The sequence below is a fragment of the Diospyros lotus genome, chromosome 11, assembly GCF_014633365.1.
Source record: "Diospyros lotus cultivar Yz01 chromosome 11, ASM1463336v1, whole genome shotgun sequence".
In the NCBI taxonomy this organism is placed as follows: Eukaryota; Viridiplantae; Streptophyta; class Magnoliopsida; order Ericales; family Ebenaceae; genus Diospyros; species Diospyros lotus.
In genome coordinates, this window is record NC_068348.1 from 13,603,855 (window position 1) to 13,748,033 (window position 144,179).

A 144,179-nucleotide genomic window follows, 5' to 3' on the forward strand; every position below is an offset into this window, starting at 1 on the left:
TCTCTTTCTTGCAAATGAACCATCCACACACACACACATATATATATTCACATATTTCCCAATTTACCTAAATGCCCTTACTGCACCATAATTCAAACGAGAAATATTTATACCTTTAGTAATAATTTAAACATTAATTAAACACCATCAATTAGTGTTTCACCACATATCTTGGTTTATTTTAGGCCCTTTACCACTTAAGTCAAATCTTTTGACTTTACACTTCCTTTGCACACCACCTAAAAATATCGCAAATAATACTTCAAAATTTACCATTCTAATAAAATAATTATTCCATTCCAAATATACCACCCGGACCCACTAACGGGTCGTTACAGAATATAACGCAAATGATTAAGAAAAATGTGAAGTTGTGCAAGTAAGGATTGTGGGTGCCTTGTGAGAGGGGTGTCGAATGAGTATATCATGTGACAGTGTTGTGTTCATGCAAAGTGTGCAAGTGAGTGTTTTGGAAGGGTAAAGAGAAAAGCTTTGAGGTCTGAAAGAGGAAGATTTCTAGAATTCAAAGGGTTGCGAAATATTTATACTTGTCAGCCACAACTAGGTCACATGGTGAAACAACCAGAAACTCCAATATAAGGCTCTGTCACCAAACTGCGAGGGCCCACCTCCGAAGTCCCACTAGCAAAGGAATTCCAAGGGAAAGTCCACACAAGATGGGATCAGAGTGTAACTCAACCAGGGTTACTCATACCAATAACAACATATAGCAATGATTCCGCTCTTTTTCATACAAGACAAAATAAACATACCCATTTACATTCCATTAGGCGAGATCCCAAATGAGGTACAAAAAGCCCAAATAATAAAATGTACAATCACTAGCATGACACAAATCAACAATGTCCCCAAGACCTTTTGTTCGAGTGAGCTCTGTACACATCTAACCCAAAAGAACATGCCCCGCCAGAATTCTCCTCATCCTTCGTTTTACCTATACCTGGAATGATGCAAAAAGAAAGAATGAGCCACAAGGCTCAGCAAGTATAACACAACAAAATACAACATGAGTATAGCATAATGAAGACTCAGTAGGAAAACACAAGCAAGACATGGTAGGATCATAACATAGCGTACTACTGACAAAATAGAAACAGGGAGAACCACAAGAAAGACATAACAGAAATCATTATAGTCCACCCAAACCAGCTCCCACCATAATCTAGGTACAAACTGGTGACCCTGCCACCACATAATAGTATCTATAACCCACATAATGCTTTAAGCAACACACTCACTATCTCACCATAACATAGTATTCATGCCACCAAGCACCCCATTCTGGGCCCATAAATCCCATCAATTCTACAGCACTAGCACACATCTATGGTACCACACGCCAACTGTGTAGTGGCCTCATCGTAATGGTGCCCTCAACCTACTCACAACTCGGTGGCACTAGCACGTGCCTATGATACCACACGCTAAGTATGCAATGGCCTCATCATAGTAGTGCCCTCAATCCACTCCTTAATCCCCTGCTATCCAACACCCACCTATGATACCACACGCCAAGTATGTAGTGGCCTCATCATAGTGGCGCCCTCAATCAACTCAGTTTTGTGGCACCGACACGCAACTATGATACCACACGCCAAGTATGCAGTGGCCTCATCATAGCAGCGCACTCTTGGTCCGCTCCTAACTTACTCCCTTTAAGTGCTAACGATACCACATGCCAAGTATGTAGTGGCCTCATTGTCGGGGTGCTCTAGCCAAGAAGGGAGGTCAACCCATATGTACACCCCCATAGTCGTCACATGCGCATGGACTCAGACTGCACTCCATATCTCTACCTGAAACCTACAACATGACTCATGGTGCTTACTTCACCTTCACACCCGCTCTCATGTTCCCGAGCAACTCCCAAGACAAGCATTCCCACATTACCAATACATACCCACAAGTGCAACGTTCCAACTCGTAACGTTGTATGACCCAACCCTACTTAGCTAGTGAATACGAAATGCATTAATAATGCTCAAGAAAACCCTTCAACAATGCTCAAGAAAACCCTTCTAACCTATCAAGGAATTACATATAGAAACATTATCATTTATTCTATAAATGTATCTCATCATACTACAATCATACACCAAAGTAAGTTATTTATCTCCTAAAAATCAGATTAAGGCATATCGCTCAAAATGGAAGAACTCCATATTCTAGGCCAAGATTGACAAGGCTTTCATGACTTCACAACATAACCAAATGATCCAAGATATATACCAAAAAAAATCTTAAGAAGTCTAGTTTATGAGACAAAAAGCGGATTCCAATTTGGATAATACCACAGAAAGTTATGCCCCAAAAACCGGAGAGCTGTCGGATTGAAACAAAAATCCCAGATTTCAATGTGGTAATTCATAGGGCATATATAGGAACCATACTTCTCAAAATAACCCAAATCTTATATCAAAACAAATCCTATCAAGTCTAGTTTACAACGCTTCAAACGGTTCGTAAATCCGATATTTTTACAAAAAGTTATGCTTGAAATAGAAAAGCATGTGCATGCTGTCACAGGGCAAAAACGGTCGACCGCTTGACAAAAACGATCGATCGGTCAAAGCCGAGAACCACCCTAAGGACCCTAAAAACATGCAATTTATGCACAAACACTTGCACCCACTACATCCTAATGATAAACACGTCATTCCCAAGGGGTTATAAGGTAGAACAAGCCCTATTTCGAAGTGCAAATGAGACTAGCAAGATCAAACCAAGGAGGGGAGAGATTTACAATGATTTCTACATAGCCCTTCAAACCAAACATTCTTTGAGAAAACATGGAGTTTTCATACTCAAATTCCCAAACACCCTAGCTAGAAGCATATGAGAGGTAAGGGGAATAAGAACTTGCCTTAGAAGCCTCTCTTGATGATCATTCTTGAGCCGCCAACAAACTTCCAAGTCCCTTTACTTTACACACTCAATAAGAAACTAGCAAAAAGAGAAGGAAAATGAGAAAATGAAGGTAACTAACTCCCACAACCCCTTTTGAATCATCATAAGCAAGAAAAAGAGAAGAGAATGAAACCCTACCTCTTGCTTCTCTTACTCCCGATCGGTCTTCCTCCCTCTCTTCTTTCCTTTGTCTTCTCGTTCCTTCCTCTCATGCAAATTGGCCACTCCACATATATATATACACACACATCTCAACAATTACTTAAATGCCCCTATGGTATAACATTTTAAATGAAAATCATTCTAATACTAATTTGGACACCATTTAAACTCCAAATAACATTTCCACAGATGCCGTGCCTTATGTCGGGTTTCATTACCACTTAAGTCAAATATTTGACTCTTCCCCTTCCATTGCATATCAACTAAAAATATCACATATGATTCACCCAAAACATTACTCTAATAATATATATATATATATATATCTCATTCCAATATATAAATCACCCAAACCCACTAACGGGTCGTTACACATGACATGGACGCATGGTTTAGGCATGTTCCAGTGGCCCTTAGTTAGGGGTTTTCCATTGACTCTAGAGGTTGCGAAAGAGTCAACTGAGTCTTCGGGTGCCCCAAAAAGGGTATCCAAATGTCTCAAAAATCTTCCGCAGGGGCTCATGCAAATATTTGAAGGGTCATTGAGATCTTTGATGGGGCAATCAGAAGACTCACACGGATGCCCTAGAGAGTCATCCATAGGTACCTTCTCCACAAGAGGCATTTCTCTTTCTCTGGCTGACACCTCTCTGGGGGAGTCTCCCCCCATGGCTGGGTTAGTGCTGGGTTACAACAACACTAAGTAAAGAGTTTACTGAATTAATAGAATAGAATAGAAATTTACCTTTTTTTTTTAATGCTAAACTAAATTTATAATCTGAGATGTTTTTAAAGATTCAATTTATTAGTTAGTGCGCTGCGCCTCACAATAGAACCTACCAACCAATCAGAGACGTCGACGTGTCCATCTTTAAAACCACTAATTTAACGGTCTCCTTTCCCCCCCTCCTCCCTCTATTCACGAAACCAGCGCAGACATACGCTTCTTCTTCTCCCCTTAAACTTTGCACCTCACCGAGCTGGCTCACATTAGCCTCCTCCGACCACATCCCTCTTCACTCCCCGCGCGCGCACCCACACCCATTTCCTCGGCGTCCAAACTCCTCTCGTCTATGGCTGAAAATCCTTCTCCAACCCAATCAACCACCGTCCAGTCGGGCCGGATTAGAGTTCTCAAGGAAGGATCGAGACCGTCCGATCGAGAGATGGGGCCCGTGGTTTACTGGATGTTCAGAGATCAAAGACTGAGAGACAACTGGGCGTTGATCCACGCCGTTGATCAGGCGAACAAGGCCAATGTCCCCGTGGCTGTGGCCTTTAATCTGTTCGATCAGTTTTTGGGCGCCAAAGCGCGTCAATTAGGGTTCATGTTAAAGGGTCTTCAGCAACTTCATCGTGATATCGAAGTGACTCTTCGTATACCCTTTTTCTTGTTTCAGGCAAGGTTTTTCATGTATTTTATGGATGGTCGACAAGGATGCATTTCTTTTCATGCGGGAGAATTCGGAAAAGTTCGAATCTCTTTTATGCTTTGAAATTCTGAATTAGATAATTAAGAAAACGAAGAGTGGGGGCCTGAATTAGATAATAACTGGAGTTGTGTTCCTTGAGAACAGAGAGAACAATATCCCTAATAAACTATGTCTGGAGACTGGAGCTAAAGTATATCTTACCGTGTGACATCTTATGAACTTTTTGTTATCTTATGAGCTAAAGTATTTCTTCATTGTCATCTTATGAACTTTTTGTTATGAAGATAATGTTGGAACTTTTCTCATCATTCTCTCGCTAGAGAGTTACATCAACAAGGGCATTTGACACAACCTTTTGCCACACTGTTCTTTTGCATAGATTTTTGTATTGTAAACGTGATGTTTAGAAATTAATTGACACTATGAATGCCGTCACGAGTCTTAACTTGGCTAGAATAAGATGTAGTTGATGGTAGTGATTTAGTGCCATTAGCTCTTATTTTTGGTCAATCCTGTTAGTTCAATCAGTCTTAAGGTGGAATTGGCATATGGGCAGAAAAGCATGCATGATTTTATAGAGAAGAGACAACCCAAGAAGATGCCCTTAGTTACAAGTATGCCACCCACATCATTATGCTGAAAGATTCTGTATGCTACCAAATAATAGGCATTTCTATTTGCATAATTCGTAGACACAAATTATTATCTTTTGGAGCTTACGGGTTTTGGGGGTTCGGTTTATGTAGGGAGAAGCTATAGAAACAATTCCCACGTTTCTTGAAGAATGTGGTGCTTCACTTTTGGTTATTGACTTCTCTCCATTAAGGGAGGTTCGAGGTTGGAAAGAAGAAATCTGCAAGAGGGTGAGTGATTCAGTATCGATTCATGAAGTTGATGCTCACAATGTAGTACCTGTTTGGGTAGCATCCGATAAGTTGGAATATAGTGCTAGGACCATAAGGAGTAAGATCAATAATCTCCTTCCCAAGTATCTGATTGATTTTCCAAGACTGAGGCCTCCAATTAAGAAGTGGGCATCTCCGGGTCAGTTTGCTGATTGGGAGAAGCTCATTGCTGATGTTGTAAGGTTTGATTTTCATCCAATTTAACTGGTTTTTTTATTTTCTTTGATCAAATTAGATAGCACTGTAACATCAATAGTTCACTTTGAAATGATTAGGAAAGGTGCAGAAGTTCCAGAGCTTGAATGGTGCAAACCAGGTGAAGATGCTGCAATGGATGTCTTGATGGGAAGTAAAAATGGGTTCTTGACAAAGAGATTAAATAGCTACTCAACAGACCGGAATAACCCGTTGAAACCTAGTGCACTGTCTGGTCTGTCGCCTTATTTGCATTTTGGGCAGATTTCAGCACAGCGATGTGCTATAGAGGCGCGCAATGTCAGGAAGCTTTGTCCTCAGGTCTGTGGTTTCAAAAACCTGGGCTTTGTTGATTTTCAACCCTTGATCCCTTTAATGATCTCTTTTTTTATTCCTTTAACAATTAACTACCTTGAAAATTACAAAATAAGAGAAAGAGAGAAAATCTGTTAACTCTGTTTATTTGAAGTTGAAATACCTGGTGAGCTGTTAACCATTTATGGTTACTGATTAGCTGCATGTGTTACAATGTTCATTCTACCTCTTGCCTGGTGTCAATGGTTTAATAGATCTTGCACGTGTTGACCTCTCCTTGTATAACTGCTTTGTGAAGGCGGTTGATGCATTCTTGGAGGAGTTAGTTGTGCGTAGAGAACTTGCTGATAATTTCTGCTTCTATCAGCCTAAGTATGATTCATTACTGGGAGCATGGGAATGGGCTCGTAAGACCCTGATGGACCATGCTTCTGATAGACGAGAACATATCTATACGTGAGTGAAATTGCACCATTTTGGTATGCAGCGCTTATTTTATTGGTTTTGCTCACTTTTTGATGGTGCCCTGTGCTGATATTAATAGACTTCTACGGCCTAATGGAATTTGCAGGAGGGAACAATTGGAGAAGGCTCAAACTGCTGATCCTGTAAGTTGATTATGTTTGTTGTTGGAAAATACATTTAGAAGAGTTCAGTTTCCTAATTTTCGTTCCAGAATGGTTACATCCTTGGGATCTCCTGTTGACATTAGTGGATCCAATGTCGCATGTGATTTGGTACGGAATCTGTACATTTGTGTGCCAATGCTGCTTTAACATGATAATTGGTATCTTTCTGCGATTTCCAGCTCTGGAATGCTTCTCAGCTGGAGATGGTTCATGTCGGAAAGATGCATGGTTTTATGAGGCAAGTATCTTCTCTATGGCATCTTTAATTCTCGAAGTTGCATGTTGATGTTCTTTTTCCATATTTCGCCCGTTTTATCTTTGTTTCAGTATTTGATTTTCTTGAATACCGTTTTCTCTTGCATTAGAATCTCAATATTTTTGTGGTGATATCTTGCCATTTGATTCATTCCTCTGTGTGATTTCTATTACTCTTGGAATCCTAACTTTGATAGCCATGTTATATGGACTCTTCTATATTGGTGATTGCACTTGTGTCGAACACTAGACACATAGGATAGGATAGGATATCAGGTGTCTTGCATATGATTAGATGGGTATATGCCTAATAAATATGACAAAGCAAAATGTTCTTTTCCATGGAATTATGTATGTATGTTGTGCATAAACTCAGATCAGAACCTTATGAACGCAGGTTAAAATTGTATCATACCATATGAACACAGGTTTTTACAAAATAAATGAACAAATACATAAAATTTTGAAATTAATGTGTATCCTTGCGTACTAGAACATGAGAATTAGGCGAGGCTGAAGTTTGGACACACGCTCAATGTAATATAGGTTGCTAGCCATTTATTTGGCAGTTCTTTATGTCAAAAAAGCCAGGTCTTTTTTAGCAATTCCTTTGATAATACATTGATTGTAGGGTTAATTTCACATCAAGCTAGTTGTTCCATGATGGACTGTGGAAATCAAACTGTTAATTATGGAATGGTAGACACGAAAATACCAACGTGGCACGTGGATGATCGCATGTGCACTTTGCAGATCATAAGCAATTAAACATATAGACTTTTTACTATTAGTTTCGTTTTCATTTGGAAGGCAATGAAGAGATGTCTCAAACAATGAAATCAGAATACCAACACAAGTGTTCCTGGTCATTGTGCATCGCCATTGAGACTAAATTTTGAATAATAATGAAGCCGATGTTATATGTTAAATTTGGTCTTTATGGTTGATTTTAGTAGTGTTTTCTTTTCTTTCTTTTTTTTTTTTTTGTTCACATAGTTATATAATTTATAATGCATGTACTTACTGAAGTTAAAGAACCCTACGCAGGATGTATTGGGCAAAAAAGATTCTTGAGTGGACTAGCAGCCCTGAAGATGCCCTTGCAGTATCAATTTATCTCAATGACAAGGTCAATGAACCAAGTCTCTCTTATGTTCTGTGTATGCACCTACTTATGGCCGAATTCTTCCACTAACATTAATTGCATGTGCAGTATGAAATTGATGGGAGGGATCCAAATGGATATGTTGGTTGCATGTGGTCCATATGTGGCGTGCACGATCAGGTCTGGGTGTATTACTTTTTTTCAGATTGTTGACATTTGGATGACAATAATCAACTATTTTCGATATCTTACGCTATAAGGTATTAAAAAAAGAAAAAAGAAAAAGTGCTACATTAATAAATGACTGTTCCTGCCTGTCGCAAAGCTGAGAATCTTCATGTGTTGAGAATATCTTTTTTCGTGCAATTACACCGAAACACCTTATCCTTCTAAGTTAACAGTTCATTAGCGACGTGTTCGTACCCACCACCATCCCCCCCCCCCCCACCCTAGTGCACAGAGGTTGATAAGAGAGTCGTCCTTGTACCCTTAGAATTCCAGGGTTTGAACATTTGTAATGCTTTTTCCAGGGTTGGAAAGAACGACCAGTTTTCGGGAAAATACGGTATATGAACTACGCAGGGTGCAAAAGGAAGTTTGATGTGGATGGATATATTGCCTATGTTAAGAGGGAGGCTGGTGAAGTCAAGAAGAGGAAATTAGAAGCCGCGCCCACTGCCGCCAAGATAAAGGAGCCTCGTATTTAAGGTGGTGATTTACTTTCGATTGTATGTGGGGTTGTAACCACAAGTGTAGGAATTGTAGATTTATAAGCTTCTCCATTTCCAACATAGTTTAGATCGGTTGATGAAATAGTGTTTTTTTCAACTGTATTAAATTGACCATATGATGATGGAAATCAGCGAGAACACAGTTCTAGTAGTAGTGTTGACAACAACACCTTCAAAGGCAAATAAATGCTTCAGAAATTTATCAAGTCCGTGCATCAGATTTTAATTTAATCTTTGCGCACCCAAAAAGGTAATCCTAATCGGACACACACAAACTTGTGCTGGAGAAAGAAAGTTTGATATAAGGTTCAAGGTAAATGATTATTCAGGCCTGATCATGGATGATGTAAAGGAGGAACATTAACATACTTCAATCGAAGGAAATGAAGTCAAATCTTTAGAGAAAAATTTGGGCTTTCTATTTCCAGAGAACATCAGACAATCTTTTAACCGGTTTACTGTATCAATCAGGGAAAATAATGTACACAATGAACAGTAGTTTATGGACCAAGGGAAAAGAAAACTAAAAGAAATTGAAAAAAAAAAAAAAAACTATTTCCTATTGTTTCTCCACGATTACAATACAATACCAGAGCATAAATCTTTATCAACATAACTAACTCCTCAAGGACCCAACCTATTGATCAGCTTCAAATGTTGAAGCCAAACATTTTTACATCGCTTAAAAGAAAGGAGACCGGAGCCTATTTGTACCCATCTATGTTTACATACTGGGAAACAGGATCAGCAAAAAAATTGTGTTCCCAGCTTCTTGCTCCACCAAATTCTATTATATCTGAAGATCATCCAGTGAAAGTTCTTGAGCTGTCAGCATCTTCAGTTTCTGCAAAATATCACATGTAATTATCACAACTCAAATAAAAAAAAAAGACCATGCTACTTGTACATAAAGGGCTACATCTTGGGCTACGCACACACACAAATCACCAAAATATCCCTCACCCAATTGCAAATTTACTCCCCTAGTTGCCTCCTCTCTCCTCTTCCCCTTCCCATGGTCACCTCCAGCGATGGCCTGTCGCCACCTTCAACTTGTCACCTCATCACCTAGTGCCGCCTCGCCTCTCGTGCATCGACTGTCGTTGCATTCTCTCTCTCTATGATAGGGAGGATGCAACGACAGTCGGTGCGCGAGAGGCAAGGCAGCGAGAGGAAGGAGGTGACATGTGGTCGTTGGAGGCAGCCATGGAAAGAGGAGAGAGGAGGCAGCTAAGGGGTGGGAGTAAATTTGCAATTGGGTCATTTGTGCATGTGTGTGTGAAGTCCAAGGTGTAGCCCAATAGCATTTTTCATAAAAAAAAATGTTAGTTTCAGCAGAAACACTGCCCAAAACGAATACACAAGTACCTAAATTATAGTAAGCACTTTCCGGATCCTACAAAATGAGTGTCTCCTATAATGGCTATTAACTATATAAACTAATAGCTATTTTGAATAATGTAATTCGATGATGGACTCAGAAAGCTAGTGCGGACTGTAATGCAATTCGATGACTTAATTAGGAAGTCTTCAATATCCCATGCTATGAAAGTGGGATCAGAGACCTTTGGAGGGGGTGCAGTCAAGTGGCCAATCTTCCCTCGACCTTTGAGAAAAGTCCTCACAAGCTGGGCCCATAGCAAATAGTTCCTACCGTCTAGGCAGTAGGAATGATGCATCCCAGGCAGCTCTCCGACTCCGATTGGCAGATCAACTGGAGTTGATTCTCCAGTTGCCATGGAAAGAACAACTTTAGAGATTTCAGACATGTTCACTGGAATAATTGGTTGAACAGAAAAGAAGCAATGAAGGCTTGATCAGAGTGGTCGAGAGAAAGACCAAAAATGTGTAATAAAGACACTAGGGTTTAGGAAGGACAGGAAGGTATGTGTAATAAAGGCACACTTACAGTGCATGTACTAACAATATTGATAGTTTCTTCTCCTAATCTCTTCGCATCCACTAAGCTATCATTTAAAGTTTTATTAATAATCCCCACTCCATTCTTTACTCAATCCTTCCTTGAGTACCAAAGTTTAACCAGATTTTGTCAATATTTTAACCTTTGCTCCTACTCATTTTGTCTCTTTGAGACATACAACACTAATTTTTCTCCAAATCATCACATCCACCGCTTCCATAGATTTTCCTATATAAGTCTTGATATTCCGTGACCTAATCCTTAATCTATGATCTCAGACTAACTTCTTTACTAGCATTTGTACATGAAAATGCGAGGATCCTTGAAAATGCTACATCCGAGTGCCAGTGCAGTGGCCCCAGCTCATTTTCACTACAGACAAGTAGTGTAACACATTGCTATGAAGGGTTATGCCCCAACATTCATTTATACAGAATTCTTGTTGTTTGGATCGACAAGTTTTACATTGGCTGTCAACTTCTTTGAAAAATAAAAAAATAAAAACAGTAATGCATGCAATTTGCCATGAAAGAAAGGCCTTCTTATGGATCCACATGAAAGAAACTGACACTAGTTTCTGGCATTGAAACGAAATTGTGAGTCCTAGAGGTCCTTGTTTATTAAAAAGAAAACCAGAATTGATCTTATTAGGATAATTTGATTTTAGTACCTTAAATGAAGCTCTAAAACAAATTTTCAAAGACACGGGGATGGAATTTTTCTATTAAGTGGGGTGTGGATATTGATTACACAGATGTTCTCTTTGAAGAAAATGCAAGACCCAATATATTAATATATTTTTATGTCTGTCATGCTGCATTACCAAACAATTTGAATTGCAAATGAAGAGAATCTTAAAAAGAAAAGATGCATACCGTAATAAACTGTGGAGGGTCATCAAGACTAGATGAACCTAATACAATTTCTCTCTTTAGCTTTTCTGTCAGCTTGTGACAAACACGTAGCTGAAAAAATTAAATTTCTTGAGAACAAAATAGATGCTGTAGAAAATCAGGTATCATTAACTCAAAAGAAAGTATCTGCATGGATATATCCAACCTCGGATCTGGTTGCTCCACCAACAATAAATACAAAAATACGTTGACCCATCTTCTTGAAATCACTAGACGCGTGCTTTAGAATTGAATCACTACAAACAATGTAAGCATGAAAAAATAAGAGACCAAATGAAATGTCAATGGAATTAATGTTTGCAAAAGGATAGCAAATCATAACTTTTTTCTTTCCTTTTTTTCTCTGCAACTAGAGAAGGGTTATTTCTAAGCTTTGAGATGTGATTATGCAATCAATATCGGAGGAATAAGTAAGAGATCTATCGCATCAAAGGCACAAACAAATACAAAAACAACAAAAATGAGATGGATAGATCCAACGTTTTCAATGAAAAAGGCAGGATGAGGAATTGTGAGGTTTGCCTACTCAAAGAATGCAGTTCCAGAGTGGAAATTCCTGACAATAATGAAGTCCTCAGACAAACCTTGAATACCCATCATCAGAGCCTCGAGGCCGAGCCCATGTTGCCCGTCTTTGTCTCATTGAATGAGGAGCAGGACCTTGATTAAGTTGCATGGATGAAACCCTAGAAGACCCATGGAATGTAGGACTTGGGTCATTCATACATGGGTAGTCATTCTTTGGTAGCTCACCTTTGCTAAGCTTTTCAATAAGTTCCTGAAAGATGAAATAAATTTTAATCGAGATACTAGTTTCTTCCATTGACGTGTTAATTTGATCTTGCAAGAAAAAAAATATCATATATTGTTAATACTATTCCTGTCAATCTAGGAAGATAAAACTTTTGGCTGTCATTTGCCTCAATAAACAGAAATATATATGCTTTTCTTTGTCAAATATACTGTGAGACCTCAAAAAAACTTACATATGAGGAATGTTCAGAGAGATCAACTCCATCCTATTGCTTGAAAAACGGGAGACAAACACAATTTGCTAAACCTCATGGCTATAGGTCAAAGCTTCTCATTTCTTGAATAATAGTTAGTTGCACTTTTGGCTAATATACTGATTGCTACTAGCAAATCCTCCACATGAAGGAAAAAAGAAAACAGAAAATGAAACAGGAGAAAAGAAACCACACGTTCACGTATACAGAAAAGGAATACGTATATGATATACGATCATGGTACCTATCTTACACCAGTTTCATTTAGCTCAAAGTAAAACCATCCATACAATAGAGTAGGAGCAACTTCCAAAGACTAAAGTTCCTAAGCATTCCTAAAGTTCCTAGCTCGTACATGAGCTTTCTTTGCACGCCATTATAGGAGAGGGATTTGCATGATCTCACACGTTAATTTTGGTGCTCTCTTATCTACGATTTGTCTTGCTCAATTCATACATGATTTGCCTATCTTCCTAGCATAAGCTGTAATTGAACCACATGGTGTTCATCTTCTTCAATCTTACAACTTTTTTGTTCACTTTATAAAGGCGAAGAGAATATTTCTGTTTGTCTTTTAAGTTTTCAACCTACTTTTTTGGTTCATCTTCAGACCAAATCTAGTAGTAAGAATCAGCTCCATGAACTACTTCCTTACTTGTAAAAAGTGGCTTAAAAGACCCAATGTGACAACATCATCATCCCAACCCTTAAATCCCACCAGGTCAGGTCAGCTACTAAACCCAATATAACAGACCACTTAATATCATAAGTTCCTAAATCAGAGAATTATCTTTCCATCAAAGAAATATGGATGCTAAGCTGCAATCAGACAGAATATAGCTAGTTTGTTATGAGCCTTACAAGAGCGCAGACAGCAAAGCAACCAATCAACCAGGTGTGGCAGCCAGCAAAGCAACCAATCAACCAGGTGTGGCAGCCAGCAAAGCAGCCAATCAACTATGTGTATCAGAGGCAACCTAAAACTAAAAGGGACTAATTAGTTTCCTTACTTAGTTGATTCTTATTAGGAAGTCTCCTTAATCGGCTTATTTAGTTAATTAGGAAGTTTCCTTATTTGATGATTCCTATAGGAAGTCTCATTATTTGGTTTATTTAGTTAATTAGGAAGTTTCCTTATTTAATAAGTTAGAACTTCCTATTTAGTTGTGCCAGGGTTATTGTATATACCCTCTAGCTTGTTAAAGTTTTGGTAAGCAATAAGAATTATTTTTCAGCAATTTGCACAAGAGATCGAGGGGTTCTCTCCAATGAGCCCCAAGTTTCACCATTGCTAAGAAGGGAAGAAGAATTGACAAGGCATCTCCTTCTTGCAAGAAAATCGCTACTGACCTCATTAATCACCCTTGGACTCGATCCCTTAACAAATCTATTCTCATTCCATTTTCTTCATAAGAATATGGGCCAATATGTTAAACACCTTCTGCTTTTTATGATTTGACACTATATCTAAACTAAAAAGGTAACATATTCAAAGAACTTATGTAAAATCATAAATATGAAAGGGAGTGTAATGGAACAATATCTAGTATTCAAAATATGACTCTTTTCCTGCAGCATCGCAACAATTCAAAAAGTAAAGGAATCTCATCTTAGAGCTTACCTCTATCATAGGATAAAAGCGTGAAAGCTGCCACTTTGATTCTTCACCAGGGCGATCCTTTCTAGCAGCATGCTTCTTCTGATGTTGAAAAGGAAAAGATGGAAAGAGGGGAGGAGGTTGAGATTATATGCTTTGGAGAAAATTCCTCAACCACTGGATAAAAAATAACAATAAAGAAAAAACCCAAAACTATTTGCATTTACCTTGTGGACATCAAATTTCAGAGAGAAAGCTGCAATTGAGCTTTTCTTGGTATCTGATGACCCCTCAAGCAATCTTATATTATATACAGCATTCATATCCTCAGCCGGTAGTCTTGCTAACTGTTAGAAAAAATTGCTAATGTCAAATCGATGTCATCATGATGTACAGCATGTGAACCTGCCACTGGGCATACTTTCCATCAAAGCAGCATAACTGAAGAAATTTTCATGTTTTTCCCAAAATTCAAAAACTTTTGTGATGGATCTTCTTTCTAAATAGCAGTGGCAACCAACACATAATTTTATTCATTGAGACTGTCAATAAATCTTCTATGCGGTGTGATAAAGTGGTGGCTTACAAATTTTGTATATTTCCATGAAAACTGTAAAGTTGTACCTAACAAAGTCCAACTTTATATCATGGGTGTTAATTTGGAGCAGAGATTTAATTTGCCCCTATTAGAAATCTAGAATATTGAGATAAATGCATGCATTGGATCAAAATTCTTGTGACTTGGACTTCTTGAGAATTTCCTCAAACTTATGATGAGTAAAATGACAAATTGACACCAATAAATGCAGTTGATAGTGTGCTATCTGATGAATAAAAAGCAACAGCAGAGGAAAAGCAGCATAGCACCAGGCATGAATATGGTAGTCCCAACAGGAGAAATGTAATTTCAATAGAAAAGAAGCAGCAGCAGGGAGGAAAAATGAACAGGAAAAGATGATACAAAATCAATGAAGAAGATGCACAGAACAATATTCAGTGATAAACCTGCCAAGAATGATGAGAGAGAGAAACAGAGAGCAAATTTCTTAAAAAAATTAAATTTTGTCCATTCTCTGAATCCTAATATGTCATCATCGTCCTCAAGAAATTACTTTAACCCCACCCCTACTCACTCGGGTAACAACAGAAGCCACAATCTTGCATCATTAACACTAACAAAAATCTAAGCAAAGAAGATAACACCATAATTAGACATTACTCATATCAAAATCATTTGTCTTCACTAAAAACTTAGTCTGGTGGATCCATACAGAATAATCACTCTATAATGGAAAACCATACATAGCGATTTAAGAGAAAACGAAACTGTAAAAATTTTCACATTAGCACGTATGTCCATACAGAATAATCCCTCAAAGCAAAAGTCGTTTTGGGTTTTGACATGACTAGTGCAACAAATACAACTTTAGAAAGAAACCAGAAAAGGTGCTATGCTTTTTCACCCAGTTCACCAATGCTTGGAACATTGGCATTGTGGGGAAAAACGAAGGCAAAAGAGAATTTGCTCTGATACAAACTGAATGCAAGAGAACTGTGTCCATAACATTAGACTCAAAAGTCATTTTGGCGAGGCATTATACTAAGGAATTTGAAAAAGTTACAGTACTTTCACTTAATGAACTTAAAAGCAAATAGAAGATGGCTGTACAAGTTGAAAATAGTCAGAGAGTCATCTACCTCCATTAGCTTTGCTACTTTATCACCCTCAAACTTTTCAGGATGACACGCAGCATATATCATCAACAAGCGCAACTTATTTTCCCGTGTTACATCCTGCATAACAGAGGCGGTTCATTTAAATACAAATATAAAAGGCTTTTTATTCACAAGTACTCTTCAGTAATGACATCCTTAGTTCTCACCAGTTTCATTCTCAAAAAATTGATCACATCCTTAGTTCCTGCATCTCCAAAAACTAGGTCCTGCTCTAACTGCCCAAGTTCTTTAAGCCCCATCTCTTTGATAGTATTGTTTATTTTTCCAGCAACCTACATCATTAAAAACAATATTGCCATGAACCCATGCTTCCAAGTACAATTGTACAAAAAAGATACATTTTTCCTTGGAAAACATATTCAGAAGTTATACATTACATAAGCAAATCTAGCATTCTGAGTAGACAGGAACTGAAGCATTATATTCATTGGAACATTATTCCAAGGCAATCAGTTGTGCATTACAGAAGGATCTATGAACAAGCTAATTATTAGGGAGCTTCAAGGTAATGCCTTAGGAGGGCATTTTGAAAACAGACAACTAAAGTATCCAAAAAAACTATTGATACAACATGCATTGTTAAGCTATTTTTAAGAGAAGTGGGGAGATTGAATGGAATTCCAAATACTACTGTTTTCAATAGAGATGTTAAATTCATGGGGCACTCTTTGGAGGGCTCTATGGAGGAAATTGGGAACTCAACTAAAGTATTCTAGAACTGAAGTATTCTAGCACTTTTCATCTACAAAAAAGATGGTCAAAGAGAAACAATCAACCAAAGTTTGGGAAATATGCTTAGATGTCTTGTTGAGAATAATGTGAAGACATAAGATTTTCTGATACCACGATATGAATTTGCTTACAACAATTCAGTGGATAAGAGCATTAAAAAGACACCAATTGAAGCTGCATATAGGTTGAAACTCGACATGTGCTTGCCTTACCATAGGACACAAGGTAGTGATGATAGGGAGGCTTTTCTTGAACATATTAGGCAGGTATATGAAGATTAAAGGACGGGAATGAGGAGTATAATTTCCACAATCAACAATGCTGAGTGAAGAAATTTAGAGAGGGTACTTTGGTTTTTGTTGGAAGAAGTTGTAATCCATTAGGAGTCTTGGAAGATAATCTCACGGAAGAAGAAGGTTTATCACTGGATAAGCTGGAAAAGATAAATTCTGGAAATTATTTAAAGGTTGTAGATTATCTTGTTATCAATAAATTAAGTTGTAATCTTCTCCTATTCTATAGGAGAACATCTAGGAGATAAGTGAGCTAATATCTAGGAGATAGGTGAGCCAATAAAGTTAACTGTTTTTAGGACTCTTTCTGTATAAGTTCCATTACCATTGAATGAATTATTCACGGTAGTTTTCATTCAAGTCTCTACCGAAATTCTTCATGGTATCAGAGCCACGGTTTGTGGCAATATATCGGAAGTTCTACTTCAACTAGAACTCATCTATCATCACGATGGCCGAGAACTCTACACCAAGTGAGAGTTCAGCCTCTAATCCTCCTCCCCAGGTTAGGAATCATCATATTCCAGTCTCTACAACAGCTCTCCATAGCCATACTCTCAAAATAACCATGCATAAGCTCAATGGAACCAATTTTAGTGAATAGTCCCTAATCAGTTATGCTTGTGGTTAAAGGGAAAGGCAAGATGGGCTATCTGACCGAAGAAATAGAAAAACCGAGCGCAGAAGCAGCAATTTATGGAGTTTGAGAAGCAGAAAATGCCACAGTCATGGCATGGCTAGTAAACTCCATAGAGCCAAAGATTGGTAGGACATACTTGTTCTACAAGACAACGAGCGAGATTTGGAAGGCTGTCAAGGAGATATATTCGGATCTTGAAAACACAGCACAAAGTTTTCAAGTCTAGTCCACTATCCAAACCATAAAGCAAGGTAACAACTCGGTCACTGAGTATTATAATACCTTAGTTGAATTGTGGCAAGAGATGGATCTATTTTATGAGATCACTTGGGAAAGTCCAGCGGATGGAATGAAGTATGATAAAATGGTGGAAAAAGAGAGAGTATTTGATTTTCTACATGGCCTAAATTCGGATCTAGATGAAGTAAGGGGCAGGTTGCTTGGTACTAAACCATTCACATCTCTAAAAGAAATGTTTGTTGTAGTAAGAAGAGAAGAAAGTAAGAAACGAGTGATGCCACCTTACGCTGGACATGCCAGAAACGAAGGATACTCAACATTGAGTATGTCACGGGGAAAGGGCTCTACCTCCACCAAAGGTGAAATACAGAGAGAAAAACAATGGAGTGACCACTGCAATAAACCCTATTATACTAGGGAAACCTATTGGAAGATACATGGAAAGCCAACTTCATGGAAACCAAGGAACCAACGGAAAGGTGGTCAATCTGCATATGTTGCAGAAACGGAGAAAAGTAACTCAAATATGCCTATTTTTACAGACTATCAGTTAGAGTCTCTTCGACAATTACTAAATCATTCTAAAGGAAAAGGGAGTTCGGAAGTAACAGATAACCTTGAGATGCCTTTGGCAAGGCAAGGTAATATATGCTACTCTCTTCTATCTAAAAGATCATATACTAATTGTTGGATTGTAGATACGGGAGCTACTAACCATATGACAGGATCCCTGGAAATCTTATCTAATTTTGAACCTATGAATCAAGAAATAACAGTACTGCTAGCTGATGGTTCAAAATCCTCAGCCCAAGGAAAGGGAAAGGCTTACATATCAGGCCTAAGCTTAGATATGGTACTCTATGTACCAAATCTGAGATGCAACCTAATATCAATAAGCAAATTAACTTCAGAAAGGAATTTCTTAAGTGACATTTTTCTCCCCTTATTGTGCTTTTCAAGACATATACTCGGAGATGATGATTGGCAAGGCTAAGGAAAGAAGAGGATTATATCAAATAAATCAGCTTGAATCTCCTACAGAGTCTAGGTTATTTTTTCAACGAAACATGTTAGCTTCAGTTTCAGAGTCAGAATTGATGTTATTGCATCAAAGATTAGGGCATCCTAGCTTAGAATATCTCAAGTTTTTGTATCCAGATCTTTCCAGAAATAAACTTCAGAATTTCAATTGTGAGGATTGTATCCTTGCAAAGCAAACTAAGAGCTCTCATCCTAAACATGCTTACAAACCATCAAAACCATTTCACTTGATTCATAGTGACATTTGGGGACCAACTAGGATATCCAACATAACAAATACCCGATGGTTCATCACTTTCATTGATGATCATACAAGAATGTGTTGGGTTTTCCTTATGAAAGAAAAATCTAAAACCTATCTTGTATTCAAAAGGTTTCATCAAATGGTCTTGAATGTTTTCCAAACCCCCGTTCATGTTCTAAGAATGGACAATGGTCGAGAATATTTTTCAAACGAATTCAATCAATATTTAGATGAGCATGGTATTGTTCACCAAAGCTCATGTCCTTACAATCCTCAGCAAAATGTGATTGCAGAAAGGAAAAACCGACATCTTCTTGAAATAGCCAGGGCCTTGATGTTTGCTAGATCAGTTCCTAACAACTATTAGGGGTAAGCTATCCTAACATCAGCCTATCTCATCAATAGGCTACCCTTAAAAATTCTGAAGTTCCAAACCCCCTTGAGCGTCCTTATTGATTTCTTTCCTCACCATTCTAGAGTCCTCAATTCTCTGCCTTTAAAAGTGTTTGGATATACAGTCTTTGTACACCAAAAACAACCAAACCAATCTAAGCTAGACCTTAAAGCTTTGAGATGTGTGTTTGTTGGGTATTCTTCCACTCAACAAGGATATAAATGTTATGATCCTACTAACAAAAAGTTCACTGTTTCCTGTGATGTCTCCTTCTTAGAGTATCAAAATTTCTTCAAACACCATCAGCGTCAAGAAAGTACCAACAACCTAGAAGATATATGGAGTACTCTATTGACTATATTTGGTCATCCTTATCCCAATCCTCTTTGTGAGCCATCCCAAAAGCCTGAGAATTCTCAGGATGGTCCTAATCTAAAGATTAACTCTATCAATCCGATCTCAAATCATCCAAGGAGGGAAGAAGAAAATACTGAGACCTGTAGGGAAGATCGAGCTAAGAATAAACCTCCTCTCCAGGTTTACTCAAGAAGACCTCAGAATCCTCAACCTACACATTCAGTTGACTTGGGGATAAGTCCAAAAAATGTTGAAGAAGGCAGGGTCGCAACCGAGAGCAGAGTTTAAGATGACCTTGGAATTCCAATTGCCCTAAGGAAAGGGGTAAGAGCTTATACAAAATATCCCATCTCAAATCACTTGGGATACTCAAAATTCTCTCCTCAATACCGAGCATTTACTACAAGTCTAGATCAGAAGACTATTCCTACAAATATTAATCAAGCTCTACAAGATAAGAACTGGAGGAGAGCTATTATGGAAGAAATGACAGCTTTGGAGAAAAATAATACCTGGGAAGTGACTGAGCTACTAGAGGGAAAGAAAGCAGTGGGAAGCAAGTGGGTCTTCACCATAAAATATAGATCTGATGGCAAAATTGACTGATACAAGGCAAGGCTTGCAGCACAAGGGTTTACCCAAACCCATGGCCTAGATTATGATGAAACCTTCGCACCAGTAGCAAAATTGAACTCCATCCGAATGTTATTGTCCTTGGCTGTAAATCTAGACTGGAGATTACACCAGCTAGATGTAAAAAACACGTTTTTAAATGGAGAGCTGGAAGAAGAGATCTACATGAGACTTCCACCAGGTTTTGAAGAAGGCAGCACTAAAGGAAAGGTGTGTAAATTGAAGAAATCACTCCATGGGCTTAAACAATCTCCTAGAGCTTGGTTTAAAAGGTTTAGCGATACTCTATACACACTAGGGTACAAGCAAGGCCAAGCTTACCACACTCTCTTCACTATAGTCGAAGAAAATGGAAAAAGAACTATCTTCATAGTGTATGTGAATGATATTATCATCACAAGGGGCAATTTGCAAGAGATTGAGAGGTTGAAGCAACAGTTGAGGCAAGTGTTTGAAGTGAAGAACTTAGGGGAATTAAGATATTTCCTTGGATTGGAAGTAGCTAGGAGCAGTGAAGGCATATTTATATCTTAGAGAAAATACACTCTGGACCTGCTACAAGAAATAGGAAAAATGGGTTGTAAACCAGCAAGTACTCCCCTAGAGCCAAATTGGAAAAATAAGGAAGAGAATGGAGACTATTTGGTAGATAAAGGGAGGTATCAAAGGTTGGTAGGAAAGCTGATTTATCTATCTCACACTAGGCCAGATATAGCCTATGATGTGAGCATTATAAGTCAGTATATGCACCAACTGAGCAAGAGACATCTTGAGGCAGCCTATCATATTCTTAGATACCTCAAAGGGACACTTGGGATAGGGCTGTTATTCAAGAAAAATCAAGACATGAGGATTGTTGGTTTTGCTGATTCGGATTGGGTCGATTCAATTGAAGATAGTAGATCAGTATTCGGGTATTGTACCAAAGTATGGGGCAATTTAGTAACCTGTAGGAGCAAAAAACAGCCAATTGTGGCTCGGAGCAGTGCGGAAGCAGAATACAAGGCCGTTTCTCAAGGAATTTGTGAGGTAATTTGGTTAGAAAAATTAATGAGTGGCCTGTCTATGCCTATGTCATCATCTAAGGTGTTTTATAGTGATAGCCAATCGGCCATTAACATTGTGAACAACCCGGTTTAGCATGACCAAATGAAGCATGTCAGAATTGACAGGTACTTTGTCAAGCAAGAGATAGAAGGAGGAGGCATAAAACTAATGTATATTCCTATAGCAAATCAGGAGGCAAATATTTTAACCAAAGCCATGCAAAAACAGGGTTTTGAAATCCTTAGAAGCAAGCTGGGAATGATGAGCTTCTATTCCTCAACTTGAGGGAGGGTGTTGGAAGAAGCTGTAATCCATTAGGAGTCTTGAAAGATAATCTCACGAAAGAAGAAGGTTTATCACTGGATAAGCTGGAAAAGATAAATTCTGGAAATTATTTAAAGGTTGTAGATTATCTTGTTATCTGTAAATTAAGTTGTAATCTTCTCCTATTCTATAGGAGAATATCTAGGAGATAAGTGAGCTAATATCTAGGAGATAGGTGAGCTGATAAAGTTAACTATTTTTAGGACTCTTTGTGTATAAGTTTCGTTACATTGAATGAATTATTCATGGAAGTTTTCATTCAAGTCTCTACCGAAATTCTTCAGTTTTCAAGCATTTGAAGCAAGAAAGTTTACCTAATAGTACTTATCACAAACTCAAAGTCACAAAAATTTGGGCTATGTAAAGTGTATGAAAATTAGCTCTAATATTTACCAAATAGAGTGACCATCTGATTTACAAATCATCCTAATCATTAAAATTTCAGACATTCGCTTTCAGGGATTTGATGATGAAGTGACTAAAATTGAAAGTCAAGTGCAACACTTAGCAACAGCATAGCAAGATGTTACAGAAGATTTATCAGATGTCAAGCAAGTGAAGTCAAGGAGGGGTAATCAATATATAAGATTTCTGCTAAAAGATTGGAAAACCAACTAGTAAAGTATTTGGTTTGCAAAAGATGAGTTGAAGAGGACTGATCCAGACATGTACACTGAAGTTGTTTAAGTTTTTTTTGTCTAAGGAGTTTTTTCCAACCAATGTAGACTAATTTTATTCTTATTTGTTTAGTTTATGTTTAGTATTTATATTATTAGTTTTAGTAAGTAGTCACCTTACTAGCTATGACATTCCTTAATGTAGATGGATGGCTAAGATGTTAGTGTTAATGCCATAATACTAGATTTAGATGACTTTTAGTGTATGTAATTGGGACTAATGATCTAAATCTTGCAAATTAATAAAATGGTCATATATTAATAAAATTGTTAAGAATGTGTGACGAAGATCTTTAATTCATGATTTCTTAAAGAAACTCCTAGTCCTTAGATTTCTCCTCAAAAGCAAAACATGATTACGAATTGGCACACAGACTACTACATTTGATTAGTATAAGATACTAATGATAAAGGATGCTGAGTCACATGCCATAAGACATGAGATATAAGTAGTAGACATGTGGGTAGGTATTGGTTGAACATCTACTGAATGTGATGGAAGTAGGAGATTACATGGCTGAGAGAATTAATGATCTGTTACTGGCTTCGGCTTCAATTGTGTAATTGGTCCTTGGACCGAAGGCAACACACTTGTCTTGCATGCTGGTGCCGGAGATTTGTCGTTGAGCAGACCCATCCAATTAGGAGGTGGGAATGTTCTTTGTGTGATCTTTGTTCAGTAGTGTATGGAAGCAGGTGATTTTGTTAATGGGATCCATTGACCTTAGGTGTGAAGTGAACATCCTATATGATCATGTTTGGTTTGTGACTAGTAAAACCCTTGGCTAGGGTATGCACGATCGAAAACTCCAGAAATGAGTTTTCAATGTCGGAAGGAGTTCCAATGTGTCATCTCAATCACACCATACTAGATCTTGGCATAGTTACCGAGTGCTACGAGTTTGATTAGTTCATCGCTTTCACTCGGTCGAGATGTTATTCAATAGAAGGATTAAAGTACATGATAATCGAACGCCCTGAATAGGCTCACTCGAAGTTACGACTTCATTATTGATAGGGTCGTCCTAACATAATACTAGTTGTAACCCAAGACCTTTTAAGATGCTTTGAGGAGATGGAGATATCCTCATTATAGATTAAATTGTTCAATCGATGTCAAAGTGGTTGGTGTGTCTCAATTGCTAATTAGCCGTGAACCTAAAAGATCACATGAAAATCTAGGCATGGCAATGGATTAGTGATGCATTGTTGTAATGAGTTCTTAATCATCATTAAGGAGTTAATGATGAAGGGTGCCGTTAAGAATTAACGAGAGGTCTTAGTTCCATTAAGAGTTAGCGGAAAGGCTATTAAGAGTTATGAAGAAAGAAAATGATTGACCGTTTCTGTCAAATGGTTGACCGAATTGGTCCAATGACTAAAATTGTTGGCTAGTTTTCGTCAACGGTTGAACATTTCAGTGAGCGGGATTTCTCCCGCATAACATTCCTCTGTCACTTTCAATCCGAAACTTGCATTTAATGCTCTTGCAAGGCATTAAATGAAGAGAAAATGTTTAGGTGATAGAAGAAAGGGAAGGGCGTGTCTATCTTGCTTGCCAAGTTTTGATTGTTCTTGAAGAGAGAAGAAAATCATAAGCAAACCATTTCTCTCTCAACTGCAACCTCTTCTTCTTCATGTTCTCTCAACCATTTTACTATCTTCCTCCCTTTCTTCTCCCATTCTCGTGTTCTCCCTTATCTCTTGATAGTGAAACTATCCATTTTACTTGTTAAAGACCCAAACACAACTTTGCATCACCTCCATTGAAGTCTCTCTAGCATATAAGCTTTATGTAAGGTTCTGATAGCTGCTTGGGGCGTGGACTAACATGGTCCCTTAAGTTAGTGAGGGTGAATTGGTCATCCAAGAAGCAAGACCAGGAGCTGGGGAGATTGTTCGTGATTTCTCGTGAAATGAGGTTCGTGGGAGCACAACTAGGAGGCCGAAGGGTTTGAGTCGAGTGGCATAACGAAAGCAACAGCACAGCTAGCTTCATCAATTGAGGTATACCATTCTTACCTTCTATGGATGGATATGGTTTTATATTGCATATGGTTGTATATTCCGAGTCTTGCAAGGTTTTCATTCCGTTTCTGCTGCCTATCTTCTTGTGTTTTTGAAAAAAAAATTGAAAACCATTAAATGCTTTCATGACCCACCAAGTATTGGTGCTTGCTTTCAGTGGTATCAGAGTCTTAGTTTGGTATTTTCAACTTATGTATATGTTTGTGTAGTGTATTGTATATTTCGGACGTGGTTGTGGCTCTCTGTTTTGCAGGTTTTGTAGAAACTATCAACTGGATAGTCCATGCGGTTGACTGTTTTTGGCTTTTGCCTTGAAAACAGTCAACGGGCCATGGAAACTGTCAACTGTTTCAACAAATCAGTCAACTTGTTATAGTAACTGTCAGCCGGTTAAAAGCAAATCCAGAAAAACAGTCGACATGCTTCAGAAATTGTCGAACCGTTTGGTTCAGTGGGAGAACTATTGACCTGTTTATGTGAATGGTTAACCATTTCTAATACACTGATAAAATGGTCAACTGTTATGAAGCACTGTCAGGTGTCAGCTTGCCGGTTGTGTTTTTTAGTGGACGCCGAAATGCAATGAGATTGCATTGAATGGCAGAACTGAAAGATGGAGGACATTAGATGTCAAGGATCCGAAAAGTAGCATGCATTACATAGACACAATTTATTTTTATATATGCATCTTTTGATTAGATCAAATGGATGATCATAGACTAGATTCAATGTGATTAAATGGATGAATGAATGAATATTATATGTATTTGATGTGATTAAATTGTAATTATTCTTTCATTCAGTGTGTAAGAGAGACATAAATCTCCTTTTATTTTTCATTTTAGATTTAAAGTTGTATTATACAATAGTCAATGTAAAATGAGAAGAAGCCATCAAGTTGGTGAATCCAAGGAGCAAGAAGGCCAAGCGAGACCAAGCATATGGAGATGTGTTTGCGTGTGTGTCTTTCAATGCTATTAATTAAATCTAGAGGCTTGGATTTAATTAATTAGCAAAAGTCAATGATCATCCTATTTATCTATATGCATATGTATGTGATGCATGTTGAAAACCTTAATGCATGTGTAAAGTGAGACCTTAAAAATAAAGACATAAATCTTCCCATAATGTGCAAAATTAATATTACATTAAAATGGTAAATATGATTTATCGTGACCTTCCATCATCATAGGGAATCATCACTTGATTGGGTGTACTCTGGTTGCCCATAGGTAGGAGGGTATATTTCATGAGAGTTGACTAAATTTCCTATCTAAAGCATGTGATGTCAATATCCCCATACCTCTACGGCCTAGAAACCACCATAGTGTTGTGGTCAAAGACATTCAAATGAATCATTGACTACGACGATGGGTTAAATCTAACTGTGTCATCGTCCTAAAAACCACCATAGTGTTGCAGATTTGAGGGCACAGGGGCCAAAGATCGAACCCCACAAGAGATGTGGAAGACAAGGGTTGCCTACTCGAATATATGGGTATACCAAGAAACCACCATAGCATTGTGGGATATTCATGAAGGAAAGAACTCGATCACCCACTACAAGTCCTATTGGATTCACGTTTTCCCCTTGGGAAGTGTGGGATTCAAAAAGTCTAGTGGGAGGTACTAAAGAAGAAAAGATAATTTTTCATACATCATCGATGTTCATCGGGGATACATTTATACAGAAAAAAAAATCCCTAACTGATTCTAATCTCCTACAAGTCTCCAATCAATCTCCTACAAATCATCTATCAACCAAAAAGGAAAAATAACTATACATTTCTAACATATCATTGCTATATATTCCTAATAAATCATTGCCTAAATGGTGTAAATTAAGACTAAAATGACCATAAATCTACACTCCCCCTCAAGTTGGGGTGAAGTATGTTCATCCCAAGCTTGGAACTCAAATCTTCGAAATATTTTCGTGGCAAGGCTTTAGTTAGGATATCTGTAACCTGATAACTTCTTGGTGTGTAGACTAGCTTGATGACATTTTTCAAGTTTCTCTTTGATGAAGTGACGATCAATCTCCACATGCTTAGTCTTGTCATGGTGCACAGGGTTCTTGGCAATACTAATGGTTGATTGGTTGTCACAAAAGAATTTCATATGGCCTTCAATCTTTACTCCGAGTTCTTCAAGTACCCTTTTTATTCATCCCTTCACACATACCATGTGCCATGGCGCGGAACTCTGCTTCAGCACTACTCTTGGAGACTACAAGTTGTTTCTTACTTCTCCTAGTGACAAGGTTCCCCCAGACATAGGTGCAGTACCCAAATGTTGACCTTCGATCTGTGATAGAACCAAGCCAGTTCGCATCACTATGAATTTCTACTTCTCGGTTGGAACCTTTCTGGGAGTGAGTTTCAAGTATCTCAAGATTCTGTAAACTGTCTCCATATGTTCTTCCCTTGGATCATTCATGAACTGACAAACAACACTAACTGAAAACCCGATGTCAGGTTTGGTGTGAGAAAGATATATAAGTTTACCAATTAACCTTTGATATCGACCCTTATCCACCAGAGCACCCTTCTCCTTTTTCCCGAGCTCAATGGTGACTTCCATTGGGGTGTCGTTTGGCTTGCACCTGAGCATCCCACACTCCTCTAATAGATCCAAGACATATTTTCTTTGGGACATAGATATTCCATGGCTAGATCTAGCCACTTCCATCCCTAGAAAATACAGGAGATTTCCTAAATCTTTGATCTCAAACTCCTTGGCAAGCGTTTTCTTTAAACCAACCATTTCTTTTGTGAAATCACCAGTAAGAATGATATCATCAACATATACAATTAGGATAGATAACTTACCTTCAAGAGACCTCTTTACGAACAGTGTATGGTCAGCTTGACCTTGGGCGCAGCCGTGAAATTTCACCACTCTTGTGAACCTCTTAAACCACGCTCTTGGTGACTATTTAAGACCATATAGTGACCTTTTCAACTGGCCCACCTGGTTCTTTGTAGCCTGTGTCTCAAAACCTAGGGGAACCCTCATATTCACTTCTTCTTCTAAGTCACCATTTAAGAACGCAATATTCACATCAAGTTGAAATAGTGGCCAATCAAGGTTTGCTGCTAAGGACCAAAGAAAACGAATATTATTGAGTTTAGCCACATGAGAAAATGTCTCCTGGTAGTCAATACCATAAGACTGTGTGAACCCTTTTACAACAAGGTGAGCTTTATACTTGTCAACACTTTTGTCCTCCTTATACTTAATTGTGAAAATTCATTTGCACCCAACCGGGTTTTCACCTGAAGGCAGATTAGTGATCTCCCAACTCTGATTCTTCTCGAAAGCACGCATCTCATCCAAGATTATTGACTTCCATGAGGGATCCTTGAGAGCCTCTTGGATGTTTGTAGGAACCTTAATAGCATCCAGATTGCTAACAAAAGCATGGAAATGTGGTGAGAGACTCTTGTAAGAGATATAATTATGAATAGGATGTTTCATACATGATCTCACTCCCTTCTTTAGAGCAATTGGCCAATTCAAATCATTCTCAGGTGCCTCACTAGAAATAACTTCAGAAGATGTGTTACCTTCATTCATTAAACTTGAGTTAGGCTCTTAGTCAGGCTCAATCAATGATCATTGCTCTCCCTGATCTTGAGCATTTGATCTCTTGGAGTAGACACGAAACTCTGTATCCGTTGGTAAGTCTATTGTAATTGGATTGGGCTCAGGAAGATTTGGCTCAGTGGAGGGTGCAATAACATTAGAGTTGGGAGACACAAATGTAAGAGGTGGAGATGTAAGAGTAAAGGGTTCAGTAATATCCCAAGACTGACATTCATATGTCATCATACTCTCCCCCTAACAAGGGGAATTGGGATAAAAGTGTTGATCTTCAAAGAATGGTAGTATCCATAGAATGGTAGTATCGTCGAGTGGTAGGTGAGAAGCACTTATACACCTTTTGGTTTGGTATCCCAGGAAAAGACATCTGAGGGCTCAAGGATCAAACTTCCCACGATGATGAAGATGGACATGGACAAAGGCGCAACAACCAAAGACCTTGAGGGGAATGGTAGTCACAAACCGAGAATGGCGGTATACAAAGAGGGGAGTTTGAAGAGGAGTTTGGAAGTTAAGGACTCGAGAGGGCATCCAATTGATTAGGTAGGTAGCTATGAGAATAGCATCCCCTCAAAACATTTAGGAACATTAGTAGAAATCATGAGAGATCGGGCAACTTCAAGGAGGTGCCAATTTTTCTGCTAGATAATTCCATTCTCTTGAGGGGTGTCAACACAAGAGTTATGATGGATGATTCCTTAATTAAAAGGTAATTTCTCAAGATAGAGTTGAAGCACTCCTTTGCATTGTCTGTCCTTAGAATTTAAATTTTCGTATGAAACTAAGTTTGAATCAAGGTGTTGAAATTCTTAAAGACTTGACCCACCTTAGATTTTTCTTCCAAAAGGAATACCCATGTTAATCGCATGCAGCCATCAATGAAAGAGACAAACCATATTTTATGCGAGAGGGACCCCACACATCACTGTGAATCATAGTGAATGGATGAGACGGTTTGTATAACTAATTTGGAAACAAATTGTGAGTATGCTTTGATAATTGACACACCTCACATTGAAACAAAATGGGATTTTTGTTCTTGAATAACATAGGAAACAATTTTTCAAGATATGCAAAATTTGGATGCCCTACACGAAAATGTCATAGCCTGGCTTGATTATTTTATCTAAGTAAGGAAGCATTGAAAGAAGCACTCGGAAGATCTAGATTACCAACAGCTAGAGCTTGTCCACTAGGAGAGTCATTGCTTGTTAGCAGGTAGCCCCGAACACTTCCTGGCACAACCAATCATTTTCCCCGAATCCAAATCCTAAAATTCACACAAATTCTTCAAAAATTTAGTGAGACAATTACAGTCCTGAGTAAGTTTGCTGATAGATAACAGATTGCAATCTAAATTGGGAATAGACAGCATTGAGTGAAGAGTAAAGTTCTCAATCAACTTCAATGTTCCTATTCCAGCCACTTGTGGTTGCATTCCATCAACAATCCTCATAGTCCACTTCTCACGACACGAGCCAAATGTAGTGAAAAATCTGGAGTCTTTGGTTATGTGATCTGATGCTCCGAAATCCACAATCCACACATTTTAAAGACTTCTTTTAACATTTAGGGCATGAGAATTATTACCTTTATAAGCCACAGTTCCTACTGCAATAACAGAGGAGAAGGGAATGCTCTGACTACTCTGTGGGCAGCCAAAGACCTGCTAAAGCAGCTCCATTTGTTCTTTGCTAAAGAGAGTTATGTAGGTTTTTTCTTCTGTATTCGTTGTATTCCCTCTGCTCTCTCTACAATCGGTGGACTTCATATCCTCCAATTTACCATGCAAATCCCAACACTTGTCTTTTATGCCGCCAAGTTTGTGACAATGCTCACATTAGGGCCAATCCTTCTTCAGTTTGTTGTAGTAAGGTTGCGACTGTCAAACAAGAAGGGTAGTTGCTTCAATAGACATATTTTGGATCCCCAACATAACTTTCTTCCCACTTTCTTCTCGCCTTACCTCGGCAAATGCTTCTCGAAGGCTCAGAGTTGGTCTTGTAAACAAGATCCTTCCACGAACATCATCCAAGTTCTTATTGAGACCAATTAAGAACTTGTATAACTGCTTCTACTCGACAATCTTCTTATAGCATGACCCATCTTCTGGGTACTTCCATTTATTCTCCTCGAACTTATCCAATTGCTGCCAGTGTCAATTGAGTATGTTGAAGAATTGAGTGACATTAAGATCACTTTGCTGCTGATCATGAAGAACATGTTCGATTTCAAACAACTCGGATGTGTTCTCCATGTGTGACTAAGCCTCCCTTACTGCTTCCCAAATTTTAGCAGTTGTTTCATAACAACAACAACAACATATCCAGCCTTTATCCCACTATGTGGGGTCGGCTACATGAATTCTAGACTTCCATGTATTTCTGTCTTTTGTCATATCCTCATTTAGATCTATATATTTCATATCAAATTTTAATGTCTCTCTCAAAGTCTTCTTGGGTCTACCTCTACCTCTTTTTGTGACTAATTGTTCCATTTCATCAACTCTCCTCACAGGAGCGTCTCTTAGTCTCCTTCTCACATGACCAAACCATCTTAGTCTAGTCTCTCTCATCTTTTCCTCGATTGGCACTACTCCTACCTTATTACGAATAACTTCATTTCTAATTTTATCCTTTCTTGTATGTCCGCACATCCATCTTAACATCCTCATCTCCGCTACACTTGTCTTTTGCTCATGCTGATATTTGACTGCCCAACATTCTGAGCCATACAGCAAGACTGGTCTTATAACTGTCCTATAAAATTTTCCTTTCAATTTTAATGGGATTTTACCATCACATAACACCCCCGATGCATTTCTCCATTTTAGCCAACCTGCCTTAATTCTATGTGCGACATCCTCGTAGATTTCTCCATCTTTTTGAATCACTGATCCCAAATATCGAAAATGGTCTTTTCTTTGTAAGATTTGGTCTTCTAATTTTATTATAACATCATCCACTCTTGCATTTTTACTAAATTTGCATTCCATATATTCTGTTTTCTTTCTACTTAATTTAAATCCCTTAGATTCTAAATTGTTTCTCCACAACTCAAGCTTAGTATTCACTCCTTCTTTTGTTTCATCCACCAACACTATGTCGTCTGCAAATAGCATACACCATGGCACATCTGTCTGAATATCTTTAGTGAGTTCATCCATTACTAAGGCAAATAAGTATGGACTTAGTGCAGAACCTTGATGCAGTCCTATTGTAGTTGTAAATGGTTCAGTATCCCCTCCGCATGTTCTGACCCTTGTCTCTACACCATGATACATGTCCTTAAGGGTTTGTATATAGGCTATTTTGACTCCTTTCTTCTCTAAAACCCTCCATAATACTTCTCTAGAGACCCTATCATAGGCCTTTTCTAGATCTATAAACACCATATGTAGGTCCTTCTGATGATCTCGATACCTTTCCATTAGACGCCTCAGTAAATATATAGCTTTCATTGTTGACCTACCAGACATGAAACCAAACTGATTTTCTGACACCTTTGTTTCCTTTCTGAGCCTAAGCTCTATTACTCTCTCCTAGAATTTCATGGTATGACTCATTAATTTAATTCCTCTATAATTTTCACAGTTTTGAACATCTCCTTTGTTCTTGTATATAGGAACCAAAGTACTCTTCCTCCACTCATCTGGCATCTTTTTTGATTTAAGGATGGCGTTAAATAGTTGCGTTAGCCAGGAGATACCCTCTTCTCCCATGCATTTTCATGCTTCTATTGGTATATTATCTGGTCCCACTGCCTTATGATTTTTCATCTTTTTTAAAGCTTGCCTTATTTCATTTGAACTTATGCGTCGATAGAATGTGTAGCTCACGTTCCCTTTGGAGTTACTAAGATGTCCCAACCTAACTCTTGTGTCACCACCATCATTGAATAATTTTGTGAAATACTCCTTCCATCTCTCCTTAATCGCTCCCTCATTTACTAAAACATTTTGATTGTCATCTTTTATGCATTTCACTTGATTTAAATCCCGTGTTTTTCTTTCTCTTGCTTTAACTAATTTATATATATCTCTTTCTCCATCTTTTGTATCAAGTCGTTTATATAGATTCTCATATGCTTTTGACCTTGCTTCACTAACAGCTCTTTTTGCTGTCTTTTTTGCTTCTTTATAATTTTTTTGATTTTCTTTATTGTTGCATTGATATACTGCCTTATAGCAAGTTTTCTTATTTTTAATTTTCAATTGTACCTCTTCATTCCACCACCAAGACTCCTTAAGGTTAGGGGTTCTATCATTTGTCTCTCCAAGGACTACCTTTGCCGTGCTTCTCAGAGCATTAGCCATTTCTTTCCACATTTGGTTTGTCAGTCTTTCTCCATTCCATTCCCTTCTACCCCTTAATTTTTCTTTGAAGATTAGTTGTTTCTCCCCTTTTAAATTCCACCACCTAGTTGTTTTCTATCTTCCATGGCCGATACTTAGGATCTTCCTTCTTAGGCGACACTGCTTCACTAATAAGGAAATCATCTTTTCCCTTGCTGAAAATAAAAATTAGGACCGATTGAGACCATTGAAGATAGTTTTGGCCATTCAATTTATGGCCAGTGATGGTGAATCATGAGTTGTCGGCGGCTCCCATTCGACTCGGGGTTATCCAGCGACAAAGAGCCCTTCTAGACGACCATACTGCTACCGGATGATAAGCTTTCAGACGAGTTTTGAAGTTTGCCTGTAGCGGATGAGACTGCAACGACGACAGACAGAGACTTGAATGCACAGAAACTACAATGATGGGCAACACACAAGATGACTATAGGACTGAGGAACTGCCAAAAGGGACGCTGAAGATGGAAGGAATGTTGACGATGAGAGTTGGGAAAGTCTAATAAACAAGAACCCTAAACCTACTTTGATACCATGAAGAAGAAAAGATAATTTTTCATATATCATTGTTGTTCATCAGGGATCCATTTATACAAAAAAAAGAAGAAATCCCTAGTTGATTCTAATCTCCTACAAATCTCCAATCAATCTCCTACGAATCATCTATCAACAGAAAAGGATACTTAATTGTACATTTCTAACATATCATTGTTGTATATTCCTAATATATCATTGCCTAAATGGTGTAAATTAAGACTAAAATGACCATAAATCTATAGGTACCATTTTGTTTGTTTATTTTGTTTAAAAATGGCAAACTCGTCAAATCCAATTTCCCTCATTTTGGACAAAAATGTTTTAACCGGACCAAATTTCAAAGACCGACTAAGAAATTTTAAAATTGTTTTAAGTATGGAAAAGATCAATGATATTTTGGATAAGAGTGTCCCCTCTAGTAAGGAAGAGCATGCAACGTGGAGCAAATGAAGGAACATGACTTGAGGGCTAGAAATTACATACTTGCCTCCATGATAAATGAATTACAGTGCCAGCATAAGCATATGACTGATGCTGCCAGTTGTTAAGACCCCATGATCCCCAAGGCTATAAGTGTCATTATAATAGTAGTTAGTTTACAAACATTTACCATATTGTACTCTAGGTTGTTGAGAATAGTTGTACATTTCAGTTAGATAGGTTGGAATAGCCTATAAATAGGTTGTATCACTTGGAGAATGTTATATTTGAATTGATAATTGAATTTCAAACTCTCTCTCTCATCAAATTCCCTCTCGTTTCTCTCTTATTTCTCTCTAATCTCTCCCTTTCTCTATTCTTCCTACAACTCTCCCTCATTTTTGTCTATTATGTCCCCCATTTTTGTCTATTATCTCCCACTTTATGTCCAATTTTCCCTCCAATCCTTCTATTCTTCGTCCAAATTCCCTCGAAATCTCCCAATTTTCAATCCAAGCCCTAGGTTAAACCCTAGGTACATGACAAATTGGTATCACAGCAACTCTTCCTCAGCCACTTTCTCTATTGATTAATTTCTTATGGATATAGATGGTTGCTTTCCAACGCGGTTGATTCTCAGAATTTGGTCCCAACACATGAAGATTGATTCTCAGAAATTGAAGGCGAGTATGAAAACTGGTAGCAACAGGCAAGTTTAGGCGATCTAGGATGATTCCTCAACTTCAGCGATCTCAAGGACAATTCCAGTGATCGATTCTCAATTCCAACGAATTAAGGTTAGGCGATAATTAGAGTTGTGCATCGGAAGCCATTTGGAGGTGATCTACAAGCGAATTCCAACGATTTCAATTGGTCACGGCTTTGGTAGGCAAGCGCGAGCAAGCGATTCTGACAATCGGCGATTCTCAATTGCTGCAATTCCAATTGTGATTCTCAACTCGGATTTGAAAGCGAAGCAAAAGGTTGATTTGGGTGTGAGTTCTAGTAAATTTTGTTTGAATTTGAAGGGAGAAGAAGAGTCGATTTTGTTCCACCTTTAATCTGACATTGATTTTGACCCTAATTCTACACTTGTTTTGGTAATTTTAATTTGACTCTACTTCATTCAGTCAACCTCCCTTTGCACATCAGTGAGGTTCAATGGTGAAAGGCTTCATAATAGGAAGAGACAATCCCCAATTTGGGCTCCTCCACTACAATCTAAGAGAAGCAAGAGCAATCACTGCTTTTATAGGAGCAGGGAAGTGATGAAAGGTATCTTGTCAGTGACCAAAACCCAGTGCTAATACCATTTATCCATGCCCCATTTAAATTTCTATTTGATACTAATAAAGAATAATGTTGGTATTGGTTACTGCAGAATGAGCAGTAACATTTCAGTTTTCAATTCTGCAGCATCAAACATGATTGGATGGAGACATTAACTAATAAGCATTTCTTGTATTTACAGCAAATTAGTAACAACAATTTCTTACAAGAGTACATATATGGAAAAATTATGATCATGTACACAAGGAACTCACATCTACATGTAGAGAGATTTTATCAATTTGCTCACTATAATGTGGCAATGCCTGAACCATCTTCTGCAAATCACGAGTCGATAATTGACCAGAATCTCTGTAGAAAGGAACACTTGAAGTGAGGGATATCATGACAGTGTAAAACAAAATCAGCACTGTTTAATCAAAGGCTAAGCAAGCACAGGAAGATGCACACAAAAAGCCCAAAATTCATCATCCACATTTGCATCTTCATGATTACTATGAAAAAATAACAAAAAGTTCAGGACAGAGAAAAATCAATAACAAGTATAACCATATATCAGTTGATGGAATCATTTTTGAAATGAAGAATATCAATATCTGGTACATTTAAGTTAAAATTCTTCTATAAGGATGAGATGGGTTTCTAAGAACCTTTTCCCCGTCATAAGGTTTTTGTGTCAAAGGTCCCTTCAAAAGTTTATATTTGCGGGTGCTTGGGAGCGCATGTGGATAATGCCAAAAAATAAGATCCTAACTACTCATAATTTAATTGAAACCACCCAAACACATTAACTGATACTAAATGTGTAAACAAGGGGGAATCCATTACATGCCCTCATGCCATCCATTTCCCAGCGCCAAAGTATCTGTGGTCCTTACTAGTGTAAGTGCTTAGTGTAATCTACATGCTACCAATGATGGTTGTGAAGTTAATTCATGCTTCAATAGGGAGATAAGGTGAGAAGAAGGAACATGCAAGGTCACACAAAAACAAACTGACCTTGAACCATGCTGAATTTTAGCAGCTTTGTTTTTTGATACAAAATTTGTCATCTTTTCATGCAACCGTTCACTAGCCTGATAAGATAAAGTAGTGAATGATCAAAGAGGCACATCATATTTTTATTCAAATATTAAAGAACATATACATGCATATATTCAAATTTGACATACATCAGCTATATGTGCATGCCGAAGCTCAAGCCAGATGGGATCATGATCCTCCAAAAGGACTTCCTTCTTCTCCGGTGCACCACCAGCTTTGCCTGGGACCTAAAATGTATAATTGCCAAGCTATGATAAGAAGAAGACAAAAACCTGGACATCAATTTAACAGTCCAAAAGATAGTTAGAATGGGACGATGCACCTCATGCACATATTTATTTCCTTCCATGTTTAACAAATCATGGCACATTGCATCATATGTCCATTCATGTATCACAGGAGCAATCTAGAAGTGCAAAATAAGCATATTCAGTATAGTACAGACAAAATAATAAGCATAATTTAACCAACACATAGCATCCAAGAACCTGATCTACAGATCTATCCACGATAAGCAACTCGCATGTTTCTGTCTGGGGAAAGTTAGGGAGGTTAGCTTTATATTTCATAAGACAATTCCACACACCAGCAGCAAGTTTTGTAGGAATTAGATCACGAAATGTAGTCATTGTAGCTGTATCCAGGGATTTGGCTGCACGGTAGCGGACAGAAGGAAATTCCTGAAAAACAAAAGCTCATGCATACTTAAGAATTGCTTAATATGACCCAGACCAAAAATTATGATTCTTGAAATTACATACACGTAATGAAGCAAAAACTGTAGCAATGCGAGTGGCCATCACATTCAAGCACGCATCACCTTTGGAATTACTCTCCTCATCCCCAAAAAGCTCCTCCAAAGCCCTTTCATTATCAGTAATAAATCCCTATATGGTAAAAACAACAGTAAAGAAAAATCATAAAATGCATTAGGAATTAACTTCCTTTTTAGGATTGGGGGCAGGGGAGTGGTGCAGAAGATGCTTGGGTTAAATTGCAGAATGTTATTCATGCAGAGAGATAATTCTCCAATGATATTAAGCATCCAAACATCGTGGTGTTTCTCATAGAATACCTAAAAAAGGCAATCAATCTGAGATTGGAAGTCATTTAGTCCCAGAGATTTAGACAAGTTTTAGAATTGGGGGATTGATTATTTGACAGCCCTTTTGAGTTGCTTGACAAGAACCCTATGATTGGACAATCGAGAATTGTTGGTTTTGGCATCTGTCAAGAGTCTTCCAAAATTTTTCTTGTTCTATGGTGCACCCTACATTCTTCATCCAAGGGAGGAGTTCCCAAGAAAGCAATAAGGAAATCGAAGGTCCCTCCCAATTTGGGTTTTTATTTGGACAGCATATCCTTTCGATCCATCCTTCAAACAACCCACATAGGAGAAAAGAGAGGTCGATGGACTGATATTTCCTGTTCATGCTAAGGAGCAAATCAATAGATCATCATCTTCTTCTCCATTACCCTATGGATTCTGGGGTTTGGGGTCTTGTTTTCAACCATTGATGTTCAGAAAATGAGCAAGGGATCTTATCTTCTCAGTTGATAGGTGTTTCCTTAGCAGGACACAGTGGCATCATTGACTTATCACCCCTTTTTTTATGATGTGGTTCTCCTAGCACCAAATGAATACTTGAGCCTTCAAAGGAATAAAGCATTCCATTCATTCCCACAAGAGAAGAACAAAAGAATTTAAAGATACATATATATAAGTTAACTAAAGCAATAGAGAGAACAAAAATGTGAGCCAGATACAAGAAAATGATGGAGCGCCCAAAGAGACATGGAAGGAGTTCTCAAATAGAATTAAGAAGCTCCATAGCAACTTCCTTTCAGACAGTCTCAAGAACAAGTTCGGGTTTCATTTAGTAGATGAGAGAACATGTTGTCCACTGGGAGAAGGTAGTCCAGGTGCTATATAATGGAGATCTTCCAACAAAGCCCTTCTTCGTAAGTGGCTTGGAGGTTTTCATGGGATAATAATATCTTGAGGAGGAATATAATAGGAAAATACAGTAATTCCACAGAGAATATAAATGGATCCTGTGGTCTTAGTATTTGAAAGGATGTTATGCAAGTTTTTAAGTGATTTCATTAAGCATATTAATTATTAGGGGGGAAATGGAGCTAAATTTAATTTTTGGTTAAATAGCTGGTGTGAAAATAGGTCATTTTAGTGTTGTTTCCCCTGACCTTTTCCAGTTAGATAAAAATAAAATGTTTTTGTAAGTGCATGCTTCCATTTTCTTTTGACAATGTTCAAACAAAATCTTCAAGATTGGAGCTTTCACTGTGTCAGCTCTTTCTGTCTTCGATGCTAGGTCATTACAAGGCAAGCGGAGCCCAGAAAAGAGTAGGATCCTTTCGGAAAGGGATCCTTTTTGGGTTTATTCACTTTCCATTATGCTTTGCAACAGAGGGAATTTGTTCCATTGGAAGATGATTTGGGGGTCAAAACTCCACCCAAAGTTGCCTGTTCTGCTTAAATGGCTACTATTGATGTGATTCTTACAGTTAATAAGCTTTAACCAAGAAGAATGATGGTTGCCAAATAGTGCTGTATATGAATAACAGGGAATTGATTATTAGGATGGTGTTAATTCTTTTTGATGTTTGAGAGTGATGCCATAGTTTTAGATTTTTAGTCTAAAGGGAGCAGGCTTAAGGCTTGGCCCTCGGGCAGGTGTTGGAAAGTGGTTATCCTCCTAGGGATAGAGGCAGGCTTTATGTATGGCTTCACTTTGTTTAATGTAGTATGTGAGGATTTAAGGGGTTTTTAAGGTATAAGGGATTGACAAATCCATCTATAGCATGAAGTGATATTCTTGTTTCACTTTGTTAGTGGGTTGGGAAATATCCCCCCTACCTCGCTCGTACATAAGCATGCACAGGTGAAAGGGTTGGAAAATTAGATCAAGGCTGCCATATCAAGGAAGGCTATGTTTTGACCTCCACCACACCTGGCCAGCCTCATTCCCTCTTAGGACCATGTTGGCAACATCTCTGGTCCCCAGCCACCCCCCCAAACTTAAACTTGTAGATCTTATAGCATGAAACCATCCAAGCATTAGAGGGGCTAGACATAGAACCCACATAGAACCCACAACTTTGAACTCCCAAGATGATGTTCCCAAACCCACATACCAAACTAGTTTTCACCCCCTTAAGCCAGTTTTTGGGTTTAATACATTAACTTATCAAACAAATTCAATAATAGATGAGCTATCGAACAAAAATAGATAAATCTACAAGTCGTAGAAGAAATTCAAATTAATACATAATTGCAACAAAAACACCAGTCTAACATTTAATATATTTATAAAAAAATAAAAGATTTAAGTATTCCAAACTGCCAACTTTTAAGTAAAAAACCATCTTCAACTGGGTTGTCACAATTGGACATGCCACATATCCAAATTTTGACTAGTCAGACGAGCAAGCATGACAAATATATATATATATATATATGACACTACAAAACATGCTTTACAGATTGCCAATAAAAATTAGCAACTTATGTAAGAAAAAAGCTCTAAAAAAAGTATAACTTGTACTGATATCAATGCCTCTAAACATAAAACAAATTCTAAAAATACTCTTAGGTAGACCAAAGAAAAATTTTCAACTAATGAAATTGCCAACCTCACAGATAAATAATATGATTTTGTAAAGTTTATCAATCAGCTATGAAAGTGCATGCTCATTGCATGACGTACACCCTCTTTGAGAGGGTCAAATTTCTACACAGCCTGCCCCTTGTTCTTTGCAAAGTGGCTGTTTTTACAAATTGAACTGACTTTCCAGTCACAAAGGAGAACCTCACCTTTGCTACCAAGGCTTGTCCTCATTTATCAATTGACAATTAACTTGAAAAGTCATTTCCAGTCATTAGCCACAGAAAAAAAATTAAATAAATAATAATAATTTGTAACTCCAAAACTCCTACCAGGTAATATAATTCCAAGAGTTCTCAAAATCAAAACAAAATCTAAATAATTTGTGCAATTTTCAGTTGAGCATATAATATACCTGACTATCAATGGCAAAGTACTCCAAATTCATCTGCATGTTTCCAACCATAATGAGAAGAATATCAAAAACTTACTTTTAGCATTAAAAGAACAAACAGCTACAACGAGAAAAACTTTCTGTAGAATCATCAAAAACATATCCTGAAGAAAGCCAAGAAACAATAACCTCTCTCAAGGCACCTATGCGAGATAACACACTTCCATCCCTCTTTATATGATTAACCAATTCTCTTGGAACAGGTGAACTGAAGAAAACAAATGCCCTAGAAACACAACAATAGGAGAAAAAAAAAAACAAAAACAAGATGAAAAGCATAATCAAGAAAACTCTACAACATTTGAAAGATCAATTTGCAACGATATCAGAAAGAAAAACAAGAGGTCCATCAATTACTTTTTGTACAGAGGTGCTCTTCCGGACATGTCAGAGAGAAACATAACAACACTGCATGAAAATAAAGAAAACATGAGAGAGAGATGAGATGGCATGTAGGAGTTTGCCCTACATAAAACTTAATGCAGGTGCAAATTTGAATAACTAATAAATAAATGAAAATTTTCATAGGAGTACAAGCACAAAATTGGAAAACCAAAATACTAAGGTGGTGTTCTCTTTGTGTTTTAATTTTGAGTTTTGAGTTTTGAATTCATTTTGAGTTTTGTGTTTTGAGTGTCTGTTTTGAAATTTTTGAAAACGCGTTCTTTTTGTTATTCTGAAAAACTGTTTCTTAAAATAGAAAACTAGAAAATGCGTTTACTTCAAAATTTTGAGAAAATTTAGTTTAGAATATTTTATTTAATAAATTTGATTGAAAGTTATAAATATTTATTAATAAATTATAAATTTAATTCAAAAAATTTAAAATATAACATAATAATCTAAACATATATAATATATTAAAATTATAAATTATATTTAAAATTATGATCTAATAGTCTGTTTTGAAATTATAAATTATTTTTCACATTAATTTTGAGATTTAAATTACTCATAACATAAATATTAAAAATAATAATAAATCATAAAATAACACAATGTTGATTTATTCAAAATTTTAAAAATATAATTAAAAATAAAAATTAAAATAAAAAATTGGGAGTGGAGATAGGGCTATGGCGGAGGAAGAAATCACTGAAGAAAGAAGGAAGAAATGGAAAGGCAGGAGGCGATGGCGGATCTGGGCATGGCGGTAGTGGCGATGGCGGTTATGGCGGATTTGTGCATGGCGAGCGGCGGCGATGGCGGATCTGGAAGAGGAACGGCGCAGGTGAACGACAAAGCGCGACAGATCTGGAAGGGATAACGACTTGTAGCGGCGGCATAGGCGAACGACGTAGGCTGCGGTGGTAGGCGCTGCGATGGCCGACAAGGAAGAGATGGCGTCTGGAAGGGAAGAGGCGACGACGGAGAAGATGAATGGGGCAATCGCAGTGTTTTGGGTGAGGCGAGAGAGAGAGAGAGAGAGAGAGAGAGAGAACGAGACTGGAGCGTTGCTGGGGGTGGTGGGGGGGCGAGGGGGGGACCGTTTTCCGTGTTTTGTGTTTTTGATAAGTTTCCACTGAAAACACCCAAAACAACAAATTGTTGTTTTGGGTTTCCTTTACAAATTTTTTCCTTGTTTTTGAAAATGCGTTTTTGAAAATAACAAAGAGAACACGTTTTTAATGTTTTGAAAAACTGAAAACTCAAAACAGGTTGAAAACAGCAAAGAGAACAGCCCCTAAGTAATCCCAAACTTAATATTTGAGGGAATATACAACATATTCAGTTTTTAACAATGAAATTTAGTGTTAAAATCTAAAAAGTTGAAGTAACAAGTATTTAGTTGAAAGATGAATTAATTGATATTTATTATTTAGCCTTACTGGAACAATGAGTTAACAAGAAAGATTTCTTTCTACAACTAATGCTCAAATAATCGAGATAACTCCATAATTTAGTAAAAGCCACATGCAGCACAAAGTGAAAAAGAAACAATTACTTCTCTTTGGTCGGCTGGATGAAGTATATGGCATCCATGGTGGGCAGTGGCTGCCTTCGTCTGTAAATGTCTTCTACCACTGCAGAAACAAGTAGAAATAAGAACTTGAAAACAATATTAACAACTGCAAAATAAGCAAAGACAATGTGCCAGCTTGGCTACTTTTTACATCCCACCAAATTACTGTCAGTTACTGCAAAAGATTTCAACTGTTATGCTAACTTTAGCTCAAGCCATTATTACATCGTCACAATCCCTAAATCTTTGAAACAAAAATAGTTGGTTCCTATCACTTTCTGTTGTATTATTAAAAGCCAGATGCTTTTTGTAGCTAATAAGGGTGACATATCATGACATTTGCATAAAATATAAAACCATATATTTTGGACTAAAACAGTCAGTTAATCCCATAACATGATTTAGCATATGCATAATGATGCAGCAAAGCATGACATGAGTTTGAAAAACCCAAAACTTGCACTCTCCTAACTTCACTTGCCCTCCAAGGTAAGCATTCCCAAAATAAAAACACAATTACCATAAACTATAGAGTAAATTGACGCAGAACAGCAGTTAAAATTTGCTGTAAAAAGGGGGAAAAAGAAAACAGATAGAGAGAAGAAGAAGCAGCAAGGGGGAGAAGAAGAAGAAAAGAGAGATCAACAATATTTTAATCACCAAAGCTGAAAAAATAAGGTTAGATTGTGTTGCCCATTTATAGGCAATTAAGGATAACCTATCTAAAAGATAACACTAATCTTTTAAATGTAACTGTAGATAAAATCAAATTGCTAACAGTTGTTTCCCGGCCAGAAATATAATGAATGCTTGACTAGAATCATTCCTTAATTTAAGAGATTGATTGGCCAAATCATCCCTAGTATAGAGACTGATTTTAAAGAGTAATTACCAGCCTATCTTTTTTGAATACTTTCCTGTTTTCTGTATAGTCAACCTTTCCTATTTTCTGTACAGCCTTTCCTAGTTTAGAACAAATGTAATCTTTCCTATGGCGTAAATTTATAACCAAATAAATGGGATTGTACCACACATGTATGTCACAAACCTAGGGTTTGTAATAGGTTAGAAGAGGAATTGGAAGGAATTGAGGGAGGGAATTAAGGGAGAACAGAATAGAGAAGAAGATTTAGGGGAAAATTATAGGCAGATTGAGAGAGAATTCTAGAGAGAAAAATGAGAATATTCATTCAATCAATTTAGGCATAATCCTTCCAACCTCAGCTGTGGCTTACATATAGCCTAACATCCTTCCACATGCTCCCATGTGCAATATAACAACTACCCTAACTGCCTATAGAATAGGACAAAGCCCTATAACAGAAAAAAAGAAAAGAAATTACAATTATTGTATATTGCATGCCAACTCCTACAATTATATTTACTAAACTATCCTTGGGGTCGTTACAATGTAAAAGATAGAATATACTTTTATTTCTCCTATTCTTCACATGGTATCAAAGCCCTAAGTTTCACTCTTTTCATTGTCGTCGTTGTTCAATTACTGCGTGCCTTCATCACCACAATGTTGCTTTCATTACTTTAGTCCTTTTTTGGCCTTTAATGCCTAATATACCTACCAGTTATTGTAGCATGTCTAAAATCTCCAAAACAACCACTCCTATGTCTACAGTAGATGCCGCTCCATTTGAACAACAACTTGCTAATACTCCTATTAGTGAGCTACAAAGAATGCACCATTCACATCGACCGAATGGTAGGAACTATCCCCAATGGTCTCAACTTGTAAGAACCTTTCTAAAGGGCAAAGGAAAGATAGCCCATCTAACTGGATCAACACCCCAGGCCTCCGATCTGGCATTCGCTACCTGGGACATTGAGGACTCAATGCTGATGTCTTGGCTCTAGACTTCTATGCTGCCAAAGGTAAGTAGAAACTACATGTTTTTGTCTACAGTTGAGGATATTTGGGAAACATTAAAAAGCACCTATTCTAAATTGTAAGATGCCTCTGTTATCTTTGAGATTAAAACAAAAATAAGCAACACCAAGTAGAGATCTTTGTAGGTGACTAATTATTATAATAGAATGAATGGATACTAGCTTGAGTTAGATCACTATCAAGACATAAAGATGTTGTATAGCAAAGATGCTACCACTCTTACTTCCATACTTGAAAGGGACAGGATTGTGCAGTTCTTGGTTGAATTCAATCCTGAGTGCAATCAAGTGAGGGTTCAAATCCTTGGCAAGGAAAAACTTTCATCCTTGAATGAAGTTTTTTCTATAATCCATAGTGAAGAACATAGAAGAATAGCTACACTTGATGAACCTAATCCTGAGGGGTTAGCCATGATTTCCAACAAGGTAGATGTCTCACGTTCTAGGCCACAAGAAGAAAGAAATGACTCTCACCTTAGACAACAACAACAAAGCCAGGAAGGTTTGTGGTGTTCATAATGCAAAAAACCAAAGCACACTAGAGAGACATGTTTCCAACTTCATGGAAAGGAGATTGTTAAACAGGATGGGAGGCTTCTGGAATCTACAACCTAGAAATCAAGCTCAAGCCCATCTCACAACCAAGGAACTTGAGAGAATCCCAGAAAAAATAGATAATAGATTTTGTTGCAACTTCTGGACTAGGTGAATTCAATGCAAAAGAAATCAGTAAGCTTAAATCATTCCTAAAAACTATTCAAATTAATTCTTGCTTTCTAACACAGACAGGTACATGCCTTAATTCTAAGAATTTTAATGCTTCAAAAACTGTTAGAAATGACTTATGAATTTGTTAGGAACCCGAGCCTGGTTGTAATTCCTTTTGTGAGAGAATTGAAAGAGAGAGGGAAATAGAGAGAAAAAAGGGGGAAGAATCAGACTAATTCAAAGGGAGAATTGAGAGAGAGAAAAAAGAGAATTTAAACAGGGAGTACGGAAAAATAGAGAGATCCGAGAGAGAGAGAGAGAATTTCAAAGAGAGAATTAACTTTCAATTAATCAAAACTTAAAAAATGTACGAGTGGTACAGCCTTATATAGAGGCTGACCAATACTTTAACAAAGCAATTTCCACTTCCTCCACTAGAGTAACTACTCCTAAACACTACATAATTGTCACTAATCTGTAAATACCTAACTAATACAATTTTTCCAAAATAAAAATAAAATATAACTAGCCTAAATCGTGACATTCCCTCCCCCTTAAAGATTTCTTGTTCTCAAGAAATCTCAGCGGCTAGTCCTTCATCCCACCCCTGCATCATCTTTGCCTTCTTCTCCTTCCTCCAATCCTTCCATAGACAGCAATTGCCTTTTGCACTGGTGGTTTGGGCTGAATTTCTCTCCACACCTGTAGCATAACCCTAGCTACCTCCTCTAGTCCATGGCCAGGGATTTTGCTAACGTATTAACCCTAGGATTCCATCCTAATGTTGTAGTCCCCAGATTTTCGTCCAACTACTAACCTGTTGAAGGTTGAATTCCCACTAGGATGTGGTGCCTTTTAAAGATTGCTTCCAAGGCCATTTTTTGTAATCTTTCCTTCTCAGCAGCCTGCTTGAAAATTGCAGGCTACATCATCTTAACCACTGCCCTCAATTCATCATTAAGTCCGCTAATGAAACTAGAAACAAAATAATCTTCAATCAAGGCAGGAAGTGCATTCATCATTAGAGACCTTAATTCTTCAAAACGAAATTGGTAATCTATCATTGACCCTTCTTGCTTAAACTTATTGAACTCCTCAATTGTGTCTATCATAGGTTTCTCACCAAACCTTATACAAAAGTCCTCCACAAAGTCTGCCCAATTTGTCTTGTCTCTCACTTTGTTCCACCCTTGGAACCATGCATCAGCCATGTCTTTGAAGTAGGTTGTTGCAAGGCTTATCCTCTGACTTTCAGTCACTTGATAATATTGGAAAAACCTCTCACACCTCCTAACCCACCACCTTTGGAAAAACCTCTCACACCTCCTAGCCCACCACCTAGGTTTAGCACCCTTAAACATGGGAATTTCCAACCTAGGTAGGGGTGTGCATTGGTGATTTGGGTGGGGTCCCCTTACCTAGATGGCCAAGCCTATTACTAGTTGTTCTTCACCTTCCTGTGACGTGGAAGCGTGAGAAGGGTTTCCTGCTTGTTTCAAGATCAATTCTAACACAACTCTTGGAGGGAAATCTTCCGGCAGGCTGGCCTGAGACACCTTGGAAAACATCTTCAGGAGCCCATCAATCCGATAACCCAAGTTAGCTACTTCCATCAATCCGATAACCCAAGTTAGCTACTTCCTTCTCCAACGATTGCACAGGCTCTTTGGTGGCAGCATTAGTGGGTGTCTTCTCCTCCCGATAGCGACCCAACTCTTCCCGAGTCTGCCGCAAACCCATCTCCATAACCTCCAACCTTGTCTCTATCTGCTTCGTGCAAGTTCCCTCTACCATTTCCTAAGTCTATTTCTTCCAACTTCACCCTAGGCAGCAACTGTAATTGCTTCCAATAATTGGTAACTACCTTGTACTGCTTGCCTTCAAAATATGATCGGAAACACCAAGATCCAGCCAAGAACTGGACTGCTCTGATACCAATTTGTCAGGAACCCGAGCCAGACTATAATTCATTTGATAAGAGAATTGAAAGAGAGGGAGAAATAGAGAGGAAAAGGGGGGATGAATCAGACTGATTAAGAGGGAGAACTGAGAATTGAGAGAGAGAAACGAGAATTTAGACAGGGAGTAGGGAGGAATAGACAGATCTGAGAGAGACAAAAAGAGAATTTCAAAGAGAGAGAATTAACTTTCAATTAATCAAAAACTACAAAATGTACAATAGTGGTACAGCCTTATATAGAGGCTATTCCACTACTTTAACAAAGCAATTTACACTACCTCCACTAGAGTAGCTGCTCCTAAACACTACATAACTGTCACTAATCTATAATAATTAATACAATTTTGCAGAAATAAAAATAAAATATAACCAGTCTAAATTGTGAAAGGATTCTAGATTCAGGAGTTACTGATCACATGACCTATGACCGAACTATTTTTGAAACCTATAAAATTATGTCAAGTTCCAAAAGAATAACTGTACCCAATGGTCACACAATTCCTATAGCAGGTCAAGGAAGTGTTATACTCAATGCATCACTCCCTATTAAAAATGTTCTTCATGTCCCCAACCTTTCTACCAACCTTATTATTATTCACCAATTGACCAAAAACCTTAATTGTTATGCTATCTTCTCCCCCCATGATTGTGTTTTTAGGAACTGGGCTAGGGAAAGATGATTGGGGCTGCTGAGGAACAAAATGGGCTATATTATCTAAGGAGTTGTGATGTTTCTAAGAGGGACCAGTCTATTCTTGCCTAGTCATCACAAGTTACACCTGCCATGATTGAAATCTGGCTCCATCATTTTTGTTTTGGCCATTGTCCTTTCATTCTATTGCAAACTATGTTTCCTTCTTTATTTAAGGGTTTAAATGTTACTAAATTTCACTATGATGTTTGTGAATTCTCCAAATATCACCAAGTGTCCTATCCAATTAGTAATAAACTTTCTCCCATTCCTTTTTCTTTGGTGCATTCTGATGTTTGGGGACCATTTAGGGTCCCTAATTGTTCTGGGGCTAGATGGTTCATTTCATTTATTAATGATTGTAGTCGAATGACTTAAATGTATCCCTTAAAAGATAAGACAGCCATTAGTACAATTCTATCATTGTTACACAAGATGATTTCCACCCAGTTTGGGTCCCTTATTAGGAGATTTCGTATTGTTAATGCAAGAGACTATTTTAATCAACATGATCATCATTTCTTTCAGCAAGAAGCCATTGTTCATGAATCCTCCTGTATTGATACCCCTCAACAAAATGGGATTGTTGAAAGAAAAATGAGACATTTACTCAATGTTACCCGAGGCCTCCTACATCATCATCATGTTTCCAAATCTTTTAGGGGGAAAGCAATTTTAACAGTTGCCCATCTCATTAATCAAGTTCCTTCTAAATGTCAAGTTCCTAGGGTTTTAATCTAGGAATTCGAGCGACAAACAGGAAGAAGAAGATAGGAAGAGAGAAAGGAGAGAATTTTAGAGAGCTGAGAGAATGAGAGAGAGAAGTAGAAAGCCATAGGGAGAAAATGAGAATAACTTCCACAATTTACTTGATAATTTTAGAGATCTGGCATAGCTTACTATATACAAGCTATCAAGGGTCTTTTTATAGCAGTTACCACTAATCCACTACTTCCCCACTACCTAATAACTATAAATTAACCCCTAACGGTAAATTAACTATAAATAATTCAACAACTGTAAACATAACAACTCCTAATTCTGTTTCTTGACATTCCCCTTCCCTTAAAAATTTCTTGTCCTCAAGAAAATCAAAGGAACTTAGCAACTTGAGGGAATTGAGCTAGGAAATCCAGCAAAAATTTGTTATCCAAGTGCATCTTCAAGGAAATTTTTATCCGCTACTTCAATTTCTTCAGTAATTCCTTCCTTTGCTTCATTTCTACCTTCCATTTGTAACAATTGCCTCTTACATTGATGCCCAAGAAAAACTTTTCTCCACATTTATAACATAATCCAAACTATCTCCTCTATTCTACATTTCCGGTATGGGTTGAAGTCTGGTTACTGCTAGCCCAATTCCTGTAAATGGAGTCCTATGTTTCTTGAATATGGCTTCTACTGTTAGCTCCTGCAATTTCGCCTTCTCTGCTGCTTGATTAATTGTTGCAAGCTGCAGCATTTTCACGATTGGCCTAAGTTCTTCACTAAGGCCACTCATAAAACTTGAAACAAAATAAGCCTCAAAGAGAGAAGGGTTAATAATAATCATCAGTGCTTTAAGTGCTTCAAACTTGAACTGATATTCTAAAATTGTTCCAACTTGTTGAATTCCTCTATTACGTCCGTCATATTCCTGTCCCCAAATCTCTCACAAAACTCATCCACAAATTCCTGCCAAACACACTCTCTTCTAAGCCTAGCCTAACCTTGATACCGTGCATCCGCTGCATCATTAGGCTGAAGCTAGATTCACCTTATGAGAATCCCTTATACTGTAAAACTGGAAAAACTTATGGCATCTCCTTACCCACCATCTAGGATTTTTGCCATCAAATATAGGATCTCCAATTTTGGCATTGGCACCATACTATGAGTATAGGAATTATTGGCCCAGTTATTTTCTGCCTTTTTCTCATTCATCCTTTCAGCCATAATTTTCCACGCCCCTATAGATAGGTAAAGACTACCTGAGACCATTGTAGATAATTCTTTACATGGAGTTGAAAAGTTAAATTAATGAGACAAAGATCACTATGAGAGCCGGGTGTATTTTCAATAGGCTGAAGATCACTTGAGAAAATAGTGGGTTGATCCCCAAATGGAAGATTAGGACTTAAGAGTGACTGCATCAGAAACTACAGACATGGTAGTGACAATTTTGACTAAATAGCTGTAGCAATGAAGACTAAAAAACATAGAATTGAGGGTAGCTGTTGAAGGCTGTACTGCGCCACCCCCCCCCCCCCCCCCCCCCCCCCCCCCCCCCCCCCGCGGGGGCAAAAAAAAGAGCACTCCTAAAGATGGCGGCAGAAAAAATAGGGTTCCAAGGAAGGAGTCTCTGATACCATGAAGAGAAAATAAAGAAACTAATATTTCTTCTATATCAAATGTTGTAGGTTTACAACTAATTTATACCAAAGGAGAGGAAACAAATCTCTCCACAAAAGGAAATAATAGAAAAGATTCCAGAATCCAAATCAAATCAAAGATTACAAATCAGCTCCCTTAATCCTAGAAATGAAATATCTACAACATATCTTCAAGATATACATCATATCAGCAATACATACATACAATAAAATAAAAGTAATAATCCTGATATCTTTGTTTTATTTCCAACACATTATAAGAGCGAGGCTCATATTTATTTTGAAACCCATTCAGTTTCAAGTAGATAGCTAAACACAGTCTGTGCCTTTATCTAAATATTCACAACGTGTCCACATGACTGTAGATAACTTTTGATATGTCTCAATATTTTATTATTAAGAGTATAGAAGGTTCAACACCAATAAACATCCTGCACTCCATACTCTTATGCAAATCCATGTAACCTAAATAAAGATTTATGAATGACCGGTTCATGGATTCAGCAGCAATTAACATAATCAAGACAAACCAATAAAATGCAACAGGAATGATCATAACTTTAAGGTGTCAACATCTAAACCTTTTAGAAAAAGCACTTCTCTATATGACATTTATAAAATTGCAACAAATTGGAGAAGCTTGACATATCCACCAACAAAGAAATAAAAAGAAGTCATTACTTAAAGAGTGTTGGCTCCTAGTTGCCAAGATCACAATACACCAAGGGTCATGGAATGGGGTCGAGGACAGGGTAACTAACTTAGTACGATAGGCAGTACGTGGAGTAGGCTTAGTTGGTATGTTATTTGGGGTTGTGGTACATTTTGAACATTTACTCAGATCAACATTAAATTTATACTAATCAAATTATATATCTTCTTGCTTTGTTAATAAAAGTTATTGATGCTTTAAAGTGTTTTTTTTTTTTTTGGGAACAATATATAAATTTATTTACCTTAATCATTAATCTAACGAAAAATAAGCCTAATATAATAAATATATATGTCCTCTTTTGTAGTGCAACATTATTCATCGAAGCAATAGCGTACAAAAATGAGGGTTGATGCAACACGAATAATAGAAGACAGAGATTTTGCTAAGCAAAAGAAAAAAGGAAAAAAGACAAAGAGATAAGAAGTGCACAAACGTCAAGGTAAATAAAAGAGGAAAAGACAAAACAGTGTGCATACAAGCAAAGGGAACCCGCAAAGTTTTTGATCAGCAAAGAGAACTCCCATCCTATTGTTAAAGAGTTAGCGTGCCATCATCTTCTTCGTCGTGAGCAACAGACTATTGTTGTTGTCAAGCAAAGCAACTCTCTCTCTCTCTCTCTCTCTCTCTCTCTCTCTCTCTCTTATATGGGTTTTCAGCCCTTGACCAAACCCCTTACCCCCTTAACTGAGCCCTTCTAGTCACTTGAAACTCTAGTGATCCAGTTTGTGACCCAAAGCAACCCAGGTCTAGAGATCCAGTTCGCAGCAGGAATGGTACTGTGACCCTGGCATCTATAGGTTAGCTCGTGCAATAATAGCCTATGCCTATCAAAGTAGGCATAAAAAAAGGGTGCAAAACAACCAAGACAACGGACATGATGAAGTATCAACTTAGGTACAAGCCAAGAACCAATGGGTTTGGTCGAAACATCCAAGGAACCATATACAGTCTAAAATTGGGAATTGAAATTTATCAAACAAACTTTTTTATATCTTACATGAAACTCCTTCCTCTGTGATATCTGCCATCTTGCATGAGTAAGACATTATTTTCACAGTCACCCTATCCATGATGAGTACCTACAAGTAACAATTCAGCTAATCATAAATCCAAAATATGTAAGCTTCAATTAAATAAAGGTTCTAAGCATACAAAGAATAACAATGAGCAAGAAAAATTACATTGCATAAGTCACAAAAAAATTAGAATTTTAGAAGCATTACATCTACCAAAAATACAAGTTCTCTATGCCACAATTGGTTAATAGAAAGGGGAGGGACCAAAAAGTTAAAATAAATAATACACACCTGTGTCGACATGCTAAGCAAATTTTCAACTTCAACATTGGTTTGAAGATTTCAAGGTGACAAAAATAAAATAGAAACAAGATTAAGAGAATTATGATCTTTAGATTAGGCAGTATACACCTTGCATATATTCTTAGATGTTCTGTTTATCTTTAGAATATATTATTTCCTTTCATTAGAGTAGCATACAAGTATATGATCCATGTACATCCCATTTAAGAATTTGGGTCAGCTAAAATATTTTTAATTTTTTTAAATTAGCATTAATTTTTCCTTTTTTATCAAAGTAGCATTGGATTGTGAATTTTTACCAAAATAACATCAGATGCTATCCAATCCTCAACTGAGACAGACTCACCAGTTGGGCTGGCGAGTCTAGTACCGAAAGAGACTATCCAGTTTAACTGTTAGGTCTCTCTTTGGTGTAGACCTACCACTTCAACTAGTGGCCAAGCAAGACCCATGGTGGCAGTGGTAGTATAAAAGGTACATCAACGAGAACAAGGGATTCTAGACACAATACGAATACAATGGCCTAATGAAAAACGGTAAGTACAATTGAGAGAAAAAGAAGAGAGGAAAAGAGAACTTGGAGGGAAAATAACAATTCAATTCTATTAAGCTAGGGTTAGAAGTATTTATACCAAAACACTATAATTGCTATTTACAAGCTACCTATGCTGGGTACAAGGTAGAACTACTATATACAGCACACCTAAAACCAAGCTAATATGAATTCTCAACACTCACCCTCAAGTAGGCACATACATATCATAAGTGTGTAGCTTGGAACAGATGTACTCAATCCTCAAACCTTGAAGAGCTTTAGTAAACACAAGTCAACCAACTAATCCATAGTCCCAACAAATGATGTAGAAATATCACCAGAAACCAATTTTTCTTGCACAAAGTGATAGTCTATTTCAATATGCTTGGTCCTTTCATGAAAAACAAAATTAGAGGCAATATAAAGAGCAGCCTAATTGTCACACATAAGCTACATAAACCCTGAATCACCAAACTGCACCTCCTTAAGAAGTTGTTTCAGCCAAATCAGCTCACATGTAGCAAATCCCATGGCTCTCATGGCTCTATACTTGGCTTCAGCACCAGACCTAGCAACAACATGTTGCTTTTTACACTTCCAAGAAAGCAGATTGTCTCCAACCAAAACACAATAGCCAGAAGCAGACTGTCTATTAAATGGACAGTCTGCACATTCAACATTTGTATAATCAATCGCTTGTGTATGACCTTTATCCTTAAATAATAAAATGTTACCAGGCAAACTCAATATATATCGTAAAATATGCACCAAAGCCTACCAATGACCATCACAAGGAGAATCCAAAAATTGGCTAAGCACACTAACAACAAATGCAATCTTTGAAGTCACTATCAGATAATTTAGCTCCTGTTGGAGAGTCCTAGTGGTGGAAAACTCCTAGCAGCTAAGGAATTAGTAGGATAGAAGAAGTCGCAGCCGATAGAAGTCCAAATCTGGCGAAGATAAGGATCAAGAGTAGTGGAAGATAAAATCCCTAAAATCAGGATATGGATAGCAGCAAACTTGTTTAAATTTGTATTCTAAAATCTGTTGTTCTTTATCTCCTAATTAGTAGGATTAGATAGCATAGAAACTTGTATAAATATGTGTTCCAATCTTGGAATGAATTCATCGAGTGTTCATCTCTCAATCCAAGTCTTAGGTTCCTTGTTAGGAGCCGATTGTGTTCATGGTATCAGAGCTCTGTTTGTCATAACCAAGCCTCTCCGATCAACATGGCTGGATTCAATCTAGCACTACCAGATCCTACGATAGAAGAATCTTCTCGTAGCTCAGTTCCTCAACCACAGGTTACACCGGCAACCATAACTCCCACCAATATTCTCACCATGGATGGCCAAACGTTGCAGATTACCCAGCATAAGTTAAACGGAAGGAACTTCAGAGAATGGTTTCAATCCGTGACCCTGGTAATCAAAGGCAAAGGAAAATTCGATTATCTTATCGGGGCAATCCCAACCCCTCCAGAAGAATCAACTGATTACCAGCGATGGGAAGTCGAAAACTCCATTCTCATGGCATGGCTGATCAATTCGATGGACTCAAAGATAGGCCGAACCTATCTATTTTATAAGACTGCAAAAGAAGTATGGGATGCAGTCCAAGAATTATACTCTGATCTCGAAAACACAGCCCAGTGTTTTGAGATCAGAGCGGCTATTAGGACTACAAAACAAGGTGGTCTTGGCGTCACCGAATACTACAACAATCTAGTAGAGCTTTGGCAAGAGATGGATTTATTCTATGATCCAAAGTGGGAGTGCTCGGTTGATAGTCAAAAATACAACAAGATGTTGGAAAAGGAGCGAGTATTCGATTTCCTCCAAGGCTTGAATTCGGAATTGGATGAAGTAAGAGGTCGACTCCTAGGCATCAAGCCATTACCAACTATCAGAGAAGTTTTTGCGGAAGTCAGGAGGGAGGAAAGTCGGAGACGAGTCATCCTGACTCAACCAGAACCAAATACGGGTTCTGCACTTGCTGTATCTAAGAAGGAAGAAATTTCTAAGGCCAAACAGTGGTGTGAACACTGTAACAAACCTTATCATACAAAGCAAACATGTTGGAAACTTCATGGAAAGCCACCAAACTGGAAACCAAGGAGCAAGAAGGAGAGGGAAAGACCAGCATACGCAGTTGCTAGTATCCAGAATGCAGCAACAACACAGACAGCAGAAAAGAGTATGGGATTAAATCTTACAGCTCATCAAGTAGAGTTCTTGCAGAATTTGCTGAATGGCACTCATATTTCAAAAGATTCAGATGGAGGAATAGCTAACACATCAATGCCCGTAACACAAAAAGGTAATTCAGTGGTTTCCTTAACGGCTAGAAGGATGAATGAGTGTTATTGGGTTGTAGATACCGGAGCATCTGATCATATGACCGGATCTACTACCATATTTGAACATTTTCAGGTAAAAGAGAAGGAACTAACAGTTTTAATAGCAGATGGAACCGTATCCTCAGTTAAGGGAAGAGGAAGTGTATGTGTGGCTGGCTTAACTCTTGATTCTGTTTTATATGTGCCCAATTTAAAATGCAATCTTCTATCAGTAAGTAAACTCACTAAGGATTTGGATTGCATTGTAACTTTCTTCCCCTCATATTGTATTTTTCAGGACCGGTCCACAGGGAAGATGATTGGCAGTGCTGAGGAAAAGGATGGTCTTTATTGGATGTTGGACAACAAAGTCTCTCCTAGTCAGTTAGCTTCTAGTTCTGCTGTTCCCATTTTTTCTCTTTCAGTTAGTTTGAATTCTGAAATTTTGCTATGGCATAGACGCCTTGGTCACCCTAGTTTTCAATATTCGAAACGCCTATGTCCTGATTTATTCATCAATAAAAACAGTATGGTGCTCAGTTGTGATCATTGTGTTCTTGCAAAACAAACTCATGGCTCTCATCAACCAAAACCATATACTCCTTCACAACCATTCTATTTGATCCATAGTGATATTTGGGGACCAGCTAGGGTTCCAAACTTGAGTGGTGCTAGATGGTTTGTGACATTTATAGATGACCATACAAGACTATGTTGGGTATACCTAATGAAAGAGAAATCTGAAGTTTGTACAATTTTTCAAAACTTTCACAAGCTGATTCTAAACCTATTTCAGTCCTCCATTTGCATTCTTAGGACTGATAATGGCCAGGAATATTTTTCATACACTTTCACTCAATATCTCACCACAAATGGAATCCTACATCAAAGTACATGTCCGTATACACCCTAACAAAACGGAGTGGCTGAAAGAAAGAATCATCATTTGCTTGAAGTTGCTAGAGCTCTAATGTTTACTAGTTCAACTCCAAACAAATATTGGGGTGAAGCTGTCCTAACAGCCTCTTACTTGATCAATAGACTGCCTACCAAAGTCCTGAAATATCAAACTCCATTGCACAACCTCATGTCCATCTTTCCTCATGTTAGGGTATTCAACACTCTTCCTCCAAAAGTCTTCGGATGTGTGGCATATGTCTATCAAACAAATCCTAATCGCCACAAACTAGAACCTAAAGCATTCAAGTGCATATTCATCGGATACTCACCCACACAAAAGGGGTACAAATGTTATTGTCCTACATCACAAAAATTATTTGTCTCTTGTGATGTAACATTTGATGAAACCAAATTCTACCACTCTAATCAGTCACAAACTAGGGAAAATCATTGGGATCCCACTGTTTTAATACCAGTCATCCTATCTATTTCATCTTTTGTTCCTAGTCAAGAACAAGTACAACCAAACACTGCTGATTGTTCTCAGCCAGCCACCAGTGATCCAAATGATCTTGAAGTATTGCCTACCTCAAGCCTTCAACCTGCTCATCCACCAGCAGAACCAGTGGAGACTGATATGGATAAAGACTTAAGTCCTGAAAAACCTATTAAGGTATATTCAAGGAGACAAAAGCAACTAGATCCTCAAATCAACCAATCATCGAAACCAAGGACAGGTCCACAAAGTGAAGAAGACAGTGATTTGAATCTGCCGATTGCAATTAGAAAAGGGGTCAGATCTTGTGCGAAACATCCAATATCAAAATATTTAACCTATTCCAAGTTGTCTCCTCAGTTTAAAGCTTTCACGACAACCATGGATGAAGTGACTATTCCAGGCAGTATACACAAAGCTTTGAGAGATCCAAATTGGAAAGAGGCTGTAATGGTGGAGATGAAGGCACTGGAGAGCAATCAAACATGGAAACTGGTTGATATACCAAGAAACAAGAAGATTATAGGCTGCAAATGGGTGTTTACTATCAAATACAAATCAGATAGAAGTATAGACCGCTATAAAGCAAGGTTAGTTGCACAAGGGTACTCTCAAACCCATGGGATAGATTATGATAAAACATTTGCTCCGATGGCAAAACTTAATTCAATAAGGGTGCTTCTATCTATTGCTGTAAATTTAGACTGGGAGTTGCTCCAATTTGATATCAAGAATGCATTCCTAAATAGTGAGTTAGAAGAGGAAGTATATATGAAGATTCCACCCGGTTTTGAGGATCAAGGAGCAGTTGGAAAGGTATGCAAGTTATATAAATCTCTTTATGGCTTAAACAATCCCCTAGAGCATGGTTTAAGAAATTCAGCTCAACTTTGAAACAATTCGGCTATAAGCAAGGTGAGGCCGACCATACTCTATTTGTTAAAGCTAGAGACGGAAAAAGATGTATCTTAATAGTATATGTGGATGATATTATCATTACAGGGGATGATATTGATGAAATGGCAACCCTAAAATAGAAGCTAAGAGAAGAGTTTGAGATAAAAGAATTGGGAAATATGAAATATTTTCTAGGGATGGAAGTAGCAAGAAGCAAAGAAGGTATGACAATATCCCAAAGAAAGTATACTATTGATCTCCTAAATGAGACAGGAATGATTGGGTGCAAACCAAGGTATACTCCACTAGAAAGAAATTGGAAATATGAAAAAAAGAATAATGATCCACTAGTTGATAAGGGAAAGTATCAACGATTAGTTGGAAAATTAATTTATCTCTCCGTGACACGGCCAGATATAGCCTATTCAGTGAGTATCGTAAGTCAATTTATGCATGCTCCAACTCAACAACATTTGACAGCTGTTTATCACATTTTGAGATATCTAAAAGGCACACCTGGGAAAGGGTTGATGTTCAAAAAGAATAATGAAAGAAGTGCTGAAGGTTTTTCTGATGCAGATTGGGCAGGCTCAGTAGTTGACAGTCGGTCTACATCAGGCTTCTGTACAAAATTATGGGGAAACTTAGTTACATGGAGAAGTAAGAAGCAAACAGTTGTGGCAAGAAGTAGCGCGGAAGCAGAATTTAGAGCAGTTGCTCAAGGGATTTGTGAATTAATTTGGATAGTGAGACTAATGGAAGATCTACAAATGCCTCTAATCAAACCAACAAGGTTATATTGTGATAGTAAATCTGTCATAAGCATTGTCAACAACCCAATACAACATAATAGAATGAAGAATGTTCGAATTGATCGAAGTTTTATCCAACGAGAAATTGAAGAAGGAGATATAAGGTTATTATATATTCCTACAATAGACCAAGTGGCAGATGTTCTCACCAAATCCATGGCAAGACCGGGATTCGAGACTCTCATTGACAAGCTAGGAATGAGAGATATCTATTCCTAAGCTTGAGAGGGGGTGTTGGCGAGTCCTAGTGGTGGAAAACTCCTAGCAGCTAAGGAATTAGTAGGACAGAAGAAGTCGCAGCCGATAGAAGTCCAAATCTGGCGAAGATAAGGATCAAGAGTAGTGGAAGATAAAATCCCTAAAATCAGGATATGGATAGCAGCAAACTTGTTTAAATTTGTATTCTAAAATCTGTTGTTCTTTATCTCCTAATTAGTAGGATTAGATAGCATAGAAACTTGTATAAATATGTGTTCCAATCTTTGAATGAATTCATCGAGTGTTCATCTCATCTCTCGATCCAAGTCTTAGGTTCCTTGTTAGGAGCCGATTGTATTCAGCTCCCCAACCAATCTCCTATAATGCCCTGGATCATGAATAGACTCCCCTTGTCCAAGAACAAGATCAGAATTAAGATCCATAGGCGTATCAATGGGCCTAGAATCCAACATGCCTATCTCCTCCAAAATATCAAGAGCATACTTTCTTTCAGAAATACAAATGCCACGCTCAGATCTAGACCTCAATACCCAAGAAATACCTCAATGGACCCAAATCTTTAATTTGAAAATGAGAATGCAAATTAGCCTTGAACTAGGAAATCCCCTACTCATCATCACTGCTTAATGACAATATCATCTACATAGACAACCAAGTAGATAACACCAGAAGGAGCATGGCGATAAAAAACAGAATGATCAGCTTCGCTCCTAGTCAATCCAAAAGATTAAACTATAGAGCTAAAGTGACTAAACCAACACCTAGATGATTGCTTCAAACCATACAATGATTTCTTGAGGTAACAAACTAGGTGAGACTCCCCCTAATCAACAAACCCAAGTGGTTGCTCCATATAAACCTCCTCAAGAAGATTCCATGGAGAAAAGCATTTTTTTTAATACAAGATGATAAGAAGGCCAATGTCTAAAGCATGGATAGAAACAAAAGAACTAAAGCAATCTTAACCACAATGGAAAAGGAATCTCCATAATCAAGACCAAAGACATGTGTATAACCGTTGGCAACCAAACGTGCTTTCAATCTGTTAATAGCAGAAGCCTCTGCAACTGTTTTAGGAATAAAAATAGATGAAAGGGCAAAAACAAAGACAAAATGGATAGAAGAAAAACAATGATAGCTTAGCCAAATCCAAACAAGATGAGGATTACGAGAAGAATGAGTACCTCTACATAGAGAAGACTAAATCGACTGAAAATTGAAGGAATAATGACACTTGTAGGGAGACAAGCATCTAAAGGAACTACAGTATCCAGAGGAACATGAGGTGAAGAAACCACACCATCTAAAGGAATCAAAGCTGGAATAGGAAAAGGTCAAGAAGGACACTAATATGTTAAGAGAGGATGAGAAGGAACAAGAAAGTAATGGAGAAGAGATAACAGAACCAAAGAAGAAAAAGAAGGAATAGGAAAAACCTCATCAATAGCTGAGGAAGAAGAAAAGGAAAAAAAAGCAAAGAGAGGACTGGACTCAAAGAAAATACCATCACAAGAATGAAAATAATGATTGAGATAGGGGGAAAACACTTATAACCCTTCAAAAATTGAGAACACCCCAAGAAGACACATTTAACAAATCGAGGTGATAGTTTGTCCCTTGCTGGAGATAAAAGATGAACAAAACAAGCAGAACCAAAAATACAGAGAGGAAGAGGATTTAAGGGTGCATTAGGAAAAAGTAGAGTATGAGGAACATGTCCATTAAGAATGGTAGAAGGCATCCAATTAATCAAATAGCAAGAAGTCAAAAGAGCAGCATCCCAGAAAAGAAGAGGAACATGCATATGAACCAATAAAGTACAAGATGTCTCAATGGGATGATGATTTTTACGTTCTCCTACCCCATTTTTGTGGAGCATACAGACATGAAATTTGATGAAGAATGCCATGAGAAGATAGAAAAGATTGAAAAGACTTGGAAAAATATTCCTTGCATTATCACTTTGAAGGATATGAATAAAATAATCAAACTGAGTCTTAACCTCTTTATAAGATGAAGTAAATAAGGACAACAACTCAGTTCAATCCTTCCAAATAAAGCCAAGTACAACAAGAATAATCATTAATAAAAGGAGAATCAACTCTTTTATTAATCCAATTAGGAAAAGAAGAGTACATGTTTGCCCAATTGGCAAGATTCACAATCTAAAGACTGTAAAGAAGACAAAGATGGGGCCATCTGTGTTAGTAAAGACAATGAGGTGGTCCAATCTACAATAAATTGACAAAGGTGTGATTGTAGTAATAGTACAACCAGATGGTAAAGAGAGATGATAAGGACTTTAGATTCATGTTTGTGCCAATCAATCATCCAGTATCCTGATCCTACATCAAAACAGAATTGGAATCAAAGATAACCTAACAATCAAGAGATATGGTCAAATGACTAACAGAGATAAAGAAGGCAATGGATTGGCTTGGCCTCTACCCATAGGAGTGGCCTTAAAACCATCAGCCACCATAATAGAAGGCAATGTATTTGAGGACTTAATATGAAGAAAAAAAAATTAATTACCAGAAATATGTTCAGAGGCTGCAGATCAAGGATCCAAGGACTAAGCAATGAATGAGATACACAAGCAGAAGAAGAAGAATCCACTATTGGAAAAGTAACAAAATCTGCCATAGTTGTGAAAGGCGTGCCTCTTGTGCAAGGCGCAAGGAGCACAAGCCAATGCACCTTAGACCCCCCAAGGCAAGGTGACCTTAAAGAGGCACACACCTCAGCAGAGGCACGCATGAGGCACGCCTCTCATATTTTTAATATTTTTTTAAAAAAAAAAATGAACAAACCCAGCCCTAAATACCCGATGGAGACGGACCCAAAGCCCGAAAAGCCTCTCTTCCTTCTTGCAACACCAAAGAGCAATTTATGCTTCTTCTTCAAACAAGATTGGCTAGCCAGTGACAGAAAAGGACCAGACCACTGAAATAGTTATGTTTTTTCTTTTTCTCTCTCATCTCATCCCTCTCTTTTTTCTTCTATTTCGGTTCTGCCTCTCTCTCTCTCTCTCTCTCTCTCTCTCTCTTTAATTTTTCTTCTTAAAAATTAAAGATGATCACTATTATTAAGGGGAAATGCTGCCAGCTTTTTTTTTTTACCTTTTTTTTCTCAATATTTTGCCTTTTACAACTGTGGGTATTAATCCATCTGAGTTCTTATTTTTTTTCCAAAATTATACATTTTAATTTTCAGGTTTCTTTCTATAATCAAAATTTTATAATATTCTTCTTAGTCAAAGATTAGTACTCCTCTAACACTTAAGAGATTAACACTTAGAGATGAAGAGGAAGATCTTGATTTTGAAGAAGAATACGAAGAAGAGGAAGACTTTGGAAGTGACCAATATAATTTAGATGATGATGATGACGATGATGATCAAGAAGATCATCTTATGATTGATGATGATTGATGTTGGATGTTATTATTGTTGTGTTTATTTTCTTAAATTTTTTTGTTTGATTATGAATTGTTTATGCTTGGATTTGATGATGAATACTTATTAATTTATTATATTTTGTTTTTATCCTTTTAATTTGCCTATATTTTATTAATTATACTTTTTTTCTCGGTGCGCCTTGCCTTGTGCCTCATGCCTTGGGCTCCAAGACCACTTTACGACTTACTGCGCTTTGCGCCTTTAATAACTATGGAATCTGCAGCTTGTGCAACTTTGGCTACAAAGTAGATGCCTGCTTAGTTGCTTGGAACTGGCGAAATTTGGCTAACTCCTCCCCAAAAATAAGCTGAGAAACAGCACCTGACCTTAAAATAACACCCTGACCAGCTAAAACTGCAGTAGAAACAGAGTCTGCAGTCAATTGGTCAGTGGTATCATCTATAGATGCTACATTTGCTTTAGGTGGACGACCATGTAATGCATAACAAGTCTCTTCATAATGACCTGGTTTGCAACAATACAAGCAAAACAGTCACTTTTCCCCTTTTCCACCATGTCGTGGTTACTTATTCTTGGACTGATTACCAAAGGATGTAGCCTGAGAAACCATAAAACCACTCAGCTGCTGAATCAGGGCCAGAAAAAAGTCTAAATACAAGGCAACGGCCTTGCAAACACTTCTTCCATAGTAGGAATCACAGGTTCACTAAGAATTTGTGTCCTGACACTCTCGAAGTCAGGTCTTAATCCAGCCATATAAGCACCATGAACAGTTCATCACGTTGGACACGCTGTTCAACAACATTTTTAGTGACAGCATGATATTGAAATATGTCATAGCGGATTGAATTTTTCCCAGATATGTTGTCATATCTAAATCTCCTTTTTGAAGATTATGTTGGAAATGTGGAGCTTGATTCAATTTATGACACCCAAACAGAGCTGGCACGGGGGTCCCACTGCCCAATAAACAGATTAGGAATTGGAATAGGAAGATTTGGTTCCGAAATCCTAAATAGATTAGGAATCCTGTTCATCTATAAATATGTGGGCATATTGTAATTACAACCTTCTCAAATAGTGAAAAACACCTAGTGTGATCGTGGACATAGACATTCTTTACTAAACCACGTAAATTTTGTCTTATGTGTGTGCAATTTTGTTCCAAGATTTTTTTTCTTTTTTTCTTCGCTTGATTCATTCCCTAACAGATTAAATAATGTACTAATAATTGTGTAAAAATGAAGAATGTTGTTTGTATAAGCCCTTTGTGCATGTGGCCATAATTTTGCACAACTTTTGTAAACACGAAAAAGAGATACTAGATCTAGTTCAATGAACTGCCACAACACAGAAACAAGATGTGCATTAACTTTATCCCATAATGTCCTATCATTCTTGGGTATCTTGTTCAATTACTTAGTTAAATGATCACTAACCCCTTGGCCTCAAAACCACATTTTAACTAAAGCTGACCAGGAAAAGTAAATTTTCCCATTCAGCTTTTCAGTTGTAATCACAAATGTACCAGATATGTTTGGAACAACAACAGAAGGATTGGACATTACCTCTGAACCAAACATGTTGTAGTAAACCCTAATTTCAACAACCAACACAATTCCAGAAATCTCAACCAGAACACTATTTTTCAACTTCAGGAATTCCAGAGCAGATTGCACCAGGGAAAGAAATCTCAACCAGCTGATCACAGCAAATCCAGCAGGCTGGACCAGATTTCCAGAGATCCAGAGAAGATCAGATCCAGAGAAGGTCGGATCACTCTTGATCTAAATGGAAGATAAAATCCTCAGACCATGAGGATTCAATCCTACTTTCATCAAATCTGCTTCAATTCTCCAGATTTACCCCTCAATGGCTCTGATACCATGAAAGATGGTATATAGAACTGAGAGAAAAAGAGGAGAGGAAAAGAGAAATTGGAGGGAAAAGAACAATTCAATTCTATTAAGCTAGGGTTAGAAGTATTTTTACCGAAACACTGTAACTGCTATGTCCAAGCAACCTATGCTAGGTGGTACAACTAACATATACAGCACACCTACAACCAAGCTAATATGAATTCTCAACACTTTACAAAATATACTGTAATGGATAGCAATAATGGGTGAGCTGAAATCCATGTGGCAACCCTAAATAGTAAAATTAAGGCATGGCGGTGGTGTTTCCATGTGTTTAGGGACGGCAATGGGTCAACAAATGGGTCCCATTTGCCCACTTAAAGTTAAAATGATTATGAAAAATTCATTTTGAGTCATAGACATAAAATTTATTTGAACGTTTACTAAAATAAGCTCTAATTATCCATTTAAAATTGGAAGAAGTTGGAAAATTTAATATTTGAAGGATACAGACATAAGACACATTTTTAATATAAATGGATACACAAATGGGTAAATGGGCAACCCATTGCCATCCCTACATGTGTTCTTCTATCAATTACCACTTCAGCCTATTTTGGTATCACAATCAACACTTGGCAAACTATTAGTACTATCTAGGCCTAGTCAACCCCAAAGTAAAGCCTAGTCAACCCCAAAGTAAAATTTTCACATCATTTGTTCATCAACTTAGCCTTGAATCACTCCAATCACATTCACAATCACTTAATCAAAGACCAATTAACAACATTAATCCATGAAATATGGCATACACCCCATGGACAAAAGTGAATGGAGTATAACTTACTAGTATCACCTATTTGGTCTTTTTGATTAAGTTGTGAGAAAAAGACCAATAGAAGCAGCTGTAAAACAAGTGGATGAAGTGCAAGAAATTTCTAGCAAAAAAAGGAAAGGAAGACCAAAGGTTTAGTGGAAGATCTTTAAACATGGCATGTGATATACCTGTTGTCCTTTATTGTCAAGCCCAGTGGTTGTGAAATCGGAGTCACTACACAAATCTAGACCTCTAACCATCTCTATCCAATGGGCTTGGCACATTGGCACTCTTATCGCCATCTTCTTAGCCATCACCCTAGCTTATAGAGGTGGGAACAATGAGAAACCAGTGACATCCCATGGGAGATGGGAGTCAGCAAGACTCCCTCAACTCCCTGATCCAGAAGTCACCAACTCCCAAGGGATTCAGCGGCGGCTAAGGACAAGATCAGAGGACTCGCTGGCAACCTCCAATGTCTCCTCCAAGGGTTAGTAAAGAAAATAAGAAGTAAAAAAAATAAAAACATAAAACTGAAAATGAGCACAAAAAAGTCAAACATGTTAAGTTTTCAATTTTTTTTTTTTTTTTTGAATAAAAATGTAAACTGAAGACAAAAATTTGAAAATGAAAACTGAAAACAAAAAAGTGAGAGCTCTATCAAATGAGCCCTAAACAATCTAAAGGGGTTTGAAATTTAATAAAATATTTTTTTATTCAATTCACTCCTCCGGTGCATTGGCGCCCACCCCCCAACACAAAAAAAAAAAAAACAAACAAAAAACAAAGCTGGGCCATCACAAATCTAAGGAAGCAGCAGGAAGAAGAGATGAAGGCCTTAGCCAGGGATGGTACTTGGAAACTTGCAAACCTTCCAATTGAGAAAAAGTCAATGGGATGTAAAAGAATTTCCAAATAAAAGGTAAAATACAACCCTCAATTGTTAATTCCACTCAAGAGACCTTATTTGGACACCAAAAACTGCAACCCCCCCAAAAGTAGTTCACAGTGGCCACCATGACTTTTTCTCTATTGGTAGTTGAACGAAAAGTAATCAGCTAGTAGGCCTCCTCAAGTAAGGGTGAGATGCTTACTTGAGTAAAGGATTAGGTTAGCTGACTAACAAGAAGATTTACTCGAGTCTGAATTAGGGCATCTGGTGTGTAGAAAGATGACTGTATATGATAATGGTCTCTATATTCATCACTGGTGTGTACATCAGTTTATATACATATATTCCATTCCTAGATTATGAATCTACATTAATGACAAGTCCATATAATAATAGGAAACAATTGGAATAGGAAACTACTAATTACAATTATGCATAATTTATTTCCTATTAGGCTAAACTATATTTAGTAACATAGAATAAAAGAGACAGCTAGTGATTTGGACAACTAGTGATTCGGTCAGCCGAATCATTCCTGAATTTCCACACTCCCCCTTAAGCTGGTCTAAAGATATATTCCATGGCCAGCTTGCTTATGAGTTTGTCAAATTGTCTTCCATGTAGCCCCTTTGTAAGTATATCTGCTATTTGATCACTGGTTGGAATGTAAGGCATACAAATCAGCTTGTTGTCAAGCTTTTCTTTGATAAAATGTTTGTCAACTTCCACATATTTGGTTCTATCATGGAGAACTGAGTTGTGGGCAATAGAGATAGCAGCTTTGTTGTCACAATATATTTTCATAGGAGTGGATTCAAATGCTTTCAATTCTTCCAGCAGTCTTTTGATCCACATACCTCACATATCCCATGAGCAACTATCCTTAGCTTCTGCACTATTTCGTGCCACCACGATTTGTTTTTTACTATGCCATGTAACAAGATTTCCTCCCACAAAGGCACAATAACCTGAGGTTAATCTTCTATCAGTAACACTGCCAACCCAATCAACATCCGTATAAACCTCAATCTACAGTTGTCCATGTATTTTAAACAATAAGCCTCTTTCTGGGGTCCCCTTTAGGTACCTCAAGATCCTATACACAGCTTCAAAGTGTTTAGGACCTAGTGAATGCATAAATTGACTCACCTTACTTACAGCAAAGGCAGCATTGGGTTGCGTATGAGATAAATAGATCATCCTTCCAACTAGATGCTGATATTGTTCCCTGTTGACCACCTTTTCAACTTGGGATGGTTGTAACTTTAGGTTGGCTTCAATTAGAGTTTCCATCACTTTGCAACCTAATAAACCTGTCTCATCAACTAGATCAAGAATATTTTTGCATTAGCAAACAAAAATACCTTTTTTCGATCTAGCAAACTCCATTATGAGAAAGTACTTTAACTTGCCTAAGTCCTTAATTTCAAAGTCACTGACAAGATCATTTTTTAACTTTTCGATTTCAGCTACATCATTACTAATCAAGATTATATCGTCCACATAAATAATCAAGATAGCAATTTTACCTTTTCTTGAATGCTTATAGAACAAGGTATGGTCTGCTTGACTTTGGCAATAACCGTGGCCTTTTAGCCTTTCCAAAGTATTCAAATCATGCTCTAGGTGATTGTTTGAGGTCGTATAAGGATTTCCTAAACCTACATACTTTCCTGTTGCCAAATTTCTCTTCAAATCTAGGAGGCAAACTCATATGTACGTTCCTCCTCTAAGTCTCTGTTCAATAAGACATTTTTCACATCCAATTGGTGTAAAGACCAGTTGAAATTTACAGCCAGTGACACCAAGACTCTAATTGAATTTGACTTCACGATAGGGGCGAAAGTCTCCTGATAATCAATTAAGTCTGTGTAAATCCCTTGGCTACTAGTCTGGCCTTGTATCTTTCTATACTTCTATCAACATTGCATTTTATATTAAACACACATTTGCATCCCACTGTTTTCTTACCCCTTGGTAGGCCAACTACCTCCCAAGTACCATTTTTCCTTAGAGCATTTCATCTCTTCTAAGACCATAGATTTCCAATTTTGATCATCTAGGGCTTCCTATATGTTTCTTGGGACAAATAGGTCAGAGATCTTAGCAATAAAAGCTCTATGTTTGTTAGAGAGGTTTTCATATAACAAGTACTTTGAAACAGGATGATTAGTACAAGAACAAATACCTTTTCTAAGAGCTATCGGGATATCAAGACCTAAGGGCTCATTAGGAATGGAATTAGAATTTGAAGAAGTAGGAGTTGGAATCAAGGAATTACCTGGAAGATTCCTAGCCCATCACTTTGAGATTAGAATTATCCTTATGCTAGTGTAATAGGTAGGCCCTTTCTTTTTGTATGATTTTTCCTTCTAGTATAAACCTGAATTTTAGAGTCCAAGTCTTCTTGTAGTATTGCTTCCCCTGAATTTGAATCAATGATACTTGGCAAAAATAGACTAGGATTGAGATTATTTTGTTTTTCTAAAAGCTGATATGTTGCAGGCTGTTCCAGACTTGTATTGGGTAGAGATATATCACTCCAAAAATGATCTTCCCTTCTCTCATTCTCACCCTGAAGAGAATTATTAAAAAATGGTTCATTTTCAATAAAGGTCATCCATATTGACGTGCATGTTTTTGGTTTTCAGATTGTAGCATTTGTACCCCTTTTTGTTAGGTGCATACCCTATAAAAACACATTTTTCTACCCTAGTTTATTATGAATTCATCCATACCTTTCATTAGAGGGAAAGCCCCTTTATATAGGCCCATCCTCGGCCAATCATTGGCAGTTACATGTTAACAATCAGCAGTTATTTCCCAACCCTCTTAACAATCTGTCCAACCACCTAACTGCTAACTGCCTATTGTTATTTGTTATAGCTGTAGCTAACAACCTAACTAATCCCACTGCCAATGTTCTAAAAGGAGGCCACCGCAAATAATTGCTAATCAGCACCCCTAGACACCAGGCTGATTAATCAGGCCCAATCAGCACCTAGGCACCTAGGTCGCCCAGACATGCGTGCATTGTGTGTGCATGCTATTATTGAGCTGTTTGTTATTTCCCCTTTCCCTTTCTCTCACTTGTCACTTTCCCTTTCTCTCTCTCATCGCGCGCCGCCTAGGTTGTCTCTCGTGGACTCGCCACTTTCTCTCTCTCTCTCTCTCTCTGCTTACTAATTTCTCCATTGGTTTATACTCCACCAATATTTATAGGCACCTGGATGATAGTCTCCCATGTACGCTGGAAGCTCAATTTCGGCTGCACCTGGTGCTGCCATGGAGGTAAGAAGAACCAGTCCAGCGGATTAAGCAAACGGACAGGAAAGAGGAAAAAGACAAATGGAGCACCGAGGCACACTCACACATTCTGGAGGGTTCGGGGAATAGAAAAACAAACGCTGGAGAAGGCTCGTGCTGCTGCCTTTTATTCATCCTATTTTAATATCATATATTACACATATATATAGATATATATATATATATATATTCAAGTGGCAGCACATGGGAGAGAGAAAATGGCGGTGGAGGTGGAAGCCCTTTGTGTGTCCAATATGCTGGAAATTTCCACCAGCTGCTCTAATCTTCTCATTCCCCTACTATTATATGATATTAATATATTATGTTAGCAATATATATATTTATATATATATGTTATTAATATAGTAGTTGCTAACATTATATATATATATTACATCTTAATATATATATATAAGTTAGCCACAGCAGTCTCACCCAATTCCCAACTGCTTTTCATTTCCCTTTAACATTATTTTCTTTTTAATATAATACATGTTACCTAATACCCAAGTAACCCAACTGCTTTTCAGTGTTATAAAGAAAGATTTATATATATATATAGCCTATATATAATCTGTTTATATATATGTGTGAATTTTATTTAAATTTTAAATAATTTTTCTAGGCCCTGCCTAGGCGCTAGGCTCCAGCCTGGTGCCCGACTAGCACTTAGCGCGTTTTAGAACATTGTCCATTGTTACAATCATCCCTACTAACCATCTAACTACCATATAGGGTCCTAACACAATCGTCCTCCCCGAGTTTTGGTCTTGGAATTTACAACGAGATTTGTAAAAGATAACACAATTAAAATCTTCGAATAGTTTACTCACAGATAAAAGGTTACTGGCAAGTTTAGGTACATGAAGGACAGATTTAAGGTAGATATTCTCTAAAATTTTGATTAAACCTTTTCCAGCAATAGATGAGAAACCCCCATCAACAATTCTGACTTTTTCGTTTCCAAGACAAGTAGAATAAGTATCGAATGAGCAGATTTGCAGGAAGTTTCATAGATGAAATAACTTCCATAGAAATTCATTAAGCCGGAAGATGCAAATATATACATCACAACTCCTAAGAAAACTCCTCAACTTTAGGCTAAACTTTAGGAGTAGATTACACTCCTACCATTTAGGTATAGATTACAACAATTCTTAGATTAAGATAAATACATAAGTGCTAATTTTCTTATCTGATTTATACTTATCTTCAACAAGTGGACCTTTCTATATTCAATTTCTCTTCTTCTTATCCTCTCGGTCACGACTTAGGCTTTCTTCTTTATCTTTTCCAACTCCCCCTCAAGCTAGTAAATAGATTTTTATCATTCCCACCTTGCCACAAATAGCCTCAAAACCTTGCATATTCATAGCTTTAGTAAAGATATCTGCCTCTTGAAGCGGTAGGGATATAGGTTAAACTTATACCTCCTCTCTCTATCTCTTGCTTGACAAAGTGTCAATTAATTCTCATGTGTTTCATCCGGTCATGTTATACCGGATTATTCACAATGCTAATTGCAAATTTGTCATCACAATAAAGAACGTTTGATGAGGACACTAAAAGTTGTAAGTCTTCCATCATTTTCTCTACCCAAATGTTCTCATAAATTCCTTGTGCAATGGCTCTAAACTCTACTTCTGCACTGCTTCTTGCCACAACTGATTGCCTCTTGCTTCTCCAAGTCACTAAATTCCCCCATAGTTTAGTACAAAACCCCAAAGTTAACCTGTTGTCTTCGATAGAACCAGCCCAATCAGCATCCACAAAGCCACTAATTCCTCTTTCTTGATTCTTCTTGAACAAGAGTCCTTTCCCAGGTATACCTTTTAGGTACCTGAAGATATGTAAGGCTACTTCTAAATGCCTTTTCTTAGGAGAATGCATGAACTGACTTACTATGCCTACAGCATATGTGATGTCGAGTCTTGTAAAAGATAAATAGATCAATTTGCCTACCAAACGCTAGTATCTTCCCTTGCCAACTTGATACTCCTATTTGCTATCTTCTTTATTCTTCCAATTAGGTTCTAAGGGGTATTAGCAGGTTTGCAAACGAGCTTACCAGTTTCTTTTAGTAGATCAATAGTATACTTTCTTTGAGATATACAGATCCCTTCCTTGCTTCTTGCTACTTCCATTCCCAAGAAATATTTTAATTCTCCCAGATCTTTTAGTTCAAATGCAGCCCTTAGTTTTCCTTTTAGATGTTCAATTCCATTGTATTGTCCCCTATGATGATGATGTCATCCACATAAACAATAAAAACTATTTTCTTGCCATCCACTAAAATTTTTGTAAAAAGAGTATGGTCTGTCTTCCCTTGTTTGTATCTCAAGTGAAGAATAATGTCACTAAACCATTTAAACTAGGCCATCAAAGATTGCTTCAAAGCCATATAGAGACTTGTTTAGCTTGCATACCTTTCCCTTTGTATTTTCTATATCAAATCCTAGAGGGATCCTCATGTAAATTTTCTCTTCCATCTCCCCATTCAAGAATGCATTCTTGATGTCCAACTGATGTAACTTCCAATCTAGGTTAACCGCGACTAAAAGCAAGACTTGAATAGAATTAAGTTTGGCAACCGAAGCAAAAGCCTCATAATCAAGCCCTTGGGTTTGGGTAAACCCTTGGGCTTGGGTAAACCCTTGGGCTACCAACCTTGCCTTATACCTGTCAATGCTTCTATTAGATTGGTATTTGACTATGAACACCCACTTGCTACCAGCCACTTTCTTTCCAACTAGTAACTTGACAATATCCCAGGTGCCATTAGCTTCTAAGGCTTGCATCTCATTCCTCACTGCTTCCTTCCACTTTTCATTTTTCAAAGCATGATGTATATCCTTAGGAATTTCCACCTCATCAATGCTGGCTGTAAAGGCCTTGAATTGTGGAGACAGCCTAGAATGTCCAACATAATTTGGAATAGGATGCTTTGTACACAGAGCCGGTCCTGGGTTTTTGGAGGCCCTGGGCAAATTTTTTAAGTGTGCCCCATTATACAAATGAAATAAAAAAAGTAAAAATTATTAATTAATTAATTTTATTAAAATTATAAAAATTTACAAAAAATAATTTGGGACTTCATTAAAACCTTATTTAGAGAAAATCTAATAGGATAAAATTCCAAATGAAGGAAAAAGAATACCTTGCATTGTAAATATTGTATTAAAAAATGAAAATAACATATTTGAGTCTACATACTTCCTTTCAAATCTCCGTAAGCATTTCTTAATTTGATCAATCTTCCTTTCATCTAGGGTTGTCAAAAAATATTCAAAAACCGGTAAACTGGACCAAACCGGACCGAACCATGCCTTTTGAATTGGTTATATGGTTCAATGGTTAGGTTATGGTTTTAAAAAATTAAGAACCAATATATTTAGTTTAGTTACTAATTTTTTTTTTTCAAACCATGGTTCGAACCAAACCGAAACCGAAACCGATATTATACTTATATATATTATAATTTTTTGAGTATATATATATATATACATATGCATAAATAGTATCACTTCTTAGGAAACTAAGCGAGATTCATTAACTCTTTTATTTCTAACATTTTATGCGCTATTGCTATACTAAATGGTCGATGTAATCTCATTTAATGAGATAGTATATGAATTATTTTGTTCTACTTTTACTTCAAAACTTGAAGCATTAATGAAGTTATGGGTTTATTTTAATTAACAAATTTGTTTGTAATTTAATATTTTACAAAAATATTTAGAAATTAAATGTTGATTGGATAGAACCGAAATCAAAGTTATTTAGAAGTTAATATTTTGCAAAAATATTTAAAATATTTAGAAATTAAATGTTGACGGATTGGTCATGGCTTGGTTTTATATATGTAATGGTTTGCTTATGGTTCTTATTTTTTCAGAACCTTTAAAAATGATTCGGTTACTAGATTCTTATAGAATCGGACCAATCCGAACCATTGATATCCCTACTTTTATTTTCCACAATTAATCGAAGTAAAAACAATCATCACATATACCAACAAAATAAAAATAGCAATGAAATCTTCTTTTGACAGGATACAAGTGGCAGCTTCTTTTGTTAATTTTTTTTTTTAATTTTTTATACACATATACATAAGTTTTAAAAAAAAAAATTGTGCCCCCTCACTTATGGGCCCTGGGCTGTGGCCCTGGTAGCCCTGGCCCAGGGCCGGCCCTGTTTGTACACGATCTCATCACTTTCCTTAGAGCTATGGGAATATCTATTGGAAATAGCCTTTGTCATGCTATTACTGCCAGCCTCAGTTTTTGGACCAATCTCTGGATCAGATGTTGGGTTTGGCTGAAGGTCATGAGGCCTTCTAGAATATACTAAGAATGGTTTATCCAAGGCTATGTCTTCTTGAATCCAATCTTCTTCTAGATCTCCCCCTGAATTAGACACTGAAGGTTGAGTAGGAATAAAAGCTTCAAGGGCTGATTCACTGTTAGTAGAGTGTTCAAGATCTTGGAACATAGGGAGAGGCAAAGTTAAGTCCCATTGTTCCTATGTACTAAGCCTTGGTTCTGGCAGAGAAGTGGTAAGAAAAAATGGTTGGTTTTCAAGAAAGGACACATCACAAGATACAATGAAACGTCTTGTAAGAGGATGGTAGCACTTATAGCCTTGTTGAGTACGAGAATACCCAACAAATATACATTTAAGGGCTTTAGGGTTAATTTGGATTGAGTGGGTTGTTGTTTATGAACAAACACAGTGCACCCAAAGATTTTTGGTGATAGGGAATTTAAAACCCGTTTGGAATGAGGATAGGAATCAAGAAGGACACTCAAACGAGTTCTAAATAAAAGAACTTTGGAGGGAAGCCGGTTAATAAGGTAAAAGGAGGTAAGAACAGCTTTTCCCCAATAGATACTAGGGACTGATTTGGTGAATAAAAGTGTCCTTGCAATTTCAAGGAGGTAGCGATTTTTCCTTTCTACCACCTCATTTTGTTGGGAATTGTAAGGGCATGAATTTTGATGAATAATCCCATGCTTAGTTAGATAATGATTGAATTGATTCGAAAAATATTCTCTACCATTATTTGATCGTAAAACATGGATTGAGGATTGAAAGACATTCTTAATCATGTGATGAAACCTCTTCAATATAACATAGGCTTTAGATTTTTCTTTCATTAGAAACACCCAACTAACCCTAGTGTGGTCATCTATGAATGTGATAAACCACATAGTATAGTTAGATTAAGTGTTCTTGCTGCCCCCAGATATCGCTATGAATCAAATAGAATGGCTGTGTAGGTTTATATGCATGAGATGGATAGGAAACTATGGTTTGCTTAGCAAGAATACATTGCTCACAATGGGAAGAATGACTGCTTTTATTATTAAAAAGATGGGGATGCAAGACTTTAAGATAGTTGAAGCTAGGGTGCCCTAAATGTTGGTGCCATAACATAAGCTTAGAATCTACCACAGTTGATAAAGAAGTTAAATTTTGAGACCTAGACCTAAGGGACTGACTATTCTTTGCAATATAGTAGAGACATCCTTTCTCCTCAACATTGCCAATCATCCTCCCCGAAGATAGGTCTTGAAATTCACAATAAGAGGGAAAAAATGTCACCGGACACTTCTCCTTTGGTTAACTTATTTACTGACAGCGAGTTGCACTTTAAGTTAGAATCTAAGGGATTTAAATTAAGTAGAAAGAAAACAGAATATATGGAATGCAAATTTAGTAAAAATGCAAGAGTGGATGATGTTATAATAAAATTAGAAGACCAAATCTTACAAAGAAAAAACCATTTTCGATATTTGGGATCAGTGATTCAAAAAGATGGAGAAATCCACGAGGATGTCGCACATAGAATTAAGGCAGGTTGGCTAAAATGGAGAAATGCATCGGGGGTGTTATGTGATGGTAAAATCCCATTAAAATTGAAAGAAAAATTTTATAGGACAGCTATAAGACCAGTCTTGCTGTATGGCTCAGAATGTTGGGCAGTCAAATACCAGCATGAGCAAAAGACGAGTGTAGCGGAGATGAGGATGTTAAGATGGATGTGCGGACATACAAGAAAGGATAAAATTAGAAATGAAGTTATTCGTAATAAGGTAGGAGTAGTGCCAATCGAGGAAAAGATGAGAGAGACTAGACTAAGATGGTTTGGTCATGTGAGAAGGAGACTAAGAGACGCTCCTGTGAGGAGAATTGATGAAATGGAACAATTAGTCACAAAAAGAAGTAGAGGTAGACCCAAGAAGACTTTGAGAGAGACATTAAAATTTGATATGAAATATATGGATCTAAATGAGGATATGACAAAAGACAGAAATACATGGAAGTCTAGAATTCATGTAGCCGACCCCACATAGTGGGATAAAGGCTGGATATGTTGTTGTTGTTGTTGTTTAAGTTGCACTTTAAGTTAGGCACAAATAGCAGTGATTGCAGTCTTAGGCCTCCCACATTAATTGTGCATTTTCCTTGTGCCATAGCTATGGTACCATCAGTCATTGAAATTGATAAATCTTGATCACAAGGTTCATAGGCAGATAGTACTTGCAAAGATCCAGTCATGTGATCTAAGTCCCTGTATCAATTATCTAGCATTCTATAGGCAATTTAAAGGAGGTTAGAGAGTGTACAGAGATACCTTGTTTAGCCAAAAACACTACCGAATTAGGAGATTCACTTGTTTCTGATTTAGCCACCTTTGTTTAACTTAATAGTTGCTATAACATCTCCAACTGATCCGTCGATAGGGTCAAATGAGTGGTTTTTTTAGCTTCCACTCCTCCTCCATAGGCTGCTTGGTTTCCCTTCCTTTGATTTCTAGGCTTCCAATTTACTGGTTTGCCATGAATATTCCAGCAAGTTTCCTTTGTGTGAAATGGTTTATTGCAAGAATCACACCATGGTTTGTCCTTGTGTAGCTCCCCTTTAAATGGATGAGATATCTTTGTCTTCGAGGAGACCCAGTGTTATTAAAGGCCCAAGGTGCACTAAGGCGCAAAGGGTCTTGGAGCCTGAGGCGCAAGGCGAGACGCGCGCCTGGCAGGTGCAAGGCACATGCTGACTAAGAAGAAAGAAAAATATACTTCTTAATTGAATAATAAGTCATAAAATATATCCTAATCACATATCAACATTTATGTTATCAAAAAATTCAAGAATTCAACATATATTAAATAAATCACAACATAAACATACTTCAAGAAGAAGCAGCAGCAAGCATCAACAAATAAAAATTAAAAAAAAAAAAAAGAGCTGAAGAAGAAGAAGAAGAACAGGAGGAAGAGAAGAAGAAGAAGAAGTAGCAGCAGCGTAAGAAAGAAGAAGAAGAAGCAAAGGAAAAGAAGAAGAAAAAGAAGCAGGCTAGCAGTAGCAGCAGCGTAGTGAGAAGAAGAAGAAGTTTAGTAGCAGCAACGTAGTAAGAAGAAGAAGAAGAAGAAGTAGACAAAGTTTAGCAGCAGCGGAAGAAGAAGAAGAAGTTTAGCAACAACAGAAGAAGAAGAAGAAGAAGAAGAAGAAGTTTAGCAGCAACAGAAGAAGTTTAGCAGCAGTGGAAGAAGAAGAAGAAGAAGAAGTTTAGCAGCAGCGGAAGAAGAAGAAGAATGTTTAAAAAATAAAACATGCTGAAAAATCAGTTGCGCCTGATGGATGTGCGCCTGAGGGAGGCGCGCCTGAAGGGCCTAGGCGCACCTGGCTGGATCTCGCCTCGCCTGGGCATGGCAAGGCGAGATGGCTGCGCCTTGAGGGGCCTTGTGCCTAGGCCCTTCCCAAGCGCGCCTTTAACAACACTGAGGAGACCAAAGCTAATGATTGTAAGGTTGTATCAGAATTGTTCACCCCTGGAGGATTAAGCATGACTCTTTTCCTACTTTCTTCCCTTCTCACTTCAGCAAAGACTTCCCTTATTGATAGGAAAGGCTTGGTGACAAGTAGCCTCCCCCTTACTTCATCAAGATCAGGATTTAGGCCATGCAAGAAATCGAACACTCTCTCCTTTTCTATCATCTTTTCATACTTCTTTCCATCTCCAGCACACTCCCATTTAATTTCATGGAACAAATCCATCTCCTGTCAAAATTCAGTTAAGGCATTATAATATTCTATGACTAAATTGTTACCTTGCCTAGTAGTCCGGAAAGTAGAGCGAATCTAGAAGCTTTGGGCAGTATTCTCCATATCAAAGTATATCTCTTACACTGCTTCTCATATCTCCTGAGCTGTCTTGTAGAACAAATAGGTTCTCCCAATCGTTGGCTCCATAGAGTTGACTAACCATGCCATTACAATTGAGTTTTCAGCCTCTCAAATACCATAATTGGCTCAATCAGTGCTTGGCTTAGAAATCGTCCCATCGAGATAGCCAATCTTGCCCTTGCCTCGGATCACCAGCAAGACGGACTGGAAACACTCTCTAAAGTTGGTTCCATTCAACTTATGCTGAGTGATTTGGAGAGAATGATTATCTAGGGTGATTGGAGATTGTGGAACGAAAGTATTCCTTGGTGCAGGTGGTAGATTGGTGGAAGCTCCACTTGCTGATGAGTTTTTAGCTATATTGTGGACTTATAGATGTTACCAATCAGAGAGAAAGACAAGAAAAAAACAGTGGAAATCTTGCTACAGATCTATGGCTTTGATACCATAATGAGCAGATTTGCAAGAAGTTTCAATGTTTCATAGATGAAATAACTTCCATAGAAATTCATTAAGCCAGAAGATGCGAATATATACATCATAACTCCTAAGAAAAATCCTCAACTTTAGGCTAAGCTTTAGGAGTAGATTACACTCCTACTATTTAGGTATAGATTACAACAATTCTTAGATTAAGATAAATACATAAGTGCTAATTTTCTTATCTGATTTATACTTATCTTTAACAGCTGGACCTTTCTATCTTCAATTTCTCTTCTTCTTATCCTCTCAGCCACGACTTAGGCTTTCTTCTTTATCTTTTCCAATAGTATCAAATAAGTGGGATGAACTAGTCATATGATCAAATGCACCTGAATATATAATCCAAGGTGCAAAATTTGAAAAACAAGATAGAGCAATAGGATCACTACCTATTTCAGCAATTTGGACACTAGGAATACCGGATGAGGAATTGGACTTCAGCAACCTTAGAAGATGATCCATCTGCTCCTTGGTGAATGGACTGGTTTTAGCTTCATACGTAGCAGGGTAAGTATCAGTGTTTTAAAACACGCTAGGCGCTAGTCGAGCGCCAGACTGGGGCCTAGCGCCTAGGCTGCACCTAGGTGAGGCCTAGGAAAAATGCTGTTTTTTTTTTTTTTTTTAACTTTTGTATGTCATTTGATGTTATTTTCAGATAAATCAGAGTTGGAAAGATAAGTGAAATAATGAAATTAAGCCTAAGAAAACAAACTGTTAGATTAGCTAACGACTTTATGAAACATTAACATAGATTATTAAGTTTAGGGTTTAGACTTTGTGAAACACAGCTTATTAGTGTTACAAACAATAGAATCAAACAAAGACAGAACAAAAATAACAAGGCCACCAACAAAATACAACACAGACAAATAAGAAAGATGAACAAGAGCAAAATAACAAAGCGTGTGCACGGTTGGTATCAGAGCTGTCCGAATCACTAGTTGTCCGAATCATGGTTTTTTGTACCAAAGGAAGAAGAATTGCAAACCAAATGATGGCCATACGTACCGGAGGAAGAAGAGCAAGAATCGGCAGGGAAAGAACGGCAAAGAGACAATTGGCAGCGGCGGCAACAAGAGAGAGAAAGCAACAAGTCCACGAGAGACGACCTAAGCAGCGCGGGACAAAAGAGAGAACGAGAAAGCAATGAGAGAGAGAAAGGGAAAGCAATAGCGACGAGAGAAAGGGAAAGCGATGAGAGAGAGAGAGAAAAAGAAAGGGACAATACCGAACAGCTCAATATTAGCATACACACATGTTTGGCCGGCCCAGGCGGCGCACGACCCAGGCAGCGACTGCCTGGGCCGTCTAGGCACCGATTAGGCCTGATTAATTGGGCCCCGCACCTAGGGGTGTCGATTTGGAAGTATTCACGGCAGCCCCTGTCTAGGTGATTGCCTAGGCTGCCTTTTAGAACACTGGTAAGTACAACTTCGTTTCTTGCTATTCTTGGGTTTCCAGTTTTTGGTTTCTCATGAATAACCCAACAGGTCTCCCATGTATGATGGGATTTATTACAATGATCACACCAAACTTTAGGTTTTCTCCTACTGGCTCACCTTATAAACCTTAGCATCAGCCACCATTACCAAAGTTTCAGTGTGTATATTCTCAGTTTTTTTCCAACACATAACCTTCCTCCGACTTTCTTCCCTTCTGACTTCATAAAACACTTCACTAAGAGATGGGAGGGGTTGCCTACCGAGTATTCAACCTCTGACTTCATCAAAACCGATGTTAATTCTAACTAGGAACTTGAAAATTCTGTGGTTTTTTACCATCTTCTTGTAGTTTTGCAATCTTCAAGAGATTTCCATTCATAGTCATTGAATAGATCTAGATCTTGCCACAACCTTTTCAATGAATTGAAATATTTTGTAACATTGTCTCCTTGTTGCCGAATCTCACCTAGTTTGAGGGTCAGCTCGTATCCTTGGGACTGATTTCCCAAATCTAAGTACATTTGGGTGACATTGTCCCAAAGTTCCTTTGACGCTGCATAGCACATATAATTTACACTAATTTCTTCTTCCATTGAATTCACCAACCATGTCATGACCATGAAATTTTCTGCATCCCATGTCGAGTAGGCTGGATCCTTCTCATTAGGCGCCTTTGTGTCATCGGTTAAATATCCAATCTTGTTGCGTCCACGTATGTACATCCGAATAGATTGAGACTAATGTAGAAAGTTATCACTATTCAACCTAATGGTGGTGAATTGGGCAGGACTGGACTAAGTCTCAAAATTTCCATGTAGGTTTGGGGTTGGCATAGAGATACAAGACTCAAATGAAATTTTAGACATGGTGAAAACAGAGCTTCAATTGAACAGCTAGGGTTCTTTTAAGGTGGCTCTGATACCATGAACAAAAGGTGATCGGCTAGTAGGCTTCCTCAAGTAAGGGTGAGAGGCTTACTCGAGTAATGGATTAGGTTAGCTGACTAACAATAAGATTTACTCGAGTATAAATTAGGGCAACTAAATAATTAAAAGACAATACTTGAGTAGAAAGATGATTGTATATGAGAATGAGTCTCTATATTCATCACTGGTGTGTACATCAGTTTATATACATATATTTTATTCTTAGACTAGGAATCTACATCAATGACAAATTTATACAATAATAGGAAACAACAGGAATAGAAAACTGCTAATTACAGTTATGCATATTCTATTTCCTATTAGACTAAGCTATATTTAGTAGCACAAAATAAAAGAGACAGCTAATGATTCGGTCATGTGGACAGCCAAATCATTCCTGATTTCCAACAGTAATACAAAAAGGCATCCCTAATGCATGAGACTCCCCACTTTGAATGAGTTTACATAGGATCATACTTTTACGAAGCCTCCCCCTTTGCTTTTCTAACAAAGAGACTGCTTCCACAACTCAAACCTGTGACTGCCCAGTCACAAATGATATTAGAATACGCATCCTAAATTTCAGTCTAAGGTGTTGGACTCACCGCAATAAAAATCCCCTATTGACAGGGAAAGAAGGAGTGAGAAAGCTTGTTGAATAAAGCTTCATTGTTCTATTGAACACAAAAGAGGAACAAAATAAAATAGTATTTATATATGAAAATACTTAGTACGTATCATGATTATAAGTAACAATTAAATGATTGCAAAAGTAATAAGCATGATAAATAACCCTGCAAAACATTATGATAATGAAAAAAAATGAAAATTGCAAAAGACATTTTAATACAAGCTGCTTATACCTTCCATGTTGATTTTGAGTCCCCAGTTTTGGCAGATCGAAGCATTTCATACAATAACCCTGTAAATTTACATTCAAAATCAATAATTAAATAGATAAGCAATTAATCAAGCATAGTTCCAGTGAAAACAATCAGGATAACAAAATAAATCAGTTTTGTATTTCCATGCTTCATACAACAATTTCATTGCATCTGAGATTCCGTGGTATTTGTAGATCAGACTTTTCCGGACACTTCTTGTCAAAGAACATGCAGCTCTATTGCCACTAACTTTTTTTATTAACGTGGATAACCTATTTACAATTAATCATCTAATAGAAGAAACTCAGTGAATATGCAGTGGCCTCTAAATTCACAGCTTAGACCTTCCCCAACAATGTCTTCTTCATGGAGCTTTCCTCTATCACTTCTTTTATTTTGTTTGTCCCTTCTTTTATGAGATAAGAAATGTATCTAGTTGATTTTTGACTTCCTAATTCCTCTTGCTACAATTTATTTGCAACATCTAAGCACTTTCAGTTCATACAAAATTAAGTGGCACACCCATGAAGATGCAATTTCCAACTCAACAATATTGCCAGCTGTCTTACTGACATTAATCAACATTTAGAATTCTAGCCACAGTGAAAATTATATCCATCATTTAAATATTATTACTAATGACATAAGTACACTTGATTGTCTCCTTTTACTGCCTCTATGCCGACCTATTCCTTCTCATTAAAATTTGTAATTATTTTCAATCATAGATTGCTTAAATTTCATTTTTCATTGTAGACCTCTTAAAACAACATGTTGAAGATTATAGGTAAAATATATATTTAAAAAAAATGACCAAAGCCTGCAATCCTCCCAACCCTGACATCGTAGAAAAGGCTATGAATAAAGATGTATATATCAACATATGTGTACATGTGCAAAAGGGTGAACAAGGGAGATCAGAAAGCCGTACGAAAACACAAGGCTCCATTTGCTGGGTACAACTTCCCCACGAATATTTTCACATTCTCCACAATCAATTGCAATTAAGGATCATTAAACAATTCACTTAAACAATTTATAGACCATTTATAGACCAAACAATTTATAGCATCAATTTATCTCCATTTTACCTCACAAACAATTTATAGACCAAATTCCCATAAATTATTTTCCAAGATGAGGCATCAATTTCAATTTTGAGAAAGGAAATTGATGCTACCTTCCACCTATTCAAGTTCTCCAATCATAATGAACATTTTTATGGGCAATGAGTACCTTCTAGTGGTGCCTATCATGGTCGAAGTTTAAATGCCAACCAATTCCCTGATAAACTAAAGATTGCGAGGCATTATACAGATCACAGTTACAGAGCTTTTACAGGTACGCGTTTTGACTCACTCAAAATGACAAGCGTTGCTTACTTTGTTTGAATAAGTTAAGGTGCCCTCAATGCTTCCCATCCCCCTCTTGAACTCGTTTTGCATGAAAAAATTGAGAGCCTAAGAGACGTCTTCTTTAATATCTTTCAACTGTCTAATAGAATCTCTGATGAAATAAGCATTTTACTTTGAGTTTCATCAGCATAACCAGCATCCTTGGCCGGTATAATCAAACAACCTTTTTTTCTAATCAATATTTCCAGTTGAACAAATTGAGAGCAAGTTAAACAAGCAAATGAATCGAAATCAAATGAATCAAGTAAAGCATATCCGTGCGCCGCAAATTAGAACTAAATTCCGCATCAGTGAAGCATGGTTACGAGAGAGAGAGAGAGAGAGAGAGAGAGAGAGTTTGGCAGACTCACGATCACGGGTAAGTTGCCGGAAGTTCTTGTACTCGCTGCCCTGAGAGGAGGTGTCGGAATCAGACATCGACATGTCGATTCAAGCTCCTCCAATCTTCAATTCTACCAAAAACAACGAATTGGGGGAACAGATCGTGCTGATCCAAGACCGAGAGAAAGAGCTTTTTCCAGAGAGAGAGAGAGAGTCCCCGAGGGGTAATTATTAGGGGGTTTGATGCGATACATTGACTAGCCAAAGCCAAACGTTGAAAGGTATCAAACGGCGGGCCGAACTGTGTCTTGTCGACGAAGGATTTGACTGACGGCGTTTTATATTTCGTAATTTACAGTTATGCCCCTTGAATTTATCATAATTGTTTATGCCACCTACCTGCCTTTCTGAGGAAATTGTCATTTGTTACTTGTACCTTCAACTACAAAAAAAAAAAAAAAAAAAAAAAAAACAAAAACAACTCAAACGCGAAAATGTCTTTACTTAACTTGTAAAATTATAAAAGCTCTTTTATCTTCTTCCTTTATTTCCTCCCTCTCTCATCTTATCTAGTGACTCTATAGCTATTTCATTTCTTATTTCTTTCATCTTTCCATGATCGCTTTCAGCAACTACTCGTCGCTCCTTTCACCTTATTACTTCACCACTTCGTGCCATTTTACCTCTCACCTGCGATCACCGTTGCATCCTGAGTAACGACCAGCGTGCGAGAAACAAGACAAAGGCAACGACGAACAATTGCTAAAAAAAATCATGGGAAATAGAAAGAGATAAGAAATGAGACGACTACGGGATTGCTGGGTAAAGAAAAATAAATTTACCTAGAGAAAGTATTTTCATCATTTTGACTTATGTGTGTAACTCTTTTTGTAGTCCTATATGTACAAGTAGCACAATCATTTATAAATTCTCACTTTAATTCTAGGATTTTCAAAACAACTCTATACAAAATAAACAATTATCATTGTTTCATAATAAAATTCTTTTTTTTTTTTAAGTGTTTCATAATAAAATTCATACTCATAAATGTGGTTGTTATCTTGAGGTCTCTCTCTTCCCTTATTATGGTTGTTATTATAGGTTTGATAGATAGATTTTAGCAACATTTTGATAAATGTTAAAGAAATAATACTATACTTGATAAAATGAGGTTCATTTCCTTAATTAACTAATGATATCAAAAAGCATAAATTTTATAATATTATATTATGAGAAATATTTTTAAAATAATTAGTAATTATAAAAAAATATACCCACTTCTTATTTTAAATTTTTTATAAAAATATAATTTACCGTGTAAATGTTGATAAATTGGTTTTCCTATTTCTCCTACAAGTATTAGCATTTGACGAGTGCGATTTTGTTCACCTCCTTTAACGAGGGTGACCATCACTCTCACTGCTTTTGTGAGGGTGAAAAGTAACGGAACGGCACCCTCACTGTTTTTGTGAGGGTGAAAAGTAACAGAACGACAATAAAAAATTACTCCCATGCTGTTTTGTTACTTTTCACTCTTACAAAAACAGTGAGGGTGATTGTCACCCATTAAAGGAGGTGAACAAAATCACACTCGCATTTGACCGGGAGAAGGAAAGTCTTAACGCGTTTGAGGGTGGGGGTCAGACTTGACAGGGCCAAGCCGCCAAGTGTTGAAGCCAAGCCAACCTCCAATCATGCACTAAAATTAAAAATTGGACGGAAAGTTTATTATTATTATTATTATTATGGTCTTCACAAAATTATAAATTATTTTTTATTTTTCTAATTAAGATACATTAGAGTAAATGATTTGAAGAACTAATTTTAAGAAATAGCAACAGCTTATTCTGCGTGGTTTTTAAAATTATTTTCAAATTAAAATTGTGATAAATTGTCTCCATACTCCTTATAATTTGGGTGAGTTCCACATAGGATCCTTGTGATTTAAAAATGGCTATGGAAATCTGTTGAGTTTGATTTTAATTTTGATAATAATGAATGTTTGTGTGTAAAACTTTATTGATAATTTGAGGATGCGTTGAGGTTCTCTTGATGATGAAAAGCTGAATGTAAATTATCTCAATATGGTTATTCTTATATATTGCTCTAAGATTTCGAACTTATGCTTGAATCAAATCACTTGTTGCTCATAAGAGTTTGCTTAAATGACTTAAAAATGATATCTTAAGCATTCAAATATGTGTTCATATAGTAATACATAAAGTTCGGATGAAAAAGAAGACTTGAATGCCTTTGATATAAAATGAATGGATTTATGGATAAACATTCATTCAAGGTCTTGAAGAAGAAACTCAAATAAAAATGATTTTGATACATTCATACTTGAGTTCTAGAAAATTATTTAAATTGATTATTAGAAGGAAAAACACCAAGTACTTAAGATTCTTGATGATTAAAGTTTGATAAATGAAAGATCCTTCAAATATTTAAAAGTTGAATGTTTGTTGCTTGGTAAGTAAAATCATTCAAGTGTGTAAAAGATTTAACATTAGGTTGATCAAGTACTGAGTGTTTAATTCTTGAATATTTAATCAATAATCAAAGTGTCAAGATTTTGAATCATCATGTTGTTAATGTTAATCCAGTAAAAGTCTTTAGAGTTTAACGATTTAATTGAGGCAAAATAATTAGTCGTCTTATATATAATTTTGATCGAGTAAATGTGAATGGAAAAAACAGTTTACTTGAAGAATTGCATACTTGTGAAATATGTTGTGTTTTTATATATATGTGCGCGCGCGCGCGCACTCAATAGAATGATCTTTCTTTAATCAACAAAAAAAAAAAAAATTTAGTCGAAATAATAAATGATGTACTCGACTAACTTTTTAATAAGATCGAGTAGAACTTAATTCCTTAATGTATTAATTGCTTATAAACTTAAAGTATTAAGCTAAAAAGCTTTATTAAAGTAATGAAAATGACTAGTCGACTAACTATGATTATTAGTCAAATAATAGGAATATGTAATCAAGTAAAGAAAACGATTAATTAAGTGACATATAGTCATACTTGACTACTTTGTTAGTTCAATCAAGTATCTTTCGAATATTTTAAGGCTAAATCGAATATATGATTGATGTACTTGAATACTACTTTGAAAATCTTTCAATCGAGTAATTTGAATAGTATTTGGCTAACTAAGATATTAATCAAGTGAAATTTGGTAATCAAGTAAGAAATAGAACTAAAATAGTAAGCATCTATGCTTATATCCTTAATCGACTAAAAAAGATTAGTAATCAAGTATATCTTATCTTTAATTGAGTAATTAATTATCTGATTCGAGTAATATATCGCCTGAAAAATGCCAAGTCAGTGTAGTTGGACATTAATCAACTAAGAGATAGGTTTAATCAAGTAAAATTTTATCTTAATTAAGTAAATGAATATCTTAGTTGAGTATATTGTGCTATATAGAGAGTCAGTCTATGTAATTAATAAATTGATCAACTAATAGGTATTATATGTTAGTGATATGCCCTAATACTAGATTTAAATGACATATAATTAATGCATGTGATGTATCTTTGTATATGATTAATAAAAGGAAAGTTTATCATCATTCATTAAACTCTCCATTTTATTATATGAATGAATTCTTAGATTTTTTTAACATGATTAATCAGGAAAGTATTTTGTGAAGTGTCATCTAGTCATGCTTATAAGATCTGACACATAGTTATAGTGTTTGTGAGTTTATCATACAATAACTCTCGCTTGGTTGGGACATTGAGTGATGAAAGAATTATAATACACAATAATCGTCAACTGTAATAGACTCACTTGAAATTAGAATTCATTGAATTCTATATTATCCTGGATTGGTACTAGGCGTTTCCCAAGACTTTTTAGATCATCATTAGAATATGAAAAAATTCTTGTGATGGGTCAAAGTGTTTCAGTCAGTGCCAAACGGGTTTTGGTGCTATCTATTTGTTAACAAACAGTGAACATATAAAGTCACATACCATATAACGTGGCATCTGGCATTAGCGCTATGCACTTGTTGTATCTCGAACATTATTAAAAGTTAATGATGTGATAAATTTGTTAGTTTAAAAGGAGGGTGAATTAATTTTTTCACCTTTTTTAAAATTTAAACTTAAATAAATAAATTTGAAATAAGAATGCAAGGAAAGTAAGAATGCTACACACTGGATTTAAAGTGGTTCGGTTATAAAGTTTAACCTACTATCTTGGTTCACAACCAAGGATCTTGCAAACATACAAAATGTATATTATTACCTTATAGCCTTTACACAGGATCAGCTACACAACATTTACAGTTGATTTTTTTTCAAACTTGGTTCAGCTACAATCATCGCCTTTCAAGGATAAGGCGCAACCTTTACAAAATTTCAAAAATATTGTGAAAATATTTCTCAAGAGAAAAATATAAAATAAAATAGTAAATACTTAAACTTTCTCTTGATAAAGAGTTACAAAATATGAATGTAAGACACTCTCTTTGAAAAATCTCATTGAAGGATAATATAGATAAGCTCATGAGAAGTAGAAAGCTTTTGAATGATCACTTAAAGCTCTTGGGAAGAGTTCTTGTGTGTGTATTCAATTGTTCTAACCTTCTTCATACATCTTTTATTTATAGATTTCTTGCATTTAATGTTAATTGACATGGTAAATGACAATTGAAATGTTTCAATTGAGTCACAACTACTACTTTTTCTCTCTATGAGTATTAAATAACATATATAAATTCACAAAAGTACACCTATGTTATCCAAAATGTATTTAATGAACTGAAAATATGAAACTGACAGCATTCAATCAATACATCAAACAACTATATTTTTCAAAATTTGCCAGACAATACTCAACTAAGTTTTAGGCTTACTTGATTAATATAGATTCTTACTTTATTGGATATACTATATAATCGATTTTATGAAAGACTTACTCAAGTATGACTAAGCCATTACTCGACTAATATAGAAGCTTCAGAAACTTGCATTATTTACTTGATTACAAGACTAAGTTTACTCAACTATTTTGGATCTTTACTAGAGTACAATCAAATGGCACTCAATTATATTTAGGTTCAGAGACTTAGCCAGATTCCAACCAATCTTTACTCGGTGAAGAAAAGATATTTACTCGAGTACAAAAATATATTAGTCAATTATAAAGAAAATTACTTGAGTAAGAAGATACTCATAAGATATAACATAGAGATGCTCAATTATCAAAAAGATTTACACAAGTACAAAAGATTAATACTCGATTATAAAAACTATTTACTGGATTAAATTCAAGATAATAGAAAATTGTATAGCACACTCAAGTATAAGAATTTTGATAGTCAATTAAATTAAACCTTTACTCAATTATATACATATATGTAATCGACTAATTTGAAAATAAACTGAGCATTACTTAATTATATTCAAAACATACTCAATTGGATTTTTAAAAAAAATAATTTCAAAAGATTTACTCAATTATCACAAAGAGTTTACTCGATTGACTCTCACATACTTTATGAAATACTCGATTATATTCAACATGTACTCAATTGATTGAATAAATACTCGATTAATATGAACATATACTCGATTATATTGAGCATTTTACTTGATTAAAAAATCAACAAACTTAAGAAGTTTTTAAAATGTTTTGGATATCATCAATGAACTAAATTTATTAAAATATATTTTCTCATTTAATTTTATCCAAAAAAAATCTTTTTTCATAAAATCAAAACACAAATTTCTCAACATGATGGTTTTGGATATGTCATTAAATGTTAATGGCAACGGTTCATTAAACTCTAATAGGTTGGTTACAATTTGCTAATTGTTAGTGCATCAAGTTGCAGTTTTTAATAGAAACAACAACAAAGTCGATTGACTCATCCAAAGAGTCGATTGCCCTTGGCAATCGACTCCTTGAGGTTACTAGTCGACTCCCGCGCCACCCTAGCCAAATGTAGTGGATTACACTTGGCATGAAATTGGAGAGGGTGGTGGAGGCAACTGATGAATTGAAATTGGATGGGAGAAATTACAAAGGTAGGTTACTTGGCTTCTACTTTGTTGTTTCCTTCTGCTCTTGCTTTTGATTAAATTTACATAGTGTAAAAGTTAGGTGCAAAAAATTTTAGAGTGTTATGTGAAACACACAAGTGCTGGTGAATCAACTTCTTTAGGCTAGCACGAGATGAGGATTGTGACGTAGTACTGGGTTGCTGGCTAAGTGTGGATAGACTAGGCCTACCACAGCTTGGGGTGAATCGATCTCAATGTAAAAATAGTTTCTACACCCACCTGACATCGGGCTATAGGTATGTTATTTATTGTATTTCATATAATGAAATATTGTACTGCTTAAATACCCAAGCTGTGTATGGTGTGCGTATTTATGACTTCTGCTGTGCATGTCTGATATACAAAAATTTTTAAATTTATCTACACTGCCATACATTTATTCCAACATTATATGCTCGAGTAATGACATGTTGCAATCGATTACCAAAAGTGCTTAATTGTGTAATTAATCTAGAGCCCTTTTCTGGGGAACCCTCTCTACGAGGTTATGCTGGTGGCTGCGGTGAGAAGAATCGTGCTAATGGAGTTCGGCTTGCTAGTGGGAGGGTGGGGTTTTGTCGATGGGTGCCAACAGTAAAGCTGTGTTGAAGGTTCTTGCAATTGATGTGGACCACTCTTTGCTGGTGGGGGTTCAAAGGACCTAATAATTTTTTTTTGGTATTAGTGCCCTAATGCTAGATTTAGATGACGTCTAGTATGATTTATGTCCTGCATAAGAAAACAAGACATACATTTCTTCTAATAGCCATAGTTAGATCCACTAAAAGAAAGGAGGACGAGAAGTGCTTTCACCCTCAAATTGAGATGAATCGAAAATATGTGCCATTGAGGATCTTTAACCCTAGGTTGTTAGACCTTTGAAAAGAATGGAAACTTGGCTCTGATACCAATTGTTATAATTGTATAGCAATGGCACCATAACTCAAGAGGGAAGTCAATTGTGTTATTTTAAAAAAATTAATTGAACTTGAAATCATTTTTAAAGAAATATAATAATTTTAAAGAAAATGAGGGTAAATGAGGGTTTGCTTAGTACAATAAATGAAATAAAGAGTAAAAAACAATAAAGGGACACAAACGATTTATAGTGGTTCAGCCAAATGGCCTAATCCACTCCCTTAATTCCTCACTAAGGATTTTAGATATTTCACTATAACCTCTTACTTAATCACAAGTAAGCCCTCCTAGTCCCCAAGACTAAGTGTAACTATCCATCTCTTGGAGCTCCCGCTAGCATAGGAGATCCATGAGAAGGTAATCAATAGGAATGGTGCAAAACAATTCTAACAAAAACAACAATTCTCATAACACAACTCCTCATGAGGTCGATCTGTAACAAAAGACCTCTAGGGTGGTGCTAGTGTCTGCGGAGCTACCCCCTGCATCCTAGGCCTTCTCGGTCTCTTAGTAGGCCTCTCTGGCCTTGACCTCTTAACCTTTGGTCCCTGAATTGAGGTGGTTGTGAGCAACTGTTGGCTCAGTGGCCTCTTTTGCCACATCTAAAACATATCACATCCTAGGCAGTTGCCGCCTCCTGTCGTTGAGCACAATCCCTCCGCATGTGCCCCACCTGACCACATAATAACATATCCCCCTATTTGAACGACACGACTCTTTATCCTGCTTGCCACAAGTGTTACATGATGAAATTCCCCCTATACCTTTGGTTGAACCACCTTCCCATCTTCTTTCCCTTTCCCTACTATGACCACCATGAGATGAACTTGAGCCTTTTTGAGTAGCTGTCCAGTCTTCATTTCATTTCTATCCCGCTGAATGGCATCAGCTCTCTGTACCATGGTGGGATAGTCCAAAATCTGTGCACTTGCCAATGCATGTCGAATGTGCACATGTAAACCCCTATGAAACTTAGCCATTTTCTTGGCCTTTGACGACACCAGGTCCGAGGTAAATTAGGCTAAGGAGATAAACTCTTACTCATATTGCCCCATAGTCTTCTTACCTTGTACTAGTTCAATAAACTTGTAAGCACCCCCGCCCGGATATCCCAACCACCTGGTTTATCCGAACGAAGGCACTTACATAAGGGAAAAGAATTAAATGCAAGACAAAAATACCCTGGCATGCATACATAAGAAATACAGCAGCGGAAGCAAAACGATATACATGCACGCCCACGAGTACCCCGTTGGAACAGCGGTCATGCAGTATATAAAAATATATACAGACCCTGTGCCAACAAATAGGAGATACAAGGAACAACCCAGCACAGTCAAAAATAAGAAACAAAAATCCTATCAAAATATCAGAGACAATGGGGGCAAGCCAAATGTACACCCTACCGACACGGCTGGCTGCCAGGTGGAACGATCCTCGCCCTCGGCCTTCGCTTTTCCCTTACCTGGAATGATGGAAAGTAAGGTGAGTCGCAAGACTCAGCAAGTTATAAGAAAATGTAGGCTATAACATGAATAAAAGAGGAGATCACCCCAAATATAGTCCCACACATACACACAAGTCATGAGACACTACAGCACAACCGCATAGCATAAAGAAAAACACATACCGGACATTGGGGCCCACATAAGACACCTGGCACCCAAGTCCCATACTAACCTGCTACTGCCCTGAAAGGTAACTTAAATCTCCACAAACCTGCGCGCGCTGTCCCGGGACGGTACTCCCGTCACCCATGTCCATGTCGGTACTCCCGACACCCGAGCCATAGGCTCCCTCGGAACGGTCCTCCCGTCCGAGAACTAATAACTACCAGTAGCCATGCAATGCACATAAAAATGCAATGGCTAGTGAGCATCAACGTGATACACTGGCGCTCATACATCCAGGCATCAGGCCATGCTCCGCCCACATAGTAAACCACACGCGATGCATATGCCCTTGCTGGATGCATCATAACCAAGCTAGAATGTCCGTGACCAAGCATAACCAAATCATGATAACTCCAACATGCAACCCATACCCATGTGCACACCAAACCATGCAACAAGAATAAAATGTAATCAGGCATGCTATAATCACGTAACAGCAGAGCTAGTCAGCAGTGCCTGGCACCGGTCAACGGTCAGTGACTAGGAGAGACTAGCCGACGGTCTAAGATAGACCGTACAACAGTCACTCCGTCACCAAACAGCCGATCCTAGCCCCCACTGCACAACCGTTCCAGCCTATAAACAACCAAAATCCATAATAATACCCGAACAGCTAAAAACCTAGCCCCGGGTGAATACGACATCATTCCCACAGACATGGGGGTGGCACAAACCCTCGTAGGCAATCAACGAATAAAATCCTCGAGATCAATTTAATAAATTAAATTTTAAAACAAACCGTTTAAAATTTCATAATTTATTAACAGCCAAAACAAACGAAGGGAGGTCAAATAAGTTGACAACGAAGAAAACGTTGTGGAGGGCATAAAGATCTTGCCTTTGCGAAGATATCCTTAAGCTGGATTTGACCAAACACGGTAAAATTTATACAAACTACAACACCCAAATTATTTGCCAAAATTAAGAAAATTGGGCTCTAAATGAAATTTCGACCGTATAGAATATTTATTACTAGCTTTTCTACATACCTGGCAATTTAAATCTTCGATTAAACTGGATTTAATCTGAATTTTTCCACCCAAAATCTCCCAATTTCTCGTTCGCGCACGCTGCCTCCTTTTCTTTAATTTGCTGGCTGTTCTGCTAGAAGAAAAACGCCCGAAATCGGGCTTAAATAGGACCAAAAATGAGCGGAGGAGGCACGGCCACGTGGCAGCGCTGGAGCAGCCGTTGGGGAGGCCACCGCCTCATCGAAACGGCATCGTTTCGGACGCCCAGAGGCTGAATAAAATTAGCCTCGAGTGCACGCAGCCCCCTCCCCCGTGCGAAATCGATCCTGCGACCGCCCCATCACCCGTCTCGCGCACAAACCACCCGCGCCCACACTCGCCTTTAACCATATAGAGTAACCATTAAATTTAAAGGGACCTTTGGTCCCTTTTCCTGAAATCGCACCAGCCCCTCCAACTTCCATTATTTACACACTCACCCCCCTTATTAATTACACTAATGCCCAAAACTACCAAAAATCCCACAATTTAATTTATTTCAATTTTTTTCTTATTCCCAAAATATTCCAAAATAACATAATTAATTACCCTAATGTCTTATTTCCTTAAAATCACATAATTTATTTTTATTTATAACAACAAGTTATTTTAATATTCCTTTTAATTTAGATTAACACAATAACTAAGTAATTAAATTAATTTGCTATTTACGGGTCGCTACAGAACTCATAGGTTTTGTACTCCCTAATCCATTCGGGGAAGAAATTCTCATTAAAAGACTCCTGAAACTCTGTCTATGCGGGTTCCCTGCATTCATACCTTTGCCTAAAGGTTTCCCACCATTGCTTCGTGTCACCTCTCAATAAGAAAGAAGCTAACCGTACTCTCTAAACATCATCACATCCCATCGAATGTAAATGCTTCTCCATAGATAACATCCAACTCTCAACTATCAAAACATCAACGCCTCCATAGAACTCAAGGGGTCGACGCGTCATAAAGTCCTTAAGCAACTAACCACCCATACTACCCTCTGACCCCTTGTACCGCTGGATTAGGGGTTTGACCTGCATTACGTTTAACCGGATTTCCCTGGGCTTCATGGGCACTTGGTCTTGTCTCACTTGATTAGCAGTAAGCATCTCTATTGCCATTTGCATCCCTACTAAAGGCCCTCATAGTTCAGCCATCTCCTGACGCCAGTCTCCACTCAAATTTCCTGGAGACTCAAAGGTGGCTAAAGGTGCGGGTGTAGACTGACCACAGCCTCGACTCTGAGTTGGTGGCCTTTCTTTGCAAACACTCATCTTTCTGCAGAATCAACATGTTTAAAACTTAAGTCCACCTTTAAACCCATATCTGCTCATAAAGCATACCTTTATTCAAACTCACATCATTCCATAAGACATATCCTTAACTCTACTCCACATGCCCATGTGTACAAAGACTCATTCTAAACTTCGCTTTGATACCAAGCTTGTAATGGCCCACCTCCCGGAGCTCCCGCTAGCATAAAAGATCGTGAGAAGGTCATCAATAAGAATGGTGTAGAATAATACTAACAAAAACAACCATCCTCATAACATAACTCCCTATATCATATATGGAAAAAGATACAACTCAATAAAACCCATAAACTTCTTTTGTTAATACCAACATATAACATCCTAGACAAAAGATGCATAAAGCCTAACTTTCTCAATATATCATATATCAAGCCATGCTTACAAAACAAATAGTAGTCCCCAAAACTATAAAAGCTCAACTAGTGATGAGGAACGCCAATATTAAGTGTACCAATGTAAGGGTTTAGCCAGTTTTAAAAAACATTTTTCAAAAGCACATAAGAAGGTAGCAAAAACATAAACTAAAATCACCTTGCAAGACTCGTTTTTGATGTCCATATGCAAACGAAAACTAAACCGTAAGATAGGGGATTTAGTAGGTATACCTTTCTACTCTTGAAGGTCAAAGTAGAGGCTGAAATTCTCTTGGTAGCAGCAATTCCTTGCTCCAAAAATAGCTTCCAAAACTTCTTCGGTTAGACTGAACCATCCCCCGAATCTACGAGGGGCCTATCTAATCCATTCTCTGATGAGATGGTGAATCCCTCTGCTCTATCTTTGTGCTAGATAGAGAGAGTAAGAGAGATTAAGGGCAAAAATAAATATGGGTTACAAATCAAGATAGGTTTGTCAAACTTGATAGTCTCACTATCAAGAACAATGAATAGCAATAGTTATGAGGGACGCAAAATGAGCAATGGAAGCTAGGGATTCTTGGTTGGTAGAAGAAGAACAAGGATAGCCGAGAAAATGAACTAGCACACACACTTCAATTAGCTCTCACATGAACTCAGCACAAACATATATATATATATCCCAAAATAGAAACCATAGGGCACACAAAAAGGGGAAAACAAACAAAGTGATCAAGAGGGGATAAGTGAGAGAGAAGAAATCATGCCAAGGACGCATGTCGTCCTTCCCCGTCTTCCCATCGTCCGCTGTTGCCACACGTCGACCTTTCCGTTACAGAAGATGACAAACGGTTGTGTAATCTGCCAGCGTCATCGACAAAAATGATCGATAGTTCGTTGTTCACAAGGATTAGTTGATAGTTTTAAAAAATTGTCGACCTATTTTGGCCCCTTATCCAAAACTTCCAGAAATTGCATCTAAGCCCGCTATTAACTCTTAACATCACTTTTATTATCTCATAATGACACTAAAGCCCCCGTTAACTATAAACGACATGCACGTCAACTCTTGACAATTGCTCCTTATTAATTTGATCATTGAACCCAATCCGTTAACTCTTAAAGGTAACTTCATTAACTCTTAATGACGATTTCAACCTTAATCACTTAGTCAACCATCACACCCGAACATGCATGTCACCTTCTAAGTTCACTACTAAGTAACAATCAGGATACGTTAAACTCTTTGACATTGAACAAACATTTTGGTTTACATCTAGGATCTCTCCATCTCCTCGATGTACCCCAAAAAACCCTGAGTGACAACTAGTATTATGTTAGAGCGATCTTACTAGTAATGAAGTATTGCTTTTGAATAGAACATATTTGGGCTTTTGATTCCTGTGTACTATAATCCCTTTATCGATTATCTTCCCGATCGAGTGAAAATCATGTACTGATCAAACTTACCAACTCAATGATTAAGCCAAAATCAATGTGGTGAGATTGACATGACACATCAGAACTCCTTTCGACATTGGAACACTTTCTAATCAAGTGTATCCTGGCAAGGGGTTTCTATAATCAAGACCACCACTGATCGCATAAGATGTTCACCTCACGCCAGAGGTCGAGGGATCCCATTACAATCATCTGCCTCTATATGCCACCACACAGGACCATACAGTGCATCTCCCACCCAGTAATTGGATGGTTCTTAGTAACGGCAAATCCCTAACACCAATACACAAGACAACTGTGTTACCTCCTATCTAAGGACCAGTAACACAATTAAAGCTTGTGATAGACCATAGATCCTCTCAGCCATGTGATCTATCACATATGTCACATTCAGTAAGTGTTCCACTAACACCTACCCATGTGTATATTATATCCATCCCATGTATTATGGGACGTGACTCACCATCTTTTATCATTAGTATCTCATACTAATCAAATGTAGCATCCCACATGCCAATCCGTAATTGACTAATCATAGTCCCCTTCTGATAAGTCTAAGGATATGGAATAAAGCTCAAGATATCCTTATTACAAAGGCTAATTGTCATATATTCTTAACACTTAAGAATAAGACATTCAAAAGAAAATCTAGGTACTCATTCATATTAATAATTAGAGAGATATGAATAAAGATATGACTTTAAAATATAAAAACATAATTTATTACATGTTGCAAGAATTACATGATTAGTGCCATAATTATAATTGTTAGATGCCATCTAAATCTAATATTAGAGCACCAACACTAACAATCTCCCATTTGCACTAATGCTAATTTACAAGCTACAGGTCCTCATTGCATCGTCTGGTAGTATCTAATACCCATCTTCTCAAGATGGCAATCAAGATGATTATGTGATAGTGCTTTTGTAACACCCCAAATTTTTTGGGTGTGTTATAACTTAGGATTTCAGGAATTCAGTTCTTTTTCACACCACAATCATCAATATACAACATACAATTCCCAAAAATCCCAATTTCACCTTCTTAGCCTAACAAGCTCAATAAACAAATAGCTAAAACATGTGATATAATTACGAATACTAAAGTTAGATCGAACCTAATATGGTACACAACCATAATGCTTTATTGATTATATAGGAAATTGTTCAAGACGTCTACAAAATATATTACATGGATATCATTTCTCGGAGCGATAACCAAACGCCTCAAACATAACCAAAATATACTAAGGCTTGTATCAACTGAATTTCTCTTACAAACTTAAAGATATGCTAAAACATGCTACAACTAGCAAAACGAGCTTATCCTTTAGCCATCTCTTTTCCCTTTGAGTCGCTTGTCGAACCTGAAATGTTTGAATATTCCAGTGATATAGTCCAATTAGAAGATAAATCTTCTAACGAGAACTCCAAAACAGTTTATAGCAATGCATGAATAGGTATAGAATGTATGAGAAAATAACAAGGATTATTCTGAAGTGCCTCGTGAACACGTTAGCCTCCTCCAACGAGAGCTTTCTCAAAGGCGCACACATAGCGCCTCTCGAGAGGTCTCTAACCATGTCACATTGGCCCAACCTCATAGAACTCATGCAAACACCACATCTGCTATCCCTTAGGCTCACGGTCTTCCCCATGAGAGCTTTCTCAATGGCGTACGCACATTGCCTCTAAAGGGAACTTCAGACTTTTGCCTTCGGGAAACAACAAATAGGTACAACAGTAAGGCTACACAGATTTTTATAAATACAATAGTTGAAAACCAACGACATATATTTTCCAAGGAAACACAATTCATATATGCAACTTGATTTCAAGTAAAAGAACAACAAGAGTTTGCATACAGGAACATCACACAAAACACGTTTCATGCAATGAGAGTTTACACAAAAATAGGAGTTTGAGTACCGGAGTCTCATGTAAGAGAACAAAAAATAGGATTTGGAGTATAGGAGTCTCACATAAGAGAACAAAAATACAATTTGGAGTATAGGAGTCTCACCTTGAACTTAATTCGGGATTCCTCAAAATTCGTGCAAATTCCCAAGTCTTTTGACCAAACCATCTCCTCACACGCTCGCTGCCTAAGTGCTTCTTCTTCTCTAGAAACAAAAGCCTTCTATCCACTAAGCTCGAATCTTTCTCATCTAGCACAAATTTATCACAACTTTGAATGAGAAAACCCTTGGCCATGAACACCCTATTTATAGTGCTAGGATTATGTAGTAATCATATCAAACCTTACCAAATCTTATCCAAATCAAATCTTATCCTTAAAGTCATCATGAGGTTTCATCTCCTATCTCCAAGTGGCCAAATGAGTGCTTGGCACATATCTCAAACTTGGAGACTAAGCAAACTTGGAAGCTAAACAAACTTCTATAGCCAATCACTTGTTGCTACATTGCGAGGTCATCACGATCTTATCTGCCACCTTAAGGGAGTCATTATGCATTATCATGAGTGCTTACCATGTGTCCTTAGCTTGGAGGCTAAGCAAACTTGGAGGCTAAGTCTTGAACTCCAAAGTGATTCAAAGGTGGATTTAATGATGTTTGAAATCCATAGCTGGATTGAAATATAAACTCATGTACGCACCTTCTCAGCTATTTAGACCTTTGCCCTGCCACCTTATGCTTTGATTTGTGTACCTCGTCATGACATCTAATGGTTAGTTAGCCCAATTCGTTACCCTAATGATCCAGTTGCGAAGTTCCAAGAATTACACTTTGGCTCAAACTTTTCAAGTAATTGCATTTAAACCCTTTTCAACTTGGTCTCGGGGCCAATTTTTAAATGCATTCTAGTCCCTTAAGAAAGGTTTAATTACACTAATACCCTTATTTTTTAGGTAAATTACACTTTTACTCGAACTTCAATATTTACGATTTTACCCCTGGCTCAAAAACTAAACTTTTGTCTCCAGACTTCCACAATCCCTTGAAATATCTTATTTCATCAAGCATCCAAATCTAAAAATCTCAAGTATTACATCCTTTATGATCATTCGATTTTCCAGACTGACATTAGTTGTACCGAAAAATTATCTTTTTTTCCGATTGCTTTCAGTGTTATAAATCTCATCTAAAGACACTCGTTAATAACATACATTTTTCCATAGATATTTACGTTTTGGGGTACTCCCTTCCATTAATTCGACAATTTATTTTGTTATCAAGCCATTTTTTCGATATTTTAAACTCACTTAAAATACATGACAATCTTACGAAAATATGGGGTATTACAACTTTGGTCAGTGGGTCTGCAACATTCTCCAATGACGCGATCTTCTACAGCTGCACTTCTCCATGTGTTATGATTTCTCAGATCAAATGGAAACGCTGCTCAATGTGCTCAGACTTTTGGTGAGACTTGGGCTCCCTGATAGCATGCATATTTATACTATATTTTGGCATTTCACCTCATTCTTATTAGGCCATTTGAAGTAATTTTTGCTGATATTTCATTGTTTCTATTTTATTATACTTCAAATCGTCCTTACACTATTTTCTATCTTACTTCTATGGATCCGGGCTTTAGGGAATATTGGATGGGCTAGAGAAGTGGCTCAACTAAAGGAGCTTGGTCTCACTTTCAAGGAGCATACTTGGGCTGCTCAATTTTACTGTTTTTGGGCTCACTTATTTTCTGTTGGGCTAGGCCCAACCCTAGCCTTCCTAGCTCTTCATTTCTTAGCCATGTATTTAAGGCCTCTTAGCACTTATTTCATGAGGGAGGGAAGTGAAAAGAAAGAGGATTCTGGCCGTTTTTGGATTGTTAGCATTTTTCTGTTTCCTTCATCTTTTGTTCCATTTTGTTTTCCTTGCTGTAATGATAGGCTAGAGCATTTGTAACCGGTTGGGTATCTTGAATCCATGTGGAATCTGAGTCCCGGATGAGCTACAAAAACCTGGTTTGTTTGTTTTAATCTTGTTCATTTCCATTTGGTTTAGTTTGAGCAGATTTGTGAATGCATGGAGTTCATGGCAGGTTTGTGTGAATTTGCATGGTTTCATTTTCTGTTAAATGCTTAAGAGAACAGAATGTTATAGCTGGTTGGTATAACATCTCGGAAATGAATATTATGTGCTTGAACGGTTGTTCTTGCATAGGTCCGGATAGGTTGAATAGAGAGTGGATGGTTGCATTTTGTTTATAAGAGGTTTCTATATTCATTTTGTTATTCCAATCATTCTAATCCTTGGACGGTTGTTGGGGATGCTTTAAGTTTGATATCCAGAGATTAAAACACCTAACAAGCTAAGATTTATAGAGTGGACGAGGAAGATTTCATAGAGGGGACAAATACACAGCCGGTTGCATTTCTTGTACTGATTTTTCATCCATCCTTGTTTTTTTTTTCTGTTTTGTTAATTAGTTTTCTGTCAACCCCCCCCCCCCAAACAAACTGTTGGTTATATTGGTTCTTCTTGTTCATAGAGGAAAGTAAGGCTCCTTGTGAGAGATGACCTAGGGTGCACTTTGCTGCAAACTAGAGAAGAGATACATACATAGATCTCTAATTCTGGAGTGGTTCGACAATCGCTGGCCACTCCCTTGCCTGTGCAATGGCTCTATTGTTGTCGCAATATAAGGATATCGACAACTCAATGTATGGGACCATTTCAAGTTCAGTAATGAACTTCCTCATCCAAACATCCTTCTTTGTAGCATTGCATGCCGAAACATATTTGGCTTTCGTAGTAGAGTCTGCAGTTATTTCTTGCTTGGAACTTTTCCAACTAACTTCCCCATTACAAACAAATACAAACCCAGATGTAGACTTTCTATCATCCATATCAAATTTGAAATCTGAATCAATGAACCCGTCAACACGAAGATCACCTTCTCCATACATCAGTAACAAATCCTTAGTTTTTCTGAAGTACTTAAGGATGCTTTTTACTGCTATCCAGTTTTCCATACTTAGATTGCACTGATATCTGCTGGTGACGCTCGCGGCATATATGATATCAGGTTTCGTACATAGCATAACATACATAAGACTCCCCATAGCTAAAGCATAAGTGATCTTTTGCATGTTCCCTTTCTTTTGAGAGATGTTTTCCATGCCTGAAAGGTATAAAACCTTTCTTAGAATTTTCCATGCTAAATGTATTTAGCATCTTTTCTATGTACAGACTTTGGGAGAGACCTATTAATCTCCTTGCTCTATCTTTATAGATGCAAAATCCCAAGATATAGGTCATATATCTTAGATCCTATATGAAGAATTCATTTGACAACCACAATTTAATTGACATCAACATGCCAATGTCATTCCCAATTAAAAAGATGTCATCTACATAGAAGATTAGAAAGGCTCATGTGCTCTCACTGACTTTCTTGTATATACAAGGTTCATCCAGATTTTTAATGAAACCAAACTCTTTGATCTCATTATAAAAGTGAATGTTCCAAGACCTCGAGGCTTGCTTAAGACCATGGATGGATTTCTTAAGCTTGCACACTTGATTGGCATTGCAATACTCAAAACCACTTGGCTGCTCCATGAATATATCTTCCTCAAGATAACCATTCAGGAAAGTGGTTTTGACATCCATTTGCCAAATTTCATAACCATAGTGTGGTGCTATGGCTAACATCATTTTGATGGATTTAAGTATTACGACCGGTGAAAACGTCTCTTCATAGTCAATACCATATTTCTGACGATATCATTTCGCCACCAGTTGTGCCTTGAAGGTTTGTACCTTCCCATCAGGACCAATCTTTCTCTTGTAAATCCATTTGCACCCTATAGGAACTATTCCTTTAGGTGGATCTACTAGAGTCTAGACTTGGTTGGAATACATAGATTCCATCTTTGACTACATAGCCTCTAGCCATTTCTTAGAGTCGATGTCTAACACAGCCTCTTCGTAGTTAGTAGGGTCAACATCTTGGCCATTATCGCCATATAGAAACGCTTCCTATATATCCTCTATCGCGAAACCATATCATTTTGGAGGATGAGATACTCTATTAGATCTACGTGCCTCATGTGGAACAACAGTACTAGGATCTACTATATTTGGAGTGACTTTTTCATTAGGGTTGACTTGTGGTTCAATTTGATGTGACAAAATTTTGAAACAAAAATTATTTGTCATTATAAATTATCTACCTCACTATATTATGACAAAATATTATTTGTCACAACTTTACTCACTCTTTGAATTTTGCACGAGAAAATTCTATTTTGTCACAATTTTTTCACTAAAAGGATACTTTTCGTGACAAAATTTAATCCATCACAATTATTTGTCACAATATACTAAAATTCTTGTAGTGAATTCTCATAGTACCCTATAAATCTTCCTTTGTTAGAATGAGATTCTAGCTTATCTATCTTGAGTTTCTTTACATAGGCAGGACAACCCAAAATCGTAACATGATTAAGAGTGTGTTGCCTCCTAGTCCATATCTCATATGGCGTACTCTCAACAGATTTACTAGGAGCCCTATTATGGAGATAAATAGTTATACACAAAGCATAGCCCCATAATGATAATGGTAAAGCGACAAAAGCGAACATTGAACATATGATGTCTAACAAGGTACTATTTCTTTTCTCATAAACACCATTCAACTGTGGGGTTGCAAGAGGACTTAACTAAGATATAATGCCATTGGCTTTGAGGTACTCATTGAATTATATACTCAACTATTTACCACCTCGATTTGATCAAAGTATATTAATACACTTTTCAGTTTGGTTTTCTACTTCAACCTTAAACTCCTTGAACTTTTCCAAGGATTCAAACTTGTACTTCATCAAGTACACATAACCATACCGTGACAAGTCATCAATAAAGGTTAATGGACTTTGGTCCCATGGTTTTGGATTTCGATACCATGGTTATAGTTTTTAAAAGATTGCATAAAATCACGAATGCATGTTTCATCATGTTATTAGGTAGAATGGTGAAATGAGGTGTGGCATGAGTGCCTTAAATGTTATACAAGGTCCTTATTGCTTCTAAATACCTATGATTCTCATGCTCACTTCCTTTTAGCTATACTTGCTGGGCCTTATGGCTCATATTTGTTTGTATCATTCTAGGTAAGGGTAAGGCTAAAGAAGTGCGCGAGTGAAGCGAAGTTGGATTCGTGGGTTAGAAGTGTATATGGAGCTGTCTCAACCGGGAGGTCCTTGGGGGAGTTTTGAGATGAAAATACTAAGTTACGTTTTGTTTATGTTCTAGGTTGTACCCCCGAGGGGATATGGTGGGTATGTTGACCTTAATATGTATATGTCTACGAATAACGATGTATGAGTATGGATTCCGTTGTTAATAGAAAGGAATACGCATGACGCTTCTAATTGGGTTTTGCGTATATGCCATCTTTTCTGACGAACCTTTCTCGGATTCCTCAAATAAGGGGTCCCCAGTGATAGGGACGTTATAATTTTTAAAGCTAGTCTAAAGGAGAAATTGAGAGAGATTTAGGGGCATTGTATAGACTATCTTTCTTTGCCCTTTTAGACTCAATGTTGAGTATAGGGTTGTCTAATTCCATTATGTAGACTCCGTTTTGAATAACACAATAACCATAAGGTTCTAACATGCACATTAACTCTTTAAAACAAATAAAATCCAATTTTATTTATTTAAGTCATCTTTAAGTTAAAAAATCAAATTTATTAATTACCAATCCACATTTTAATAAATCATATTTATTAAATTATGTTAATCTATACAAGTTTATGAGATTTGATTAAATTGGATTAAATTGGGCCTTCACATCGCATGTGAAGCCCACACTCAGTAAAAAAAATTATTTATTAAAATTTAATCTCACATCATATGTGAGTCTAAGGCCCATAGAAGTTTTAATCTACATTGAAAATCAATTTTGGACTTGAAATTTTGAAGCCCATCAAATGGGCTCAAATTTTGGCCCATTTTATAACTATTACAAAAATTTGATTTTCAAGGTCTGATATAATCACTATAGCCCACATGGGTCCATTGGCCCAAGTGAGTAAAAGCCCTAGGGGATGCAAAAAATGGCAGCCCAACAATTGGATTTCCAATGCCGTGACCATGCACACATTGGCCACAGCTTGATGTTGTGGCCTTTGTGTGGTTCACAATTTGCATTTTTAATCCAATTTTATGTTTTTAACAATCAAAACATGTAATCAAACACCTCATGAATACTAGATTAATCAAAAAAAATCATGAACATGAACAGTTTTTAACAAAGGCTCTGATGTCACTACGGAGGTTGAGTACATTTGTAACAACCCACTTTCTCGGATGTGTTATAACTTAGGATAATTGGAACACCCAAAATTTTTCAAGCGTGTTATAACTTAGGATTTCGAGAATATAAACATTTTTCATATCACAATAGCTGTCATACATCACACAATATTCCAAAACCCCTAATTTTCACCTCTCAGCTTAACAAACCTAGCAATCGAATAGCTAAGATAGGCGTTTAAAATTTCAAATGCGGAAGCTAGATCGAACCTGATATGGTTCACAACCATAATGCTTTACTTATCATAAAATTGTTCAAGATGTCTACAAAATGTATTATATGGACATCATCTCTAGCAAATGATAATTGAACATCTTAAACATATCCAAAATTATATAGGTTCGCACATAAACAAAAATATTATAAACATGCTACAGGCAACAATTTAAGCCTATTCTTTAGCTACCTCATTTCCCTTAGAGCGCTCGTCGAACCTAAAATGTTTGAATATTCCAGGGACATAGTCCAATTGGAAGATGAATCTTCTAGTGAGAAACTCCAAAAACAGTTTAAATCATTGTATGATCAGGTATAAAATGTATGAGAAGATAACGAGAACTACTCCAAAATGCCTCGTGAACATGTTAGCCTCCTTTAACGAGAGCTTTCTCAATGGCGCACGCATAGTGCCTCTCGGGAGATCCTTAACCATGACACTTTGGCCCGACCTCATAGAACTCATGCAAGCACCACATCCGTTGTTCCTTAGACTCACGGTCTTCCCCACGAGAGCTTTCTCGATGGGGCACGCATAGCGCCTCTTAGGGGATATCCGACTTTTACCCTCGGCCAACAACAAATAGGTACAACAGTATGGCCACACGAATTTTATAAATGCAACAATTAAAAAGCTAACATCGTATATTTTTCAGAAAAATACAGTTCATATATGCAACATGATTTTACGTAAGAGAATAACAAGGGTCTACATACAAGAACTTCACAAAATACTTCTCATGCAATAGAAGTCTCTCATAAGGGAATAAAAAATAGGATTTGGAGTATAGGAGTCTCACCTTGTTGGTTTATCTCTTGGACAGTATAATTTCACAGCAAACGGCCTAGGTTTCTGCAAAAACACGCGTTTCGATAAACCTAACCTCAAATATTTTTATATAGGGTTGAGGGGCATTAAATTAGTGGCAAAACTGGAAAATTTGAAGAATAATGGGCCCCTCACGCGCAACTATTTTTCGGCGCGTGTTTCTCAAACGCTGCACAGCAGTTTCGGACTGCATTGCGTCATTTTCGTATTTCGGCCATATCTCCCTCATTTGAACTCCGATTTGACCCCTATTTAAACCTACACGACCCTCTCTTCTCCCTCTATAGGATTATGAAAAAAAAAAGGACTTACCTAGCTATTTTTCTGACTGATTTTTGCAAACTCAAGCAAAGGCTCGTAACTCCAACGAGGCTCGTTCTCCCTGACTTCACCTTCGATTCCTTCCCGCCTTTTTGTCGAACGTCCTACTCTCTCTCTAGAGCAAGCTCCTCCTCTTAGAGTGGCTCAACTCTCAAGCTTGCTTGGAATGATTTGAGAACAACCCATGGTGCCTATTTATAGATTTCTTCAACCAATCACAGTATGCCACTTGTTACAATCTTAGCCATGGACTCCAAATGCTCAAACCTATAATTGAATGGCTTTTCAAATCCAAAACTATAATGAATTTAACTTTTGAAATCCAAGCTAAAACCCCAAACTTCTCCCAAATAACATTTTGGCCCTTATTTCAAGTCCTCAACTTTAATCTTTTATCACAAAGGCTCTTAATTTTATCCTTATTTCGTTTGGGTAATTCTCTAATTACAATTACACCCTCAAACATCAAATTTATCGAGATACTTAAAATCTCAAAATTAATAACTCAAAATTACTCGATATGTACGATTTCTCAAAGCCCCTTACCATTATTCAGCTATTTTAGGCTACAACTTAGCTTAACCGAAAAAACTGTCTCTCATTTAATTTCTTTCAGCATCATAAATCTCGCCTCGAGACGCTCGTAAAAAATATACCTTTGTCCTCAGGTATCTAACCTCAAGGGCACTCCCTACGACTGATTTGGTCATTTGTTACCATTTCAAACATATTTTTTGGTATTTTAAACTCACTTAAAGTACGTGGCATCTTCACGAAAATATGGGGTATTATAATAATTTTAGGATAATAATTTTTTTTTTCTTAAAAACTATTTCTAAACCATATCATTCCTCATATCCATCCCAAAATTTCTATACATTTATCTCGAAAGAGAATTGTCATAAACATCAAATGCGGAAGCTAGAATCGAACTTAACATCTTAACATTAATCATAAATCAAATCTTACATCATCATTATCCATAAATAAGGTTATTATCATTCCTCAAAACATTCAGAATTCGAAGTAATAGAACTTAAATACATGGGCTACATAACATACATTCAATTCATAATGCACTTTGCTAAGTGTCATCGGATGCCTTATTTATCCTCGTTTCTACTACAATCTCCATCTGAAATGTTTGAATATTCCAAGGGCAAAGCCCAAGTTAGATGATGAATCATCTAAGTAAGGGAAACAAAAACAAATTTTGTGCATTGATGCAAAATGTCATTTTCCATTTCATCTTGATTTGAGCCGACCGTACCTTATTGCTACTCCCAATTTTCACAGCCTCCTTACCAGGCCGAGGTGTATGGGTGCACCCTTGAAAGAGTAGCGGTCCCGGCCCACACTCTCAAACCCTTATCTGAATGCATGATCGATAATATCAATGTGTACATATGCATATTTCATCATCAATACATGTAAATGCAGTCTACATGACTTATTTATATCAAGGCATGACAAGAAGATAAAATCGTTTACTTAAAATCAGGTTTTGAGGTCGAACCACTTACAAGTCATTTACATAAACTAAATTCGATTGAATGGTACCACTTACCTTCTTAAGCTTATTGGGTTACCTCGATATTCGTGTATTGTCTCAAAAATATGTGCGTCATCTCGATTTGCGTGCCAATATCAAAATTCACACAAGTCATTTCGACTTAAGCCTCACAGCACCCTAATCATCATATTTATTTAAATAAGCATTAAAACCTATTTTTCCATAATTTCTTGTATTTTCTTTATTTTTCTCTCTATTTCTTCATATTTTCCCTTAATAGATCCAAACTAAATATTTCTCAAATATGTTCTTAAATATTTCACTATAACAATTCATAAAAATAACATTCTTGAATTTCTGAAATTTTTTAGGAAATATTACTCATTTTGAAGATTTATCTCTGAAAGTTATGGTTTCACAGAACACGACCTAGGTTTCTGTAGAAAACACGAGTTTCAGTAAACCTAACCTCCAAACATTTTACATAGGGTAGAAGGGAATTAAATATGGGTCATAACTGAAGCCGTCATAACATTTTACACGAGCGGTCATGCGCCCTTTGAAGGTGGCCCACGTGCCTTTGCACGCAGTCGTGTGATAACACTATATCACTTTCGTATTTTGGCCATATCTCCCTCATTTTAACTCCGATTTGACCCCCGTTTGAACCTACGGGTCCCTCTCTTCCCCTCTACAGGATTATTAAAAAAAAAAGACTTACCTCGCTATATTTCTGACTGTTTGGGATGAACTTTGGCGAAGACCCAACACTTTGACGAGGCTCGTTCTCCCCTGTTTCTCCTCCGATTTCTACCCTTCTTCTTGCAAAATTGTAACGCCTCACTCCCACTTACGGGTGTTACTCGTGAACAATTACCCAAATTATCCACCTGCCCTATTTTTGGTGAAGGGTGGACCATGTTTCAAGACGAAATGCCCTAAGTGGGAACTAGGCTCGTCATTCCCTTCCCTCAACCCCATGATTCCCTAGCAAAATTGGGTTTCAACCACACCGCATTTGGTTACAAAGAAAACTCATGAAGATGCCCAACCGCCATTTTCACAATTATTTAAATTCTTTTTCCGACCAATAATTTTTACCGGGCTCCATAAAAATCACCATTTAAATCAATCCATTGATTGATTACCAATTTAGGAGGAAAAACTCATAATTTTCAATTTTCCAAAATTTTGGCATTATTCTCCAAAATGCCCGAAAAATCCCGATAATTTGAAAATTTCTCCAGGGCCCAAAATCAATTAATAAATGCCCCAATTTCTCCCAAAAATTCAAATTTTTAAAAACATTTCGGCCTGCGGGGCTTGCTGGCGCGCTCGGGGCCGGCGCAGTGTGCCTGCTGCGCGGGCCGAGCGTGCGCCCCCGCCTGCTGCCCTCGCTGTGGCCCCCTGCAGGCCACACGTGAGCCTCGGCTGCACCCAGCAGCTGCCACTTCGCTTTCCCCTTTTTTTTTTTCCTTGGGCCCTTCTAACCCAAAAATTTCCAGATTTTTCCTTCCCAAATTTAGCATCACATTTTCAACAAAAACCATCTCATTTAACCCCTTTGATGCTTCCTACAACTCATGCCAATGAGAAATTTACATCCTTACTTAGGCCACTTCAAGCCATAAGCCAATATCTCATTTTAAAATAAAATCAAACACTCCCAAGTTATGAATTACACACATGATGTTAGGCTTTAACAAGCCATTAACAACCAAATACATTACAAGGCATGAACTAATTACAACAACACAGGCATTTCATATGCTACACACTATTCTTGGATCTTCTTTCCATGCTTCACATGCTATTCCACCATTGCCTTTACTTTACCATGCTTTCTCAACCTACATGTGAGGGTAAAAACCTCATGAGCTATTAAGCTCAATAAGGGTGCAATGCCAAATAAATATGAACATAACAAGAATATATGATGCCAAATGCATACAAGTGTGGCTAGGTTTCTTTTCCCTCACAACCCTCCAAGGTTAGAGGCATCAACCCACCATTTCAACAATGTTCCAAACTAACCTATGGCCATAAGTCTCATGAACATAAAAGAACATGCCAAATGCAACATATACATTTAAGAAACATACTTACAACCCATTGCAAGGCCACCCTCCCATGGGGCCATCCCTTACCTCTTCTTGAATCTTTAAATCTTATTTCAAGAGAGCTTCCATCTTCATTTTCTCCCATCTAAGATGGCATCCCAAAAGAAACTTACTTTACATTCAAGCATACTTAAAATAAAGAGAAGAAGGAACAAAGCTTACCTTGAATCCCTTACTTCTTCTTCTTCACTTTTCTTCCATGAGAGACTTCCTTATCTCTTTTTCTTTCTTTCTTTCTTCATTTCTTTCTCCAAATGGCCAAAGGGAGACAAGTCTTCCACACTTGCCATTTTATACTAGTTTTCCATATTTCAAGAATAAATCCTAGCCCTTGGATTTATTTGGTGAGAATAAATCCTCACCCTCCAAACTAACACAATCCATGGAATTAAGTCTTGCTTAAAATCTACCATTGGATCTTTTCTCACTTTACAAGACAAAATCTTAGCCATCCAAAGGAAGCACAATCCATGTGCTTTGCTAGGTTTTAATCCTAGCCTTTGATTTAATTTGGAGATTAAATCTCCACCTTCCAATCATCTCTCTTTAAAATCTCTCCACCCATTTGGCAATCCATGCCAACTTCTAAGATTTAATGGTGGCCCTTTGATCACTTTCCAAATCCAAGAATTAATCTCATCCCTTGAATTTTTATTTCTTTCCCATTTAAATTAATGGGACTATTTTCATATCCATCACATTTGAGAGACAAATACTTTCTTATGTATTTAAATAAATCTCATATTTTCCAAAGCATTAATGGTGACCATTTACCATTTTCTTTTGAATTTTCTTTAATCCACATAATCATGCCTCTCATTAAATGCTTGAAAGACCAATTAGCATTTCTTTTGCATTTAATTAAATCACCCCATTTATACTTGAACCACAAAATGCCAAGTGTCACAACAAGATACTAACCTTGGCTTCCAAGTTTTGATTTCATCCATCCAGGTGGCATTACCACATTAATTCACCAATTTAGGGAAAACATAATTATTTTCTCAAATAATAGAACATCCACCATTTTCCCAATATTCTGTAATTAGATTTCCTTTATGGAATTAAATTCCAAAATTTCCAAAATACCCTTTGTGAATTTATTAATCCCATATATCTACACATAAATACCAAATTGGGATTTTATTCACTTACACACCTAATTCCACATAGGAATTATTTTGAATTTATCAAAATACCCTTTTATTGGACTTTTCTATCCAAATTACCAAAATACCCTTCTCATGGGCACTCTCAATCTCAAGGATCCATCACCTTCTCAAGGGCATTTTTTGAAAGTTTTCTTACTTCCTTTCCTATTCTCTTAACACCGGTTACACCGGGTGTTACAAGAATTTCCCCCCATTTCTCAAGAGAAAGCTCCTCACCTTAGAATGCCTCAATTCTCAAACTCCCTTAAAATGATTTGAGAATAACTCATGGTCCTTATTTATAGATTTCTCAGACCAATCACATGACGCCATTTGTCCCTCGATAAGCTTTGGACTCCAAAGACTCAAAACTAGAATTGAATGTTGCTTGAAATCCAAAGCCATATTAGATTGGGTTTTAAAATCCACCAATCACATGACGCCACTTGTCCCTTAATAATATTTGTACTCTAGAGACTCAAAACTAGAATTGAATGTTGCTTGAAATCCAAAGCTAGAATGGAATGAATTTTGAAATCCAAAGCTAATACCCTAAACTTCTTCCAAATGCCATTTTGACACTTTTTTCAAGTGCTCATGTAACATCCGAGATTTTTTTTTTTTAGATTTAAATATGATGTAATATTCAAGATTTTTAGATTCAGATACTTGAGAAAATCAAAGTCTTTGGTAAGTCTTCTCCAAGTCTTTGTTAAGTAAGTCTTCTCCAAGTCTTTGTTAAATAAGTCTTCTCCAAGTCTTTTACTTAGCCTCCAAGTTTGGGTCATGTGGCAAGCATTTATTGGCCACAAATGAAAGAAAATAATGAGACCTCATGATGATGGGATATATGGCGAAACACAATTGGCCTAAAACATTTATAAATAGGACCTTTGGGTTGAGTTTTGGGCAATCTAAATAATTCAAAGTCAAGTTTATGCCATATTGAGAAGTGAGAAGGTGAAGAGTGTGTTCTTGAGAGAGAGGAGATATTTTTTCAAGAAAAACAAGGAAAATCAGTGAAGGAACGAACAAGATACGAGTCTCGCCGGAGAAACTGTGTGTCATAAGAATTTGGGCTTGAATCACTGGAAAACAATGAGTTCAGTACTTTTTTTTTTTTATATTCCTGTAGAGGGACAAAAGATGAGCATGTAGGATAAAACAACGGTCAAATCGGAGTTAAAACGAGGGAGATATGGTAAAAAAAACAAAAGGGTGCAAAGTTATCCCTAAAATTAAGGCGATGCGTGCAGTTTACGTGCCGAGAGGAGGCTTCACGTGAAAGCACGTGAGCCACCTTCCATCGGCGCGTGATGGAGTGTGATAGCCCCTTTTCCCATGGAATTTCACATATTAACCCTTTATTTAGTTCCCTACAATCCTATGTAAAATTATGTTAGGTTTAGTTTACGAAAATACGTATTTTCTGCATAAAAGTAAACTCAATAAGGTGTGAAGCCTTAAACATTTAGATTTCATCCAATCAAGTTGAAGTAAGTACACCATCTACGATGTTGAATCACGCTCATGAATCATGTTTATCTGGTCCCTCATGTTATGTTTCAAGTAAGTTCATGTTCTCAAGTAAATTACGGGATCGGGGTTTAGTAACGCTACACATGGAGGTTCTTACCCCTACAAGTTGGTAGAACCTATCATGTCCCCTCGTGTTATATGTTCATGTTTCAACTTCATGTCATGTCATGTTTAAATACGTTTGATAGTTCTCTTGTACTTACTAAGATTTGTGTAATCTCACTTCTTATGTTCCCCCCCCCCCCAGGTGATCATGAATGAGGAGATCGGGGTGTGGACGTGGAGCGTGGTGGCTCATTCAAAAAAAAAAAAGAATTTTCAAGAATTTAAGTTTTAGTTTCCTTTTGAAACCAAGTTTTCAGGGTTGAACTCTGATCTTTTTCTATATGTATGCCATAAAGCAAGTCTTGGAATTTTATTTGATTTAAAGAAAGTTTGAATTTGGTTTTAAGCTCTGCATTTCTCTATATGGATGTTATTGCTACAAAGCATATTCACGAAGTCTTTTTTCTTCGATTGAAACCATGTTTTCTGTGTCAAACTTTATACATATACTAAACCTGCTTTGAATTTTATTATGTTTGAAACTTTGCTTAAGTTTATAAAAGTTTTGTTTCTCTTGTTTTTCAGTGCTAACCCTTGAAGTTCATATGAATATTATTGTTATTAAGCATGCAAGTAAGATATGAGTGTCACACCTCAAGCTTTCATATTTTACCACATGAAGTCCTAATTTCATCTTTATTTCGATTGGATAATTCTCTAATTGCAAATACATCATCAAACATCAAATTAATTTGCATTACGATACATAAAATGCAAAATTAATAACTTCAAGCTTACTTGATAAGGACAATTTCATCCCAACGCCCTCACAGTACCTTTGTTTCATCTCGAAACCATCTCAGGGTTCTTCTATTCACAAAATTAGAGCCTCCTCAAGGTTCGTGGATTTTTCGAAAGCCCTTTACCATCATTCAGTCTTTTAGGCTACAACTTAGCTATACAAAATACCATTTTTGATTCGATTTCTTTTGATACCACAAATCCTATCTCGAAATGCTCATCGAGACCATGTCATTTTCTTTAGACCTTTACACTCCAGGACATTCTCTGCAGTCGATTTAGTACTTATAACTATAAGAATTTATGCCTAAGCCCCTAATCTTTCGATAATCTCACCTATGACCCACGTTAAAATTACTTTTGAGCACTTTAAAAAATTTGGGATATTACATTCTCCCCTCCTTACAAAAATTTCATTCTCGAAATTTGCTATATATTCTAAATCTCCAAATTCCATACTCAAATTTAGCACTTGACTAATCAAATAACTAGAGAAGAAACTACCTCATTACCTTATTTCAAATAATCATGTTGTAGCTCTTCATAGGTAATCACATATTCCAAGTAAGATTATACCATCTATAATCATCTCTTAATCACAAGACCAGATATTCTACCCGAAACTTGAGACTGCCATCATGCATCTCAGAGTTAGAACCCTTTATTTGACCATGCTCATCCATCCCTAGACAAGTACATATGTCAACCACGCATGTCTTTCGAATTTCACTTTCAAAGCCCATAACCACATATCTCGATCCTTAGGCCATGAGTCTCAACTTGAGCTCCCATCCCAACCAGTACACACATCATCATAATGAGCCCACGACTCCTATTTCCACATCATAAATTCTAATCTTTTTTTGGCTTTTTACCATGTCATCCAATTGATATCTTTATACATGTCACCTCTCTATTGCTGATTTTTTTTCTCTTTTTTTTTTCTTTTTTATATTTTTTCCCTCATTTTCTTTCTTTTTTCTCCTTCTTCTTCATCTTCATCTTTCTTCCTTCCTATGCACACGCTGCTACTAGTCGCCCCTGCACACCAACCCGCCAGCTGCCATCATCGATTGCCCCCCGTCGGCCAAATCTGGCCACGCTGCCGCCTGTGCCTACTTCTTTGCGTAGCCACCGATCGACGCCTCTGCCACCTCACCCACGACCTCCTACTCGCATAGCGCCCCCACCGCTGCAACCAGTAGAAGCCACATCTGGTCACCTCTAGCAGCCGTGCGATCCCTAATAGGACTCACGGTCCTCCTACCGCCATCGTCGAGCACCAAATCTTCCTTGCCATCTGCCGTCCACACCAAATCGGCTGCCGCCGACCCTCGGATCCGTTCGTTGCTGCTCTTCTTCAGGTCTGTCATTTTTCCTCCTAGCCTTAGTTTTGTAATCTTATAATCTTGATCTTAAATCAAATCTGGTTCGACCCGATATGCTTAGATCTATTTCATCCATTTAGACCCGACCTATTAGATTTGTCCCCAGATTTGGTTAAATCTTAGCCAGTACCCAGATCCATTTAGAAATCATGTCAGGACCCGGGTTTTCATGTAGTGCCTACAAAGTCTTGAGAATGAGATGTACCCTATTGTGTGTCTTTGGCCTATATTTCTACCATGAAGAAGCATCTATTCATTTTACTGCCATCCATCAAGTCTTTGGTGCTAGTAATGCCTCCAAAATCCTAGCCCAACTTTCGATAAGTGACCAATTCAAGATAGCCGTTACACTCACTATGTAAGCTCTAGCTCAACTTCATGATCCTATTTATGGTTGTGTCCCATATTTTTTCCCTCCAACAACAGGTTGTCAATCTGCAAGTGCATGTAGCTTTATTGTAGGATTTACTATTTGCAACCTATTTTGCATATCCTTAACTTGACCTAGATCCTATCCCAGAACCTGATCTAAATTTTGTCAATATTTTTGGACCTATCTTGCATGGTCCACTACCCATAGATGATCCAAATCCATTATGGAGCTCTGAATATCCCATTATGCCTGAATATGCCTCACTCCCTAGTTTTCTAGAGACTACTTCTCTATTTCACCTTGGCGAAACTAGCAGTAGTCAATGGCCTAAATATCCCATTATGCCTGAACATGCCTTACTCCTTAGTTTTTCAGAGACTACTTCTCTATTTCATCCCGGCGAAACTAGCAGTAGCCAGTGGTCTGAATATCCCATTATGCCCAAACATGCCTTATTCCCTAGTTTTCTAGAGACTACTTTATTTCGCCCTGGCAAAACTAGCGGTAGTTAGTGGCCTAAATATCCTATTATGCCCGAACATGCCTTACTCCCTAGTTTTCCAGAGACTACTTCTCTATTTCATCCCAACGAAACTAGCGGTAGCCAGTGGCCTGAATATCCCATTATGCCCAAACACACCTCATTCCCTAGTTTTTTAGAGACTACTTCTCTATTTCATATTGGCGAAACTAGCAGTGGCTAGTAGCCACTTCATGACAACGTCGATAAGGTTGGACCCGTCATTTTTTACAGTCATCATCGGTACTGAGCATTGGCGACATTCTATGGTTTAGCTCTTCTTCTTCTTCTTCTTTTTTTTTTGTAATTGTATGGCTTGATCTCTTGTAATTGTATTGAACATATGGAATGAATGCTATATTTTTGGGTACTTTAATGTCTCATTCCCTTATCTTTACCCTCAATCACATATCAATCATAAAATATCTTAACCTCTTGCAGCTGATTAATAATTCATTAAATCGAGGTAAAAATATCGACTCTTAATCATCACCTCTTTCAAAACTTGATAATTTACGTCCTCAGTCAAGCCACACATAGCTGAACATCAAATAACCTCAAGTTATTAATGGCAAATTCAAACTTATTTATCAAGAATTAATTCCTATACATCTTTTGAAAATACATCCTAGTACATCTGTTATCACTTGTTTTCTCTCAGGCATGTCGAAAGAATCACACAATCACCAACACAACAATCCATAAATATCCCACCAACTAAAGCGCGTAGATACTTACGTCACTTATGGACTCCAATTCTTACCGGATTTCTTCCTGAAAAGTCTAAAGTTTCTCACGAATTCTTAGATCCTCAATGGTTTTTAATATCAATCCTTTAAAGAAATTCCTCAGGAATCTCAAGCCAATTTATCTCCGAAGACCTCAAATCAGACCACGATATTTGGTTCCAACTATTTTGAAAACAACCGAACCTTAAAAATCTCCAAGGACTCTTTACCCAGGCGTATCTTAATCTCATAATAATTCAGGTCCCTAAGTGGTTGCACTCATTCACATGTTTCCTCACAGATTTTTGAATCCCAAGCCCACTTGGCACACTAAACCGTAATCGCAAATTCTGTCGACTAGGCTTCTCATCATCCTCTCTTAGGGTCGATACGACCTATCTCAAGATCCCACTAGCATTGCCATATTAGACACCGAGGTTAATCTACCCCTCGAGCCTCACAATGCTCGTCTCATCACCTATCCACAAGATGACCATGAACCCTGATGCAATTCCTTAAATAGGACACGATCCACATTCAAGACATTACTCGCTCCTCTTTCCTTGGATCGTGTCTTCACAACATAGTCCATCTTAGTTTGGGTTGATTCCTTTCCAACCTTGTTTAACACACTAGTGGCACACCTCACACCTTAGTCCATTGGGACTTGGGCCCATCATCTTAGATAATACTATTTTCCTATCCTTAGAATAAAAATATTTAAGTTTGACATCATATCTTTTTGCCTTGACCCAAATCTTAGGGTTTTTGATCTACATATCTTATTTCTGAGACTCTAAATGATTCTCGAAAATACTTATCATTCGATCCTAACTCAACAGCTAGGTTATGTCACATCAGCCTGATCATCCATGATTTCAACTAATGACCTCAAATCAACAGTCTCAAAATTTCATAGATCCATAATCATGGTTACCAAACCATCCTTACGTTCGAATCATATCATCAAACCCTATCTTTCATAGCTAGGTCATCCCGACCAACTGTCCTATCACTTATAAGGTTAGATCCTCAATCAATAACTTCTAAAACTTCGATCAACAATCCCCGAATCTCTATATAGGGATTTCATTCTACGAACCATCAGTTTCTTTTTCCCCTTAGTCTCCACTTGGGATTCTTTCTATCTGGCTCGAACGATATCAGATCCCCTTAAACCTCCAAGTTGTTATCCCCTAAATCACCAAATAGGGTTAAGCTATGAGAATCCTTGACTGAAATAACAGCTAATCTCCAAGTCAAACTTTTCTAAGTCTCCAATTATCAATTCGCTCTGATACCAATTGTAACACCCCACATTCTCGGATGTGTTATAACTTAGGACAATTCTAGGATAATAATTTTTTTTTCTTAAAAACTATTTCTAAACCATATCATTTCTCATATCCATCCCAAAATTTCTACACATTTATCTCAAAAGAGAATTATCATAAACATCAAATGTGAAAGCTAGAATCGAACCTAACATCTTAACATTAATCATAAATCAAATCTTACATCCTCATTATCCATAAATAAGGTTATTATCATTCCTCAAAATGTTCAGAACTCGAAATAGCAGAACTTAAATACATGGGCTACATAACATACATTCAATTCATAATGCACTTTGTTAAGTACCATTGCATGCCTCATTCATCCTCGTTTCAGCTACAATCTTCATCTGGAACGTTTGAATATTCCAGGGGAAAAGCCCAAGAAAGATGATGAATCATCTAAGTAAGGGAAACAAACACATATTTCGTGCATGGATGCAAAATGTCCTGTTCCATTTCATCTCGGTTTAAGCCGACCATACCTTATTGCTACTCCCTATTTTCACAGCCTCCTTACCAAGCCGAGATGTATGGGTGCACCCTTGGAAGAGCAGCAGTCCCGACCCATACTCTCAAACCCTTATGCGAATGTATGATCGATAATATGAACGTGTACATATGGATATTTCATCATCAATACATGTAAATGCAGTCTACATGACATATTCATATCAAGGCATGGCAACATGATAAAATCATTTACTTAAAATTAGGTTTTGGGGTCGAACCACTTACAAACCATTTTCATAAACTAAATTCGGTTGAATGGTACCACTTATCTTCTCAAGATTATCGGGCTACCTCGATATTCGCACATTATCTTGAAATATGTGCATCGTCTCGATTTGCATGCTATTAGTGTAGGTGCTCTAGACCCAATCAGATTGGGCATGTTGTACACTGACAATTTCAATCATATTTATTATTGAATAAGGAGTTATTCAATCTCACAAAGAAGTCGTTCAATTAGTTTTTTGTTGTTATTGTAATGACCAGATGAAACTAGATAGAAGTCCATATGATGTATATTGTGATTAATCTATAAAGATGTGAGATAATGCATCATAGTTTCAAGACATCATTAAATGTCCTAAGTCGTAGCAATGTCAAGAATGGACATTGACAATTGCGGTAAGACTTGTATGTGCTATGTTTTGCTATGTGATAGTAATGGGGGTCTCACACCCATAGGCATGGGGATGCCTAGACCAGTACATAGGTGACCAATGTTGGAGAACGTGTCACTGGACATGACTCGCCATGAGAATCCATTTTGGTTATATGTTAATAGAATTCTCATACGAAATGGGTGTAACTAATCCTTAGATCTGAGGTTGTTATAGTCATCTTATAAGAAGACCGGTATGCTTGGACATCGTTTCTATGGGCCTAGATAAAGGCTGCATGTGGGCGATCGTTGGGCATATCGTGAGGCTTATGGAGATGGGTGTATAACCAAGATGGGACTCGTCTATCCCTTGATAGAGGATGATATATCTAAGGCGCCTTCGGTGGATACTCACTTTAAATCCATGGCCATGATGAAAGAGATCAATAAGGAGTTATTGATTCACTTTCTATTAAGTGAAGATATCCGGATAACCGAAGAAAAACTCATGTGATCATAATCAAGCAATACATTACCAGACTTGAGATCACATAAGATACATTGACGAGATGATCGAATTAAATGGTAACTATGCTCGTGAAAGGTTATTTACAGATTATGAATCCTTATGAATAATTAGGTAGGCATGACGCCTTGTTAGAGGCCAATCTTGCCTTATGTGTTCGTACCGACATATTGCCAATATATTCAAAACCCTAATGAGTCATACATAAAAGGTAAGGTCATTGGCTTAAACCAGGAGAGCGGACGTATGATTAAGTGGGACACTTTGACAAGAAGTTATGCCGTCGTAGGTTCTTATGAAAAAAGAAGAAAGGGACATAATAACGTCGATATGATGAGGGGTCGTTATAATGGAAAGAGTTTCCTAAAATGACAATTGATTAAATTAGGAAAGAGTTTCTAATTTAATAATTTTCTATTTGTTAAAGTAGCAAATAGAAATAAAATATATTTGGATTTAAGTTAATATTTGGACTAAATTAGATTTGGGTCAAATATTAAATTAAATATTATATTTGGACTAAATAAGATTTGGGCCAAATATTAAATTAAATATTATATTTGGACTTGAATTAATTTTGGACCAAAATATTTTATTTAAACTTATAATTAGATTTGTGCCGCTGAATTAAGTTTCTAGTTGGACTAGAATAAACCCATTTAATTAAGTTCCTAATTGGACTAAATTAAATGGACCAACCCATATCCAATAGGGTTTAAAAAACTCGAACTCCTTATAAATATCCCTTTATGGGTTGCCCAAACTAGATGAGAGTGATTATTTTGTATGATTTTTCAAGAGTTGAAAAACGAATGTCGTTCACTCTTCCCTTTTTCTTTTTGGCATCGATTTGAAACGTGAGTGTTTTTTTCCATCCATACACAAGCCGCGAAAGGAGAAGGAGTTAGCACTCCTATTCTGCTCTTCTTGCCAACGGATACATGCCACGTATCACGAGTTAGAGGCCGAAGGCTTGGACGGCTCGAATCCGTGAACGACTCGAAAATCTAAAAGTTAGATTTATTTTATTTATATGTGAATGATTTTAATTTCGACGTTGATCCAATCGCCGGGATCGGGGTAAGGTTAAAAAAATTTTGAACTACGCTGCTTGCCCAGTAGAGATCTTGCTTTACTTTCATGTGCCAACATCAAAATTTGCACAAGTCACTTTGACTAAATAAGCACTAAAATAAGCATTATCATCATATCTATTTAAATAAGCCTTAAAATCTATTTTTTCATAATTTCTTGCATTTTCTTTATTTTTCTCTCTATTTCTTCATATTTTCTCTCAATAGATCAAAACTAAATATTTCTCAAATATGTTCTTAAATATTTCACTATAACAATTCATAAAAATAACATTCTTGAATTTTTGGAATTTTCTAGAAAATATTACTCACCTTGAAGGTTTATCTCTTCAAGTTACGGTTTCGCAACACACGATCGAGGTTTCTATCGAAAACACAAGTTTCAATAAACCTAACCTCCAAAAATTTTACATAGAGTTGAAAGGAATTAAATATGAGTCATAACTGAAAATTTTCGTTGAAAATGGGCCCCACATGCACCCTTTGAAGGTGGCACACGTGCCTTCACACGCAGCCGTGACAACACTACATCACTTTCATATTTCGGCCATATCTCCCTCATTTTAACTTCGATTCAACCCCGTTTGAACCTACGAGTTCCTATCTTCCCATTCTACAAGATTATTAAAAAAAAGGGGACTTACCTCACTGTTTTTCTAACTGTTTGGGACAAAATTTGGCGAAGATCCAAAACTCTGACGAGGTTCATTCTCCCCTATTTCTCCTCTGATTTCTTCCCTTTTTCTTGCAGAATTTTCCCCCTCTCTCAAGAGAAAGCTTTCACCTTAGAATGCCTCAATTCTCAAACTCCCTTGGAGTGATTTGAGAACAACTCATGGTCCTTATTTATAGATTTCTCTAACCAATCACATGACGTCATTTTTCCCTTGATAAGCTTTGGACTCTAAAGACTCAAAACTAGAATTGAAAGTTACCTGAAATCCAAAGCCATATTGGATTGGGTTTTGAAATCCACCAATCACATGATGCCACTTATCCCTTGATAAGATTTGTACTCCAAAGACTCAAAACTAGAATTGAATGTTATAAGAACCCATATTTTCGTGTGGTTGCCACGTAATATCAGTAAGTTTAGAATGCCGAAGAATTGGCTTGATAACAGTTATCAGTACCAAATCAACTGTAGAGAGTGTCTTGGAGCTTAGATGTCTAAGAAAAATGATATGGTATTGACGAGGGTTTTGAAATATGATTTATGGCATCGAAAGAAATTGGATCAAGAACAGTTTTTAGTACAGCTAAAATGCAGTTGCGAATCAGGCTAAGAAATCAAATTTTTATAGGGGACATCGGGGAAGTCAACGGAAGCCTAAGGGGGCTTCAGTTTTTCATAAGGAACAACCCTTCAGTGGTTTCGGGGTGAAACGATAGCCCGATAAGGATACTAGGGCAGAATTACCCTTATCGAGTAAATCTTGAGTTATTAATTTTGCGTTTTCTATATTGAAATGCAAATTAATTTGACGTTTAAGGGCATAGTTGCAATAAAGAAATTGCTCAAGTGAGATTAAAAAGGAAATTGGGGTTTATGTGTAATTCTCTTTAGTTTAAATGTGTAATTTAATAGTGTAATATATAATTATATATATACATAGGTTGCGTTTGTGTGCTGTGTGTGGGTGTGCAATGGTTGCCCATGCTCTGCAAACTCCAAGCCATGCCCTGGAAGATTTGGAGAAATTTACACACAAAGAGGGATAGCAAGGCAATGAGGAGAATCAGAACTTGGCCTATAAATAGAAAGAGAAAAAAGAAGGGAAGCAATAAGCGGCGAAGCCACAGCCATGGCCACGAGCTCCAGCTGCTGGACAGCTAGCGGCGCGGTAGGCAATGGCCAAGGCGATGGCCCAGCAAGGTACGTTAGGTCTTAGGTAGCTCGATGGAGGCCCGGGAGGCAGCCGGGGGAAACAGGCACGACCATGGCAACCATGGCTGCAACCGGTTGCGGGCAGCACCTAACGACGATCGCAACAGCGGCTGACAAGGCCGGGGGCAACCGGCAAGGGCGGCGACAAGGCTTGAAGGCATGTGGGCGGGGGTGACCATGCGCGTAGGTCGTGCGAGAAGAAGCAAGGAGAAGAAGATGATGAGGTGGAAGAAAAGAAGAAAAAGAAAAGGAAAAATGGAAAAAAAATATAGAAAAATGCTAGAAAAATCCTGAAAAAATAGGATTTGGAGATTTAGTAATATTCTGGAGATTTTGGCAAGAAAAATTTTTTAGGCACGCGTTTCGAGGTCGAACACGAAAAATTGAGGCAGACGGTGGTTGAGAATTAAGGCGGTGCACGAGAATCATGGTGGTGCATAAGAATCGAGGTGGTGTGCTGGAATTGAGGATTTGCACTCATTTAGAGGATACAATACGCATACTGAGAAGCCTGAGAGGCTAAGTTAAGGTGAGTAAAATTTTCTAAAAAAATTTATAAATTCATGAATATTATTTTTATGAATTTTCATCATGAAATATTTGAGAAATATTTAGTTCGAATTTATTGAGGAAAAAAATGAAGAAATAGAGAGGAAAAAAATGTAAGAAATTATCAAAAAATATGTTTTAATACTTATTTAATCAAATATGGTGATTAGGATGTTTTAAGGCTTAAAGTTGAAGTGACTTGTGCAAATTTTGAGGTTGGCACGTAAATCGAGATGATGCACGTATTTCAAGACAATACATGAATATCGAGATAGCTTGATAAGCTTGAGTAGGTAAGTCGTACTTTCTAACTAGATTTAGTTTTATGAAAAATGTCTGATCTGTAAGTGGTTCAAACCAAACCGGATTTTAAGTAAATTATTTTATCATCTTGTCATACCTTGATGTGAGTATATCATGTATATTGCATTTACATGTATTGATGATGAAATGTGTATATGTTCACGATGATATTATTGGTCATGCATCGCATAAGAGTTTGGGATTATGGACTGACACCGTTGCTCTACCAAGGGTGCACCCATACACCTTGGCCTAGTAAGGAGGCTGTAAAATAGGGAGCAACAGTTGGGTGCAGGTCGACTCAAACCGAAATGATATGGAAAAGAACATTTTGCATTTTGCATTCATGTACGATATATGTTTATTGTTCCCTTACTTAGATGATTCATTATCTAATTTGGGTTATGCCCCTGGAAAATTCAAACGTTCTAGATGAAGATTGTAGCAGAAATGAGGATGAATGAGGCATGAAATGGCACTTAGCAAAGTGCATGATGAATTGAATATATGTTATGTAGCCCATGTATTTAAATTCTACTACTTTGAATTCTGGATGTTTTGAAAGAATAATGATGTATAACCCTATTTAGGGTTAATGTTAGTTGAGAACTTATGTTTTGTATTAAGTTATGTTGAAAAATGATGATGTAAGAACTGAATTTTGATTAATGTTAAAGATGGTAGGTTCAATTCTAGTTTTCGCAATAGAGGTATATGATGATTCTCTTTCAAGAAAAATGATTGAAAATTCTGGGACGGATACGAGGAATGATGTGATTTAGGATTAGTTTGAAAGGAAAAAAATTTATTGTCCCAAGTTATGACGAGCTCGAAAAATGGGGCATTACAAATCTTGCTTGAAATCCAAAGTTAGAATGGAATGAATTTTGAAATCTAAAACTAATACCCAAACTTCTTCCAAATGCCATTTTGACCCTTATTTCAAGTCCTCAAGCTTTCATATTTTATCACATGAACTCCTAATTTCATCTTTATTTCGCTTGGGTAATTCTCTAATTGCAAATACATTCTCAAATATCAAATTAATTTGCATTATGATACATAAAATGCAAAATTAATAACTCCAACCATACTTGATAAGGATGATTTCATCCCAACGGCCTTTACTAGTCCAACTAGTAATTAATAAATTAATTTTTAAATGGCTCAAATCCAAATATTATATTTAACTTAATATTTAGCCCAAATATTAATTTAAGCTCAAATATATTATTTTATTTCCTATTTGTCACTCCAACAAATATAAAAAATTATTAAATTAGAAACTCTTGTCTAATTTAATCAATTGTCATTTTAGGAAACTCTTTCCTTTATAATGACCCCTCGTCAAATCGATTTCATTACGTCTATTTGTTCTTTTTCCGTGAGAACTTACGACGACACAACTTTTTGCCAAAGTATCCCATTTAACCATATGTTTGTTACCCTAGTTTAAGCAGGGGATCGTACCTTTTGTGTATGACTCATTAAACTTCTGAATATGTTGGTAATGTGTCGATACTAAGACATAAGACAAGATGGCCTCTAGCAAGGCATCATGCCTACCCAATTATTTAGAAGGATTCATAATATGCAAAGAACCTTTCACGAGTATGGTTACCATGTAATTTGATTCTCTTGTCAATGTATCTTCTGTGACCTCAAATTTAACAATGTGTTGTTTGATTACGATCACATGAGTTTTCTTCGGTCCTCCGAATATTCTCACTCAATAGAAACTGAATTCATAACTCCTTATTGATCTCTTTCACCATGACTATGGATTTAAACTGAATATCCATCGAATGTGCCTTAGATACATCATCCTATATCAAGGGATAAACGAGTCCCTTCTTGATCTCTTTCACCATGGCCTCAAGATATGCCCAATGATCGCCCAAGGGCAACCTTTATCTATGCCTACCATAACAATCTCAAAGCATACCAGTCATCTTATAAGATGATCGTGATAACCTCATATCCAAGGATTACTTACACCCATCTCGTATGAGAATTCCATCAACATATAAAAAAAATGGATTCTCATGGCAAGTCATGTCCAGTAACATGTTTTCCAACATTAATCACATTTGTACTTGTCTAAGCATCCCCATACCTATGGGCCAAGATTGGGTTGGGGTTGAGATTCAAGCTGGGGGCCGAGATTGGGCTGTGGGCCAAGACCAAGATTAGCTTGGTACGGTCCACAACCCCCCAAGTCAAGTTCTCGAGAAGCGAGCTAGAGGAGGGAAAGTCCGAACAAATTTGTTATCTCAACAAAGTTTAGCTGTTGAGCTAGCATTAGAGCCTAGCCAGGGTAAATAACCGAACCAACGTGTAGTTGCTCCTACATGGATACAAGTCTTATGGTGCCTGAAGCTAGCTTGGTTCTATGACGAGGCAATTCTTTTTATGCTCTGGTATGTGGCACGTGTGGCTTTGAGGTTTGAGGCGCTACGTTTGGGAGATGAGACATTATAGACAAGTAACTGATAGCCCCTTATGTGTGTGATAGGTGGCAACCCAACAATAGTATATTAATGATGGATAGATCATGTCCGTTGGATGCGTCGCTTAGTGACACATATAAAAGTCCCTTTTTACGTTGGGTTTTTGTTCCTTGCTTCTTCCAGTCTTCGAGTTCCTACAATCTCCCGAGCTTTGGTGTTTTCCTTTCATCTTTGGGGCCTACAGTCGAGGTAGTGCTTTCTATTTGTGTTCTCCATTCGTTCATGACTTTTGACCAGGTAACTCCTCAAATCTGGAATCTTTTTGTTACTATAGGTCTGTGTCGGGGCATCATGGGGATTTTGCTAAGCGTCTAGGCAGTTTTTCATTCCACTCGCTCTCATGCTTCTGTATTCCTTTTTGTAGGAAAAATGGAGCTGACGTTTCCAATAAAGAACTCAAAAAATAGTTGAAGGCATTCTGTAATGGGGGGAACAAAACTACATCAGGCTCTGTGCTAGTCGATAATGAAACCAGGAAGGCCCTAGCCCCGCCAAAGCCAACCTTTTCTATTGTATAGCCCTACCCATGGTTGTTGTTACCTAGGTTTCGATTCCCTATCCTGGGGATCCTACCATTTCTGAGGAGTTAGCTTGGCACAAGAAGCGGCAAAGGGATTCTAAGAGGGAGGCTAGACCATCCGATAGCTCGGGCCCTACTAGCCACGAAGCTTATTTAGTCCCACTTTAGGATCTCAACTTCCGGAGTGATCTCTTCATCGACAACCATTTATATTTATAATACCCCATATTTTTGTGAAGATGCCACGAATTTTAAGTGAGTTTAAAATACCGAAAATATGTTTGAATTGGCAACGAGTGACCGAATCAGTCGTAGGGAGTACCCTAGAGCTTAGATACCTAAGGTTAAAGGTATATTTTTGACGAGCATCTCGAGCCGAGATTTATGACGCTGAAAGAAATCAAATCAGAAATGGTTTTCGGTTAAGCTAAGTTGTAGCCTAAAAAAACCGAATGATGGTAAAGGGCTTCCAAAAAATCATATATATTGAATAATTTTGAGTTATTAATTTTGGAATTTCAAGTATCTCGATAAATTTGATGTTTGAGGGTGTAATTGTAATTAGAGAATTATCCAAACGAAATAAGGATAAAATTAGGAGCTTATGTGGTAAAATATTGAAGTTGAGGACTTGAAATAAGGGCCAAAGTGTTATTTGAAAGAAGTTTGGGGTTTTAGCTTGGATTTCAAAAGATCAATTCATTCTAGTTTTGGATTTCAAAAGCCACTCAATTATGGCTTTGAGTCTTTGGAGTCCATGGCTAAGATTTTGACAGGTGGCATAATATGATTGGTTGGAGAAATATATAAAAAGGCACCATGGGTTCTTCTCAAATCATTCCAACCAAGTTTGAGAAGTGAAGCACTCTAAGAGGAGGAGCTTGCTCTAGAGAGAGAGAAGGGAGTTCGGTAAGAAGCTGGGAAGAAAGTGGCGAAGAAGCGGCGGAGAATGAGCCTCGTCGGAGTTGCGAGCCTTCGCCAGAATTCTCCAAAATCAATCAGCAAAAAAGCGAGGTAAGTCCATTCTTTTTTATAATCTTGTAGAGGGGAAGAGAGGGTCGCGTAGGCTCAAACGAGGGTCGAATCGGAGTTAAAATGAGGAAGTTATGGCCAAAATACCAACCCGAGGCGAAGTAATCCGAGACTGCTGTGCAGCGCGTGAGATACACGTGCTGGATAATAGCTGCGCGTGAGGGCGCGTGGCTAGCCTTTTTGGGGTGCGTGAGGGGTCCTTTTTCCATGACATTTTTCAGTTATGCCCCTAATTTAATACCCTTCAATCCTGTATAAAAATATTTGGGTTTAGATTTACCGAAACGTGTATTTTCTGCGGAAACCTAGACCGTTTGTTGTGAAATTATACCATCGAAGAGATAAACCAATAAGGTGAGACTCCTATACTCCAAATCCTATTTTTTATTCTCTTATGAGTGACTTCTATTGCATGAGACGTGTTTCGTGAAGTTCTTACACATAAACGCTTGTTATTCTCTTACGTGAAATCATGATACATATATGAAATGTATTTTTTTGAAAATTATATGCTATTGGCTTTTTAACTGTTGCATTTATAAAATTCATGTGGCCATACTGTTGTACCTATTTGTTGTTGGCCGAGGGCAAAAGTCAGATATCCCCTGAGAGCCGCTATGCGTGCGCCATTGAGAAAGCTCTCGTTGGAGGAGGCTAACGTGTTCACGAGGCACTTCGGAGTAGTTCTTGTTGTCTTCTCATACATTTTATACTTGATCATACATCGATATAAACTGTTTTTGGAGTTTCTCACTGAAGATTCATCTTCTAATTGGACTATGTCCCTGGAATATTCAAACGTTCCAGGTTCGACGAGCGACTCTAAGGGAAAGGAGGTAGCTGAAGAATAAGTTTAATTTGCTGTCTATAGCATGTTTAGAATATTTTTGCGAACCTATGTATGTCTTGGATATGTTTAAGACGTTCAGTTATATCTTGCGAGAGATGATGTCCATGTAATTCATTTTGTAAACGTCTTGAACAATTTTATGATAAATAAAGCATTATGGTTGTGAACCATATCAAGTTCGATCTAGCTTCCGCATTTGAAATTTTAATGCCTGTCTTAGCTATTCAATAATTGGGTTTGTAAGATGAGAAGGTGAAAATTAGGGTTTTTGGAATGTTGTGTGATGTATGACAGCTATTGAGATATAAAAAATTTTATATTCCCGAAATCCTAAATTATAACATGCTCAAGAAATTTGGGGTGTTACAGTATTCCTCATTGGAGTGGAAAATGCTATTGAGTCTCAGGCAACCCGTCACATTTTACCAGGTCGAGTGCCAGGTACTTCAGCTTGCAGCAGCAGATTGTCGATCGCTTGAGGTAGATACCACGAGTCATCTTACCAAGATGAAAGAGGATTACGAGGAGAAGCTAGATCGGGCTTGGGAATCAGCGCAGAGGGAGATAAGAAGGGTCGTGGAGGTGGCCATTGTTGAGGTGAAGAAATGGGTCGGTGAGGCTGAACATTAGGGGTGTTCGCGGTGCGGTTTGACCGGTTTGAATCATTTTCAACACGCTAAACCGCTAGTGCGGTTTTTCAACTAAACCAGACCGTGGTTTGGTTTGGGTTCGGCCAAACCGCACCAAACTAGACCGCATTTGCGGTCTGGTTTGGTGCGGTTTATCGCGGTTTAAAATGCTATTTTAAATCACTAAAAAAGATATTTAAAAATGGAAAATAAAGACACAAATATTGGTAAATAAAGACAATTAAATGTAAATAAATAGGAGCAAAAAATAAAGACAAAATAGTGTAAAAAATAAATAGGATGGGTTGCCAATTATTAGATTTTTATAATAATAATTTTTTATTTTATTTTCTTGGGCGGTTCGGTTTAAAATCGAACCGCAAACTGTCCAAACCGCAAACCATGCGGTTTGGACATAATCCAAACCGTTTTCGACCGCAAAAAAAAAAAAAAAACCGATCGGATCGGTTTGGTTCGGTTCGGTTTGACCGATTTTCACGGTGCACCGATTTTTTTGAACACTCCTACTGAACATACAGCTAGTGTAACACCCCACTTACCCAGGCGTGTTATAACTTAGCAAATTTTGGGCTATACTTTTATTTTTTTTTAACAATCTTCACATACTTAATACAATCATTCTAGAATACCCAAAATTTCCATCTACCTATCTAGCATAAGATTCAACATATATTACATATGCTAGGCTAGGTATTTCATTAATAGTGGAAGCAAGAATCCAACCTAACTTTTAACATTAACCACAAACTCAATAATACATCAGTAACTTTCAAAACATTCCGAATTCAAAGTAGCAGATTTAAATACATAATTGCGTGATCATAAAGCCAATCATGAACTTGCTAAGTGCCATTACATGGTTCTTCCATGTCTGCCTCTGCTACATCTTCATCTGGAACGTTTGAATATTCCAGGGATATAGTCCGAGTTAGATGATGAATCATCTAAGTAAGGGTATAAAAGCATATTTCGTGGATGTATGTAAAATGAAAAATGTCCTCATTGTTAGATTTGAAATGCTATGACACACACCAAGAAAAGGGATGAATTAGTAAATGTAAATAAGAAAGTACCCCATATTTGGATTTAATAAAAATATTTAAGAAATTAAAATCCATAACCATAAGAAAATATAATTTTGATTTTAGTACAAGCTCGGGTTTTAACAAATTTATCACTCTCAAAATACATACCTTCTATTTATTGAAAAATTCATTAAAAATCGGTTTAACAACAATAAATACTAGCTATCAAAATACCAGGAGATAATTTTTCAAAATGAAAATATTTTCTTATATATTCCATTATAATGCACTAATCTTCCAGACTTAGAAAAATTATATTAAAGGTAAAAGCATCCACTATCCAATTGTTCAAAACCAATTTGGAAAGCCATTTAGGAGATTATTTTAAATCTTAATACTTGTTTATGCAAATCTCCATCTATAGAAAATCATAGATCATTTTGTTTTTCATATTCTTGACAAATCATAATCTCCAACAAATCATATTCTTGACAAATGACTTAGGGAATAAATTGATTTTGTTTTTTATCATCAAAACCAAATACAAGAGTAAAATATCACTCATTGTTTTCGTTTGAGCCGACCGCACCTTATTGCTACTCTCCATTTTTACAACCTCTTTACCAGACCGAGGTGTATGGGGGCACCCTTGGTAGAGTAGTAATACCTTCCTGTACTCTTAAACATACACGATGCATGATCAATAATATCATCTGAGCATATGCATATTTCATCATGCCATATGAATGCAATCTACATGATATATAGCATAACAAGGCCTGCCAACATGAAAAAACCATTTACATAAAATCAGGTTTAGGGTCAAACCACTTACGAGTCAAAACCATTTGCATGAAACTAATCCAATTTTGGTAGAACCACTCACATTTGAAAGCAATTTTAACACCAAAACCTCGAAATGCGTGTTGACCTCGATTATCATGCCAAGACCTAATAATCACACTCTTGCTCAAATCTCATTGCCTTAATGATCCCTAGCCATCACATTTATTTACGAACTTTAATATCTTATTTTTTTCAAAATTTTCCATAATTTTCCTTTAATTTTCTCCCATTTTCCTCTTAATAATTCCAAAATAAATATCTCCTCAAATATTTTTCCACATTTTTCTCCACAACAATTCATAAAATAATTTTGGAAAAATTCTAAAAAAAAAAAAATCAAAAATAAATACCTATCCATGCGCTCTCACACGCTTAAAGTAATTTGGCCAACGCATAAAGTCCACGCGCTGGTCGTCTTTTATGATTCTCTAGTCGCCGGGGATGCTCCAATCACCTATTTTTTTTGTACTACTTTGAAGTCCTCTTCTAGTAGACTCTAATGGCACAACCCTTAGCCTAAAAACACCACTTGAGATGCCTCGATTTGGCTTATTTTAGACTGGTTCTGGCTACCCACATGATAATCTGGCCAAGCTTGAAACCTTTAAGAACCTATGCGAAACCTCACGAAATTTTCCAAAAATGACCCTCTTGACCTTAGGAACAAAATTCCTCTAACAATTTCTCTCGAATCACTCACTAAAGCCTCGGCCATAACCCTTATTTATGCTGGATTTCCAACCTTGTCAAGCTATTCCTTGACAAATCCAAGCCTTTAATGCCATGATATGACCTTAAAATCACCTTAAATCATGGTTATTTGCCACGAACACACCTCTTCTAAATTTTCAATGACTCACAACCATACCCCACCATCTCTCCATCAAATCACGACCATACCCGGCCATACCCGGCCCATACTTATCTCAATCGATCCACCATGCTCTAGGTCTACTTTGGACCCTGAAATGACCCTATTTGATAATGGTAAGAGGGTAGATGGTGGTGACAGTGGTGGACGGCAGCGGCCATGGCTGTTTTTTTTTTTTTTAAATTTGCACTTTGACCCCCGCTACTTTCCAAATTTTATTTTGGCCCTTATTTGAAGTTCTTAAGCTTTGATATTTTGCCACTTGAACCCCTAAGTTCCATGCTCTTCATTTGGCCCAAAAAATTTGGAAAAAATATCATTTTCGATCCTTTTCCAACTAGAATTTAAAATTATACTTAGGCCCAAAACTATGCAAAAATCATGTTTTGATCACGAATCCTTTTGTTTTATCCCGAACCCACTTCAGGGTTGTTCCTTATATGAAACTTAAATCCTCTCAGGGTTTCTTTGCCTTTTCAGAAGTCCCTTACGATGATTCGGTTTCCTAGGCTGCCTCGCAACTATACCGAAAATAGTCTCTGCTTTGATTTCTTTTAACGTAAAAAATCTTATCTCGAAACGCTTGTAAATGATATATCTTTCTTTTTAGAAATTCACGTTCTAGGTATTCCCTTCCATTGATTTGGCTGTTTAAGATCTTTAAACTATCTTCTAGACTTTTCTTAACATACCGTAGGAATGATGTTAGGTAAGGGCCTAAGTTTCGAAGGACAGTTAATCTTCAGTGAAGGTCAAGGTGACCAAGGGACTAGGGTAGTACAGTTAATGATAATAACCCATGTATTGTGATGATTAGATGTTTGGCATAAAAAAAAAGAAAAGAAAAAGAAAAGCAAGCTCAATTGAGTAGTTGAGAGATTGCAAGTTGGGAAATGAACCTATTCTACATATAGAATGATGTAGTCATCTATGTAAGTAAAGACTGCCTAGAAATTGGTTCGATAAAGAAAGTAGAGTCGACGGAAACATGGTGATGAACCATGATAAGAAGGGATACCAAACTTGTGAGGGATGAGTTGGATAAGTGCATGGAGGCCAAGTTAGGCAAAGTGCACAAGTCCCAAGCAGGGGTAAGCCCTTTTTTGTAGCAGTGAAGCGATGATGAAATGGTTCGACGAATGTTGAGATTGGTCCTCATAAATAGGGTTTAAGTGATAATTAGATTACCTGATAGCTGTGAGTGATACAACTAAGGGATGCACTGGTGTGTGGGCAATTGATGAGAATTAACCTTGTGGTTAAAGGTTAATGGTCGTAGAAGAAAATAGCACATGAGTGATAAAAAAAAAAGTATTCAAGCAATAACTTAATGTTGAGAATTGGAAATCATAATATTGTTCAATTTGTCTCTTTATTATTCGGCAGATCAATTCTTATAAAATTTACAAATTTTTAGTTTGAACCTCTATCAATATTTTCAAATATAATAATGTTATGAGTCATGACTAAGATGGTGTTATTAGCCATGTGATGCATTCTTATTGGAGAATGTTCAGGAAATCATGTGTCATTGTCTCATATGTCAAGCACTTGCTCCAATGAAGATGTGATACATAACTGATGACGGTTACTGATAACACTAGTCATAACTTCTAACATTACTCTTTCAAATAAGTATTGTTAATGTGCTTACTGTTAAATGGTTCAACATATACCAAACTCTGTTATTAATCACCCATTATTTCCATATAAAAGAAAGAGATTTTCTTTAAAGTATGAGTGTAAGTGGGGAAGAGAGAGAGAAGAAAGTCAAATACATTTTCAATTATAAGATGTATATATGTGTTATGGGCATTATTCAAGGTGAAACAAATGTTGAATGTAAAGAAAATCACAAGTTTTGGCAAATGAAATAGGAAAAATTGGTTCTCAAATGCAGACTAGCTACTCATGCTATTGATTATATTTTGTCACTAGTAGATCTATAATTAACACTAAATGTGTGTTTGATTGTATTATCTAGAATTTAATTCTAGGTAATATTGTCTAGAAAACAAAAACCATTTCACCCCCTTGAAAAATAAATTCTATGGAAAGAAACTTTAAATGGTTGTACCATTCATATTTTTTCATAGAAAAATTAAGAGTGTTTGATTATTTTTCATAAAAAATGTGTAATAATTACATATTTTCCATGAAAAATGTGTACAATCAAACACACTATAATATTTTAATCACTATTGACTTCTTAGTCAGCTTTTTTCCTGAATTATATAAAGCATTCAATTTGATTACAATATAAAGAAAGTCTCGTCCTACTCTAAATTGAATGCAACACTTGAAAGTTCTGAAACACGTGAAGAAACAAATTTTGACTTAAAGTATTTAATTTTCTATCATTACCACATACTACAAGAAAAGTATCTAAGTGATGAAACCAATTAGAATGTACATCAACATGAAAAAAAGAAAAAAAAAATCTTTTAATGGACTTATTCGGGATTATCCAACAATCAAGATATTTGGTTGAATCCTATAAAACCATTTCATAGAAGTTCATTGAAATCTTTTGTCACGCCCCAATATCAAATGTCGTGATTGACAATACCCCCTAAGAATTCGTAGAATCTAATAGAGAATAGTAAGTCTTATAATAATCGTTTATCATCTATTATTTTAAACATTCCAAGTTAACTACAAAAATTACCATACTTTTATTTTGGAATTTAAGTGCCCATTGGCTGAACTCATCATATGATTACATTGTCCAAAATTAATTAGAACACAAAGAAAGAAAGAAAAATCTTCTCATATACAAGTCCAATGAAGTATGGTGAACGTGCTATAACCCGAAGAGTGTCTAGAAAAGAAACATAAATCTTCCCATGTACATACACCCTTCTCTTTTTTCCGTCTTTTGGTTTACTACAAATTGAAGAAGATTCTAGGATTGGACATAGGAGATCATCAATCAATTTTTCAAGGAAGTTAATCATCTATTGTTTATGATCTATCTATTCTTCTCTGCTCTCACTCATTCGATCTTCATTTCGGGTTTTAGATTTGATTTCAAAAGTTAATGAAAGGGAGACAGATTAATCAAAGCACAAATGCTGTTAATTGAAGGTAGCAAAGCTGCTGGTTAGTTCTTTTCCTATGAATTTAAATTTATTTCTTGTTTCTTGCTTCACTCAATTGATTAGAACCACTCCATTGTATATTGTGAGAAAACCCATTTCAATAAACTCCATGAAATCAAATCCCGTTGCTTCTAAGTGGAAGCCTTGAATGCCACCCCATGAACTTGTTCTAGAACAAAGAGGTAGGATTAAGCGAAAAAAGAAAATAGAAAAGCTATTTCTTTTGTAATTGAGCAATTGAAAGATGGGAGTAACTATCCCAAAAAATTAGGTTCCAAAACACTTGCCTTGCTCTTTTTAGTACTCTGCAAAGGGTTGATGTTTTGTAACCTACAAACCAGTGAAAGCTTGATGTCTTGACTTGTTATTATATAATTAGTGTTTTGGATTAATGGGAAATAAGGCTTTAGCTTTTAGAGTGGACTCAATTTCATACAATTGTATAACCCAGTTGCAGTTGCAGGACCTGCTTTTGATTGCTTGGGGATGAAAGTCTAAACTAGTTGGAAGCCACCTACAGATTGCTATTTGTCAATTAGAATATGTAAGAAGATAGACTGAATGTGAAGGACCCAATTAGAATCCAACTGTCAAGACTCCACCCATTAATGCAAAGGTTCACATCCAAAATGATAAGGCTTAGGGTCCCAATTGGAAGATTTAATGTCTAATCTAACTCAACTTCGATTAAAAATCAATTAAGTTATAGAAAAAGTTAAATGCTTTAAAGTTTTGACTCATTACACAAATCTTGATCCATTTTAAATTAAAAAATAACTTAGGCAAATTTTTGAATTAAATAAACTAAATTAAATTAAATTTATCTAGACTATTTGTCAGATCTGGAAATCTGACATGTGCTCTCACCAATTGTGGTGAGAATTTGAGAAGAATTAAGGGGAAATTTAGAAGAAATGTAGGGAGGGAGGGAGGGAGAGAGGAGAAAGTTAGGTGAGAAAAAGAGATGTCAATTATGATATTTGATAATTGAAGAATTCTAATATATATTAGGCTGAAATGAATGAAGAGAATTCTCTCTCATCTTCCAACACAATTTCCTGTTGCTTTTTCTTTGGTTCTTTTATTCTCTAAAAAACATTGAATTCATGAAAACAAATTTACATTCACCATGGAGCAATCTTAGGAAAAGCTCCAACTTTATTCGTTATCTTGTTCAATCAATTTTAGGAGATCAGGAAAAAGTGATAATATCTGTAATGAAGGTAATCCAAGGGAAGGAAAAAGGTCAAAATAAACTTGAAGTAGAAAAATATATAAAGAGATGATACATTTTGGTTAAACCAAAAGCATAATTTTCACATAGCAAGAAGGAAAAAGAGAACCACATAGCTAATCCAATTATCCAAAAGAGAAAACCTCAGTTGAGTTTACCTAAATTCTACTTCTTTATTTATTTATTTAAATCAAACTTGAGAATTTCAGGTTAAAGTTTAACAATCCATCAATAAGAAATTATAGATCTTATACGGACGAATCTAGTAAACTAACAATATCCAAATTTTAAGCTCAGTGTGACCTTCATGCTAGTATCATAGCATAAAGAGTTCCACTTGACCTCTATATGGCTTTCAAAAGATGGGTGATGTAGCTATTTGACAAACACTTCAGCCAAGGATTAAAAGTTCATCTGTTGTTCCAAATAGAAAATAAATTGAACTTTTTGCAATTTTTTTTTGGAAACAAAAGGGAAAAAATGAGTCTCAGGAGAACAAATTAAACCTTACATATACACACCCACTACTTGACTAATTAAAGTGTAAAATTTAATGCTAACTGTTTGTGATAAAGGTTCTTAACCAAACACCACCGATGGGTGGCTAACACTTCCAACTCTTAGATCCAAGAACTCTTCAAGTGGCACTTGCCATGGAACTCCAAAATCAAATTTTTTTTCAATTAGGGGACAAAAGATAGGGAACCTATGTATGAAGATTTTTTAAAAAGTCAACTATAGGTGTAAATTTGAGAATTGACAGATTAACAGACTTTGTTTCATTTCCTAGTCAGTCTTTTACTTCTTTCTTGTATTTTAAAATTATTCTCTTTCGTAAATTTGGATTTGTTAGCACCCTATATAAACCCCTCTCAGTATGGGTGAAAGCCGTGATTATTGGATTGATAAGCATATTTAAAAGTTGTTTCTCAGCATTATTGTCAATTTTAGTGTGATTTTACTTCGAGTTATACATCAGTACCATTGTTCTTATCACATATTTATCTGAAACAAAGCTAACAAACTGACATCCCTTTCCAGAAGATTTCAACTTGAATTGGAAAAAGGGACATCACCCGAATACAACAAATGGTGCAAAATATCCTACTAAGTGCTAACAAAAGCAATGAGTTTAAACTTTTTCCAAAGAGCTTATTGTTAGAGTTATGCCCCACAAGCCAATTATATTTACATGTAATTGATCATATTTTATATTGTGACTCTTTATCTTCAATCAATTATTATTGCAAGGTATTATGTTTTTATTTGTCATTGTTGGTTGTCGTTATTATTTATTGCAATCCATACTTGACAAAGTCCATAGATCAAATAGGCTCATGGAATATGGTCGTGCATAAAGATGACGATCATGAAACATATTCCTTATAAGCCTTGATCTTAAATGTTCTTAGTCATAGAGTTATTAAGATTGGACACTAATAACTCAGATAGACTAGCATATATGATGCATACTCAATCAGGAGAATGTCTTGTTTCATGGACATTGGTGTGTGGACACTAGTGCATATATGTGGGTGCTTATTATAAAAATAAGTACACTGAATTGACTCGCTACAGAATTCTTAATGGTTATTGTTTAATGTCAAATTGGAATTTCTGTGTTGCAATAGTGCAGATTGATCCTTAGACTTGAGACATCATGGTAGTCTTATATTTGACTGGTTACGCTTTGGTGTTTTTTTGGATTTTAATGAAATCATTAACAAACTATCACTGGGCGTGATCTTATCATATATAAAGACTTGTGAATGTCGAAATAGTATTCATCACTTATCATTAAGATGAGAGGATGTCCTATGTATTCTAATGATTTCATGACTGAGGAAATCCTTGGCCAATGTGAGGTGGAAATCAAAAAGTGTTTTGATTTCACTTATCAAGTCATAAATCTGGAATGGATACATAGTTATTGAATAATTAGGGTTTCGTCATAAAACCATACCCTAAATTCAATTGGGATATAGATTAATGAAAGGATTTTACTGCATAGTAATTGCAATTGAAAATGTTCGTGTTTTTCATCATTGGCTAGGTATTCATGGCATGTTACTAGACGTTAACCATGACACGTGGGATTTTAGAATTAATTTGATTAATTCTAAAACTATTAATTAAAGAGTTTAACTAAGAAGCCCATGAGATGTGCTAATTAAGAACCCCATAAGTTTAATTAAAGAGTTTAATTAATCTAATAAGTTAGGCCTTGATATAGCCCAATAGAATTAGCCCTACATCTAGTCTAATGATGGACCTAAGGGGTCACACACTTAGGTCGAGCCTATTCCACAATTTAAAAGAAAGTCGGCCCAATGTGATTAAGGGCCAAGCCTAAATTGTTTAGGGTTTTTCCAAGGCACGATTAGGGTTTTGAACTCTATTTATATGCCGCTTAAGAAGCTAGAAAAAGTAGAAGAAAATTCGGATTCTCTCAAGATGTGCCTAGGGTTGCTAGCACTACTCGAGGCGTTCGTGGAAGGGTCGATCGTGTGGACCGACTTAGAAGAGATCACGCTTGCATCTCTATAAATTGGAACCGGGCAGAATCGAAGCCTTCATGGTCAGCGATTTCTAACACTTATTACTACTACACTAAGATGACAGAAAGATAGTTTCTTTCATCACAAGTACTTATCACACCATAACAACAATAAAGAAACAAAAGAAGGATTTTTAGCAAAAAATAAGAAGGAAATAAAGATATTTTTCAAAAAAGAGAATGAAATAAAGAAAGAAGCTGATTCAAAACAAGAGAAACAGAGAATTTTATATCAATAATGAGCCTTCCAGGACCATCGGGACAACCTGTGCATATAGAGGAATGGGGTCCAAAAGAAAGTCCATCATCACCTGGTGGTCTACCAAATAACCATCAAGACAACCTGTGCTTGTTTTAGGATGACTACCAAGAAGAATGACTCTAGTGCTTGCTAGCTTTGCAGGAACATGATAATTCTTGCGATACTTGCAATCCCCCATACAACAACCAGAAACTACCTTCCCACAAGAATAGACTAGTCGGGCAACTTCTAAACTAGTAGATTGGGTGCTCTCCTTTTCATGTGCCTCCTTGTACACAAGGTGGACGCCAACCTCCTTCACTTCAAAAACTTGACTTGTAAGAATTGAGATATGCAGCTCATCACCACCTTCCAACTGTTCCTCAAACTTCCATATCAGGTCCTCACCAGCTCCTAGAATGCCAAAGAATCTTGGACTATAGCTCCATTTCAAATGCCGGTTGCATTACTAATAACCATGTGTAAGCCCTAGTGGTCCAACCCAAAATATGAAGCAATGGAACTAGCGCATAAATAAAACACATAGACAAACCTTGAATTCTGCGATTAACATGGGAAGGTATAATAAAAGATATCGAGGACCCAATGTTCTTAAGATTGAACCTAATAAGAATCTTGCTTCCTAGAAGATAAGTGCAAAATGTATGAGGTTTATGCAATCCCTAACCCACATAGAGAGGAGGGGGGGGGGGGGGGAGGGAGGGAGGGAGGAAGCCTCTTTTTGACAGACACAACATTTGAGAAAAGCTCTACATGTGAATTCTTCAAGGTTTCAAAGTCGCGCAAGCACAAATTTTAATTAGTTGTGCATCAACACTACTTAAGGGTTCTAACTTCAATATGCCCCAAATCTCAACTAGACTTGTACAATCTTCATAACAAAAATGTTATTGGATGGAAGTCAAATGATTCAAAGTTTATCTTTTCCAACAATTCACTTCCTCTAATCTACAATTATTTTTACTTCTGGTGTAACACATTAAGCGATAAAAGCCTTGCGCATGATTCAAACCACAATTTCTTGAGCCCACAAAGATCCCTGATAAAATCTAGGAGGCTAAAAATAGGATTATAACTCAAATTTAATATCCACAATGAAGATAGATTACCAAATTCCCGAGGAAAGTTGTGATAAGATAGATTGCAATTTTGCAAGGCATAAATGCACTAAAGATTGTGGAAAAGAAACCTTTGAAATTTCTGTATGACTTCTTAAATTTAATGGCCAAGGCCATATAGACACATGCCATGCTTTAACCTCTGGAGCTATAGAGAGTAATTCATTTACTGGAGTTCCATCTGCTAGAAGCACAGTTAAAAAATCCATATTTCCTAGCTCCACTGAAAAATTTTCAAGATTTAAGCAACTAGAAAGCGTTGCTAGAGATTTTAGCCTACAAATAGTTTCTAGAAGCTTCCTCAAGGTTTGACAATTCCTCAAGTTTAAGAAAACAAGTCGTTCTAGGCATCATCCGATTGATTCATTAACTTTAACCAATCTAGAATAATTTTCAAGTGTAAGTCTCTCAAGATTGGGCAACATTGAGAAACCTGATAAAGGATATGAGAATGACTTAGATTGAGGACTTTTAGTAATACAATCCACTGTAAAACAAGAAGGAATGTCAATAATTTAATGAAATTACAAAATGATAATAGATAAAAGAAAGAAAAGGAAATAAGAAACAAACCTTGGTTCCATTCAAGAACTTTTTCAAGCAACCATAAGGCATCTCAACAGCAAACAATCTATCAAAAGGGAAATCAATATTGGGCATCAACTATAAAGGGAAACTAAACCAATACAACCATTGCAATCCTTCTGGGAAGTTTTCACAGTTTCAACATACTTGTACATCACTAATTTGTATAAGTTGTAGGTTAGAAATCCTTGTAATTGCATCAACCTCTAAGACTACTTCATTGGAATTTTTTGTAGGAAGATCGAAGAAGATGCCAACATGACATCTCTTGTGATTTTCGGAGCAACTTTCCAAGTGGGGAGCAAAGCTTTTCCATTTAGATTTATCTTCCACCAAGAAATGCATATCAAGAACGAGGCCTTTGATATTGTTTTTTTTTTTTTTTTTTGTACTACCAAAGAACGGAAGGAGGGGGAAAATATGGGTAAATTAAATGGTATCATTTCACAAACATGTAAAAATATACTTGAGTAAAGTAAAATCTTATAATTTCTTCTCTCAACATGTGAACGGAATCTTTGGGATTCCAAAACCTGTTGCGTTTTCCAAAATCATAGAGTGATTTTTGCTGAATGATTTCCCTTTCCATTTCCTAAACCAATGGATACATCGCCAACTTGTTAAATATATCAAATGCTAATAGAATTCTATCAATGAGATTTTGAATCCCAACCAATACATAATAATCGCATCCATCTAGGACTATAATTGTGAAGTCTTTGTCCTTTTCAACGAAGAAGCAAACAATGTCAAGGAATAAATTTCTGCCGTGGTGATCTTGTAAAGAGTGGTAACTTAGTTTCAGTCTTTCAAAGATTTTCCTATTAGGAATTGGTTTCAATCTTTGCAATTACTTTTCCAAACATCCAAGCTTTTTCCAGATAAAGAAAACCCAAAGTTTTAAAAATTGAGGGAAGCTTGTTGCAATACTGTGCTGCCCTTTCTGAGTTTGTCAAATAACCATCAATAGGATGGTTCTGTCCAAAGGCATACCAACTGAACGATTTTAAGAATTTGTGGTGATCCAACTCATTTACCCAGTATACTTTACAATATTCATGTGCTCTTATTAAACATTCATGTCCAATGGTTTTGATCATTTTACTGCTTGGAGAAAGCCCATCGTGCATGCCAAGGACTGCATCCAATTGTTCTCATTTATCCACATCATCCAAAACAATAATAACTCTTTTAGAACTTACAACTTCTTTAATCTTAACAATCCCTTCATCAACACTAATTATTTTTTCCTTTCCTTTAAAACATCTGAAAGAAGTTGCCTTCATAAAAAAAAAAAAAATTAAGCCATTTTGTTGTCTCGAAATTTCTCTTATATCAAGTAGGAAGCTATTTTTGGCACAAGAATGGTTGTGAGAAGTTAACTTCTCTTCTATCAAAGTTACCTTCAAATTTTGAGAAGTTCAAGCTATACACAAATTTAGCAATGGTTGTCTTGCCAATTCCACCCATCCCACAAATTGCAACAATTCAAAAATCACTCACTCCATCTTCTAACCACAAGAATGTAGTCCAATAGGGGTATGGAGCAACATTCAAGATTCTTTGCCTTAGCTGTCTTCAACCACCTAGACAATTTTTTGGATAAACTTTGACTTGTGACTATGATTTGCAATCAAGATGAAAAATAATAGGTCGAAATATGAAAAACGTGTCACAACATTTGGTAGGTATGTGACAAATTATCAAAGTTGTCATAGCCATTTAAAACACTACAATGATTCAAATTTAAAAACTAATATCATTACTATAATGTTGAAAACCTGAAAGAAAAATGAGAAATAACATAAATATTAGGAACTGGATGATAAGTGGACTCTATTTAATGAGAAGGAAATCTCATTTTTCATAAATAAAATACGTTCCGAACATATGGAATTCTTCTAATTTTCAATCTCACATAGTCACACTTTTGATGCCATTCACTTAAATTTATGAATTCCTTTTTTTTAAGTTATAGGGTTATTTAGTTAAAAAAAAAAAACATTTTTCAATTTTGTATCTCAAGTTTTTCTTTTCCACGAAAAAAAAATGAAAAATGCATTCCATTTTTGAATATCAAAAAGTATTTTATTATATTGGAAAGTAAAAATAAGTTTTTTAAATGATTGTGTAGAACGTGATTTCAATTGTTATATAATACAATATATTGATATCAATAATATTATTATAATATTAAAATAATAAAATTAAAACTATCAAAATGATATTTATGATATTGTTAATAATAAACCTTTAAAGAAAATAATTAATTCATAATATTGCAAATTTGAAAGGATGGAAGAAAGGATAACTTGGTGGGAAATTTTATATTTTTAAGTCAAATTCAAGTGAAATTTGCATAACAATGGTAGAGTTTCACATTCTTATAGCAGAATGGAGATTGATGCACCTATTATATTAATACAATATCATGTCTAATATATTAGTAAAATAAGATTAAAAATGATAATGAGAATTAATTCAAAAATTTAGTCATTACTTAACACCATCTAATAGTCATTAGGATGACACTTTCAAAATAAGTTTTTTTGTAACAATATAAAAAATTATTAAAATTTCATAATTAAAAAACATTTATCGAAATGTTAAAAAAGTTACCATATCATACTGATCCACATAAAAAATGTGGCAGCACGACAGAAAAAACCATCAAACCGCTTGTGAACAAGTGATGGTATTTTTAGAAATATAAAACTGATTACAACCAAATAAATAAAATCCATAAAGAGTGTGTGACCATATTCTTTTAGAACAGTCAAGATCAGGATAATTTTAAATTTTTACTGTGCAAAAAATATGTTTATTGGGAGGGTTTTGTAATTTATCCTTGCAAAATTACTGAGTTAGTAAATTATTTACTTGTAATTGGATCTATGACATAAGCATTGAGGTTGAAATTTTGTATTTTGTTTTCTCTTTATTTATATGTACGAATAATGTGCATGATTTTTTATCAGGGTTTCAGGGGTACCTTATGCCAACAATTAGGTGACAGAGAGTAAAGGGAATTTATAAGTCATGGGTCTTGGCAACAAGAATAAACCCATTGGCCGATGGATTCCTTCTAGTAGCAGCCAGCAAGCGTTTTTAATTTTGATTTTTCTAATTTTTGTTCAATCAATTTTAGCTGAAATATTGCTATAACAACTCAGGGTTGAGCCAATGCCCCTGTTTGTTGCAGCTTAAAAGCTGTAATTTTTAGTTTCTAATTTTAAAAAAGTTAGGATGTAGTATTTGTTTTAACTTATAGAATTCTAACTTATACCTTCTATTAGCTTTTAGAAGGGGTAGAAGCTGACTTTTTCAAAGATGGGGTATCCTAGCTTTTATAACTTCTGCTTAAATAATTACATTTTTATGATAATTTTATCCTTATTTTTAGCAAAGAATTACCCTCTTATCTACGCAATCATGGGTTTTTCTTCTCTACCGCCATCTCCATTTTCAAATCTCTTCCTCTCTCTCGTCATCTTCCTCTCTCTCTATACTTTAATTAATTTTTTTATAACACTTGAAATTTATACATATACACTAATTAATTTTTAAATTATCATTTTATAACTACTAAGGGTATTATAGACAATTATACAAAAATAAGTTATTTTACAACTTATGATATCAAACACTACAACTACTTAACTACAACTTCTAAGAAGTTGCAACAAATAGGTTCACAATTTATTTTAAGTTTTAGAAACTATAATCTAAAAAGCTATAAGCTATAATTTCTTTAATTAAACTGCAACAAACAGGGCCAATGTATACTTCAGCCAAAATCTGCTGACAAAGATACGCATAAAGCAAAGAGAAAACTGCAAAATGTGACCTACACGTTCTCATCCTTAAATTCTAACTCTGTCAAAGGTCGGTGAGCTATTGTATATGACCGACTCTTCACTAGTTTTGGAAGCAAACCGAAGTTATTTGACCAATTTGGCCATTACATGTTGAATTTTTTTATGCAAGGAGTCTTATTTCCAAGAGGATTCTTTTTTTTTTTTTTTCCTTTTGGTCAAAAAGACACTTGCTGTATCAATATATTGCAAATTAGCCTTAAATGAAATGTGAAGTACATGGGTTTTCAAGAGGCATTTTCAGGGGTCATAGATAGTTTGCCTATCTTCCAAACTACTATCTTCCAAATATCATAATTAAAGCAAGGACACGTCACTGGTTCTAAATGAATATCCTCTGCTGCCATTGCACTATATTCCTAAAGACAAACAATGAAGCAGAGGGCTTATGTCCCTCTCCCATCAACAAGAAGTAATTAATGTTGAGGGAGGGCAAATTTGAAAAGAGAGAGAGTTGAAGAAATTTCTAAAAATTACATTGTATTGACTGCTATAGGAGAAGCCTAAACCAAATAAAGTTAATCCAGGCAGTAAAATGTCATGGACCAAATCCATGGAGGTAATGATTTGCAAAGAACATTAAGCAAAGGAGAAAGGAATACTGTACCCTTCCACTGCAATATGAATACCAATGACATGTTCATGAATGGTACCTGGATGAATTTTTAAGTTTAACATGATTATTATGCAGCAACAAAGACCATAATGCAGTTACCTATATGCGTACGGCCGTTCTTCAAGAAAAGATTTATTGATTTCTTATAAGTATTTCCAGAAAAGCTGTTGAGAAGCTGATAAATTGTTCTTTAATCAACAGATTATTTGCAGAAAGAAGTAGAGAAACAGAGTTCATAAGACGTTCTCTAACTAGACAAAATGAAGATCCTCCAATGGCATTCTTTTATATAGTTGAAACACCTGTTGATGAAACAACAACTGGCTATTTCTGGGAAAAAAAAAAAAACTAAAGGATACAATTTAAATAAAATCAATTAGGTGCAAAAGTGCAATAATACTGGGAATAGCAGCATGTTGATATAATTGAATACACATCAAGATTTTAAATATAATTAGGTTTGAGCAAAAACACTGCCCAATGAAGAACAGAAATATATATTGATCACAACTCCATAAACCAGAATAATATTGACAATTTTTCAAAGTAAACAGAGAAGTAACCGTGCCAAAACTGTTCCATAAACATGCTAACAAACTGAATAGGATAGGGATTCACATAACTAAGAGACTGGTTGAATCGTGAAGAAACCCATGTCACACAAAAGGAGGCATAGTTAAATGCAATGGATGCAGTGGCAGTATTAACAGAATGTCAACATGCAATCCTAATAACTTCCTTTCAGTTACAGGTTTTGCAAAAAGTGGCAAAGTCTTCTCAATGTTCAAATATAAAAATCTTTGAGTTGTACAAATATCAAGCATCATTACCTTCCAATTTCCAAAGAAAGAAAGAGGGTGGAGCAGTGAAAAACCACTAGCAAAAGAAGAGAGAAACAGAGAACTTTATATACACAAGCAGCATGCAAGGCCCACATGCTCCCATCCTTTCCTCTCAAAATTCAAGTTCTATTCATGGTTGGATAGAATAATTCCATCAATAGTAGTTTCATCTTAAACTAAATGGACGCGAAACAGCATAAAAAAAAACTCATGATTTATTTAGGGGGCCCATCACAATCAACAAGCTCTAAACATTTTTTACCGTGATGCCTTCATTCCACGACTGGCACCCTAAGAATAGAGAGAAATGGGGCGGAACCGATCTTTACACCACCCATAGTGATATTCCAAATAACCGTCAGGACAACCTCTGCAATCAGCAGGATGGGTGCCAAGAACAACGACTCTAGTGCTTGCTGGATCTGCAGGCACTGGAAAATCCTCGCAGTGCTCACAATCCCCATTACAAAAACCAGGAACGACATTTCCATAGGGATGAATTTGTTGGGAAACTTCTAAACTAAGAGATTGAGTGCTCTTCTTTTCTTCTGCCTCCTTGTACACAAGGTGAATCCCAACCTCATTCACTTGATAATGATCACTTGTAACTGAAATATTTACTTCATCGCCACCTTCCAACTGATC

General features: G+C 36.7%; 3 protein-coding genes across 4 annotated transcripts in view; 1 reads left to right on the forward strand and 2 right to left on the reverse strand.

Annotated features, from left to right (window-relative positions):
* Positions 1 to 4,008: 4,008 nt before the first annotated feature.
* LOC127813711 (deoxyribodipyrimidine photo-lyase) lies at positions 4,009 to 8,864 on the forward strand. Of its 2 annotated transcripts, none has more exons than XM_052354828.1 (9): positions 4,009 to 4,490; positions 5,270 to 5,610; positions 5,704 to 5,944; positions 6,237 to 6,394; positions 6,483 to 6,546; positions 6,747 to 6,805; positions 7,870 to 7,951; positions 8,036 to 8,107; positions 8,458 to 8,864. In XM_052354828.1, the coding sequence occupies exons 1-9, from the start codon at positions 4,164 to 4,166 to the stop codon at positions 8,632 to 8,634; spliced, it is 1,521 nt and encodes a 506-aa protein (XP_052210788.1). In that variant the 5' UTR covers positions 4,009 to 4,163; the 3' UTR covers positions 8,635 to 8,864. The 2 variants fall into 2 exon arrangements, with proteins under 2 accessions (XP_052210788.1, XP_052210789.1); XM_052354829.1 differs by having other exon boundaries at positions 6,510 to 6,546.
* Positions 8,865 to 9,080: 216 nt separating this feature from the next.
* LOC127813710 (SNARE-interacting protein KEULE) lies at positions 9,081 to 81,857 on the reverse strand. The gene is made up of 21 exons (XM_052354827.1): positions 81,634 to 81,857; positions 79,848 to 79,906; positions 51,124 to 51,205; positions 41,761 to 41,839; positions 40,173 to 40,223; positions 39,945 to 40,041; positions 39,777 to 39,809; positions 36,497 to 36,622; positions 36,224 to 36,415; positions 36,058 to 36,141; positions 35,864 to 35,962; positions 35,691 to 35,767; positions 34,946 to 35,042; positions 15,981 to 16,106; positions 15,796 to 15,891; positions 14,325 to 14,444; positions 14,122 to 14,199; positions 12,078 to 12,271; positions 11,639 to 11,729; positions 11,455 to 11,544; positions 9,081 to 9,502 (listed from the first exon to the last, which is right to left on the reverse strand). Exons 1-21 carry the CDS (start codon positions 81,704 to 81,706, stop codon positions 9,449 to 9,451), a joined length of 1,998 nt encoding a protein of 665 aa, XP_052210787.1. The 5' UTR covers positions 81,707 to 81,857; the 3' UTR covers positions 9,081 to 9,448.
* Positions 81,858 to 143,293: 61,436 nt separating this feature from the next.
* The window catches only part of LOC127812731 (disease resistance protein RUN1-like), a 5,585-nt gene continuing 4,699 nt past the window's right edge, over positions 143,294 to 144,179 (reverse strand). Inside the window, exon 5 of the mRNA XM_052353254.1 lies at positions 143,294 to 144,179. This exon is cut by the window's right edge and continues 333 nt beyond it. Coding sequence (XP_052209214.1) covers positions 143,826 to 144,179 — 354 coding nt within the window. The 3' untranslated portion in view covers positions 143,294 to 143,825.

Bases quoted from the DNA above. Each gene is read 5' to 3' on its own strand.
- LOC127813711 (XM_052354828.1), top strand. From the start codon at position 4,164: ATGGCTGAAAATCCTTCTCCAACCCAATCAACCACCGTCCAGTCGGGC. The intron at 5,611-5,703 runs GTTTGATTTTCA...TGAAATGATTAG, and splicing joins CTCATTGCTGATGTTGTAAG to GAAAGGTGCAGAAGTTCCAG. The intron at 6,395-6,482 runs GTGAGTGAAATT...TGATATTAATAG, and splicing joins AGACGAGAACATATCTATAC to ACTTCTACGGCCTAATGGAA.
- LOC127813710 (XM_052354827.1), bottom strand. From the start codon at position 81,706: ATGTCGATGTCTGATTCCGACACCTCCTCTCAGGGCAGCGAGTACAAG. The intron at 40,224-41,760 runs GTAATTGTTTCT...ATTTTCATGCAG, and splicing joins ATCCAGCCGACCAAAGAGAA to TGTTGTTATGTTTCTCTCTG. The intron at 15,892-15,980 runs GTGAGAACTAAG...TCTGTTATGCAG, and splicing joins ATTTTTTGAGAATGAAACTG to GATGTAACACGGGAAAATAA.